Here is a 136,109-nt window from a genome sequence, read left to right as displayed (position 1 = left end):
TTGAATAATTTTTTAGAGTTGGTATTAAACAAACAAATAAAAATTGATCTCTTTGAGAAAGAAACAAGCAAGAACCTAGCTTACTTCAGGACATAAAATTTATAGACTGACCCTTTAATTCATGGCCTTATATACCAGGAATTTAGAAATCTAAATCTTTACTGGCTGAGTTACTTGAGGGGGCTCCCTGTTGAGGTCAAGAGCCAAAATGTCAATTTCACTTAAATTTTTTTACCAGTGTACATGAATAGAAATACCTTGCAAAATTGCCTTAAAAATTGAGCGCATATGTCTTAAGTTTAAAATCACTTTATTCAACAAATACCTATAGGGAACTTTAGGCCTGTTAGGATCTTTATTCCTATTTTATTCATTAATTTGTAAGTATTATGAATTTCTCTTTCTCTGAAATTTATATGGTGCTCTCTATTAGGGCTTGAACAAGGCTATTCCTTCTAACATGTATACAAGTCAAGAAGAAATGCGGTGTATCTGTAGTGCCAGTGCTTCCCCATCATATTTGTTTCTGGACATCTTAGTAGCATTATTATTTTCCCTTGAGACTATAAGGTTTGGAATAGAGATCAGTTAGAAATCACAGGAATAGGAGGGATCTTAGACCCTGTCCTAATTGAAGTAGGTGGTAAGGTTGGTGGGGTCATATTGTGTTCTTTTTTCTTCAAATCATTTTAGTACTCTGGCAGTGATTCAAAGTATGAGGATGCTATCTTGCCTTACAACAAGCATGATCAAAGGCAATAATGAGACCAGATTCTGAACAGCAAGAGTTGTAGGAAGGCTTCAGGGCTCACAGATTGAAGAGCTTGGTTTCAGAAAGTCTCTTGAGAGCTAGCAGGTAGCAGAAGGGACATGAAATTTTAAGAGCTCCTCAGAGGACGGGGGAATGGTTACTGAGTCATGAGTACCTTGAAGCATTCCTTGATGGTAGTTGGGTGTCAAGAGTATTTGTGGTCTGGGGTTAACAGACCAGAATGGGATGAGCAAGTCTGTTGTCCCATAGGGTCAAGTTTCTTCACTGTATAGACCCAGCCTCCTTGATCCTTAAGGTAATACTTGAAAAATATGATCACCTCGAAGTCAGAGGTTCCAATTCCATCTGTCCATATTATGTTGTGCTTTAAAAAAAAAATGGAAGTTTTTACTTAAAAATTTTTTTTAATTGTCCAAAATAGATGTTGCATGCACTAAGCAATTAATTTAAAAAGTGAAGAAATTGCCAACTATAATACTGTCTCTTTCAAACCTTTCCACGAATCTTCCCACCCCTCAGCCCATCTTCTATCAGAACTGCCTTTAAAAATAAACAGACCTGAAAGAAAAGTGTGTCTAAATATGATTTTTGTACCTGCAGAGCATATGTCTTCTCAGGAATATAAAAAGGCATAATAATTATCTCCTTCCCAATTTTTCTGCAAATAATTATAGTGAGTATTTTAATCTATCTTCTATAAAATCTGACCATTATAGTACATGTTTTCTATTTCAGTCTCTCTGTTGAGCATGTGAGATTGCTTGGTTCTAAAGCTTTCAGATTAAGGCAGAAAGAAACCCTTAGCCAATCTGTGGGAGTGCAAGATCTGATTTCTTACTAAAGGTTACTCATAGCGTTGCAAGATTTAGCAAACAAAAATAAGGATGCCCAGTTAAATTTGAATATAGAATTTTAAATTCTAATTTAATCTGGTATCAAGTGTTTTATCTGGCAACACAATCCAGTTAATATACCAATATTTTACATTTATTATTTCAACTTATTATGTTTTATTGAACACCACTATAGTGAAATGTTGAGCTAGGCTTTGTAGGTCAAACTGAAGGTAAAGTGTGTGTCCTCAAAGATTTTATAATATTGGAAGATACCAGGCAGACACTGAAATTATATTAAGCAAATGAAAATTATATTTATAGTAAAATTAATATATAGAACTGACTGTCAATGTCTCTGTAGTTTGTTTCTTTGCATGTTGAGTATTGGTACTTCTCAGGTGTTTGTAAGAACAATGAGTCCTTCCTCTGTAGTGAAGTTCTATCTTGAAATTAGCTTGGCTTTTCCCTGTTCATTGCTACCAAAGCATAAATATTGATATTGAACAGGGCTGTCCAGTATTTTAATTCTCTCTATAGTAAAGTGAAAAATTAGAAAATATACACTTAGATGCTCTTTTTTCATTATAATTTCAAACTTGCTTTATCTTCATTTGTGATTGATATTTAATCAATAGTGGTTTGTTATACTTGAGCTTTTGGTTTGCCTTCTCTTAAGAACTTAATGGAATTTAATGATCTCTGAACAAACACTTAAAGGGACTTCTCTGGCAGTCCAGTGGTTAAGATTCCATGCTTCCACTGCAAGGGCATGGGTTCAATCTCTTACTGGGGAACTAAGATCCCACACTCCGTGTGGAAAAAAATAAATAAATAAAATAAATACAAATAAACACTTAAGAAGATGGTACTAAAAGGCAGTCTGTGACCCCTTTGCAATGGATGAATTGTTTTGCAATATGAATAATTTCACTGTCCAATTGATGAGTTTATAAGTAAAATGGGTTAGTAGCTCGTACTAATGTTAACTTTTCTATCAATACAAAAGTGATGTTATCCCATGGGGAAGAGAGCAACATTTCTGCATAAACACTTTTATACCTTTCCCTCCAAATGGTAACTGTTTATTGAGTTCTTTTTCTGTACTGGTATACTAAATGCTTTACAGATATTATTTGATTTAATCCTGATGGAGAAATCAAGGCTAGAGAGAGATGTGATCCAGTATTTTTGTAGGCTATTTGGCAGTCTTTTAAATACAAACAACAGAAAACAAAACAGCACACATTGTTTCTTAAATGAAACGTTCTTCTTAAAAGAAATGTTTTTCTTAAATGAAAAGTTTGAAAGCGCTTAATTTTGAAAAGAGAGAGCTGAGTTCAATACAAGTAAAAACTTCCTGATAGTGAAGAACTGGAATGGGGAGGTTGGAGAGATTTTCTTTACTGTATAGTATACTAAAGAATCAGCTGATATTTATATGCCTAGAAACTGACTGTGATGATTAAATATTCTCTGAGCTCAGTAATTATGGGAAAGAGAGTTTGCCTAGAGATCAAAGAGGGGAATTTTATTTGGTTGCTCCCTTTCCGGCTTCAATCCTATGTCCACCTATTGTGGAACCTTATACTACAATTCCTCAGTTCAGTTCAGTTCAGTCGCTCAGTCCTGTCTGACTCCTCGCGACCCCATGAATTGCAGCACACCAGGCCTCCCTGTCCATCACCAACTCCCAGAGTTTACTCAAACTCATGTCCATCGAGTCAGTGATGCCATCCAGCCATCTCATCCTCTGTCCCCTTCTCCTCCTGCCCCCAATCCCTCCCAGCATCAATCTTTTCCAATGAGTCAACTCTTCGCATGAGGTGGCCAAAGTATTGGAGTTTCAGCTTTAGCATCAGTCCTTCCAGTGAACACCCAGGACTGATCTCCTTTAGAATGGACTACAATTCCTACTTCTAAACAAAAACTAATAATTATCTAGCTATTTGGATTCTTACTTCAAATGCAATATGTCTAAAACTAAACTCTCTATCTTCCTCCCTTCCTTGACCTTGTATGTCTCACCTCTTTATTTGCTACCTTTTTGTATCTTTCCTTCTCTTCTGAACCAAATTCCTTAGATGAAAGAGCCTCTATTTGCCTCCATTTCTTCTTCTCTTTATTCTTTTTGTTGTTGTTGTTGCCTCCATTTCTTAATCTCGCATTTCCTCCTAAACCCAAACATGGCTTTTGTTCTCCTCTCTCCATTGAAACTTCTAACTCAAGCCAGTGACCCTTTAAAGAAAATAAAACTTTATTGAAATATAATTTACCTATGATAAAAATCATTCATTTTAAGTGACAATTATAATCCAGTGATTTTTAGTTAATTTACAGCATTGTGCAATTATCACAATAAAATTTTAGAACATTTCTAGTGCTTAGAAAAGAACCTTGTGCCCATTTGCAGTTACTTACCTTTTGAGAACAGATTCAATGACTGATTTTCAGCCCACAAGTTGCTTAACTGCTCTGAATATATTTGGCCCTACTGACCACACCTTTCCTTTTGAAACTTTCTCTTCCCTTCTTTTTGGCCATCACTTTCTCCTGGTTTCCCTCCGAACTTTTTGCTAGTTCTTCAGAGACTATTTTCTCTGCCTGACTTCAAATATTGCTATTCAATCCAGTTCTGTCCTCACCGTTCAGATTACTCTTTACTTAAATGATTACATTCATCTTTATGGCCACAACTGCCATCTGTAAACTTATGACTTCAAAATTTCTATTTCTAGCTCAGACTTGTGCCATGAGCTCCAGTCTGGTAGAGTATAGTAGTAAAATTGCTTATCATCAACAGTGGCTCTTCTCTGTCTGTAATAAAATGCAACAGAAAACTCATCAAATTAGCAGATAAATACTGTTCCTCTTGGGAAAGGAAATTAAGATTCACCCATACTGTGTTAAGTTTCAAAGTGGTGGATGAAATATGGAATATATGTATGATCTCTGAAGTCTCTAAGACTATATGTAAGACCATAATATACTCTTCTTAGCTGATTGTGTATTTTAAATAGAATTTTAATGTACCTGCAACTCTACTACTTCATTCTAGTTAACACTTTTACATATGTGTCTCACCAGTCGATTGATATAAATTCAAGAGCAGGGACCAAATCTATTTATGCTTTGTCTTTCCAGTAGGAAACACAGTGCTTGGTATAAAGTAGGTAAAAGTATTTGTAGAATGAATAAATGAATGTGTCAGGGCAGAACATACTTGAAACTGAAATGGTGTGTTAATGTAGTGCACAATGGTGGTGGACTGCCAAATGTCATTTTCCATCTTTACTTCCTTATTAGAAAATTGTAATTTTATAATAATAACCCATCTCCCTCCACACAGCCATACACATGTATTTATCAGAGCAATCCCATTTCTCTTGCTGGGGACAGATTTAGGATGGGTATATAAAGAAATTCTGGCCAGTGAGATGTAATGAGGTATCTGCTGGGGAGATTCTGGGGAAAGTTTCTCACTTATAAAGAAATACATTGGGGAATTCCCTGGCGGCCCAGTGGTTAGGACTCCATACTCTCACTGCCCAGGGCCCAAATTCAATCCCTCATTGGGAAACTAAGATCCCACAAATCACACATGGAGCCAAAAAAAAAAAAAAGATACACAGAAGTATCTTCTTTCTTGGGACTTTATACTATCTAGAACTACCACAGCCATGTTGTGATTATTTGGTAAGCTAGTATCTAGAGGCAAAGTCAATATACTGAGGAAAGCAGAACAGAAAGACAGAAGAAAGTAGTCTTTACAGACATTGTTGGATAGAAATTAACCAAGTCTGAAGCTACCCTAACTTGGGACTTCTTTATGTGAATTGCCCCACTGTTTAAACTCTTTAGAGTTGAGTTTTCTATTTCTTCCAGCTGAAAGATTCCTAACTGATAATTTCAGTAAAAGGATAACATAGTAAATAACCTATGCCTTTTCTTTTCCTCGTTAGACTACATGGACTATGGACAAAGAGCACACGTTGACTCTGTCGTCTGTGTTGGACTCAAGCTGTAATGCAGATGTTCTTGCAAACTTCCTCTGAAAAGACTGTTTGCATATTAACCTTGATAATCTCAGATCTAGACAACAAAAACAATAATTTGCATGTCAAGTGAAGCTGCTGCTGCTGCTGCTAAGTCGCTTCAGTCGTGTCCGACTCTGTGCGACCCCATAGACGGCAGCCCACCAGGCTCCCCTGTCCCTGGAATTCTCCAGGCAAGAACACAAGTGGGTTGCCATTTCCTTCTCCAATGCATGAAAGTGAAAAGCGAAAGTGAAGTTGCTCAGTCGTGTCCAACTCTTAGTGACCCTATGCACTGCAGCCCACCAGGCTCCTCTGTCCACGGGATTCTCCAGGCAAGAGTACTGGAGTGGGGTGCCATTGCCTTCTCCCATCAAGTGAAGCTAGGAAGATGTATTTTAGGATCAGTGATATGAAAACTTCTTGCTTTTACTGATGAAAATAATGAGAATTTTCAGCCTGATTCTACCACTCAGTGCTGGAATTTTCTAACCTAAGGGGAGAATTCTAATGGTAATTATACTCAGGAGACTTAAAAATAAATATTGATACCAGTTCTTTGCAGTTATTACAATATTATTTATACAAATTTTAGTATTTTTACTTTTTTCTCCTCCCTTTTCATCTATTCTGCCAGTATGCCAAAATGCAACTGAGATTTCACCCTTGTCAGAAACGCAGTGACTCGTGATGTTAATGCTGATGCACCAAAATACCCGTATTTCTGATCACCAAACACTGTAAACCCCTGTAAGTACATTATATACATAAGGTAAAGCCCTACCTTGAATAATTTATGATCTGATTGGAAAACTAGGACACAAAAAAAGTATGGAATAGCATATTGGTTCTCAAACTTAGGGTGCATAAAAATCCATTTAATAAACCTGTTAAAAATGGATTTTCTAGGCCATACCTTTAGAGACTTTTGAGTCACTCGTTTCAGCTTGGGGCTCCCTAATCTTTATTTTTGAGATTCCTTAGACTGATTTTGATTGTAGGTGTAATGAGACTTTCTATTTGAGAACGCAATGGAGTGAGAGAGTGATATTTTTTGTTTCTTTGGACTGTGGTACCATGCTGAAATGGGCCTGTGGTAGGAGTATAATGATAAAGGCCTAGATTCATTCATATTATCTTAATAGTGGTAACATGGCATCCGGTCCCATCATGGTAAATAGATGGGGAAACAGTGGAAACAGTGAGAGATTTTATTTTGGGGGGCTCTAAACTCACTGCTATGATCATGACCAGTGCATTTTCTTGGTCATGGTCATAGCAGTGAGTTTAGAGCCCCCCAAAATAAAATCTCTCACTGTTTCCACTGTTTCCCCATCTATAAGCTGGTTTTAGGAAAGGCAGAGGAACCAGAGATCAAATTGCCAACATCTGCTGGATCATGGAAAAAGCAAGAGAGTTCCAGAAAAACATCTACTTCTGCTTTATTGACTATGCCAAAGCCTTTGACTGTGTGGATCACAATAAACTGTGGAAAATTCTGAAAGAGATGGGAATACCAGACCACCTGACCTGCCTCTTGAGAAACCTGTATGCAGGTCAGGAAGCAACAGTTAGAACTGGACATGGAACAACAGACTGGTTCCAAATTGGGAAAGGAGTAGTCAAGGCTGTATATTGTCATTCCTGCTTATTTAACTTATATGCAGAGTACATCATGAGAAACGTTGGACTGGAAGAAACACAAGCTGGAATCAAGATTGCCGGGAGAAATATCAATAACCTCAGATATGCAGATGACATCACCCTTATAGCAGAAAGTGAAGAGGAACTAAAAATCCTCTTGATGAAAGTGAGAAAGGAGAGTGAAAAGGTTGGCTTAAAGCTTAACATTCAGAAAACGAAGATCATGGCATCTGGTCCCATCACTTCATGGGAAACAAATGAGGAAAACAGTGGAAACAATGTCAGACTTTATTTTTTTGGGCTTCAAAATCACTGCAGATGGTGACTGCAGCCATGAAATTAAAAGACGCTTACTCCTTGGAAGAAAAGTTATGACCAACCTAGATAGCATATTCAAAATCAGAGACATTACTTTGCCGACTAAGGTCCGTCTAGTCAAGGCTATGGTTTTTCCAGTAGTCATGTATGGATGTGAAAGTTGGACTGTGAAGAAGGCTGAGCGCTGAAGAATTGATGCTTTTGAACTGTAGTGTTGGAGAAGACTCTTGAGAGTCCCTTGGACTGCAAGGAGATCCAACCAGTCCATTCTGAAGGAGATCAGCCCTGGGATTTCTTTGGAAGGAATGATGCTAAAGCTGAAACTCCAGTACTTTGGCCACCTCATGCGAAGAGTTGACTCATTGGATCAGACTTTGATGCTGGGAGGGATTGAGGGCAGGAGGAGAAGGGGACGACAGAGGATGAGATGGCTGGATGGCATCACTGACTCGATGGATGCCAGTCTGAGTGAACTCCGGGAGTTGGTGATGGACAGGGAGGCCTGGCATGCTGCGATTCATGGGGTTGCAAAGAGTTGGACACGTCTGAGCGACTGAACTGAACTGAACTGAAACTCACTGCAGATGGTGACTGCAGTCATGAAATTAAAAGACACTTGCTCCTTGGAAGAAAAGCTATGACCAACATAGATAGCATATTAAAAAGCAGAGACATTAGTTTGCTAACAAAGGTCCATCTAGTCAAAGCTATGGTTTTTCCAGTAGTCATGAATGGATGTGAGAGTTGGACTATAAAGAAAGCTGAGCACTGAAGAATTGATACTTTTGAACTGTGGTGTTGGAGAAGATTCTTAAGAGTCCCTTGGACTGCAAGGAAATCCAACCAGTCCATCCTAAAGGAAATCAGTACTGAATATTCATTGGAAGGACTGATGCTGAAACTGAAACTCCAATCCTTTGGCCACCTGATGCGAAGAATCGACTCATTTGAAAAGACCCTGATGCTGGGAAAGATTGAAGGCGAGAGAAGGGGATGACAGAGGATGAAATGGTTGGATGGCATCACCAAGTCGATGAACATAAGTTTGAGTAACCTCTGGGAGTTGGTGATGCACAGGGAGGCTTGGCATGCTGCAGTCCGTGGGATCGCAAAGAGTTGGACACAACTGAGCGACTGAACTGAACTGAACTGAATAATGGTAATGGTGAAGATGGAACTAATTGTAACAGAGGGATGTTGAAGAGATAGCTATCACAGGGTTTGGTGACTAACTAAATATGAATGATAAAGAAGAAGAAAAAGTCAATGATGACAGTAAATATTCTGATTTAAGTAATTCCCAACTCTTGTTAGCTCTAGGAATGATTCTCTTATTATTCCCTTATCTTTAAATGAAGATAATAATATCTACCTTATAGCATTATTGTAAAGAACAACAACTAAATTAGGGTGCTTAATAGACACTCAAATATTTAGTTTTCTGAAAGAAATTTAATAACAATAGATGGTAACATATGGTTAATACTTAATGAAGGACTGGCACAAATTTTAAGAATGAAAATGAATGTGGAGTAGAAAAAATCAGCGTGGCCTGGCATAAACCATCTCAGTACTTTAAAAGAATCACTTACATTTTTAAATTTTGATTTATTTTTTTATTGAGGGAGCATTGGTTTATAACGTTATATAAATATCATGTGTAAAACATTCTATTGCTATATACCTTACATCACTTCTTCTGTCACCATGGAAGGTGATTCCCTTTATCCATTTCTCTCTCCCCTCTGCCACTTCCTTCTTGGTAACCACTACTCTATTCTCTGTATCTATGGCTTTATTTTTTTCCGATTTAGTTTGCTCATTTATTTAGTCTTGTTTTTTTTTTTATATTCTACAAATGAGTGTAATCATACAGTTTTTGTCTTTCTCCATCTGAGTTATTTCACTTAGAATATTACCCTCAAGTTCCATCCATGTTGTCACAAATGGCAAGATTTCATCTTTTTATGACTGAATAGTATTTGATTTTACATATATATATCACATCTTCTTTATCCATTCATCCATTGATGGGCACTTAGTTTGTTTCCATATCTTGGCTATTATAATAATGATACAGTGAATATAGGGGTGCATATATCTTTTGAACTAGTATCTTCATGTTAATTGCTTCTTATTTGGATAAATACCCAGGATTAGGATGGTTGGATCATGTTAGTTCTATTCTTACATTTTGAGGAATCTCCATACTGTTTTCCATAGTAGTTGCACCAATTTACTAACAATTGTGCAGCACAAGCGTTTCCATTTTTCCATATCCTTACCAGCATGTGCTATATCTTGCCTTTTTTTATAGTAGCCATTTTAACAGTTATGAGGGGCTTCCCTGGTGGCTCAGTGATGAAGGATCTGCCTGCCAATGCAGGAGATGCAGATTTGATCCCCTGGAGAAGGAAATGACAACTCCAGTGTTCTTGCCTGGGAAATCCCATGGACAGAGGAGTATGGCAGACTAGTCCATGGGGTTGCAAAAGAGTCAGACATGACTTAGAAACTAAAACAGCAACAAACAGCAGTTGGGAGGTGGTATTTCATTATAGTTTTCATTTGCATTTCCCTAATATTCAGTGCTGTTGAGCATCTTTTTCTGTGCCAGTTGGCCATCTGTAGGTCTTCTTTGGAAAAATGTCTATTCAACTCCTCTGCCCATTTTTCAATTGAGTTGTTTGCTTTTTGTTGTTGAGTTGTATGAGTTCTTTATTATTTTGGATATAAACCCCTTATTGAATGTTCCATTTGCAGTTAATAGGTTGTTTTTTTGTTGTTGTTGATAGGTTTTTTTTTGCTGTTTGGAAGCTTTTTAGTTTGATGTTGTCCCATTTGTTTATTTTTGGTTTTGTTTCCCTTGCCTTTGTAGACACACCTAGAAAGATATTACTAAGACAAATGTCAAAAAAGTACTGCCTATGTTTTCTTTTAGGAATTTTATTGTTTTGTGTCTTACATTCAAGTCTTTAATTTGTTTTGAGTTGATTTTTGTATATGGTGTGAGATAGTGGTCAAGATTCACTTTTTTTGCACATGACTGTCCAGTTTTTTCAACACCAATTATAGAATTTAGTTACATTTAATCAAAATGTGTCTATGTATAGTTTTAAAAAATCTAATGGTGCTGTAGTTCTCTTTTCATTTGTCTAGTTGTTGTTGTGTGTTTTTTTTTTTTTTTTGCACTTGTTGGTAAGTTTTCCTTCAACTCCATTTTCCATATGGTCAAATTTAACTTTATTATTCTCAGGACTTCTCTAGCAGTCAGGTGGTCAAGACTCTGCACTTCCAATGTAGGGGATGCAAGTTCGATCCCTAGTAGGGAAACTAAAATCTCACAGGCTGTGTGGTGCAGCCAAAAAATAAAAATAAAATTAACTTCACTCTTTTCTGCTGGGTTGATTTCTCTCTGGATTTTTTTTTTTGGCTTTTCCTAGGAATGCCCTTTACTTCTTTTGTGTGTAGATCTACTATATCTGGATCTTTAACTTCCTTCTCTTTGATTTAACTTGTCAATGGCTTTTTTGAAAAGAATGAATTTTTGAGACCTTGTATATCTCGAAGTATTTTACTCTACCTGCACATTTAAATGATAGTTTGCTTGGGAATAGAATTCTCAGTTGAAAATCTTTTCACTTAGAAGTTTCTTCATCCACCCTACACCTCCCCCCCACGACAATTTCCAGTGTTATTATTGAGAATATTGATGCCATTCTGGTTTTTAATCTTTTCAACATGTGTTGTTTTAATTTCTGGAAACTTTTAAGATCTTCTTTTCTTTGATACGGAATTTCATAATGATGTAACCTGAAATATTCTTTTATTTTTGCTGGATGTCTGACATACCCTTCCAGTTTGGAAACTCATGTTTCCCAGATGTGAGAACTTATTTTATATGATTTATTTTATAATAATCTCTGCATTAAAGTTTTCTTTATTCTCTCTCTATAGAATTTCTATTATTTGTGTGCTGAGTCTTCTGGATTAATCCTAGATACTCCTCAAACCATCTAGTGTCCATTTCTTAGCTTTTTGCTATGCTTTCTGGAACATTTCCTTAATGTTATTTTCCAAATATTTTATTTTTAAACTTTGGCTATCATAATTTTAATTTCCAAGAAAGCCTGTTTTGAAAGCGTTCCTTTTTTAAAAATAGGATCTTGCTCTTCCTTCAAAAATGTAATAGCTTTTATCATACATTTTCTTTTTTTTCCTGATTTATTTATATTCTCTATTTAATATTTGAGACTTTACCAAATATATAGCAAATCTTTACAGCTTGTTCAGATTTAAGAGAAGCATCAAAATAATCGGAAGCTCAGTGTGAGGGGGTTGCATTTACTGATTAGAAGGGTTCAATATAGGATGATTTGATGGTGAACTGGCAGAATTTACCTCTATATTCAGAATTCACTTGTCTTTTCTCTGAGATGTTTCAGCTTATATAAAAAAGGATCTTCCCTCTGTTTTTCAGACTTATAAGTTGCTGCCCGTGCTATGAAGGTTGCTTGGAGAGAGACCATTGGCTATCAAGCCCCATATCTTCTGACAGCACCTCACTCTAGTACTCTACTATGCCTGATATGTATATGCCTAGAGATACTATGCCTAGAGACTCTTATGTTCATTTCCTCTACTTTTAGGGATAGGTTTTTAACTACTGTTTATATGATCTTTGATACAGTTCCTTGTTTTGTGTCCCTTTTTTCCTCCCTAACTTCTGTGGTACCTGGAACTTCACATTCCTGAGCCTTTCCAGTGTTCTGCTTGGCTGATTGACTTGCTTGTTACTTTTCCCTTCTGTAAGCACTTTCTATCCTCTGTTTAGTCAGCTACCATTGTTCTTTGTCTCCTAACTTAAAATATTACGGAACTGGGTTAGAGATGTTAAAGCCAGAGTTTGCATTTTATTTTTTTCATTCTTGTTTTGGAACAGTTTCAGAGAAGGAAGAAAGCAGAAACAACTTTAATCTACTATGCTAAAACTGGAAGTTTGTTCAGTTTTTCCAAATGATATTGTAGCTTACCATCTCACTGGATACTTTCAGCTACAAAATAATGATTTTGATATCTTTTGATTTTTGTATAAAATTCAAAAATCCAGAAATATGTCCACAAAAAGATGGTTTCTCTTGGTATTTTAGGCAAGTTACAATTTGGCTGTACAGTCTGTTGGCATTTAAGTGCAAACAGTATTGGTCTCATTTTTTCTGTCCTAAGATACTCTGTTCTTTACATAAACAGCAATAGAAGCAGTTGTTCTCTTTTTCTGTGAGAGTGATAATCTCTTAGTAGCAGGTGGGATGATTCATTCTCCTGCACATCTTAGAGGAGACTATTATTTGTGGGGGATAGAGTATGGGGAGTCGAGAGCTCCAGCAATGTGTCAGGTATTACACATTCTGGACTAGTTTTAAAAGAAGCAACCTCTTCCCCCACTGCATTTCAAAGCCTAGAAGTAACATCTCACATCTAGGGCTCTGAGAAACCGCATTATTCATAACAGGGTCCATGATTCACATGAACAGAACAAAATGGAACTATCAAAAATAGATTGTGTAGATCACTCTGTAGCAAAAATAACTTCTGACTCAGCTTATGAATTGGCCATAATCATAGGAAGAACCATTCCATTGAGGTTCTAACTGCCTTCTCCTCCACCTTGACTGAATAACCTTTATACTACTCCCACAGTACATAAGGTGTTTGGAAAACAGGTTTTGATATGAGGCCTCCCACTTCTTTTTTTTTTTTTAATTGTACTTTTGAAATAGGACTTGCTTAAATATATCTTGTGTTAATTGTGGTCATTTAATTGGTCACCTTGAATTAATGGGCATTTGTCATTTTTTATGCTTTGTAATATTGATCCACTATTATTTTTAGTAGCAATAATTTTAATAACTTTCAGAATAGGTTAGAAAGGCTTCACATTTGATGGAATTTGAATTCCTGCCAGAGTTATTATTTGTTTCAAATATGAGCAATATGAGTTCAGTTCTTTTACCTGGGTAGTTTTTCTCCTTTTATTGATTTCCTGCTTCTCCAAGAGTAATAAATTCTTTTTAGGGAGTAGTAAGCAGAAAAAGGCATTCCAGTATGGTAACTATTACTGTATTATATATACATACACATGCACAAAGTACTGAGTTCCCAATGTTTAAGGAGTTGTATGAGGTATTTTAGGGGATCTAAAGATGAGACTATCAGATGCTTCCAGCCACAAGTAACAGTGACAAAGACATATTGTGAAGACATTAATACATATAAGGTGAGGTGAAGTCGCTCAGTCTTGTCCAACTCTTTGCGACCCCGTGGACTGTAACCTACTAGGCTTCTCTGTCCATGGGATTCTCCAGGCAAGAATACTGGAGTGGATTGCCATTTCCTTCTCCAGGGGATCTTCCCAACCCAGGGATCAAACCCGGGTCTCCCGCATTGGAGGCAGACGCTTTAACCTCTGAGCCAAAGACATTTATTATTTTGCTAAAAAGAAACCCAGAGGAAGTTCAGTGATAGGATGATGCCTTTTAGCTTTTTGCTCAGCCATCATCAGTGAGTTTACCTTTTTCTTCAGGATTATATATTAATGTTCACATAATGTGTTTGCTCTAGATATCATGTCCTTATATAACCATACTCAGTGGCAGAAAAATGGCAGTTTTTCCTCATCTATCTCTTCTTATCAAGGAAGAAAATTTATCTTAGAAGTCTCTGGCACATTTCCTTCGTATCCCATTGGCTCAGACAAAGTCAGGTGCCCATATAGCTTAGCTGAAGGGAAGCTGGAAAAGTATTCATCATTTCCAGTATATATTGTGGAAGTGTGTGTGTGTTGGTTTGGACAGACAACAAATAGTGTCTGTCACAGGAAATAAGATGAAATCTCGGTCCTCCCTCAGGAGGTTTTTTTCTCTGGGGGCAGAAAGACAAGCTGTAATTGTACTACGATTTCTGTGTGTTAGATTCCTGGTCACACTCATGGGCTTTAAATTAGCAATCCTTTTTAAACTAATCAAAGAATGCTGCTCTGGTACTTTTCCAATGGAGCTGCCAAGGCTGTCCTCTCCCACTGTCCCCAATTTTTAGTTATGAAATTCTGATCTGGGCATCTTTGCCATAAGTGTGTTAAAGGAATGCAGTATCCATTTATATCACATGATTTTAAGTGATGTTCTCTTTCTCTAAAATGCTCTTGCCCTTCTATCTCCATATGCCCCAATCGCATTCACCTTTTGAATAAAACTAAAAATAATCTCTCATTTATTTCACAAAAATTTGTTACATGCTTACCGTGGAGCAAGCACTCTGCAAGTGTTGGGAATACAAAACATGAGCTTTTACGTCATTAAGCTTGTAGTCAGGTTAATCAGACAATTAACAAATACAATTAAGTGATGGGGAAGAATAGGATACAACAGAGGGCTTTCCAGGTGGTGCTAGTGGTAAAGAACCCACCTGCCAATGCAGGAAATGAAAGAAACAAGGGGTTTATCCCTGGGTTGGGAAGATCCCCTGCAGGAGGTAAAAGCAACTCACTCCACTATTCTCGCCTGGAGAACCCCCATGGACAGTGGAGCCTGGCAGGCAACAGTGTGTAGGGTGGCAAAGAGTCAGACCCAGCTGAAGTGACCTGGCATGCCCGCAGGATGCAGTGGGAGGACAGGGAGGGTATTTACTCCTGGTGGGAATGGGGGCAGAATGAGGAATTTTAAAGAACTTTTAAAAGGTGATTTTAAAGAATGAGTAGGAATTGGGAAGAGGAAGGAAGATGTTCAAGATAAAGAGAAATCACAGAGGTGAAAGTGTTGGGGGAAGCACCCTTTGGGGAAAGCACCCTTGAAAGAGGCCCTTCTTCTTCCAAGTAATTTCTCCATTTGATGAATGGATTTGCATAGTACACAATATGCAACTTTTAGACCATAAGATCTCTAAAGATAAAACATATTGCTTACACAGAGCACTTGATAAATATGAATTTAGCTTCAGAAGAGAATGAGGCTGTGTATGTGTTGATGCAAAATGCCAAGTTAAAACATTAAAAACATCTGAGGTAAGAGATGCCTATGTAATATTGCTCTTTAGAATGGTAGGAATAGTCACACCCACCCAGGTGATTACAGAGATCAAAGCAGCAGGGAAGAATTGATTCATAAAGTTCTGGAGGGAGCACAAAATAATTATAGTTTCAATCCTCAGATGTTCCTTTAAAGGTTATTTTAGGAAACATAATGAAGACCTGGTACACATCAGAAAGAAAAATCACCACTCATTTTTGTTTGCAGTTTTTCTACTTGGTATTAGCTTCTCTCTTTGTGTACTAAGGTTCTGGATTACCAATGGGGAGGGCCTTAGCAGACCTGACAAATTACTTTTAAAATCAAATATTAAAAAGGAAAAATCAAAGTTGTTTCCATGTCACAACTGAGGTTTTTACCATTTCATTTTAGGTGTGTGTTCTAAAATCTTTCTGCTGCTTGGTTGACAGGAACTAGACAGAAGTAAATTTTGATGGAGAAGGAGACTTGAGGATATATCTGTTGTCTTGATAGGCCAGAATAGATGAAGACTTAAGAGTCTCTTTTCCTCCCCTCAATTTATCCTAGTTCATTCAGCAATTCATCCCTGGGTTTGAGAAGGCAATTGTTTGATCCTGTCATTTCTATAGCTAAGTAAATAACCCTCAAATAATGAGAAAATATACATAAATGTGTTTTGTGAATGGTATGGCTCTATACACAAATTTAATAACTTATTTTTTATTATTAACTTGGAAGTATTTTTGATACCAGTTTTCAAAAGTGTCTGTTTCAAGGGCAAGGATTACTTTTTCATATGCTGTCCTATAGTATGGGGAGTTGTGACTGAAGTATGGTAGGGGTTGATGCCAAATTCTCTAATTTGACAATTTATTTGATAATTCTTAACATTTATTTATCTTTTATTAATAGACTTTATTTTTTTAAAGTTTTAGATTTACAGAAAAATTGAGTAGAGAGTACGGGAAATCCCCATGTGCCTCTCCTCACCCCCAGTTTCCTCTATTACCCTGCATTAGTATGATATGTTTGTTACAATTAATACCTGAATATTGTTACACTGTAATTAACTAAAGTCCATATATATTCAGATTCCCTTAGTTTTTGCCTAATGTCCTTTCTCTGTTCCAGGATCCCATTCAGCCTTAACGGTTTAGTTATCATGTTAGTACACACATTACTCTTAGTTGTCACATCTTCTTGAGCTCCTCTTGAGTGTGACATTAGTTTTGGGGGTCATCTTCACTTTGGGGGTCATGAACTGGGTTGAAAGTTATGGATTCTCTTCACAGAAAAATAGGCAAGCTGTAGATGGCTAATTTAAGGGAGGTCTACCCACAGCAGGTTCAGAAACCCTGCTTTAGAAGAAACAGATGATCCTTAGAATATCCACTTCCCCACATCAGGGCCATGCTCTACCTCCAATTTGCTGTGAGACCTTTCTGCAAACCCATTTCCTACATGAGCCTCAGTTACACCAGCTGTGAAATGGAGGATTTGGTTTACCTGATATCTAAATCCTTTTCTATCACAGTAGAAGGTGGGGTCACCTAAAGCTGTCCATATCTGAACAACAAAGATTGGTAACAGAAGACCATAACAGGTCAGGCAAGGAAAGTGAATAGGCTTATCAACAGGAGTTGTGGAGGTTCAATGGGGGAAAAGACAAAACCTGGGTTCCACTTTATGACTGTGGATTTTGTAAGTCATTTCCTTCCCATGAGCTTCTGTTTCTTCATCTGCAAAAAATATGAAAGCCCTGCTTCTGGTAGTTAAGAAACTCCTCGGAGCAACAGCGGAGAATGTACCAAGAAGGGTATCATGTGAGGAATTATAAGAAAGAAAATGGAGAAAGTGGGTGAAAGGCGGATGTGAGGAATGAGAAGCAAGGTTGAGGGCTCAGGAAAGAGGAACCATCTGCACACCTAAGGCCTTCCGACTTCACCTGCACTTGTCTGGGTCAATTCCCTTTCCTTTCCGGCCCCGCCTCCGCCCCAATTCCCTCCCCTCCCCTCCCCTCAGGCTGGGCCTGGCCACACTTCACATGGCCGCCACGCTCAGCCGCTTTCCACCACGCGAGGGTAGCGCGCTCGCTCTGGCGCCGCCAACTCACTCCCATCTCTGCCTGCCCTTGACCTCTTTCGATTGGTTCATCCAGTAACTGACGTAAGTGCTCCCTATTCCACCTCCAACAGTGCCTCCACCTCCGCCCCACCACCTCCCTGCATCTTCCCAAGCCGGTGGAAACCTAACCACCCTTGATCTCCGCTGAGCGGGCGGAGCCGGGAAAGCAGGCAGAACCAGGAAGGCGCAGTCTGTGGCGCGCACGCGCACGCACGCACGCCGGGGCTGGCGGGGCGGCAGGCTCGCGCCCGGGCTCGCCCCGCGCCGCGCCACAGGCTCGCGCACTCAGCAGGTTGGGCTGCGGCGGCGGCGGCTGTGGAGCTGAAACGCTGCGTGTGAGAGGTCCCAAACGCTTCTGCGGCTCCCACTCCGCCACCCTCACCTCAGTTTCGGTGCCGGGTGCTGAGAGGGGAAAGGCTCTAGCCTTGGGATCCCCCCCACCCCTAGCACACCCCTGGCTGCTTCCGATACCGCCTTCATTCCCTTTCTAGCTGCGGGCCTCGCCAGGTGCTAGGCGACTCCGAGGGGAGGCGACGGCGACGGCTGCCTGTCTGTGTAGAGGAGCCCTGCTCTCCAGCCTTGCTCCGCCGCCGGGCCCTGCAGGGGCCGAGAGAGCTCGGAGCCGGCCCTTCCTGTAGCCTCTTCGTCAACCGGCTGGAGCGGCGTCGGTCCGGGAGGTCTCTGGGCTGAGGCGGCGGCAGCTTCTCCGGCTCCATCATGTCCGCGGGCGGAGACTTCGGGAATCCGCTGAGGAAATTCAAGCTGGTGTTCCTGGGGGAGCAGAGCGGTGAGTGCGCGGCTCCCCCACTCCTGGCAGCTGGCCGTGGCTTCCCCGCACCGCCCCCCAATGCGGCCCTTCAGTCCGTGGAGGCTCCCTGCGGGCCTCGCGTTCGCGCTCGGTTCTACCCCCCGCAGCCCCTGCCCGTATTCGGTTCGCCGACCCCTCTTCGCCACCCGTTCCTCTTCCCATGATCCGTCGCTCGGATTTTGACCCTTCAGTCCACGGGCTCCGTTCCCCGCAGCCCGGCCCTCTCCGGTCGATCTGCCCTCCCCACTCCTCACCCCGCCCAGCCCCAGCCTGCTGTCCATCCCTTTCTTCCTCCGGTCTCCGTCGTCTCGCCAACCCCAGCTCCCTCCCTTGAGCCCCACCCTTGTTCCTTGCTCTTATCCCAGTTGGTCTGCTCTGTGAGGCCCACCCGGGAAGCCCCACGCTGGGTAACCGGCACTCTTCAACCTTGCGCTAGGAGGGTGGGATCTGGGCGTTGTTTTCCCCAGAGGTTTAGCCGCGAGAGGTGCGGGTCTTACCGAAGGTGGGAAGTAGGTGTGTGTGTGTGGGGGGCGGTCCTAGGAAATTATTGGATTGTTTTCGCCTGGGTGGGGGAATTGGCCAGGGTTTTGGAGGATATGTATCTGAATTGGAGGGGACTTGAGGATGGAGTGGTTGGTGAGTGAGGGAGTGGCGGCGGCAGTGGCGATTTTTGCCCCTTGGGTTAGGCTGTGGCTCGTTGGAAAACCTCGTTTTTTTCTTTTGACTTTCATCCCTGACGATCCTTTCGGCAGTGTTCATGCCTTTCCATGCCAGATGCTATGTCATGATCGTTTTACTTGGAATTTTTCACATCTCACCTCTCCTTTTTCTGCTTCAACGCGAAGCAGTATCTGATTCTCCTCACGGTGGTGCAGACAGGAATTACTGGGGAGGTGTTAATTATTCCATTTCATTAGTATTTTCCAAATATATATCAATATTTAGGATTACTTTGAGAGACAGGTTTAGAATAATGAACATCTTTGTTTTGTAGGATTTCATTTGGGCTTTGGGAGTAGAGAAGAGGAGAGTAGAGAAGGAATCGATTCATCCACTTGTTATCTAAATTAGATTTGAATATGTAATATCATTTTGACTAAATGATTCTTGTATAGTTAATATTAGTATCTGATGAGTGAAATTGTTGTGTCATTTACCTGGTCAAACTTGTGCTGTCATTGTACTACAGAGTAATACAAATTAGGTATAAGGTTCTAATTTTGTGATGACCGTTTCTAAAATTCTTATGGTAATTCTAATTTTATGCCATATTATGCAAACTTCATACTCTGTAGTTTAGCGATTATCATGCTCTGTTGTTTCTCTCACATTTTTCTTGTCTTTAAAATTGAGTCATTGAGAGATTAATTAGTTTCTCCCGAGTCATCAGACAGTTGAGTTACCTGCTAGATATTTTAGGTTAGGCTATAGAAGACATTTATTTCTTTTGATGGGAAAGAAAATAACTGATAGATAGCAAATAAATTCGGAGCTCTTATTACTACTTAGAACTATTTATATTAATTGGAATGGCATTAAAATAGGTTAATAATAGTTGCAAAATTGCTTCCAGTTGGTCTTGAGGAATTGTTTTTCTCCTTTCGTAAATAATTTTTTCTCCCTGACCTCTTATCAAGTCTCCTCATTGCGTATTTTTCCTTTATATATTTCCAAGTAAATATAAACTTGTTCCTTTAAGTAACTTACTGAAACCTCTGAGATTGATCCCTGTCTATGTATTTTATGACAGTTTCAAGACAGTGCCATACATAAAATACACCTATTGGTCATTATTGATAAATAGGACGCACATACACATACACACACAAAGTGCTTATGGTGCACTCTAGGGATTTGATTGCCTGCCTTACATTGTGATGCAGAGCTATTCAGTTTGCATGAAAAATACATTAATCTCTGTCTTAGGAAGATTTTAGTATGAATAGAGACCATAATTTAAGAATCTGCAAGTTTCCTTTGAATTTCTTGAGTATTTATATTCTAATTCACATTGCAGAGTTTTATGGCTTCTCATTTAATTTCTTAAATCTTAACTAACTCCCCTTCCTTCCACCGTCTTAAATTTTTTGTAACTAGACTTGATTTTTTAGAGCAGTTTTAGATTTACAGAAAAATTAAGATCTTGCAGAGTTCCCATCTAGCCCCACCCGGATTCCTCTATTGTTAACATCTTATATCTCTATGGTGCATTTGTTACTGTTAATGAACCAATATTGATACATTATTAACTAAAATATATAGCTTATTCAGGTCTTCTTAATTTTTATCTCTTTGTCTTTAAACATTCAATTCAGGATGCCACATTACATTTGGTTGTCCTGTCTCCGTAGGCTCATCTTAGGTGTTTTTTTTTTTAGCATTGTGTTTACATGCTTTTTAACTGTAGAACTGTGAGATTTATTATCTTTTGAGACCACTGTATTGCTCAGTAATACCGTCCATTGGCTTTGGAAAGATTGATCTCTGTTTTCACAGGCAGTGTCTGTAGTTTTCTTATGCATTAGCAAAAGTCTAGAGTCCATGTCATCTTGATTTAACTCATGAATTTTTTATTTTTAGGTTTTAGAATTCCACATGTCATCTTTCAAAGACTAATCTGTAGCAAAGCCTTGTCTCTTTAATAGCATTTACCATATTTCTAATTCTTACTTGTGTTTATTTTTGTCTGTTTCCCACAACAGAATGCAAGTCCCATGAAGATTAAAAATTATTTTTTTGTTCATTGTATCCCCAGTGCCTAGAAGAGTGCCAGGCTTATAGCAGGTACTCAGAATGAATGATGATTAAATCTAATAGTAACCAAAGCCAAAGTCATCTTTGTTATGGTGAAGTCTACATTTTTTCCTTATGCAATTAATAGTAACAGTAACTCTTTGGGGAGGGGAAGGCTGCACTGCATGATTTCTGGGCCCAACCCGGGATTGAACCCACGCCAGCCAGTGAAAGTGCGGAGTCCTAACCACTGGACTGTCAGTGAATTCCCAACAATAACATTTTGTACTTAAATTATTTGATTGTATATGGGGATAGTACATATGCTCAGGGGACATGGATTCCAATAATTTACATACAGCCTTTATCATGGCACGTAAAAAAAGTGACCATAATTTTATACGTTTTTTTTTTAGTTGAACAAAATTAGTTTTGTATTGTTAAAGTTATTTTAAATTATTTTCTTTTATTATAGTGCCTAAAATGTGTCAAATAATTATTAAAGACAGATTCATGGAACAGATTTGAAGTTAGATAGACTGTTTTATTTAGCTTTTCAAAAAATTAAGGATCTGTGCTCTATAGTGAAGATGAATTGTTTAGTATTACGAAGTCTCATACTGAATTAATGACATCAGTCTTGGTAATCTTACTGTAGTAAACTTTTATGGTTTCTTTGTATTTCAGTAGTATAGATGATTTAATAAAGAAATGTTGAAATACACATCTTAAATCTGTGTATTTAAGTTTTATTTGAGGAACCTCTTTTGTTACTACTTTCGATCATTGTCTTGAAATGCAGAGGCACTTCTAAGAATGTCATGATAGTTTAGAGTAGAAAATAATACAAACAAATGTTATGAGTTACAAATTAGGAAGTGTAATCTCAAAAAGAAACACATACCTGGCTTAGTACTGCTTATTTTTTTACTTATTACCTTTTTTACATTAGTTCTTTTGAATTGTAGTATGCAGTGTTGGAAAAAAAATCTTAATATCAGAGACAAGAAATACTGAACTGTTTTGACTGGCTAGGTCAGTGCTCTTTGTTTCTTCTTAAAATCCTGTTACACTTTCACAAATTGTTGAGGCTTCTACAGAGCTTTTTATATCTCTGTTTACTGCATCAAAAGTTAATTGGAAAATTTTAAAATATTTATTTCATCTAAAAATAATAGTATAAAATCTATTACATGTTGACATAATCATTTTAATGAAAGAGGACTATTTTCCAAACAAAAATTTAGTGAAAGAGTGGCATCGTTTTGCATATTTGCAAATCTATGTAATATCTGATGTATTAAACGTCATCTGGTTCTAATAACTGCTTCTGCATTCAGTCTCTTATAATATCACACACCACATAAGCTCTGAGAAACTCCACTATACACTCATGAGAGAATGAAAGCGATAAAAAGCCAAATAACATCTTGATATTCCGAAAATGGTTTTGACCCTCAGAAGAGTAGTGGGCCCAGCCAAAGGGTCCTAGAGATCCTGGGAGTTGGTGGACCATATTTTGAGAACTACTAGGTTCTAGATAATATTAAACCAGTTGTATCTTAGAGCTTCATATTGTATTTAGAACAGAAGGAATTTTTTCCATATCTTGTTCTGAAATGGTAAAGCTAATCAATAGAGCTAGTAATTATGAGCACTGTGTCTGGGTTTCATATTTTAACTCTAAACACTGATGAGGGGCAAATTATTGACTTTTTCTATAAAATAAAAATAATAGGACCTATCATATACAGGTACTGTGGAGATTAAGTTAGTTACTAAAAGGTAAAGTATTTAGAAGAGTGCCTGGCACTGAAAACTGCTGTGCGGTCAAGTAGTTTAATATGAGCCTACTCTTAAGAAATAAACATTTCATCATGGAAGAAATATATAATGGGATTCCCAGATGGCTCAGTGGTAAAGAATCCACCTGCCAGTGCAGGAGACACAGGAGATTCAGGTTTGATTCCCTAGGTCAGGAAGAGCCCCTGGAGGAGGAAACAGCAACCAGCTCTAGTATTCTTGCTGGGAAAATCCCATGGATAGAGAAGTGTGGTGGGCTACAGTTCTTGGGGTCACAAAGAGTCAGACATGACTGAGTACAGTATAGTGTGATGAATGCAGTTACTTTGAAAGGTATAAGTAAAAGGTACAGAGAAGTGACAGAGGAGTATGGTGTTTCGGGAAAGGTACGTTGTAAATATGACTAATAGTTGAAGCATCTTCGAGTTGAAATTCTTGAATTAGAGCTTCCAAAGTTGAAGGAGATACTTAAGAAGTCAACCCATTTCTGTTAGGACTTTAAACTGGACCACTTTTTTTCTCCCCTAACTTTATTTTTAACTGTTAATACAGTCACATATTTCACAAATCAAAATTATGTAAAATTATATTCAAGAAAACCTTACTACTGCTTCTGTTCGTGTGACCTCATTCCTTATTTCCTCCTCCATTAGTAATTATATATATATATATATATGTTATATATACTCTGGAATTTTTTTATGCAAGCACAGGCAAATACAAACATAATTTTTTATTCCTCCTTTCATAAGATGGCAGATTTTCTTCGGAACTTGAATGTTTCAGGTTTTCTCTCAGTTTGATCTGCCTGGGACATCTCCCCCAGAATCTTACGATCCTTTCTAATTTATTTGCCCGACCTTTAGCATCTCCCAAAGTTTGCTCAAATTCATATCCACTGACTTTGCTATCCAACCATATTATCCTCTGCCACCCCCTCCTCCAGCCCTCAGTCTTTCCCAGCATCAGGGTCTTTTCCAATGAGTCGGCTCTTTGCATCAGTGTGGCCAAAGTACTGGAGCTTCAGCTTCAGAATCAGTCATTCCAGTAAATATTCAGGGTTGATTTTCTTTAAGATCGACTGATCTTCTGCTGTCCAAGGTACTCTCAAGCATCTTCTCCAGCACCATAATTTGAAAGCATCAATTCTTTGGTGTTCAGCCTTCTTTATGGTCCAAACCTCACATCCATACATGACTACTGGGAAAACCATAGCTTTGACTATAGGGACCTTTTTCGGCAAATTGATGTCTCTGCTTTCTATACTAGTTACCCTCCATGAATGATGTACAGCTGTCAACCTTTATTTTTATTTTGAGGTTTTCCTTGTCTCTCCTGTGCATGGATTCCTTGTTTCTCAGATTACATTTTTCTTCTTTATTGTTCACTCCCTCATTATGTAAATCTATCTACCAGTAAGTAGCTTCCTAATAAAAGGAACATGTTCAGTTGAGACGCTCAGTTGTGTCTGACTCTTTGCGACTCCATTGACTGCAGCATACCAGGCCTCCCTGTCCATCACCAACTCCCGGAGCTTATTTAAACTCATGTCCATTGAGTCAGTGATGCCATCCAACCATCTCATCCTCTGTCATCCCCTTCTCCTCCCGCCTTCAATCTTTCCCAGCATCAGGGTCTTTTCCAGTGAGTCAGTTCTTCCCACCAGGTGGCCATAGTATTAGAGTTTCAGCTTCAACATCAATCCTTCCAATGAATATTCAGGACTGTTTTCCTTCAGGATAGACTGGTTGGATCTCCTTGCAGTCCAAGGGACTCTCAAAGAGTTTTCTCCAACACCACAGTTCAAAACCATCAATTCTTCAGTGCCCAGCTTTCTCTGTAGTCCAACTCTCACATCCATATGTGACTACTAGAAAAACCGTAGATTTGAGTAGACAGACCTTTGTTGGCAAAGTAATGTCTCTGCTTTTTAATATGCTATCTTAGTTGGTCATAACTTTTCTCCAAGGAGCAAGCGTCTTTTAATTTCATGGCTGCAGTCACCATCTGCAGTGATTTTGGAGCCCAGAAAAATAGTCTGTCACTGTTATTGTTTCCTCATCTATTTGCCATGAAGTGATGGGACCAGAGTCAGACTTTGTTTTTTTTGGGCTCCAAAATCACTGCAGATGGTGACTGCAGCCATGAAATTAAAAGACGCTTACTCCTTGAAAGGAAAGTTATGACCAACCTAGACAGCATATTCAAAAGCAGAGACATTACTTTGCCAACAAAGGTCCATCTAGTCAAGGCTATGGCTTTTCCAGTGGTCATGTATGGATGTGAGAGTTGGACTGGGAAGAAAGCTGAGTGCCGAAGAAATGATGCTTTTGAACTGTGGTGTTGGAGAAGACTCTTGAGAGTCACTCGGACTGCAAGGAGATCCAACCAGTCCATTCTAAAGGAGATCGGTCCTGGGTGTTCTTTGGAAGGACTGATGCTAAAGCTGAAACTCCAATACTTTGGCCACCTCATGCAAAGAGTTGACTCGTTGGAAAAGACTCTGATGCTGGGAGGGATTGGGGGCAGGAGAAGAAGGGGACGACAGAGGATGAGATGGCTGGATGGCATCACTGACTCGATGGACATGAGTTTGAGTGAACTCCAGGAGTTGGTGATGGACAGGGAGGCCTGGCGTGCTATGATTCATGGGGTCGCAAAGAGTCGGACACGACTGAACGACTGAATTGAACTGGTGGGACCAGATGCCATGATCTTAGTTTTCTGAATGTTGAGTTTTAAGCCAACTTTTTCACCCTCCTCCTTCACTTTCATCAAGAGGCTGTTTAGTTCTTCACTTTCTGCCATAAGGGTGGTGTCATCTGCATATCTGAGGTTATTGATATTTCTCCCAGCAATCTTGATTCCAGCTTGTGCTTCATCCAGCCCAGCGTTTCTCATGATGTACACTGCATATAAGTTACGTAAGTAGGGAGACAATATACAACTTTGACATACTCCTTTCCCAATTTGGCACCAGTCTGTTGTTCCATGTCCAGTTCTAATTGTTGCTTCTTGACCTGCATACAGATTCTTAGGAGTTCTTGCAGAAGATGAGCATGTGTCCTTCTACTCCACCATCTTGGAGAAAATCCCAAAAAGGAACATGGGAGAAAGTTTTTTTAGACCTTGTATATCTGAAAATGTGTTTGTACAGCCCTTCCACTGAAGTTTGGTGGCGTTAGAATTTTAGGTTGGATGTGTTCTTTCTTCAGAAATTTGAAGACATTAATATATTGTCTTGTAGTGTCTAGTGTTGCCATTATAACTCTTCGTCTTTTGATCTTTCATGATAATGTGTTTGTTTTCATTTTATATGCTGAGTAATAGGTATAAATCCTTTCAAACTGGAAACATAAGTTTAGTTTCAGGAAAATTTCTTGACTTAACTAATGTGATATTCTGTTCTCCATTTTCACTCTGGAATTCTTATTAAACCTTGTGGATTGATCCTCTAACTGTATCTTATCTGGTCCCTTTTTCATTTGCTTCTGTTTTAATTCCCAAAAGATTTTCTCAACTTCTGTTACATTTTATTTGTGCTATCATTTTAATTTCAAAGAGCTCTTTGTTTTCTGATTGTTTCTGTCCGTAGAATTTTTTTGAGTCTAGCATCTTCTCTTGTCACTAACATTTTTTTATTGAAGTATAATTGATTTTCACCGTTTGTTAATCTCTGCTATATCTCTTGTCATTTTGAGAACATTAAAGGGATATGACTTTCTCATTACTCAGTTTTTTATAAATTGCCTTTCACTTTTTATTCTAGTTTTTTAATTTCTTGTTTGATGTGGTCCTCAGAGAACTACTAATTCTTAACTGTCTTTTTTAAGAGTTGAACACAAAAATTTGCTTTTAAGCTCTTATGTGGGTTTATTGGGCGTCTCTGTAGGACAATTTGCCTGATTTCTTTTGGGGGAAAGTCTCTGATGTTAGCTCTTTTAAGTCTTTTTGGCAGTCACATTTCTTAAAGAAGAGTTGTCCAGTGTTTTGCTGGAGAGGATAAGCTTGGTTGCCAGCTTTCTTGGAGCTGAATGGAGATGTGTACTTTAAATTAGAAGGTGAGTTAAGTTGTTTATAATAGGAAAGTAGAGAATGTGATTTAGACAGATTTTAGGCCACCTCTGGACTAAAGATATTTTGACCTATAGTTCCTTTTCACAAAAAGACTGAGTTCGTTTAGTTTTAGATAAAGCATTCCTTTTGTACTTCCAAAATTCTTAACACTTTTCCCTCCAGAATATTGTACATTTGTTTTCAGAGTTTTTACTGTAATGTTCTGTCTTTTATGTAAACACAATCTAAATGGTTATTTCAGCCTCAATCTGATAGTTCTTAAGGCTGCACAAAAGCCATCTTAGATCTTTTAAATTTCTGTCCTTGGTGTCTAGCATAATGTCCTTCATATAGGCAACCATAAAATATTGAATCTGTCCAGTCATTAGGAAACTGAGTAAATAGGACTTTCTTTAAGAAGATGGCATAAGCACCAGCATATTGACATTAAGTAAATAAAACAAAACTGGATGGCTATTGCACTTATTAATTTGCAAACCTCTTATGTTTGTTTATCAAGTTGTTTAATATGGAATGTTTATTTCCTTTGGTTCATGAAATTTTATAGTTAATGTGATGTGGGGGAAAAGTTGAAGGGCAAGAGTAAGGGATACTGAACTATGATCTTTGCTCTACCACCTTATATATTATGTGCTCTTAGAGTTTATTTTAATCTCTATGTAAAATGAGAAGAATCTACCCATATAATTTGGCCTGCATAGATGATCCTCTGTAGGCTCCATGTAGGGATTTACTGTCAGCACCCTCTCGAATTCCTACCGATTTAATCCTCACAAAGCCTCCAGAAAGTGAAAATAGTTCCTCTCCACAGAAAGACTTGAGTATGTTTAGTTTTAAATGGAGGATTCTTTTTGTACTTTCAAAATTCTTAAAACTTTCCTCTCCAAAATATTGTACATTTGTTTTCAATATATTTACTGTAGTATTTAGTCTTTTATGTAAAAACAATCTAAGTAGTTATTTCAGTCTCAGTCTGATTGATATTCTTTCTTATATGTTTGTTTGTTTGACTGTTGGGTCTTACTTGCATCATGCAGGATCTTTTGTTGTGGCGCATGGACTCTCTAGTTGTGACATGCAGGTTCAGTCGTTGCAGCATGTGGGCTCTCTAGTTGCAAGGCATGGCCTCCGAGTGCTCAGGCTTAGTTGCTCTGCAGCATGTGGGATCTTAGTTCCCCCATGAGGGATTGAACTTGCCTCCTCTGCACTGCAAGGCGGATTCTTAACCACTATTTGTTCTCATTTTACCATGAGGAAATTGAGGCACAGATAGGTTTAAATAACTTTTCTCAGTAGTGTTGAGTTGGCCAAAAAGTTCGTTTGATTTTTTTAAGTTAAAAATAAAAGACACATTTTTCATTTTCACCAAGAACTTTATTGAACAGCCTATTCACTGTTTTGTTTCACTACCTTCTACCATTTTTAAGGCAACTTCATAATTCCATCTTATCAAAAAACTTTTTATCTTTTTGAACAAAGAACTGTTCCAGGTGCCTTTTACAGTCTTCCAGGGAGTTGAGAGTTTTTCCATTGAGAACTTTATAAAGACTGAAATAAATGGACATCTGAAGATACAGTGTCTGGTGAATATGGCAGATGAATCAGAACTTCCCAGCCAAGCTGTAGCATGTATCATCAGAGAAACATGCAGTCTTACATTATCCTGATGGAAGATTGTGTGTTTTCTGTTGACCAATTCTGGATGCTTTTCCTTAACTACTGCTTTCACTTGGTCTGACTGGGAGCAGTTCTTCTTGGAATTAATCATTTGATTTTCCAGAAGGAGTTCGTAATAGAGGACTCCCTTCTAATACCACCGTGTATACAGCATCATCATCTTTGAATGAAGACCAGCCTTTGGTGTGGTTGGTGGTGGTTCATTTTGCTTGTTCCACGATCTCTTCCATTCCACATGATTGCACAGTATCTAGTTTTCATTGCCTGTCACAGTTTGTTTTAAAAACAGAATGTTTAATAGAGATTTGCATGCAAAAATACGTGAACTTATATGGAACCCAAACATCAAAATGATTAACAAAACCAAGCTGATTTTCAGCCCATGGTTTTCAGCACTTGATTTAGATATTTTGAGTATATCAGCTATATTCCACATGGTATAACGTTGATTGTTCTCATTTAATGTCTTTGCTTTGATTGCTATCAACTTCAACTGGTCTCCCCAACTGTGGAGCATCATCTATTGAGAAATCTCCAGCATGAAGCTTTGCAGACCACTTTTGACATGTTCCATCAGTCATGGCACCTTCTTCATACACTGCGGAAGTCTTTTTTGCGTTTTAGTTGGTTTTTACCTTTATTGAAATAATAAACTTAATATGCCGAAAATGGTCCTTTTTTCTTCCGTCTTCAAAATGACTACACAAAAATTCATGAATTTTGATAATTTTTTTTAAATGCACACTGATATGACAGCTGCCACAGTACAATCTAATTTTGTTTTGAATGAAGTTAAAGATATCTGAGTGCTACTAGAGCCATCTTAATGGGGAAAAAAAGAATGAACCTTTTATTTGGCTAACCCCAATATATAGTTTACTAACTGGCCACACTTGGATTTTGGCTCAACAGTCTGGTTCTGGAGCTCTAGTACTGAAACACAAATCTGTACTACCCTTCCTTGATAAATTTTGTATAGGTGAAATATGTGCAGAAAGTACAGAATACTTTGGTGTTCCTGAAACAATAAGAGTGAAAAAACTGTAATCATCTGTGGAAAGCTGAACTATATGAAGTAAATCTGTTACATAAATTTAAGTGTTTCTCAGGTATTTTGCTGTACTAGAATTTTGTAATTTATATGACAATTTTTAATACCTGTCACTTAAACTGTTAAGTAGATAGTAAGATAAACAAATTAGTTTTAAAATTCAGTGGCTTTGATAAAATTTGCTTTGTTGATGATTGTTACTGGCTAATACTGAATTATCAGAATCACTTCAAAATGTTCCTTACACACAAGGAAAATTATAGGTTTATTTAATCATGGAATTAAAATGTGATATTCAAATGAGAATTGTTTAGTCACCTCAAGAAGCAAAAGTACAACTGAAAAAAGCTTTGAATTTGTAATATCTTACAGAAAAGATAGGGCTTCCCTGGTGGCTCAAAGGTTAAAGCATCTGCCTGGAATGCTGGAGACCCGGGATCGATCCCTGGGTCGGGAAGATCCCCTGGAGAAGGAAATGGCAACCCACTCCAGTACTCTTGCCTGGAGAATCCCATGGAGGGAGGACCCTAGTAGGTTATAGTCCATGGGGTCGCAAAGAGTCGGACATGACTGAGCGACTTCACTCACTCACTCACTCACTACAGAAAAGATAATAGCTTATTAATTTTCAGTTTAAGATCTGAACAATAGGAGAAAGGCTTAAGCTAAAACATGTGAATTTAAGTCATATATATGGAAGAATTTCCTGACTGGAAAGGTTATAGAAGCATTAAGAGTGGGTTATGAAATCACCTGAAAATACTTCCTTTTTCAAACAGAGAAATGATTTCTTGGGAGAGCTAGGCATGCTCAGACAGAACCAGAAGTATAACTACAATGCTTACCATTCTATTTTGTGTTCTGCAGAACCATATTTGTTGATAATTAAATGTTCTTATTTGTTTCAATTGGTCTTAGCCTCAATATAAGCTTCATTTTATCAGACCTTCTGGTGATGGACTGAATAAATTTATTTATATAATATAGAATAAACTACATGACATGGATTAGGAGTGGGATAGGAAAAAGGGTATTAGAGTATAATGCTGTGTGAAGTTTTTATGTATGGTTGCACAGGAGTGTTAGGTACAAATGCTGAAACTACTGTTGAACAAAAAATGAATAGCCACAGTGTTCAGTATGAGATTGATTAGTGTTGGAAATGATCATTTAAATTGCTTTTATATGGGAGGACATAATGAACGTTGTTGTGTAGTCACGAAGTTGTGTTCGACTCTGTTTCGATCCCATGGACTGTAGCCCTCCAGGCTCCTCTGTCCATGGGATTTCCCAGGCAAGACTGCTGGAGCAGTTGCCATTTCCTTCTCCAGAGGATCTTCCTGACCCAGGGATCAAACCCACATCTCCTGCATTGCAGGCGGTTTCTTTACTGCTGAGCCACCAGGGAAGGCATGTAATAAATGTACTAGTAGGGATTTTGAAAACTGTTTTGGAGAAATAAGCTTAGCCAAAGAGCTCTGAATGAATACAGAAGAAATGCTGTTTTAAAAGTAGATATGTTTAATATTTATGTGAAAAGGAGCTATTCTAATTTCTGGAAATCTTGTGACCATAAGTGGGTAGGAATATTTCAAAGAGGACTAAAATATGTCTCTTTATGTAAAGGAGCCACCTAAGTGGACTACTCTTTCTCTGAAATTTTGGGGTACTGTCCATATAAGGAAGATACAACAACTTCAGTGCTTGACCAGATGAGACATTGAGATCCTGATCTACTATTTGGAGATTCTGTCTTTAAACAAAACAAAAACTAGTTGAAAATGATAGTTTTAATGTAGATAGATGTATCAGTCTATAAAAATCTGAATTTTGTGTCCCATTTTAAGTAGTTTTTCCACAGTGTGAGTAATGAAGATAGCTTCCCATATAATACTTTAGAAATTTAGCTTTGTTTTTTGCGTTTTGTATTAAAGAATTTATCCTCCACACCTAAATAATATATACCTATGTTGTAAGGTATGTTTATTGTCAGTTTTAAACCCCATGAGAGCAAAGCCTTTAGTTTTCTTATTTCTTGTAACTTAAAAAAAAAATTAGTATGCTGGAAATGTGTTTTAATAGAGTTGAAAGGAGGGTATTTTTGAGCTTTGCTTTTTTCTTTGGGTTTTTAGTTTTGATTACTTTATTGTATTATCAGAAGTATTTTTCCAAATCAAAAATTATCTGCTTAAATTCTGCCATGGACAGAAAAGTTAAGGTGCACATCAGAGAGACTATACTCACAGTTTAAAGAAAAACGTTAAGGCAGTGACAGAGACACTATGATAACTGTTGCTTCATCCTCCTTCAAAACATGTGTCCTTTATTCTCCATAAAGAAGAACAAAACGTGTAATTTTTTCTTCTGAATAGGCCAACTTATGCTTGCTTGCGTTTTTCACTCTTACAACTTTTTCATAGAAAATGTTAGTTTTAATGTAGATAGATGTATCAGTCTATAAAAATCTGAATTTTGTGTCCCATTTTAAGTAGTTTTTCCATAGTGTGAGTAATGAAGATAGCTTCCCGTATAATACTTCAGAAATTTTGCTTTGTTTTTTGTGTTTTGTTTCGCCTTTCACATTTAGGTTTATAATCCACCTGAAATTGATATTTATGTGTTCTATCACATAGATGTCAGGTTTAATTTTTTTCGATATGTATGTGTAATTATCCCAACATCATACATTTTAAAACATTTCTTTTCCTCAGTGCTCTGCCATGTCAATTTTTTAATGAATGTCTGTCTGTAAATTCATTTTACAGACAGTCTGTTTCTGGAATTTCTGTTCTGATAATTGCTTTGTCTACTATTGCAACAATACAAAACCTACCCAGTATAACTTAAATATAAAAATTATTGATTTACCAGAGAGCAAATCCTCCCACCTTATTCTTTTTATTTAGGAATGGCTTGGCAATTCTGGACTTTTGCAACCATGGGGAAATTTTTTAAAATGGAGCTTCAATTTTTTAGTAAGATTTAAGATTTTCTTTTCTCTTTCTTATTTTTTCTTATTTTCCTAGGACTGTGTACATTTCATCTAATGTTTCAAACTTATTAGCACAAATTATTCATGTTCTAATGTCTACAGAATCTGTCTGTAGTCATGCTTCATTAGTTTCTAATACTCGTTATCTGTACCTTTCATTCCTTGGTAAGATTTACTGAAGGTTTATAAGTTTAATTCTGGAGAAGGAAATGGCAACTCACTCCAGAATTCTTGCCTGGGAAATCCCATGGACAGAGGAGCCCAGCGGGCTACAGTTCATAGAGTCACAGAGTTGGATGCAACTGAGCACATATAAATTTAGTGGTCCCCCCCCCCCCGAAAACTATTTACCAGCCTTGTTGATTCTCAGTCATGTGTTTTCTGTCTTATTTCTGCTTTTTATTTCGTTTCTTTTGTTTATTTCCTGATGTTTTCCATCTTCTTAAGAGAGAAATATATAGCTCTGGGTTTTTTTGTTGTCATTGTTTTCCTAATATGTGCTGCATATAAGTGTGTGTGTATAATTGTATAAATTTCCCTTTAAGTACTATTGTAGTACTGTTTTGGAGATTTGTTATGCAGCATTTTTGTTACTCAGTACAAAATGCTTTCTAATTTCTGATTTCTCTTTGACTCATGGGTTATTTAGAAGTTATTACTTTCAAACACTTGGGGAGTTATTTTTTATAATTTTCTTTAAATTTTTGATATCTAATTGTACTGCGGTCAGAGAATATATTTTCAGTGTTTTTAATTTTCTTGAGACTTTATTTATGGTCCATATGTTATGTCAGTTTTAATAAGTATTCCCTGTGTGATTGAAGAGAATGTGTATATATTAGGTGCAGAATTCAATATATGGTCACTGGATCAGTTTTGTTAATCAAGTGGTTCAAATATTCTGTGTCTTTTTTCAGTTTTTGTCTGTTCTATTATTGAGAGGTATGTTAAAATTTCTCATGATTGTGTCTCTGTATATTTATCCTTATAGTTTTTCCATTTTTAACTTGTGTTTTTGACCCTTTGATATTAGGTGTGCACAAATTTGTAATTGTTGTTATGGTCTTGGTGACTTGAACCTTTTATCATCATCAGGTATTCCACTATTTCTAGTAATGCTTTTTGCCCTTAAGTTTACTTTGATGTTATCCACTTGCCAATGCAGGAGATGTGGGTTCGATCCCTGTATTGGGAATATCCCCTGAAGGAGGAAATTGCAACCCACTCCAGTAGTCTTGCTGGGACATCCCATGGACTTAGGAGCCTAATGGGCTACAGTCCATGGTGTTGCAAAAGTCGGACATGACTGAGTGAATGAGCACGTACTAATGTACATACTCTGATGTTGGTATAGGTTTTATTGGAGAATAATTACTTTACAATATTGTGATGCTTTCTGCTATACATCAACATAAATCAGCCACGGGTGTACCCATGTCCTCTCCTTCTTAAGGGCTTCCCAGCTGGCACTAGTGGTGAAGAACCTGCCTGCCAATACAGATGCAAAAGATGTGGATTCAATCCCTGCATTGGGAAGATTTCTGGAGAAGAGCATGACAACCCACTCCACTATTCTTGACTAGAGAATTCCATGGAAGGGGAGCCTGGTGATCTATGTCCATAGAGTTGCAAAGAGTTGAACACAATTGAAGTGACTTAGCACACACACTCCCTTTTAAATCTCTCTCCCACCTCCCTCCCCATTCCACCCCTCTAGGTTGTCGCAGAACACTGGCTTTGGGTTCCCTGCATCATACAGCAAATTCCCACTGGCTATTTTACATATGGTAATGTATGTGTCACAAGCTGTAATCAAAGATTGCCTGGAGAAATATTAGCAACTTCAGATATGCAGATAATACCACCCTTATGGCAGAAAGTGAAGAGGAACTAAAGAGACTCTTGATGGTGAAAGAGGAGAGTGAAAAAGCTGGCTTAAAACTCAGCATTCAAAAACTAAGATCATGGCATCTGGTCCTATCACTTCATGGCAAATAGAAGGAGAAAAAGTGGAAATTGAGGCAGATTTTATTTTCTTGGGCTCCAAAATCACTACGGACAGTGTCTGCAGCCATGAAATGAAAAGGTGCTTGCTCCTTGGAAGGAAAGCTATGACAAAGCTAGACAGCCTATTCAAAAGTAGAGACACCACTTTGCTGACAGAGGTCCGTGTAGTCAAAGCTATGGTTTTTCCAGTGGTCATTGGTGGATGTGAGAGTTGGACCATAAAGAAAGCTGAGTGTGGGTCAGACACGACTGAGCGACTGAACTGATCTGAACTGAACCATGGTGCTGGAGAAGACTCTTGAGTCCCTTGGACAGCAAGGAGCTCAAACCAGTCAGTCCTAAAGGAAATCAACCCTGATTCATGGAAGGACTGATGCTGAAACTGAAGCTCCAATACTTTGGCCACCTGATGTGAAGAGTCAGCTCATTGGCAAAGACCCTGATGCTGGGAAAAATTGAGAGTAGGAGGAGAAGGGGGCAGCAGAGGATGAGATGGTTGGACACCATCACTGACTCAGTGGACAGGAGTTTGAGCCAACTCCAGGAGATAGTGAAGGACAGGGAAGCCTGACACGCTACAGTCCATGGGATCACAAAGAGTCGGATTGGGACATGACCTAGCAACTGAACAACAGCAATGTATGTGTTTCAATACTACTCAAGTCATCCCACCCTCTCCCTCCCCCATTCTTACCAAAAGTCTGTTCTTCATATCCTTTGTGTGCTAAGTCGCTTCACTCATGTCCTACTCTTTGCTACCCTATGGACTATAGCCCACAAGGCACCTCTGTCCATGGGATTCTCCAGGCGGGAACACGGGAGTGGTTGGTTGCCGTTTCCTACTCCAGGGGATCTTCACCAACCAGGATCAAACCTGCCTCATATTTCCTGCATTGGCAGGCGGGTTCTTTACCAGCAGCATCACCTGGGAAGCTGCCCTGCAAATAGGATCATCAGTTCCGCCTTTCTAGATTCCATGTATATATGTTAATATATGATGCTTGTTTCTTTCTGACTTACTCATTCTGTGTAATAGGCTCTAGGTTCATCCACTTTATTAAAACTGACTCAAATGCATTCCTTTTTATAGCTGACTAATAGTCCTTTGTATATGTACCACAACTTCTTTATCCATTCATCTGCCAGTGGACATTTAGGTTGCTTCTGTGTCCTAGCTATTGTAAATAGTGCTGCAGTGAACATTAGGGTACATGTGTCTTTTCAGTTATGGTTTTCTGAAGGTATATACCCAGCAGTGCGATTGCTGGGTCATATGGTAGTTTTTTTTTCCTAGTTTTTTAAAGAATCTCCATACTGTTCTCTATAATGGCTGTATCAGTTTGCATTCCCACCAACAGTGCAGGAGGGTTCCCTTTTTTCTATACCCTGTCTAGCATTTACAGTTTGTAGACTTTTTGATGATGGCCATTCTGACTGGTGTGAGATGATGCCTCATGGTAGCTTTGATTTGCATTTTCCTAATATTGAGCATCTTTTCATGTGTCTATTAGCCATCCATACGTGGATGCAGAGTCTTAACTGTGGGACTATCAGGAATGTCCCTCTATCTTTTTACATTCATCGTTTTTGAATTCTTGTGTTTCAGATGTGTCTTAGTAGTCATCTAGTTAGGTTTTGTGTTTGTCCAGTCTGGTAATTGTTTTTAAAATTGGAACATTAGTACATTTACATTTAAAAAAAATATTTATTTATTTATTTTTGGCTGTGCTAGGTCTTCATTGCTGCACGGGCTTTTCTGTAGTTGATGCAAGCGGGGATTAATCTCTAGTTGCAGGGTGGGGGTTTCTCATTGCAGTGGTTTCTCTTGTTGCAGAGCACAGGCTACAGGAGCTTGGGCTTCAGTATTTGTGGCACATGGGATCAGTAGTTGAGGTTCCTGACCTCTAGAGCACAGACCCAATAGTGGTGGTGCGTGGGCTTAGTTGCTCTGCAGCATGTGAGATCTTCCCTGGATCAGGGATTGAACCTGTGTCTCTTGCACTGGCAGGCAGATTCTTTATCATTGAGCTACTAGGGAAATCTAGTACATTTAAATTTAATATAATTATATATTTGGATTAAAAATAAATCTACCATAGTTTTAATGTGCTTTTTTTGGTCCTGAGTATTTCTTTTTTCTCTTCTTGTGTTATTTGGATTTGTAGTCTTTAAAAAAATTATTCCATATTCTTTATTAATTGGGATGTTATACCTTTTTTTTTTCTTGTTATTAAGTGATTACCCTAGAAGTTGTGGCACACAGCCATGACTTACAAGTCTACAGGTAAGTGATTCCTTTACCCTTCTGGACAATTCAAGGACCTTGGCACTCTAACTCTACTTACCATTCTTCCTTCTGACTTGACTTACAATGTGTACTTTAAGTGTGTGTGTGTATAAAACCCCATGTTTCCATTTCAGGCAACGACTAGATTTTTGTTTTACAAGGAAATGTTTTTATTGAAGTACAACATATAGAAAAGCATATAAATCATAAGTGTCAGCTTGAATGAGAAAATTTGCTAGTCATATTGACCTGAAAATTCCCATCCTTATGAAAGCTATTTCTTACATTGATTAGTAAATTTGGCCTTCTGGTTCTAAAACCTGTTTATTGAGTTTTATGATGTGTGTACCTGTGAGCTATATCTATTTTAACTTGCCAAAAATGCTGACTCTTGACAGCCTTAGTGAATGCTGCCTACTTGGTGGTTTCTTTCATTATTTCATTTAGTGCAGGCAGGTACCAAAACTATGAGTATAGCTGTGATCAAGATAGATAAGGTCCATATTCTGCAGCTTATCATTTATAAATTGGGAAAGATAAAATGGTAAACAATGCATAAATAAGGTAATTTGAGATGTTTCTTATATTGCCATTTTTTCTAGTTTTCTCTCATTATAAAAAGTGGATCTTGCTTTTCCTTGCCTTGTGTGTGGGTACGTAGTCACTCAGTTGTGTCCCAACTGTTTGTGACCCAATGGACTGTAGCCTCCAGGCTCCTCTGTCCATGGGGATTCTCCAGGCAAGAATACTGGAGTGGGTTGCCATGCCCTCCTCCCAGAGGATCTTTGCAACTCAGGGATCGAACCCAGGTCTCCCGCATTGCAGGCAGATTCTTTACAGTCTGAGCTGCCAGAGAAGCCCTTCCTTACCTTCAGTGTAGTTGCTCAGTTGTGTCCGACTGTTTGCAACGCCGTGGCTCCTCCATCCATGGGATTTTCCAGGCAAAAATACTGGAGTGGGTTGCCATTTCCTTTTCCAGGGGATCTTCCCGACCCAGGGATTGAACCCAGGTTTCCCGCATTGTAGGCAGACACTTTAGTGTCTGAACTACCTTAAATTTCTACAATTAGACTTTAAAAGTTCTTGAGTAAAGCTAATGTAAAACTTACACTAGAATTTTGAACTTTCCACTCAACTGTTCTTTGAGGATGCAGATTTTTTTCCAGCTCATCTTTTTAAAATAATTTTTTTATTGAAGTATAATTGATTTGTGTTAGTTACTTGTACACAGCAAAGTGAATCAGTTTTAGATACATTTGTATATGTAAGTGTGTATATATTCTTTTTCACATTCTTTTCTGCTATAGTTTATTATAGCATATTGAATATAGTTCCCTGTGCTATAAATAGAACCTCTTTATTTTCTATATAGTAGTTTGTATCTGCTAATCTCAGACTCCTAATTTATCTCTCCCCCACCTTCTTTTCCCTTTGATAACCATGTTTGTTTTCTGAGTCTGTAAGTCTCTGTTTTGTAAATAGGTTCATTTGTATCATATTTTAGATTCTATGTATAGGTGATATCATCTGGTATTTGTCTTCCTCTTTGTGACTTATTTCACTTAGAATGATAATCTCTAGGTCCTTCCATGTTGCTACAAATGGCATTTTTCATTCTTTCTGATGACTGAGTAGTATTTCATTGTATATATACACCACATCTTCTTTATCTATTCCTCTGTTGATGGACATTTAGCTTGCTTCCATGTCTTGACTATTGTAAATAGTCTGGTATGAACATTGGGATGCATGTATCTTTTAAAATTAATTCAGCTCAGTTTATCCTTAAGATACATTCATAGATGGATGTTGACTCTGTTGTGAGAATAAGTTAAAAGCCTTGCAGCCATCTAAAATACTTCTTGAAATACAGTCTTAGGCTGAAAGTAATTTTTTTTTTTCAATGCACCACACAGCTTGCACAGTCTCAGTTCCGTGACCAGGGATTGAACCTGGACCACAGCAGTGAAAGCCCCAAACCTAGCCACTTGGCCACCAGGGAATTCAGCTGAGAGTAATGTTGAGAGGTAATTTAGTTTTTCTCTCCTCCACGCAGAACTGTATCTGATATTGAATTCATAAGTTCATAATGTAACCAGAAAGAAAAGTTCCACAAAATCAGGTTACATGAGCAAAATCTCAGAGGCTCAAAGGAACATGTTATGCAAGAAGAATAACTAATAGCCTTCCATCACTGTCAGATGTTTTTTATGTTTGGCAGGGGTAGGAGATGACAGTAGAAAGGCTAGTCTCCAGTTTGAGTGCCTGCTAAGGATCTTTAGCTTATGGATACTGGGGAGCATTAGAATGTTTATAAATTGATGAATGACACCTCTGGCTTGGGCTTCCTAGGTGGCGCAGTGGTAAAGAATCCACTTGCCAGTGCAGGAGACGTGGGTTTGATCCCTGGGTCAGAAGATCCCCTGGAGGGGGAAAAGCAAACTTATTCCAGTATTCTTGCTTGGAAAATTCCATGGACAGAGGAGCCTGGTGGGCTCCAGTCCGTGGGGTTGCAGAGAGTCGGACATGATTGAGTGACTGAGCACAACGTAACAGCAAACTGGCAGCGCATAGAATGGACGCTTACTTTGCACAGTGCTTTCTTGTTGACTCTCTTGTACGTGTGCATATTTGTGTCTCAGTGCATTGTAAACTTCCTATGTGTTCAAGGCCTTACTCTGACTTGGTTTTCAGTCTCATTCTCCAGCCTCGTTTCCTAGCAGTTGGTGGTTTTAGAATGAAGTGAGAAATAGTAGCCGTCCAAGAATTAATATATTTGTTTAAGTTTTATTCATCAGTGAGTCTTTACCTGTATGTGAATATCTTTTCTGTCTTCTTGTGTAATTAACTATTTTTTGTTTTTACTTTGGATATCTCCATTTCATCAGCCTGGAAATTCATATCATAGATATAATGCCTTTAACATAAATATTATTGTAAAGAAGTAAAACATCTTTATTAAAACAACTTTTGAGCCATATTGTGAAATTACTTATTTTAGCAATTAATTTATATGACTGAATTCATTCTCCCTGTTTTTTAAATGTGATTGTACAAGTGTAGTTGCAGTTTTCTTCTTTTAAAAACTTGAGGAGAAACAATATCTTTATTCAATTTTGGTCCTTAGAGAAAGGTTACTAGCTTTATTGAACTTCAGTGTTGTTGATTAGGTTTGCTACATGGGTGTAGTGTTAGCTTGGTTTAATTGATTTTCTGTTTTGCTGTAAAATTGCATCACCTAGGTGAGACATCCTGGCTTTAATATTGCAGTGAGTTTTGCTTGCAGCTGAGCTTTTTTTGTGTGATCCCTAGGTACCTTTTTCGGGTGTCTTCGTTACTATGATGGACTACAGATAGTGTTGTGGTTTGTTGTATTTTTATGCTTAACTCTGTTACTAAAATCATAGCATCTGATTTAAACTAGTATTATCATAGCACATTAATCTTTTATAGTGGTTTATTTTTGTGGGGGAAAGTTAGAAAATCTAAATATCTTGTCCCTTTCAGTGTTACCCGGCCAATATAACTGACAAGGTTCGAAGCAGTTGATAAATGTTCATTTATATAGGTTGTAGAATAACTGAGACTTCTCTTTTTATGCAAACATTAGTCTTACATTCTTTGAATCCTAAGTATTCTCAAAGAACATATTATGTAAGGAATTACTTTATAGAAATTAACTTACAGAAGTTCTCTCTTAAATTATTATCCCTTGGTTTTCTGGAGGCTCAATAATTAGTTCTCTAATCTTTAGTAATCAAGGCCTTTTTTAAGTTATCTTTGGTGTTCCAATATTAAAATTATTATACATAGCAAAATTTACCATTTTAACTTATTTCTATTTATACAGTTCAGTTGTTGTTCAGTCGCTAAGTTTTGTCTGACTGTTTGTGACCCCATGGACTGCAGTGCACCAAGCTGTCCTTTACTGTTACTATCCCCTGGAGGTTGCTCAGATTCATGTCCATTGAGTTGGTGCTACTATATAACGATCTCATCCTTTGCGACCCCCTTCTCTTTTTGCCTTCAGTCTTGCCTGGAATCAGGATCTTTTCCAGCATGTCAGCTCTTCGGATCAGGTGGCCAAAGTATTGGAACTTTAACTTCTGCAACAGTCTTTCCAAGGAGTATTCAGGGCTGATTTTCTTTAGGATTGACTGGTTGGATCTCCTTGCAGTTCAAGGGAGTCTCAAGAGTCTTCTCCAACACCACAGTTCAAAAGCATCAATTCTTCGGTGCTCAGCCTTCTTTGTGGTCCAGTTCTCGCATCCAATATATTCACCTTGTTGTACAGTAGTCACCATCATAGATTTTTAATCACAGCTTTATTAAGATGAAATTGTATACCACACAGCCCTGCTTTCCTTTGGAATCTGAAGGAACTCTCTCAGATTTTCCCCCTCTAGAACTGATACCTAGGTTAGGTCATCATGGTGACTGGAGAGAGGTTGATGAGAGCTGTTAGTTTTTAAATTTGGTGGATCAAAAGTGCTGTAACTCAAGTCAGATTCAGCAAGATCATTCTGCAAGACCATCAGGTTCTAATCAAAGTCCAAGCATGTGATGTAAACCTAGTAAACACATTTACTTTGGTGCTTAAAGTAGAAAACCACTTCTATCTTATACTCCTCGTTTAGTTTTAGTTGGGATAATAGACGCTGTTGGAGGACCTGTATTTGCTTTCAAGAAAGCTGACAGTTTTTACTACCAGCACATTTCGGGGGGCAACACAAAGTATGGTCTGGCAGGCAGTCAAACTTGTTTACACACTGCCAGAAAAACTGGACTTTAAACAAGGAGCTCCTGTATTTTACTGCTTACTGAGCTCTGCTCCACAGTACCCGTGTGAAAGCTGGAGGAAGTATTCAGGTTATGGGGCTGGTGGAGGAGTTGGGTAGGCAGTGTGCCACATTGCTAGAGCTTATGGCTTAAAGGTTTTGTGCACAGCTGGTTCTGAAGAAGGACAAAACATTGTTTAGCAGAATGGACCCCATGAAGTATTTAATCACAAAAAAGCTAATTAAGTTGATAAAATTAAGAAGTCTGTTGGTGAAAAGAAGTTGATGTGATTATTGAAATGTTAGCTAATGTAAATCTTAGCAATGATTTGAATCTTTTGTCACATGGAGGACAAGTAATAGTTGTTGGCAGCAGAGGTCCTTTGAAATAAATCCATGGGACATCATGGCAAAGGAATCTAGAATAGGAGTTGCTCTGTATTCATCTACCAAGGAGGAATTTCAGCAGTTTGCAGCAGTCCTTCAAGCCAAAATGGAAATTGATTGGTTAAGATCAGTAATGGGTCCTCAGTATCCATTGGAGAAGGTGGCCTAGGCTCATGAAGATGATATTCATAGCAGTGGGACTAGTGGAAAAATAATTTTCTTAAAATGATTGATCCTTTCATAGATTTCCTATGTAATTAGAGGTTTCTTACTTCAGTTTTGTGTACACTACATTTTCTTTAATTACCATTCATTTGACTCAGTGAGTTTTCTAATGTTAAAAAGATTTATCTTTAGAGATCATTGGCATTGGAGTGCAGTTTATTTAATACTGGCAGTATTCTTTATGCTTTCTGTCTCTCATCAAAGTACCATCATAGTAGGAAATTCTTGATACTTGATCATTAATTCCATGATTTTGACTAAAACATCAAAATAGGACTGCTTGATCTCCAAGCCTACTTCTTCATATAAAGGTTCTTTAGCCTCTGCATGCATGCATGTTCAGTCACTCAGTTGTGTCTGACTCTTTGTGACCCCATGAACTGCAGCTCACCAGGTTCCTCTGTCCACGGAATTTTTCAGGCAGGAATACTGGAGTGAGTTGCTGTTCTCTCCTCCAGGGAATCTTCCCAACCCAGGGGATAGAATCTCTGTCTCCTGCATTGGCAGACAGATTCTTTGTCACTGAGCCACCTGGGAAACCCTTAGTCTCTGATTAATTCTGAAGATTTTTTGGGCTAAACAAGACCCCCTTTCAAAACTAATCTCATCTAGATCTGTAAGTCTCTCAGAAGGGCAAGATGAACAGTATCCAGATAAATTTGTTAATTTTCCAATATTTCCCAATACATTGTGACATTAACTAGTTTAATGGTTGATTACCAGTGATCCATGTATTCTATGAGGACAGCAGCCTTATCTTTGGTATAATATGGTACTAGGTATGTAGTTTCCAAACAGATAATTATTCATTGATTCAATTTCAAGGTAGAGTTAAAATTATCTTTTTATGTGATTGGGATTAAATATTTTTACTTCATTAATGAATTCGGCACATTAAGAATGATCTGCTTTTGTTTTCATAACATGGTAGCTGTAATAAATTCTAGAGGAAGTTTAAAAAAATTTTTTTAATCATATACCATACAGTTCACTCATTTAAAGTATACAATTCCATAGTTTTTAGTATATTCGAGAGTTTTGCAACCATCACCAATATCACTAATGAACATAGATACAAAATTTCAACAAAATACTAGCAAACCAAATCCAGCAATACATTGAAAGGATCGTACATCGTGATCAAGTGGGATTTCTCTCAGGGATGCAAGGACTTTTCAGTATCAGCAAATCATTCAGTGTAATATACGACATCAGCAAATTGAAGAAAAAACCATATGGTCATCTCAGTAGTTACAGAAAAAGCTTTTGACAAAATTCAACACCCATTTATGATAACAACTCTACAGAGTGGGGTATAGAGGGAACATATCTCATATAATAAAGGCCATATATAACAAACCTGCAGCTAATATCATAGTCAACAGTGAAAAGCTGAGAACATTTCCTCTTAGATCAGAAACAAGACAAGGATGTCCACTCTTATCTTTTCTATTCAACATAGGTTTGGAAGTCCTAGCTTTGGCAATCAGAGAAGAAAAAGAAAGGGAATCCAATTTGGAAAAGAAGTAAAACTGTCACTGTTTGCAGATGAAATACTATACACAGAAGATCCTAAAGATGCTACCAGAAAACTGCGAGAGCTCATCAGTGAATTTGGTGAAGTTGTAGGATACAAAATAAATACACAGAAATCTGTTGCATTTTTTTAAACTAATTTATTTTCAGCTGTGCTGGGTCTTTGTTGCTGCATGTGGGACAGATTTCTCTAGTTTCAGTGGAGCAGGGGATACTCTCTAGTTGTGCTTGGGCTTCTCGTTGTGATGGCTTCTCACTGCAGAGCACTGGCTCTAGGACACATGGGCTTCAGTAGTTGTGGTACATGGGCTTAGTTGCTCTGCAGCATGTGGAATCTTCCCAGACCAGGGATTGCACCCATGACTCCTACATTGGCAGGTGGATTCTTTACCACTGAGCTACCGGGGAAGTCCTCTGTTGGATTTCTATACACTAACAATAAAAAATCAGAAGGAGAAATTGAAGAAACAATCTGGACTGCTACATGTTAAAAAAAAAGAAGGAAAAGACATTCTTTAATACCATAAGCAAAAATAAACTCAAAGTGGAGTAAAGGCCTAAGTGTAAAAGCAGATACTATAAAACCCTTGGAGGAAAATAAATGTAGAACACTCCTTGACTTAAACTGCAGAAATATCTTTTTCAGTTTGTCTCCTGTAGTAATGGAAATAAAAATAAAAGGATCTAATTAAACTCAAAAACTTTTGCACAGAAAAGGAGAACATAAACAAAACGAAAAGACAACCCACAGAATGGAAGAAAATATTTGCAAATGATGTGACCAACAAGGAATTAGTATCCATAATGATACAAATGAACTTAATCAAAACAGAGACATAGACTTGAGAAGAAACTTAAGGTTACAGGGTTGGGGGGCGCGGTGAAGCGGGGAGGAGGGAAGGGTGGGTAAGTGGATAAATTGGGAGTTTAGGATGGACATGTACATACTACTATATTTAAAAGAGATAACCAACCTCAGATATGCAGATGTTATCACCCTAATGGCAGAAAGTGAAGAGGAACTAAAGAACCTCTAAAGGAACTAAAGAACTAAAGAACCTCTTGAAGAAGGTAAAAGAGGAGAGTGAAAAAGCTGACTTAAAACTCAACATTCAAAAAACTAAGATCATGGCATCTGGTCCTGTCACGTCATGGCAGATAGATGGGAAAGATGGAGACAGTGGCAGATTTTATTTTCTTGGGCTCGAGAATCACTGAGGATGTTGACTATGGCCATCAAATTAAAATACACTTGTTCCTTGGAAGGAAAGCTATGACAAAGCTAGACAGCGTTTTACAAAACAGAGACACCACTTTGCCGACAAATGTCCATACAGTCAAAACTATGGCTTTTGCAGTAGTTATGTACTGATGTGAGAGTTGGACCATAAAGAAGACTAACACCGAAGAATTGATGCTTTCGAACTGTGGTGCTGGAGAAGACTCTTGAGAGTCCCTTGGACTGCAAGATCAAACCAGTCAATCCTAAAGGAAATCAACCCTGAATATTCATTGGAGGGACTGATGCTGAAGCTCCAATACTTTCGCCATCTGATGCAAAGAGCCGACACATTGGAAAGGACCCTGATGCTGGGAATGGTTGAAGGCAGGAGGAGAAGATGAGATGGTTGGATGGCATCACCGACTCAATGGACATGAGTTTGAGCAAACTCTGGGAGATAGTTAAGAACAGAGAAGCCTGGCGTGCTGAAGTTCTTGGGGTCAGAAAAATTGGACACAACTTAGTGACTAGACAACCACCACCAACAGCAAGGATATACTATGTATAGCACAAGGAACTCTGCTCAATAGTCTGTAATAACCTAAATAGGAAAAGAATTTGAAAAAGAATAGGTACATGTATAACTGAATCACACTGGTGTACACCTGAAACTAACTTAACAGTGTCAATCAACTGTACTCCAGTATAAAATTAAAAGGAAAACATGATAATAAATTCTACTGGAAATAAATTCTGCAGTAAATTCTACTGGAAATTTTAAGAAAGCAAAATTCACGCATTTGAAGTGTTTGTAGTTTTTAGTATATTCACAAAGTTGTGCAACCATCACCATAAGCACTTTTTAAAATTTATATTGGCTATGCTGGGTTTTCATTGTGGCCCACAGGCTTTTCCTTGCTGCATGTGGGGTTTCTGTTTGGACGAGTGGGGCTACTCTGTAGTTGCGATGCTAGAGCATTTCAATGCAGTAGCTTCTCTAGTTGCAGTTGCATGGGCTCTAGGGCTTCAGTAGTTGCACCATGGCCTCAGTAGTTGTGGCACATGGGCTTACTTACCCCATGGCATTTGGAATCTTGATTCTCCAATCAGGGATCAAACCCATATCCCCTGCATTGGCACAAAGATTCTTAACCACTGGACCACCAGGGAAGTCCCACCATAAACAATTTTAGAACATTTTCATCACCTCCAGAAGAATCTTTGCATCTGTTAGCTATCATCACCCAATTCCCCTACCCTCTTCAATCCTTAAGCAACCACTTATCTACTTCCTGTCTCTATATATTTGCCTGTTCTTGACAGTTCATATAAACGGAGTCATATGTGGTCTTTTGTGACTGGCTTCTTTCACTTAGCATAGTGTTTTGTAGATTGATCTTTTTTGTGGCATGTATGAGCACTTCTTTCCTTTTTATGATTGAATAATACTCTATTATATGGATATACCACACTTCGTTTATTCATTCATGAGGTTATAAACATTTGACTTTTATGAATTGTGCATAACATATAATATTTTCATTATCATTTAGTTGAGATTATTTTAAAATTTCCATTGTGATTTCTTCACGAGCCCATGGGTTATTAGTGTATTAGTTTATTTCCAAACATTTTGTGTCTTTCTAGATATCTTTTGTTTATAAATCTCTTTTTCAGCTTCACTGAGGGCAGAAAATATATTGTGTATCAAATCACTGAAAGTTGTTCAGGGTTGCCTGATAGACCAGTATTTGTTTTCAGTTAGAGGATAACTAGATTCTAGATTCATCTAGAATTATTCTCATCCTTCTGTTGAAATCTTAAATCATTATGAAGAAAACTGTCTTCCAAAATCCTTCCTAATAATTGTTTATACTCACTGAGCATGCTTTTTGTACTTATTAATAACCACCCTGTGATATAGGAGTTATTATTATACTTATTTTATAAGTGAAACTGGGGCACAGAAAGATTAAGTAAACTGTGTAGGTTACGTAGCTGGTAAAAAAGTGGGCTAGAGAATAGGCAAATCCATAGAGATAGAAAGTAGATTAATGGTTGCTAGGACTAGGGGGTTTTGTGGAGTGACTGCTAATGGGTATGGAATTTCTCTTTTGGAGTGATGAAAATGTTCTGGAATTAGTGGTGATGGTTGTACAACTTTGTGAATATATTAAAAACTATTGAAGTTTGTACTTTAGAAGGGTGAATTTTATGATTTGTGAATTGTATTTCAATTTCTTTTAAAAAGACAGAACAGGAATTCCAACTCAGGAATTATTTCCCCTAAACTGCTTATTCACTCACTCAGACTTTTGAGGTTGCGATAGGTTCAATATTAGAAATAAAATCTCATCAGCCTGTAATTTGAGAGTTATATCCTATATATAGCTTATTGCAAATGCTCTTTTCTGATTTGTTTTTGAAGAATTTGGGTACTTCTGTATAGAAATGGAGTTGCATATTTAATTCTTTTTAGATGTATTTCAGATAAGATTGAAAAGTTAAATGAAGCTCCGCAAGTAAGCTATCTAATATAGGGTAGTTCATAATGCTTGTTAAGGTCATGAGATGCCATCTTATCTCTCCTAGCTAACTAATCTGTTTTTCACCTCAGCTTTAAAGGTTTTCTCTCAGAGGTTTTTCCTGGTCTTCCAGCCTCATTGTGTAAGACTACTCCCACCCACAACATTCTGTACATATTTCTACTTTTTAATCACATTACATTAGTTTTTTTCTGTCTTCCCTACTTAATTTGAACAGGAACACCATTTGAATTAGATTTCATACCTAAACTGTTCTTCAGTGATTGTTACAGTAAAATACAATAGGAATCCCAGTAAGAATTTATCAATGCCTAGTCTGTAGTGAACTACGAGAGAGTAGAAATAATGTTTTGCTGATGGTCTGATTTCAGACACGTTGTTACAAATGTTGGAATTGGGCTAGAATTTCTGTTTCTGGAGGTGGCATTGAGGCAGCATTTTAAATACCATTCTAGTCTTTTTAGAGATTACTTGAAAATACATGTATCAGAACGGGACATTTGAATATTTCATTTGTTGTCATTCAGTCACCCAGTCATTTCTGACTCTTTGCGACCCCATGGACTGCAGCATGCCAGGTCTCTCTGTGTCCCTCACCATCCCCCAAAGTTTGCCCAAGTTCATGTCCATTGCATCGGTGATGGCATCCAGCCATCTCATCCTCTGACGACCTCTTCTGTCCTCACTCTTTCCCAGCATCATGGACTTTTCCATTTACTCAGGTGTTTGCATCAGATGACCAAAATACTGGGAGTTTCAGCTTCAGCATCAATCCTTCCAATGAGTATGCAGGGTTGATTTCCCTTAAGATTGACAGGTTTGGTCTTGCTGTCCAAGAGACTTTAAGAAGTATTCTCCAGCACCACAGTTCAAAGGCATCAGTTCTTCAGTGCTTGGCCTTCTCTACGGTCCAGCTCTCATAACTATATGTGACCACTGGGAAGACCATAGCCTTTACCATACAGACCTTTATCGGCTTTTCAACACACTATCTAGGTTTGTCATAGCTTTCCTGCCAAGAAACAAACGTCTTCAAATTTAATGGCTGCAGTCAACCATCTGCAGTGATTTTAGAGCCCAAGAAGAGGAAATCCGTCACTACTTGTGCCTTTTTCCCTCTGTTTGCCATGAAGTAATGGGGCTGTGGTTTTTTTCATATTTAGTTTTAAACTGGCTCTTACACTGTTCCTCCTTCACCCTCAAGAGGCTGTTTAATTCCTCTTCACTTTCTGCCATAAGAGTGGTATCATCCGCATATCTGAGGTTGTTCATGCTTCACCCGCCTATCCTGATTCCAGCTTGTAACTCACCCAGCCTGGCATTTCTCATAATGTCCTCAGCATGTAGATTAAACAAACAGAGCAACAGCAGTCAGCCCTGTTGTACTTCTTTTTTGATCTTGAACCAATCAATTGTTCCATACAGGGTTCTAACTGTTGCTTCTTGACCCACATACAGGTTTCTCAGGAGACAGGTAAGATGGTCTGGTATTCCCATCTCTTTAAGAGCTTTCCACAGTTTGTTATGATCCGCACAGTCAAAGGCTTTGATGTAAGTCAGTGAAACAGAGGTGGTGTTTTTCTGGAATTCTCTTTCTCTGTGATCCAGCAAATGTTGCAATTTGATCTCTGGTTCCTCTTCCTTTTCTAAACCGAGCTTGGACATCTGAAAGTTCTTGGTTCGCATAATGCTGAAGCCTAGCATGCAAGATTTTAAGCATAACCTTACTAGCATAGAAGATAAGTGCAATTGTCCCATGGTTAGAAAAAAAGTTTTTGTTTCTTCCTGGGGGGTCTCTGATTGCATTTCAGTCTTAATTGCATAACAGTACCAATTTTAGTTTTTTAAAACATTGATATTTGCTACTTGAGAAAAAATTATTGTATTTAACTACCTTGACCTCCAGTATTTTATAGTTGTCTTATTCCCATTTAATTTTACTCTGAGAGGGCTTCTCTCCTTTAGTTGTTTATTCTCCTCTAACTTAGATTTTTACTATTAGAAATTGTTTTGCTTTTATAAGTTTTAATTATTGTAGATGTAATCTTTCTTGATTGTGAATAATTAATACATATGTTTGCTTTACCAAAATTAGGGTAATAAAATTATACAGATTTTTCTTTTACAACTTTATTTTACCCATTTCCTCTGTCACTAAGATTTCTATAGCAGAAATTTGAATTAGATACATAGCACTGTGGAACTTAGGAAGATGTTATAATTGATATAACCATGGATAGCCCTGTTGTAATAGCAGGCTTTTCCTAAATTTTACTCTTAAAGATAGTGGTACCTATACTATTTAAGGCACAGTCTTATACCTAAATCTTTGTGTATATGTCTGGTTATTTTCTTACTTGTTAAGATCAAACTGCATGCTGGATTGAACTACACGTTTTGTTTTTTAATTAAAATATTTTGGCTGTGCTGGATCTTTATTACTGCGCTCAGGCTTTCTCTTGTTGAGGTGAGCAGAAGCTTCTCTCTAGTTGTGGTGGGTGGGGTTCTCATTTCAGTGGCTTCTCTTGTTGCAGAGCAAGTGCTTTATAGAGTGTGAGGGCTTCAGTAGTGGCTCAGGGACTTAGTTGCCCTGCAACATGTGGAATCCTCCTGGAACAGGGATCAAACCCATGTCCCCTTCATTGGCAGTAGGATTCTTAACCACTGGACCACCAGGAAAGTCTGAGCTCCATATTTGATAAATACAGCAAAGTGGCTCTATAGGAAAGGTTGTCTTTATATTCCCAACTATGCAACATTTTGTTAGCTTTGCTAATACTGGAATTTGAAATAAAATACCCCAGATGCTTCTCCCATTTTAAATGAATGTACTTAAGTGACCTAACACTGTTGTTCAGTCACTCAATCGTGTCCAACTCTTTGTGACCCGATGGACTGCAACACACCAGGCTCCTCTCTTCTCCACTATCGCCTGGAATTTGTTCAAATTCATGTCCATTGAGTTAGTGATGCTATCTAACCATTTCATCCTCTGCTGCCCCCTTCTCCTTTTGCCTTCAGTCTTTCCCAGCATCAAGGTCTTTTCCAATGAGTTGGCTGTTTGTATCAGGTGTCCAGAGTATGGGAGCTTCAGCGTCAGTCTTTCCAATGAATATTCAGGATTGATTTCCTTTAGGATTGGTGGGTTTGATCTCTTTGCTGTCCAAGGGACTCTCAAGTGTCTTTCTCCAGTACCACAATTCAAAAGCATCAGTTCTTTGGTGCTCAGCCTTCTTTATGGTCTAACTCTCACATCCATACGTGACCACTGGAAAAACCATAGTTTTGATTATATGGAGCTTTGTCAGCAAAGTGATGTCTCTGCTTTTTAATACTGTCTAACTTTGTCATAGCTTGCCTTCCAGGGACAGAGTGTCTTAAATTCATGGCTGCAGTCACCATTCTCAATGATTTTGGAGCCTGAGAAAAGAAAATCTGTCACTGCTTCCACTTTTTCTCTATTTGCCATAGAGTGATGGGACTGGATGCCATGATCTTAGTTTTTTGACTGTTGAGTTTCAAGTCAGCTTTTTCACTCTCCTCTTTCACACTCATCAAGGGGCTTTTTAGTTTCTCTTTGCTCTGTGCCCTAACCTTAACCCTAAGAGTGGGATCAACTGCATATCTGAGGTTGTTGATATTTCTCCCAGATATCTTGATTCCAGCTTGTAATTCAGCTTGACATTTTGCATGGTGAACTCTGCATATAAGTTACATAAGCAAGGTGATAATATATAGCCCTGTTGCACTCCTTTCCCAATTTTGAATCAGTTATTTGCCATGTCTGGTTCTAGTTGTTGCTTTTTGACTCACATACAGGTTTCTCAGGAAACATCATAAGGTGGTCTGGTATTCCCATCTCTTTTAAGAATTTTCCACAATTTGCTATGATCCACATAGTCAAAGGCTTTAGCGTAGTTGGTGATGCAGAAGATGTTTTTCTGGAATTCCTTCCCAGTCTTTATGATCCAGCAAATGTTGGTAATTTGATCTCTGGTTCCTCTGCTTTATCTAAACCAACTTGTACATCTCGAAGTTCTTGGTTCACTACCCATACTATTTAGGATTTATAGCCTTTGTAATATTACTGTCAGGACCATTTGTTTATTTGTCTTTCTATAGAAGAATCCATTCTACCTAAGGAAAAGGGTTGTCATTAAGGCTGTATTTACTGTCAGGAGAGCATAGAGGATGAAGCTGTAAAGACTTGGATAAAGACTTCATGTGAAATGATATTTGAACTAATGACAGAGCATCCTTTGACCTTTATAATAATTTAATTGTAACCTGCTGATTTTCACATTGGGGCCATGATATGTTAGATTATGAAAATATTTTCAAATGCTTTTTATTATGGACTTTTTCAAATGTATGTCATATAGTTCAGATAGTATAATGAACTCTGTTCAGTGCTTACTCCCTGAAAATAGCACTAACACAACCTGTTGTTAAGGTAAATCTGAGTTTATTGCTTACCACTTTAAGGAAGATAATGCTTAGTTTTAGGAGCTTTATTAATTTCTTAGGACTGCCATAGCAATTACCACAAATTAGTGTCTTTAAACTACAAAAGTTTATTATCTCACAGTTCTTGGAGGCTAGAAGTCCCACATCAAGTTGTCAGGGAGGTCATTCTTCCCTCTGAAGGCTCTGTAATAGAAACCATCCTATCTGTTTCTCTTAGCTTCAGATTATTGCCAGAACCCATTCTAATCCATCATGACCAGAATTTAACTTGATTGTATCTGTGAAGAGCCCTATTTCCAAAGAAGGTCACTTTTCAGTTTGCCAGTGAACAGGAGCTTTGGGGATACACTATTCAAACCAACACTGTAGCCTTTTGGGAAGGAGGAGAGCAAAGTTGGGATGTTTATGGTTTGGGAGGTTTGATTTAAGGAGGCTATATTAATATGGAGGCTTGATTAGAATTGGGTAAAGACTGTTGCAATCATTTAAAATTTGTGGACACTACAAAGAGTGAGCATTTTGAGACAAAGTTCAAAGAATCTGTGAGAGACTTCCCTGGTGGTCTAATGGCTAAGACTCCAAACCCCCATTGCAGGGGGCCCTAGGTTCAATCTCTGGTCAGGGAACTAGATCCCATATATGCTGCAACTAAGAGTTCACATGCTGCAACTAAAGATCTTGCACACCACAACTAAGACCTGGTGCAGACAAGCAAGCAAACGTTTTTAAAAAATCTGTGAGAGTAAACATCATTTTATGCTATCTTATGACTAGATGAACAGTTTTATGTTAATTCGATGAACTTTGGGGAATTTCCTGAAGGAGCAGTAGTTGTTTGCAACTCTGATTCCCTAGATAAGAATTTCTAGGTGGCGCTAGTAATAAAGAACCCACCTCCAAGTGCAGGAGACATGAGAGTCATGGGTTCAATCCTTGGGTTGGGAAAATCCCCTGGAGTAGGGCATGGCAACCCACTCCAGTATCTTGCCTGGAAAACCCCATGGACAGAGGAACCTGGCCAGTTACAGTGCATACGGTCACAAAGAGTCGGACATGACTGAAGTGACCTGCCTGCACACATGCAGGCCAGTAAAGTCAGGTTGATAACACTAGAATGGTAAGTGATGTTTATGTAGATAGTAAGCTGTGTGATTGTAATTGTTTTTGATTTTCAGTCCCCAAGTACCATCAAAGAGCTTATGTTACTAATGTTTTGCATTTCTTGTTTTATTTCTCTCATATGTTCCTTCTCTGCTACCCTGAAAGAGTAGCAATCAAGCTTCCCTCCCTGTGGTCCTTTCTGTCTGTCCCTCTTTCTGTCAAACCTATAGATTTTTATTAACCATTTACTAGCAGCCAGACAGAACTCTTCATACAGTCTATGTAAACTTGATGAAGTGTCCCTGTTTTCTGATCTTTATGATGATTCTATCCAACTTAAATGAATGGTTTACTCAAGTGGATATAGTATACTCAGTTCCAGGATACTGTTACTTTTACTGTTTAGTGCCAGTTAACCTGAATCCTCTGACCCATTACAGGTTTCCTCTGATCCCCCTTTTTAGGGATCAAGCATGTATAGGCTCTGAGACTTGTTAGATTTCTTTTTTTTTTTTTAGATTAGACATAATATATACACAGTAAAGCATACAAGTCTTTTAAACTTTGAATTCAGGGATTTTGTGTATATGTTTTACCTTTGTTAATGAACTTTTTATTTTAGAATAATTTTAAATATGTAGAAATATTACAAACTGTACCGAATTCCCATTTAACCCTCTCCTAGGAGAAGGCAATGGCACCCCACTCCAGTACTCTTGCCTGGAGAATCCCATGGATGGAGGAGCCTGGTGGGCTGCAGCCCATGGGGTTGTGAAGAGTTGGACACGACTGAGCGACTTACCTTTCACTTTTCACTTTCATGCATTGGAGAAGGAAATGGCAACCCACCCCAGTGTTGTTGCCTGTAGAATCCCAGGGACGGGGGAGCCTGGTGGGCTGCCGTCTATGGGATCACACAGAGTCGGACTCAACTGAAGTGACTTAGCAGCAGCAGCAGCAGTTTACCTCATGTTAACATCTAAAATTCCTATGGTACATTTGTCTAAGAAACTGGCATTAGTATATTACTATATATAACCAAACTCTCTAGACATTTATTTGAATGTTACTAGTTTTTTTCACTAATACCCTTTTTCTGTTCCAGGATATAGTCCAGAGTGCCATATTGCATTTAGTTTTCATGTCTCCATAGATTCCTTTGGTTTGTGACAGTTTCTCATTCAGCCTTTGCTTGTTTTTCATGATCCATCTTGAGGCAAGGTATCCTTTAGAGCAGCAGTCTCCAAAGTTCTTGGCACCAGGGACGAGTTTCATGGAAGATACTTTTTCCACAGACAGGAGTGGAGTGGAGTGTTTCAGGATGATTCAAGAGCATCACCTCCACCTCAGATCATCAGGCATTAGATCCTGGAGGGTGGGGACTGCTGCTTTAGAGTGCCCCCAGTTTGGGTTTAGCTATTGTTTTTCTCAGGTATAGGGTAGACTGCAACAGAAGTAAAGACCCTTCTTAATACAATAGATCAGGATTACATGATATCCACATAAATATATGCAGTTTTTATTGGGAATCACATATATATATATAATTAAGTATCTTGCTTTAAAAAAAAAAATTCTTTTTGTTAAAGTGTAATATCTGGTAAGGTCATAAAGTGAAGTCGTTTAGTCGTATCCGACTCTTTCCAAGCCCATGAACTGTAGCCTATCACGCTTCTCAGTCCATGGGATTTTCCAGGCAAGAGTACTGGAGTGGGTTGCCATTTCCTTCCCCAAAGGATCTTCCCGACCCAGGGATCAAACCCGGGTCTCCTGCATTGTAGGCAGACACTTTACCGTCTGGGCCACCAGAGAAGTCCATAAAGTAGACAAATTTTAAATGTATGGCTTGTTGAAAATTTTACATATTAATACATTCTTGTAACTACTCCTCAGATAAAAATATAGGTCTTTCTAGCAGTCAGAAGTTTCCCTGACTCCATATTCCAGTTAGAAACTCCAGAAGTTACTACTACTTTGACTTCTATCTCCACTGATTAATTGTGCCAGTTTTGAACTATATATAAGTGGAATCATAAAACATATATATTTTTTATATCTGACCCCTTTCACCCCATGTATTGTCTGTGAAATTTGTCCATGTTGTTGTGTATATAGACTTCCCTGGTGGTTCAGATGGTAAAGCGTCTGCCTACAATGTGGGAGACCTGGGTTGGGAAGATCTCCTGGAGAAGAAAATGGTAACCCACTCCAGTATTCTTGCCTGGAAAATCCCATGGATGTTGGAACCTGGTAGGCTACAGTCCATGGGGTCGCAAAGAGTCAGACACGACTGAGAAACTTCACTTAGTTGTGTATATAAGATGTTATTTTTGCTTGTGTAACATTTTGTTATTACTATGCCATAATTTATTCATTCCCCCCACCACTCCCTTCTTTTTAGTCCGAGGGCATGTGCAATTTTAGTTCCAAGACTAAAATTGAATCCATATCCCCACAATGGAAGCACGGAGCCCTAACCACTGGACATCCAGGGAATTCTTAATCCATTCTCTTATTGATAAAGATTTAGATTACTTCTGGTTATTGGCCATTATGAATAAAGCTGTTTTTAACATACTTGTACATGGCTTTTTTGTTGTTGTTCAAATACCGCAGACATTCTTTTATTACTGAATTTTAGTATATTTTCTTGAGTAAATGTTCATTTGCTTTATGCCTTTAGGACTGTTTCCAGAGATTTTAAATGGTTTTGGTTTTGTTTAAATTCTTCCCAGTTTCACTGGGAAGTTGGTGTATGCAGCTTATTACAATGTCATGCTGAAACTGGTTTCCCTTTCACATGTCTCACAATCTGGGTTTTCCTTCTCACTCTCTTCATTGTCTGTCTCTCTCTTGTTAAAATTATTTATTTATCTATTTATTTCTGGCTTTGCTGGGTCTTTGTTGCTTTGCAGGAGCTTTCTCTAGTTGCGGTGAGTGGGGGCTACTCTTTGTTGTGGTGCTTGGGCTTCTCATTGCAGTGGCTTCTCTTTTTCCCAAGCGTGGGTTCGGTAGTTGTGACCCACAGCCTTTGTTGTTCCGTGGTGTGTGGGATCTTCCTGGACCAGGGATTGAATGTGTGTTCCCTGCATTGGCAGACAGATTCTTAACTGATGGACCACCAGGTATTACAGATCTGACAAGGAATTCTCTCCCTTTTGTTTGTAATCTTCGCTTGTCTGTGGACTTCCCTGGCGGCTCAGACGGTAATTACGTCTTCCTACAATGCAGGAGACCCGGGTTCGATCCCTTGGTCGGGAAGATCCTCTGGAGAAGGAAATGGCAACCCACTCCAGTACTCTTGCCTGGAAAATCCCATGGACGGAGGAGCGTGATAGGCTACAGTTCATGGGGTCACAAAGAGTCGAATACAACTGAGCGACTTCACTTTATGACCTTACTTTATAATCTTCAGTTAATCTTCATTTTTGAAAGGTAGTTTTATGAGATATAGTATTTAAGTGTTAAAAAATGTATTTTCCTTAAGAAATTTAAAGAGGTAATTCCATTGTCTTGTGTTCTCATTTTCTCTGTGGAGGAGTTCATAAAAATGTACATCACTTTCTCCTCCTGCCTCTTCCCCTGTCCACCTGCTATGTGTAGTACATTTTCCCTGGATGTTTTCAACGATTTTCTTCCTTTATCCTTGGATTTTAATAGTTTGTCAAGGTATGATTTTCTTTGTATTTGTCCTGTTCATTGAATTTCTTGGATCTGTAAGTTCTTAATGCTTCACTATATTTGAAAAGTTTTCAGCTATTATTTCTACAAATATTTCCCCCCAATTTCTTCTATCTTATCCAATGGGAACTTCTTTTATATATATATTAAACTATTTAATCTATATTCAGCTTCACTTCTTTCTTCTGCCATTTCCATCATCTGTTAAATCCATACAATTGCTTTTCTGATTACTTATTGTAAGTTTCAATTTACATTTGATTCTTTTTTCTCATTTTTGTTTCTCTGTGGACATTTCCCTTTTATTTATTTCTTATACATATCTTCTTCCAAGGTCTAGAATATGTCTCTGATAGCTGCTTTAAATCCTTGTCTGCTAACTGCAAAATCTGACTCATCTTGGAGTCTTTTGGTTTAGTTTTTTGTTTTTGTTTATACTTTTTATTTTGTATTGGGGTATAGCCAGTTAACAATGTTGAGATAGTATCAGATGAATAGCAGAAGGAATGCAGCCGTACATGGACATGTATCCATTATGCCCCAAACTCCCCTCCATCGAGGTTGGAGTCTGTTTTTTTACTACTTTTTTTCTTGGGTATGAATTATATTTTTTTATTTCTTTGCACATCCACACTTTTTTAATTGGATACAGGATGATGAAGAATACATACATACAGACTGTAGATTTTATTGTTACTCCAAAGAGTTGTTTTGTCCTAGAAGGCAGTTACTTTGGCTGGATTCAAATTCTGAACTGTGTGTTGGACTCTTTTAACATCCATCTGCTGCTGGGAACCCTAAGGTCTGCCTATCAAGTCCTCATAGATCATTGAGGAAAGCAGCCAAGAATTAGGACACGTTTTAAATGCAGATCTCTCTATTTGGAGCTCTCTTTTCTTGCAGAAGTCTACTTTCCCAATCTTTCTAAGTGTTCTTTGAGCCCTGAACTTGGTCCTGTGACTCCTCAAACCTTTTAGGAATTGGGTCTTCTGCTACCAGAAGCATGCCCATTGGGTTGTGTTTCATTGTTTGTTGTTTAGTCACTAACTTAGGCCCAGCTCTTTTGTGACCCTTTGGACTCTTGGCTGCCAGGCTCCTCTCTGTATATGGGATTTCCCAGGTGAGAATACTAGAGTGCTGGAGTGAGTTGCCATTTTCTTCTCCAGAGGATTGTCCCAGTCTGGGGACTGAACCTGTGTCTCCTGCATTGGTAGGCAGGTCCTTTACCACTGAGCCACCGGGGAAGCCCTTAGGTTTCCTAGTGCTTCAGGAAAAAAGTTACTGCCTGAAAACTCTCATTTTTCGCTGCTTTTTCTTTCAAAGATATACTCCCTTTCATTTTCTATTTCTTATGGTCTATGTTCAGGTTCTTTAAAACCTGGAGGCTAGGTAGGTAGTAACAATAGCTTTTCTGCTGTGGTGACCATGGGTTTTTTTTTTTTTTTTTTTTTTTGCGGCGGGGAGGGGGCTTGTTTTAAACAGCAAAAGAAAGTAGTATATTGAGAAGAACATGACCTTTGGTTAGAAATGGAATGGCATTGTGTTGTAATAGGGAACTGAATTACCTTGGGCAATTTTCTAAACTCCCGAGCATGTTACCTTTTCTTGAAAGATGGAAATAAAATTTCACTTCTTGCAAATTAATGTCAAGGTTAGCATTGTCCTATAAAATACCCAGTATAGGATCTGAGGCAGAAAAAGATACAGTATTCCCTGCTTTTCACAAGTCTGCTTTATGCCACTTTACTTTTGTGTAAGACCCATCAGTACTTGTTTTCACTACCTGAAAGAAATCTGAAGAGGATTTTTGCTTTTACCAAAAAGTGAAAATAGCATTTGGTGTTTTATACGTAGAGAGGTTATTGTTGAGGCAACACGTACCCCAGACAGCAAGAGTGGAACCTCCAAGCTCCTTCCCTGGGAACTATACTTAGCATCAAGCTGTTAAAGCTTTGAGCTGTGTGGGTGAGCATCTGTGCTTTAACTTGATTTTATTTTGTGCATCCGTTTAGCAAGATGTGTCCTAAGGTAATTGCTGCTTTGCTTTATGCCATTTTGGCTTAGGAAAGGTTTTATACGAACACTCTACTTTCAGGTAGTGAAGGAAGCTGGTCGTTTAAATTTTTTTGTCATTATTATACATAGAAGCAAACCCATTGCCTTGGATTTACAAACCATAGGGTTTGTTGTTTTTTTTTTTTTCCATATAACTGGCTTTATTGTAATACTCACTTTATTGCAGTGCTATAATATGTAATATGTAGTCCTTGTACTGAACAAAAATTATTCTCATTAGACATCTTTAAAAATATAAAGTATATTATCACTTTGTTGTGTTTTGTAGTAGAAGTATTTATAATAAAATAACTTGTTTAATTAAAAATAAGATTTATTTGGAAGAACCCTAGATATGTATTTTTTATCTTCTGGAAAATTATCAGTTCAGCAAAGATGTGTCAGACTCTGATGATGTGGACTAAATAAGACAAATATGGGCCTTACATTTTATCAAGGAAAGCAAACATTAAGCAAATCATTATAAGTTTACATACCATTTTACAGAAGGTTTTGGGGTAAACAAGAACAATACATTTACAAAGATCCTATATTGAAGAATCATATTTAAAATGCTTAGTAATGAAATTTTAATCATTGGAATAAAAACTGTTTTAACAAGGTACTTTGTATTTCTTCACTGTATATTTTATATGTACCTTGGCTTTTCTCTACCTCTCTTTCCCCCATCACTATTTTGCATTTTATCTCTTCAGATTTTTAGATTTACTTTTTATAGATTCTGATCGGTGTTAAATAATATTAGTAGTAGTATATGTATTGTTCCTGACTTTATTATGAATGGTTCTAGGGTTTTGCCTTTAAGTACATATATATTTTTAGATATAAAAGCATTTTAGAAAAATATATACTAAAGTTTTAACATTAGTTATATATAGGTGGTAGGATATACATAATTTTCACTTTGTTCTTGGTCTTTTCTGTATTGCCTGCTTTAGAGCATGCATTTTGCTCTTTTTATAAAGAAGGAGGGACATTTTTCAAAACAAAATAAAAACTATACTATCTACTATTGGTGATGGACAGGGAGGCCTGGTGTGCTGCAGTCTGTGGGGTTGCAAAGAATTAGACACAACTGAGTGACTGAACTGGACTGATTAGTTAATGAAGTGCATCGGTCTGCTCATTGCTCCGGATAGAGACTTCTCAAATATTAATTTGCTTTTGACTGTGATCTAGGGAAACTAGCTTTAGCTCTTCTACCTACTTCTTTAGACTCTTTGAAATGAGACATTTGGGAGTAGGTGATTTTATGAGATTCTTATCTCTTTGGCTCAGTTTTTTCCTTATGTTTTCATATGAAACATGGATGGAGGATACAATAAAGAGGCCCCAATCAGGTCTCTTAAAAATCAGAAGTTGAAATCAAAAGTTACTTAAATCCATACAAAAATATGAATGACCAGGTATTGTTTCTTCTTCCCAAAGTATTTACATTTTGGGGAGCATTTGAAATATTTTATTTGCCCAGTTGTTTTCTAATTGATAAAATTTATTGTATTCATTTAGTATTTATTGAGTCTTGGCCAAGCTACTGGAGAAATAAGAAAATTAGATATGGTTCTTGCCCTTGAACAGTGTGCCTGTGGATAAGGATATTGGCAGTATACCACTATTTTTTCCTAGTGGCACTTCCTTGTGGGTTAACCTAAAAATACCAATACAAGATAGTATTATGAATCTTTGGGACTGCCCTGTCAAAGAAGTATAGAGCTCTGATCCTGAGATGAATTTCAAAACAATTTTCCAGGTCACTTCATTAAACAGTCTAGTTTTTACAGCCCTCATACCCCTCCTGGAACTCTTCCATCTTTAGTCTCCTACTTCCAGAGATTAAGCTTTGATTCACTGAATGAAGTGGATCTGACCTTCATTTTCCCCAGGTTACTGTCCAGGAATTTACTATAATTTCTTCCTAGTATAATCCTAATTCTTTTTGTTAGGACCCAAGTAAATATCTGCTTGCCTTTTGTGAATTAGAGATGTCAACATAGTTGTTTTCCTTCATGTTTCTCTTTATTTTGCTCAGCTCCTAACTAAATGAATATGCTTTATTTGTGCTCTCAATTTGAGAGATTATCTGTTATTAAAGAAAGACATTTCAACAAACTCAGGGCTATGTTTTAAAATTATCATTAGTAGAACCATTGCAGATATTTCTCAATGAATTGAATTGCAGTTCTCTGTAGAAAAATACTTGAGAACCCAATTTAATGTGCTTAACTAAGTGAATCTTTTTTTTTCTTTTCATTTCAGTTGGAAAGACATCACTGATTACCAGATTCATGTATGACAGTTTCGACAATACCTATCAGGTATTTTGTTTTTTCCAACCTACTAGTTGTCTTTATTTTGTTTGCAAGTAATATTCAAGGTGCTTTTAAATATTCACTCTTTTACATTGTCATAGATATAAAAGCACTTTCTGTAACCTGTAAAATGCTGTATAAATACAAAGTATAACTGATTATGCTCATAGTCCTCAACTTTTTCATTTGATTTCTTTAGCTTCTCTTGCAGAATCTATTGAAAGGTTATTGGTAATACCATCTAGAATAGAAGTAGAGTGTTTATATCGATAGATATTCTTTTGGAGAGATTTCTTCTAAGTCTAGGGTTCTGTGACATTTTGGTCAATACTTGAAGTCAAGAATAAGTACTGTAATTAGAAGTCATTAATAGAAGGAGATTTGGGAATGGGTCAAAGACAGTCACAAGGGAAATTAGGAAGTATTTTGATAAATGAAAAAGAAAACACAACATTCCAAAATTAATGGGATACAGCTTAAAGCAGTTCTATAAGGAAAAGAAGAGATATATTAACTCAGTAATTTAATCTTCTATCCTAAGAAACTAGAAAAAGAAAAGTAAACTTAAGCAGAAGTAAGAAACTGCTTTAAACTGTAGGTTTTATTATTATTATTCAGGTATGATGAAGCCAACAGATCAGGAGATGATTGCTACTGAAAAGGCTGTTATACTCACAGATTCCAAGAGGGAGGGACACTCCAGGCCATAGTAGGAGGGCAGATGAAAGCAGTACTGATATTGATCAGGAGATGGGGTAGGGGACAGGAAATGTAGGTACTAGGGTGCTAGCCTTTATTGTGATTTTTTTTTTTAATTGTGATTTTTGTGAGATGGATGGGTAAGACCAGCAAATAAAGGATTGCCTAGTTTTAATAATTTCAGTGCTCCCTGGGCTGTGGGGGCTGTTCTTGGTTTTCTGGTACTTGGCCTTGGGGTGATTAGGGCAGGGGCATAGTGGCTCTGAGTGTGATCGAGGAGATGGTTGGGGTATGGGTCTGGATTGGTTGGTTTTCATATGAAAGTCCCTCTCACGGGCAAGTTTGCATCTCTGGAACTGGCCAACTCTGGGAGTGCCAGTCTCTCTAGTGTTAGGAAGCTCCCAGATACCAGGACAACAAAAATACAGAAAATAAAGACATGCTTAACCAACCATATGGAAATAGAGATTACTATGAGAGAATATTATAAGAGAATAGTGTAAAATGGTTATATGCCAACATATGAGATAACCTAGATGAAATGGACAAAGTCAAAGAAAGATACACTACCAAAACTAACACAAGAAGTAATAGAAAATTTGAACATACCTGTAATAAGTAGATAAAATTAGCAGTCAAAAAACTTGTCACAGGACTTCACTGGTGGTCCAATAGTTAAGAATTTGCCTGCCAATACAGGGGACACGGGTTTGATCCCTGCTCTGGGGAGATTCCACATTCCACAGGACAGTTAAGCCTGTGCGCCACAACTATTAATCCTGTGCTCCAGAGTCTGTGCTCCACAGCAAGAGAAACCACTGCAATGAGAAGCCCGTGCACTGCAACTGGAGAGTAGCCCCTGCTCACTGCAACTAGAGAAAGCCCCATGTGGAGCAACAAAGACCCAGGACGGCCATAAAGAATTTTTTTCTTTTTTAAACTGACAAAGAAAATTGCAGGACTAGATGCCTTCACTGATCACTTCAATGAAGTACGTGAAGAGCAACATTAATACTTCATAAATTTCCAAAAATAGAAGAGGAAGAAACATTTTCCAACTTATCCTATGAGGATACCCAAACCAGACAAAGACATCAAAAATAAAACTACAGTGTATATCTTTTACGAATAGAAACACAACAGATCTTAGCAAAATACTACCAAACTGAATTTGCTGACTTGTAAAAAGGATCTATGCCATTTACCGGGTGGGATTGGTAGATGAGTATCAAGGTTGCAAGGTTGATTTAACATACAAAAAGTAATGGAATATGCTATATGAATAGACTAAAGGACAAAATCAGGGAAATCCTCCAGTGGTTCAGTGGTTAGGACTCTGCACTGTCACGCCTGAGGGCCCAGGTTTGATCTCTGATTAAGGAACTAACACCCCACAAACCGCGCCTTGTGGCCAAAAAAAAAAAAAGGACACAAATCACATGATCATTTCAGTAGACACAGAAAAAACATTGGATACAATCCGGTAGCCTTTGATGATAATGATAGCTTATGGTGAACAGTGTTGGATTCGTGATCTCTGAAGAAGAAGATTAAGCTTCGAGACCAGGGACCAGGCTTGATCACTCAAGAGATTTTGTGTAGCAGAGTTTTATGAAAGTAAGAAAAGGGACAGAGAAAGCTTCTGACATAGACATCAGAAGGGGGACAGAGAGTGCACCTCTGCTAGTCTTTAGCAAGGTGTTTTATGTCTATTAGAAAGCTATTAATCAGGTAAGAGAGACACCTCAAGGCTGACAGAGTTTCACCAGGCCCCTCTCCCATAAAATGCATTTTTGAGATAGGATGGCACGAAGTGTGTCATCCCCCAGCCATAAAACAATTAATATGATTCCTGGTTTGTTGAACTAATATCAGCCCAAGGTCTGAGAAAAGAAAAAAAGTTAATCTTAGGTGGAACCATTTTGAAGAAAGGCAAATTCCAAAGCAAATACATAGTTTCATTAACATAACTTAAGAAAAAATTTCCATAGAGAAACCTGCTTTTAATTTTGTATGGAGAAAGAAAAAGAATCTGACACTTGTAGTTTTTTTCCTCCAGATTCTTAAGGGAGAGAGAAAAAAATGTCTGACACTTGCAGCCTGTTTCCTCCGTTTGGAGACCCCTGGCTTTCCTGCCTGTTACCTTCTCAGTAATACACACTCAGCAAGCTACAAATGCAAGGGAAGTGTCCAAACATGATAAAGAACATCTCTATGAAAAACCCACAGCTAATATCAGACTTCATGTTTGAAGGCTGAATGTATTCTCTAAGATCAGAAACAAGACAAGGATGTCTGCTGTCAGTTGCATATATATCTGGTTATATATATATATATATATATACTGCTACTGCTATATATATATATACACACTGGTACTGCTGTGTCTGTGTGTGTGTGTATATATGTGTGTGTGTATATATATATATATATATATATATATATATATATATATATATATATATGCCCTACTGCTGCTACTGCTAAGTCACTTCAGTCGTGTCTGACTCTGTGCGACCCCATAGATGACAGCCCACCAGGCTCCCCTGTCCCTGGGATTCTCCAGGCAAGAACACTGGAGTGGGTTGCCATTTCCTTCTCCATTGCATGAAAGTGAAAAGTGAAAGTGAAGTCTCTCAGTCGTGACCGATCAGCGACCCCATGGACTGCAGCCCACCAGGCTCCTCCATCCATGGGATTTTCCAGGCAAGAGTACTGGAGTGGGATGCCATTGCCATCTCCAATATATATAACCCTAACCCTATATATATAACTATATATATGTATATAAATATAACCATGTATATCTGCATATATATATGTTTATGTCTAAGTTATATATATGTATATTTTAAATAGCTTAATTGTAAAACAAACCAAAGAATAAGTTAAAAAGAATAAATCAGTAATCTTTAAACCAGGTACTTTCACTTTCTGAAGTATTTCATTATACTCAAGTTCTCTGTGAAATTAAAGAGATCTTTAGGTGTCTTAAGTGCTGTTGCTACTTATTCATTAAGACTATTGCTGCTGTTCATGCAGACATTTTTTAAGGGAGGTAATGTTGATGGGGTGAGGTTACATTTGACAGATAAGCAAAGATTTTTATTCTTTCTATAAAGTTGTTGAAGCCAAAATACCATTGTACTGTGGAATTAATAGAAGACATTGATTAACCATGTAAGCTACAAGTTTTTATAAGAGTTAGGCACAGTCCTAGATATTATCTTACTTTAACAGGGTACTTAGGATAATGTAGTACCCCACATCCTTACCTAGGGAAATTATCTTGACGGTGTATTAAGTATTACTTTGGAATATGAAGAATTGACCATATGTAGTTAGCTGCCAACTTAATTATCAGGTGAAGAATTCTTCAGTGGATTATTTTTTAAGATTCCCTATCTTATGCCCTGACCATACACTCAACAGAAAGACTTCTGAAATAATTGAAGAGCTAGTCTCATAGCTAGAAATTTATTATTGAGCTATATGTAATGTATATCTGAAACTTAGTTTAAGTGAAATTTTATTTCACAAAAAAGATAAACTTTATATATAATTCATAATTCATGCTATTTATGATTCCTTTGCACTGAATTAATTTTATTTGAAAAAGACTAAACTAGTTGGCCAGAAGAGTCCTTTATTGACCATATTTAGTCAGTTATTTCAAAGTAAAGCAAAAAACCTGAGAAGTCTGGTAAACATTTGTAGCTAGAGGCTGGAAGTGATTTTCTTAAGTTGCTCTAGTTTTTCACCAGTTTTTTGTTTTTGTTTTTCTTTTTCCAGTTGAAAATTTGTCCAGTAGTTTCAAATGTATCAGTTTGAACCATATTACGTAATTGCTATTTTTGTCATTCAAAAATGATAGAATATTGGCAGTTTTATATTATATGGTTCAACTTAATATAAATAAGCTCAAGAAAGATTCCTACAACTAGAGTAGATTCTTTTGAGGAAGATTACATTACTCAGGGTAACCTTTGAAATTTCTTTGAATTTAGAGGATTTCTTATTCCAAGGACTGTTACAAATCAACAATTAAGTTCAGGATGGCATAGATTAAAACAGTGGGTTTTAGACAGTAATGAACTTGTCCAGAAAGATGATGGTGGTGGTGAAGTATATCCTTAACCTGTATAAGTTAAAGCTCTAGGTTGTTCTATTCAAAATTCTAGTTATCAATAGAACCAAAATCCTTAACTAGATGGACTGTTTTTCTTTTTAAAATTATCATTATATGCAGGATCTTAGTTTCCCAACGGGAATGGGACCTATGCCTCTTGCAGTGAAATCGTAGAGTCTTAACCACTGGACTGCCAGGGAGGTCCCAGTGGACTGTTTTTCTGACTCAGTGTTTGATTTGTCTTTTTATTTTCATCTAATTTTTTAATGACTTTTTTCAGGATTTTTGCCTTTTCTAGAGGTGTTGTCATTTTATTTGGGATGGGTTTCCTTTTTTTTTATTGTGGTAAGAATACATATATGAGATTCTAACTTTTTATTATACTTTAAAGTGTACACAATATAGCATTGTTATCTACATGTTCGTACAATGCTCTGCAGCAGATTTCTTGAACTTGTTCACCTTGTATAACTAAAATCTTATTCTCATTATAATGACTCATTTTTAAAATCCGCAGACTCTACCTAGTTTCTGTCCTAATGGACAGAAATGTAGTATGGCAGAAAGATATCGATACAAATATATATATATACATTTTTCCCCCGTATATGTACATATATGTAAGGATATTTTTAAATGGGATTCTCTTCTAAATCAGATTATGTATCAACATCTTCTTTCTGGGGTCCTTTCTTCTTTTTAAAATTATTTCTGTTAATTTTAGATTCTTTAACTTATCCACTCTTTTCTTTCTTTAGTCATTGCCTCTTTCACATCCTTCTCTATTTTCTCTTTCTAGAGAAGGCAGCAACCAGGCAACAGAACTTTATGTGTATTTGAACCACAGAAGGAAGCTGATTATCATTGCTTTGTACAGAAGAAAACTTGTTTTCCTTACTGAGTTACTTTTGTAACTGGGTAAAATACATTCCCCATGTGAAAATCATGTTTATGGGTTTCTAGCTTCTCTGGCATCAGGACAGGGGACAAACCACCATATACAAAGTCAGACAGAATTGTAAATTGTAACTTATATCTGCAATCTTTCATAAATTAGCTGTTGGGATAAATAAGCACCTCTCTGAGTGAAGAGCATCCAAATAAAATAAACAAATGGAAGTTATCATCCTGACACCGATATATTTGGGTAAGCTGTTGTTCAGTCTTGATTTGTAAGTTCCTATAAAAGTACTGTTTAATTTTTTTCTCTTTTTTTTTTTTTGCAAAGTAGACACTCCCCCCAACATCCATGAATTAGTTAACATTTAAAATAATATGTAAAAAAGTAAATTAAGGTACATGAGATAATTCTCTCTTTTAATTTCTTCTGTAATGATTGCTTTTTGCATTTCTCTAAGGAGATGAGCAAAAGACTGCACTAATGTCTCATCTGTCTTTTATGAAAGTTTGAATTAGTTCCACATCAGTAGCATTCAAGATGCTGAAGTAGTTGATAATGCTTAGTTTCCCAGGCATCTCCTTTCTGTTCTTCCTGCTGTTGGCTTAATTCTTAAAGCTGATCACCTTCTTTGCTGTAGTAGCTCAGCTTGAAATAAAATTAACTTAAAAAAAAGAGCAGCAGCAGGCTATTTTTCAAATTAGTTTTGATCTTTATGAGTTCAGTGGTATTAATGATGCCCCAGAACTTGGATAGTACAGTGGAAGGGGAGGACTATTGTAAAGTCTGACTTTGTACTAATTGTAAAAACATTTATATCTTGACTGTGAGATGTGAAAATACTTGTTTCTGTTTATAGCCATTAAAAATTATTTTCAGCTGTTTATAACAAATATAAAATAACATTGATAAGTGACATGACAATTGTTTTTTTCATGTAAAAGAAGTGTAAAGGTAGTGTGTTTCAGAGCTAGTGTGGCAACTCCATGGTCATCCAGGACCAAAACTTCTATTTTCTGTCTAACTTAATCTAATCTATGGTTTCCATATTGGATTTTGCCTCATGGTTACTGAATGATTCCCGAATTCCAGCCTTGGTATCCACAGTTCAGGAAGGAAGAAGGATGAAAGGGAGAAAAAACAAGAATCTACCTCCTAACTGAGTTAACCCCATTTATTTAAAGTTCAGAGAAGGCTGGAAAATGTAGTTTTTCAAATGGGAAAAGTATGGATTTAAATAAATGTTTATTTGTGTTAGTAAGGAAGAAGGAGTAGATGGATATTTGTGTAGGTAGTTAACTACCTCTGCCACACTGTCTGAGTAAATGAGGTTCTACTAGTCAGATTTCTTAAATGCAGCCATGCCACTCCTGTACATACCTGGGGTTTATCAATTAGATTCTCTTGCATAGTAATTCAAGTTTATAAGCCCATTCCACCATATGAAAGAGTGGGATATAATTCTCAAATTGAATGTCATAAGGTAGAATTAGTACTAGGTTGTATGTTAGTCACATAGTTTGGAATAAAGGAGGAAGCTGCTTCTTTTGTTGTTTGTTTTAAAATATAAGTCTGTGTGAAATTGAAACCTACAAAACTACTCAAAAAAATAAAAGAAGACCTAATTAAATGGAGAGACATCCCAGGTAAATGAATCAGAAAACTTAATGTTGTTAAGATGTCAATACTTGGCTTCCCTGGTAGTTCAGTGGTTAAGAATCCACCTGTCAATATAGGAGACATGGGTTCGATTCCTGGTCTGGGAAGATCCGTCATGCCATGGAGCAACTAAGCCTGTGAGCCACAGCCATTGAGCCTGTGCTCTAGAGCCCAGGAACCACAACTGCTGAGCCCACGCACCACAACTACTGAAACCCGAATGACTTAGAGCGTGAGCTCCTCAACAAGAGAAGCTACCACAACATGAGAAGCCCATGCACCACAACAGAGAGTAGCCCCCACTCTCTGCAACTAGAGAAAAGACTGTGCAGCAGTGAAGACCCAGCACAGCCAAAAAATAAATAAATATAAAATAAAATGAATCTCTCTGGGAAAAAAGATGTCAGTACTAACTACTCAAAGCAAGCTGCAAATTCATTGCAATCCTTTTCAAAATCCCTATGCCTTTTTTTATAGATATGAAGAGATTAATCATAATTTGCAATAGCTAAGACATTACTGGAAAATATGAAAAAGTTGGAGGACTCACACTTCCCAATTTGGGAATTTCCTACAAAGCTACAGTAGTTAAAACAATGTGGTAATGGCATATAGACACAATGGAGTAGGATCAGTCCTGTCCAGTTCTTTGAGACCCCATGGACTGTAGCCTACCAGGCTCCTCTGTCCATGGGATTCTCCTGGCAAGCATACTGGAGTGGCTTGCCATTTCCTTCTCCAGGGGATATTCCTGACCCAGGGATCAAACTTGTGTCTCTTATGTCTCCTGCATTGGTAGGTGGAGTCTTCACTACTAGCATCACCTGGAAAGCCCCATGGAATAGGGTAGAGAATCCACATATATGTATATAAGCACACGCACAGTTGATTTTCAGCAGAGACACCAGGCCCAACCTACAGAATAGGGGGAAATATTTGAAAGTTATAAGAATTTAATATCCAGAATATATAGGAACTTGTACAAACCAATAACAAAATGACAACATTTTTTTCCTGCACTGGGTCTTTGTTGCTTCACGCAGGCTTTCTCTAGTTGCGGAGAGAGGGGACTGCTCTTCATTGAGGCGTTGAGCACAGGCTTCTCAACACAGTGGCTTCTCTTGTGGAGTGCAGGCTCTATGGCACACAGGCTCAGTAGTTGTGGTGCACAGGTTTAGCTGTTCTGCAACATAAATCTTTCTGGACCCAGAATCTAACCCAGTTCAGTTCAGTTGCTCAGTCATGTCCGACTCTTTGCAACCCCATGAACCGCAGCATGCCAGGCCTCCCTGTCCATCACCAACTCCTGGAGTTTACCCAAACTCATGTCCATTGAGATGGTGATGCCATCTAACCATCTCATCCTCTGTCATCCCCTTTTTCTCCTGCCTTAAATCTTTCCCAACATCAGGATCTTTTCCAGTGAGTCAGCTCTTCGCATCAGGTGGCCAAAATATTGGAGTTTCAGCTTCAACGTCAGTCCTTCCAGTGAACACCCAGGACTGATCTCCTTTAGGATAGACTGGTTGGATCTCCTTGCAGTCCAGGGGACTCTCAAGAGTCTTTTCCACCACAATTCAAAAGCATCAATTCTTCTGCACTCAGCTTTCTTTATAGACGAACTCTCATCCATAACTTGACTACTGGAAAAACCATAGCCTTGACTAGACAGACCTTTGTTGGCAAAGTAATGTCTCTGCTTTTGAATATGCTATCTAGGTTGGTCATAACTTTCCTTCCAAGGAGTAAGCGTCTTTTAATTTCATGGCTGCAGTCACCATCTGCAGTGATTTTGGAGCCCCCCAAAAATAAAGTCTGACACTGTTTCCACTGTTTCCCATCTATTTGCCATGAAGTGATGGTACTGGATGCCATGATCTTCATTTTCTGAATGTTGAGCTTTAAGCCAACTTTTTCACTCTCTTCTTTCACTTTCATCAAGAGGCTCTTTAATTCTTCTTTACTTTCTGCTATAAGGGTGGTGTCATCTGCATATCTGAGGTTATTGATATTTCTCCCGGCAATGTTGATTCCAGCTTGTGCTTCCTCCAGCCCAGCATTTCTCATGATGTACTCTGCATATAAGTTAAGTAAGCAGGGTGACAGTATACAACCTTGACATACTCTTTTTCTGATTTGGAACCAGTCTGTTCTATATATCACTAGTGGGAATTTAAAATAGTGCAGCCGGGAACTTTCTTGATGATCTAGTGGTTAAGACTCTGCACTTTGATTGCAGGAGATGCAGGTTCAAACCCTAGTCCAGGAACTAAGATCCCACATGCCATGCAGCATGACCATAAAGAAAAATTAACTGATTAATTAATTAAAATAAAATAGTGCCACTGCTGTAGAAACTTTCCTCACAAAGTTAAATAGAATTACCATATGGCCCAGCAGTTTTACTCCTAGTTTTATACCAAAAAGAGTTGAAAACAGGAACTATTAATAGTCAAAATGTCTATCAGTGGATGAATGGATAAACAAATGGTTTATCCGTACACTGTAATTTGGTATTGCTTAATGGGTACAAAATTTCTGTTTGAGGTGGTGAAAAGCTTTTGTAACAATTACAGTTATACAGTTGTGAATGTAATTAATGCCTTTGATTATATACTTAAAATAGTTCAAATATCATATTTTATGGTGTGTATATTTTTGTTATTGCTTAGTTGCTAAGTAGTATCCAAGTCTTTGCAACCCCATGGACTGTAGGTCACGAGATCCCCCTTGTCTATGGGATTTCCCAGTCAAGAATACGGGAGTGGGTTTTCCTTCTCCAGGGAACCTTGCTGACCCAGGAATCAAACCCTCATCTCCTGCATTGGTAGGCAGATTCTTTACTGCTGAGCCACCAGGGAAGCCTGTATTTGTTTTACCACAGTTTGAAAACAAACTTGTCTTTAAAGAATTACATCGCTGTCAGTGTTAAGTTCATCATTCATAACAAATGTAATACCACTCTGCTGGGGGATGTTGATAACAGGGATGCTCTGCGTATGTGAAGGCAGGGGCAAAAGGGAATCTCTGAACCTTTGTCTCAGTTTTGCTGTGAACCGAAAACTACTCTTTAACCCTCTTAACCATTTTTTGAAAGACTTCTTAAAAGAGCAGTTGTGTATTTTACCACAAGTATAGTGTATATAAAATGTATAACATATGAAGTATATATGATACATGAAATTATAAAATATGTATATATAGATTTTTTAAAAAGTATATATATATAAAGTGAATATAGAATTATGTATTAGAAATAGATACAATTTTACTCTCAACTCCACAGCAGAAGTTGTGTGTTCTTAGACAAGTTATATAACTTCTCCAAACTCTGATATTGTTTTGTATAAAATGAGAAAAATAATGAAGCTGGTAGCTACTTTGTAGGGATGTATTAGGATTAGAGATGATCATGTAAAGGGCCTAAAAGAATCTCTAATGTACAGCAAGTGCTCAATAGGTAAAAGCCATTATCACTGAAAATTTTGTTCATTTATTATTTGGCTATGATAGTTTATATATTTATTCATTATTTTTTCTACAATCAGAATACTCACTTGAATTCTAAACTGCTGACTGTCATTGTGTGTTATGTGTGTTAGTCGCTCAGTCGTGCCCGACTCTTTGCGACCCCATGGACTGCAATCCACCAGGTTCCTCTGTCCATGAGATTTTCCAGGCAAGGATAGTAGAGTGGGTTGCCATTTCCTTCTCCAGGGGATCTTCTCAACCCAGGGATCGAACCCGGATCTCCTGCACTGCAGGCAGATTCTTTACCGACTGAGCTACAAGGGAAGCCCAACTATATTTAACTTCTTTGTTTTGTTTTGTTTTATAGGCAACAATTGGTATTGACTTTTTATCAAAAACAATGTACTTGGAGGATCGAACAGTGAGTAATGTTTTCAGTGTTCAATTTTCTGCAACACTGCAGGACAGAATATTATGCTTAAAACTATGATCAGTGATTGTTGCCATAAGAGTACTTAGCAAAGTTGCCAAAGTTGGTGTACAGGCCTTGAGAAAAACTGTTATTATAGAATGAATAGTACTTAGCACTTTGAATTCTTTATCCTCAAGTAGACTCCAAAGGGGAGAGAAAGCCATTATTTATAATACTCTGATAGCCCTAGGCTTGTTAAACACAATATATTGTCTTGACTTGGAATATTATAACAAATAGCATTGAGATAAGAATATTTTCATGAAGAAATTAGAGCTGCTAAAGACCTTTTGTGTACCACTCTGAACCATTCAAACATTTCATTTGAATATCACACAATTTGTGAACTTCCAGGCTTTGTTGGAATATGGTATATACCAAAGTGACTGTGAATAGACAAAAGTGATGTGTATCTCCCTGTTTGATTTTTGTCTTCCATCTTTTGGAATGCTCCCTTTAAGTGCGATATAAATTCTGTATTCTAGCCTGCTGTCCCTTGAAGAGATTCTTGTCACCTAAACAGTAACTCTTAAATGCATTATTTTGGATCCTGTACCCAAAAAGCATTATCTCTAATGACATTTCTTTAAGTTTGTAAGTCTTTTTCTTTTGGATGTTCTCCTTTATGTTTTAATATATAGCATTCCATTTCTTAAAATTTGAAAACAGAAACTGCTTTATGATGATAAAAGAACTTAATGCTTGTTTTCAGGCTTTTCTTCCTGGAATGTAGATGTGAAGAAGAAAGTAAAGACACATTTAAGTAGGGTTGTAAAAAGATATTTCTCCTTTTTGCTAGATTATATATAATGTTCGAGAAATAAATGTGTGGGAGAACAAGCACAGTCGTCAGAGATTCAGTTTCAAAGTGTTCTGTATCCAATAGAGAAAAGAGACATTTTATTTTCATTTCAGAGGGGCTGATCATTGACATTTACCTTTGTTTTTCTCTTTTATTTTCGCTGTTTGAACATGAGCAGTCTGCTTGTGCTGTCTGGAAGGTATAGGATTCAAAGAGAGGTTGTAGAGAGGGGGGATAAAAAGGAAGCTGTACTTCTTGTCCTGTGAAATCTTTCCTATTGCTGTTTTTATTTTTTTATTTTTTGAGTTATGTACCTTCAGAGCAAGCAAATTTTAAATGTTACTCCCTTTTGAAAAAGGGAAGGAATTTTATGTTGTTTTTATTCCTCATATCCCTGCAACCTTTTGCATGAGTTTCCTTTTTACCTCCTTGCCACCCTCCTCCCTTTAAAAATATTATTTCTTTTTTCTTTTTAGTATGAGTTTGGTTTTTTGTTTTTTTTTTTATTTATTTTTTCCCATCCCACAGATCAGGCTGCAGCTGTGGGATACTGCGGGTCAGGAACGTTTCCGTAGCCTCATTCCCAGTTACATCCGTGATTCTGCTGCAGCTGTAGTAGTTTACGATATCACAAGTAGGTATTTTGCAACGGGTTGACCTTTCTTATTTTTCTTGCTTGTTTGACTGATTTTATTGTTAGGTACGATTGCAATTATGGGACACAGCAGGTCAAGAGCGGTTCAGGAGCTTGATTCCTAGCTACATTCGTGACTCCACTGTGGCAGTTGTTGTTTATGATATCACAAGTGAGTGGGGGGGGAATTACGCATTTCTAATCTTCTTTCAACCTTTAGCTTAGTTGCATGCATGTTCTTGTTTTGTGCTTGTTTTCTATACCGGCATGTAAAATTTTTATCATACCAAATCTTATCACACACCATCTAGGTCAGAGTATTTGCTTCATTGTTTGTACCAATATATCTTATTTCTACTATGCCAGGGTTTTTTGCCCCAGAAATTTTCATTTGGGTCTAATTATGAACCCTCTCCAAGGCTTTCTTAGTATCCTGTAATCCCTAAGCTACACCATAATTATGACTGGAAGAGTGTCTCCTTTTTTATTTAATTTGATTTCAGATTTCTTTAAAATAATCTGCATTTATGTCTCTTGCCAAGTTTTCCAAATCCTTCAAGGCTTCTACTGAGGCTGTTAATCATTTTCATTTGAGTGAAATCTGGATTCTCTTGACTAGTTCATTTACTTTGTTGCTAACAAGTGACACTTTTCATTTCTCTCCAAGAAAAACATTTAAATGGGAGACTAAAACAAGTGATGGTCTTCCTTTTTCTTTTCCCTCAAGACTGAATAATAATGCCTTTGGCATTTTAAGTGACTGTAAATTTTGGATAGAGCCTTGATGACTGACAGGGACATATTATCTGATTAAAATTGTCTTTGTAAATTGGTTTATGATATATTAGGCAATATTAAGTATCATTCCATATAGTGCTCCATAATTTAGGGAAACCAGGATAGTACCACATCTTGGACTTCTTTAAAAACATAAACTATAATATTAGCGTACATTTTTACAAATTTGCTCAAACAGAAATCATATTTACTTAAGAATCATTACAGTGGCAGAATTATAAGTTAGAGGTTTGCATTCAGAAACTTTCTATTTTGGTTAGGTGCCAAATGCAGTCCTTCTTTTCTTGAAGCTTTTCTTTGGGTTGCTACCTGTTTTAAAAGTGTATGTTCATTATTGTGCTGTCATAAGTTTTGCATCTTTAAAATGTTTGTGCTTACTTTAACCAAATCAAGTAAAGCCAGGTGTATTCTTTGAAATTTGTGCACATGTGGTTAAAATATTAGCAAATTGTTTTCTTTAGCTGCTGTAAGAATTATTGAAGTACTCAGAATCCAGGGCTGGAAAAGATGGGTTTTGTTATTAGTGATTCTGGTACGTTAAACTAATAAACTCCAAGTTAAAGTGATCACAAACTGAATAAGCAATGCAAACAGAGTGGTGTTGAAAGCTATTGAAAGGCTTTACAAATTTTGTGGATGTGTTGGGACTTACTGGCTGATGTACTTTTGGAGATGCTTTCTTTGTCACGTTTGGTATGTGTAAGTAATCAAAAGAGCATTGTGGCAACATGACACCATATTATCTGCCATAGTTATCCTTTCATCATTTAAATATTTTTTTTCAGTTACATATAGTATATTATACTCATCTGGTCACGTACAAAAATTTTAAACTATTATAAAAGGTACCTTGTGGATTTTATTCTTATGATTTGTTTAGATCACTGATATTTGTATTCAGATAAAATGGAGTCATGTTGCAGGCACATTAAAGGTGGGTTCTAATGTGCCAACCCCCTTCCAACTTCCAGTGCTTTTTTTTTCCTTTTTTGGTCCTTCACTTGGGAAGTTACTTGCAGTAACACTAATCTCTGTCTACCTTCCTATGTACCAGATGTTAACTCCTTCCAGCAAACTACAAAATGGATTGATGATGTCAGAACAGAAAGAGGAAGTGATGTTATCATCATGCTAGTAGGAAATAAAACAGATCTTGCTGATAAGAGGTATGGAATGATTTCATATGTATATGGAATGTTTGATTTCTTTGTTAAGCAGCCTATTATTTTTGTTAGTTTTAAAAGGAGACTTGTTTAATCCTTAATCTTATGCCCCCACTCCTTTTCTTTAATATAAGAACCTGAAATAGATAAACTCAGTCCTGGAAACTCCCTGGTAGTCCAGTGGTTAGGATTCTTTGCTTTCACTGCCAGGGGACATGGGTTCAATCTCTCATTGGGAAACTAAGATCCCACAAACCCCACAGTGTGGCAAAAAAAAACCAAAACATTGAACTCAGTCCTTAAAGGAAAATAATTTTTTTGTGTGTGTAAGCCCATATATAAATAACTTGTGCAAGATTGTTTACACATGAAGCTCATAGCTATTTTGTATTTTTTAGGTCTCATATTAATAAATAAAAGCAGTATTCTGTTAGAGAACAAAATATTTTTAAAAACAAATCCTATCTTTAAAGTATTCATAATGATTAAATGCACACTCTTTTGCTAGCCTTATAAATATTCATTATAATTCAGTAGTGTAGTTTTTTCTTTTCTTTTTTTAATTGTATGGTTGAGCCAAACTGTGAGGTTGAACTGAATAGCTTGATTGTGATACCTTAGTCAAATGAGCAAAGATATATTCAAGTCACAGGATACAAAATGTATTAACATTCACTGTAGAACCCATGGCTTGAATATCTGCCTTTAGCATTCCTCAGTGGTCTACTAGATATTCTTTCTGCTTTAAGTAATCTTGACAATTTAATATTTGAAGTTTTTACTATTTATTATTTGTTTATTCATTAGTTGGATATTGAAATTCCAGTAATGAACTTTCGCTGTTAATTTAAAAGTTATAAAGAAATACAGTATGTTCAAAGATTTATGAAATGTAAAGCCTATTTCTGCTCACAGTACCTCATTTGGAATTGGCAAGAAAGTCTTTCTTTATTTAAAAATAAAGTCAGCATATGACTTCATCTTTTCTTTATGAAAATCATTTTTCAGACTTTGATGCTATTATATAAATTTTCTTTATTTATCTTCACTATGAGAATTTGAAGATCTTATATGTATATATTCTTATAGTGGAGAGTCCCAGGATACCTTCACTATTAAAAGAAAGATTACATATATATTTGTTTCTCTTTATAGCTGGAATTATCTAAAAGGATGCATACAAGCATCTGTTCTTTTTACTGCATAATAGTTGAGTATACAGATATAGAAAGTTATCTAAATTATGTTTATAGTAACTTTTCTTTAAGATAATATTTGTCCATTGCTTTAGAACTTCTTTCTCAGTAATTTTTGCCAGACTATTGCCTGTTAGCTTTCACATTTAAAAGAATTAGTCTTAAAAAAAATTTAATTAAAAAAAAAGAATCAGATTCTTGTTCATTCCATTAAAATAATTTTGTTTTTTCATCTATTTTTATTATTATTTATTACTTTATCTACTTTATTTTATTAATGTAACAGTTGGCTTGTTTTTTAATTGAAGTATAGTTGATTTATAGTGTTTCAAGTATATAGCAAAATGATTCAGAAAAAAATGATTCAGTTATATTAATACATATATATATATTTATCCTTTTTTAGATTCTTTTCCATTATAGTTTATTATAAGATACTGAATATAGTTCCCTGTGCCATACAGTAGGTCCTTGGTGGTTATCTGTTTTACATACAGTGTGTATCTGTTAATCTGAAATTCCCAATAAAATAATTTTTAAATGAGGAAAAAAGTTAAAAAAAATTTTTTACAGCATTAAAAGAAAATCTTTGGTAGTAGGTGGCCTTTCATAAGCATAACATGGAATCCTAATGCCTTAAAGGGAAAGATTGATAAGTTTGAATACATAAATATAAAAATTGTATTCACCTATTAGGTTGGCCATTATTCAAAAGATTGATAATGCACTGTATCATCAAGCATCTGAATAGATTCATACACTGAAAATGTAACTAATACAATTTTCAGCAGAAACAATTTAACATCAGTATTTAAGATACTTTTTGACTGAAATCTACCTCCAATAACTTATTCCATAGATATACCCACAGAAATGTGAAAAAATGAACATAGAAGAGTTATTATTGTACCATTATTTGTAATATTAAAGAATTAAAATCAGTCTAAATGACTGGTAGTAGTAGTAGTATTTTAATAATATAAATGAAATTCTTCCAGTCAGTAAAAAAAAAAAAAAAAAGAGGAATTTATTGCTGGCTTACACAGAAGCTTAAGAAAAACCCTTGATCAATGCATATACCTGAATCCTTTGTCTTTAAAACAAGTAAATAAATAAGATGGTTCTTTGGCCTAGAACAAATCTGTGTAAGAATAAATGAAACTTAACTAGTATTTTTGGGGAAGAGAGTGGGATTATATAGGAGTTTATTGTATTGGTCTTTTAAAAATTACTGTTGTAATCAGAAAAAAAAGTTTTAATAACAGCAATTTAAAGTTAAATGACCTTTTCCACTTTCTTTGACAGTTAGTTTCTTCATGAAAACTTGGAGGAAAGACTGGAATATATCTGTTACAGTGTCTTAGCACCTAGATGCTCAGTATTCTTTTTGTCCTCTGTAGCCCAGTGCTTTGCAGATGTTTCAAACCTGAGAATCACTTGTTAAACACGGTATATTAGACCCTCTTTTAAGATTCTGGCTATAGAGGATTGTGATCAACTTTAAATTTTTTGATGTTTTTGAGCCTTCTTCCAGATTCAGTTAATCCAGAGTAGGTCCCTTGAATCTATGTTTTAATTAATCTTTCTAGGTATGTGCATGCTAAGTTGTTTCAGTCATGTCTGACTCTGTGGGACCCAATGGACTGTAACCTGCCAGGCTCCTCTGTCCATGGGGATTCTCCAGGCAAGAATACTGGAGTGGGTTGCCATGGCTTCCTGCAGGGGATCTTCCTGACCCAGGGATCAAACCTATGTCTCTTGTGTCTCCTGCATTAGCAGGCAGGTTCTTTACCACTCGTGCAACCTAGGAAGTCCCAGGTTCTGGGACTTCTGACAAATCCAAACCACTGTTGTGAACCTTGGTATAGCTAACTTTCAACCATTTTCTTGAGGTGACTTATAGTTCTACAACTAGGTAGAATTTCTACCTGGAATCCTTCACATGTAGGGTCTATGGACTAATAATCATTGATTCAGAACATGTTTGTTGAGTATCATGTATATTTCAGAGGATGCTATATATATTTCAGTGAACTAAAATCTTCAAGGAGATTTTATTCCAGTAAATAAACCAGGCAATAAGCAAATAAAGAAAAAATAGCATGTTTTATAGTGATATATGCTAAGGTTGAAAATAAAGCAGGGAAAAGGAATGTAAAATGTTAAGGACAAGTTTGTAATATTAGGTGGGATAGCAGTGGAAAACCTCCCTGAGAAGATGACTGGTGACCTTTGAGTAAAGAAGCTAAGGAAGTGAGGGAGTTAACTATACAAGTATGTTGAGGAAGAAAAGGTCCTAGGCAGATGACTCAGAAAATACAAAATTACTGAGTTGGGAATACACTTATTTGAGAGACAGCAAGGAAGCCTATATAACTGATAAAGAGAATGATGGAAAGAGCAATATGGAAATTAAATTAAAATAAAATGAAAGATAATGAAGGCCAGATCATGTAGCACAAAGTAAAAACTTTCTGGATGAGATTGGAGGGTTTAAGCAGAGGAGTAGTTTCTCATAGGTCACTGTTTGCTCTGTTGAAAATGCATAAGGGGAGAAGAGAGGAGGATAAACTAGACTTTATTCCAAGCAAGAAATAATGATGACTTGGACCAGGATAGTGGTAACTTGTGTGGTGATCAGTGGTCAAATTTAGATATTTTGAAGATAGAACTGACAGGATATACTGATGTGATAGATAGACTATATACTGATGGATGGAATATATGATGTTGGGGAAGGAGTCATCAAGAATGACCCCTAGATTTTTGGCCTGAGAAATCGTCATTAACTGAGACAGGAGAGACTGCATAAAGAAACAGTTTGGGAGGGAATATCATGACTTCAGCTTTTGGTCATTTTAAGTGTAGAAAGGCTATTAGCTATCCTAATAATTAGAGGTCAGGTAGGCAGTTGGCTATGAGCATGCAGTTCAGAGCAGCAATCCAAGCTAGATATATAAGTTGAGTCATCAGCATATAGATGATATTTAAAGCCATGAGACTGCATAGGATCTCCAAGGCAGTGATTGTAGATAGAGAAAAGGTCCAACGAGTAAGTTTTAGGGCATCTGAAATCGTTTTTCAGAAATCCATACTGCTGAATGGGGTCGCAAAGAGTTGGACATGACTAAGCGACTGAACTGAACTGAAGTGTTTAAAGTTCTGCTGCTGATTGTCTGTCAGCTTACTTTCAAATGGTTAAAAAAATATTTTTAAAAATTTATAGATTAATACGTAGAGAATGAGTGGATTTAACAAGCAGATAGGATAAAGCATTAGCAGTTGAAGTATTATATATAAAGAATGATTTTGCTCTAGAAGGTGGAGAAATTGTAGAATAATATCTTCTTGTAGACAAGAAGAGAGTGGAATCTAGTACATTGGTATAAGTTTGAGGAATAAGGACAGTTCTTCCACAGTCGTGGGTCTAGAGGTAGAATATGAGGCACACACACAAGTAGATTGTAGGATAGATGTGGTGTGAGCTTGTAGAAATTCTCTTACATTGCTTTGGTTTTCTGTTTTGTAAGAAGCAAGATTTATCAGCTGATAGTTTCAGTTCAATTCAGTCGCTCAGCCGTGTCCTATTCTTTGCCACCCCATAAATTGCAGCACGCCAGGCCTCCCTGTTCATCACCAACTCCTGGAGTTCACTCAGACTCACGTCCATTGAGTCGGTGATGTCATCCAGCCATCTCATCCTCTGTCGTCCCCTTCTCCTCCTGCCCCTAATTCCCCCCAGCATCAGAGTCTTTTCCAATGAGTCAACTCTTCACATGAGGTGGCCAAAGTATTGGAGTTTCAGCTTCAGCATCAGTCCTTCCAATGAACACCCAGGACTGATCTCCTTTAGAATGGACTGGTTGGATCTCCTTGTAGTCCAAGGGACTCTCAAGAGTCTTTTCCAACACCACAGTTCAAAAGCATCAATTCTTTGGCGCTCAGCTTTCTTCACAGTCCAACTCTCACATCCATACATGACCACTGGAAAAACCATAGCCTTGACTAGATGGACCTTTGTTGGCAAGGTAATATCTCTGCTTTTCAATATGCTATCTAGGTTGGTCATAACTTACCTCCCAAGGAGTAAGCGTCTTTTAATTTCATGGCTGCAATCACCATCTGCGGTGATTTCGGAGCCCCAAAAAATGAAGTCTGACACTGTTTCCACTGTTTCCCCATCTATTTCCCATGAAGTGATGGGACCAGATGCCATGATCTTAGTTTTCTGAATGTTGAGCTTTAAGCCAACTTTTCACTCTCCTCTTTCACTTTCATCAAGAGGCTTTTTAGTTCCTCTTCACTTTCTGCCATAAGGGTGGTGTCATCTTAGATCCATTTAATTAGAATAGTTGCTTATTCATTAAACACCTATATGATTGCTGGGCACTAGGAAGACCACGATAAATGAGAGAATACTGCTCTTGAAGAGCTGACATCTTGAGAAGCTTCCCTGTAAAAGAAGCATTAATACTGTGTATCAAGAAACTTTAACATATGTCTTAGACTCACTTGTTCCAGTTACAGAAATCCACAAAATCCAACCTAAAGAAATGATCCAAAGTGCTCAAAGCACAAAGATGTCCATAGCAACATTTTTCACAGTAGTGTAAAATTTGAAAGCAACATACATTTTTAATACTTTGAGACTGGTTAAAATAGATAAATGTCTAGCCATTAAAAATTGTTTTACATTAAAAAATTTTAATCACAAAACTAAATTTTTATAATCTGATGTTAAAATATTGGGTTGGCCAAAAAGTGTGTTTGGGTTATATATTCTTTTCCATTATGGTTTATCATAAAATATTAAATATAATTCCCTATGCTATACACCTCTGGTTCTTGTTGTTTATCCATTCTGTATAGTTTGAATCTGCTAACCCCAAACTTCCACTCCATCCCTCCCTTCCTCAGCAGCCACAGGTTTGTTCTTCATGTTTGTGAGTCTATTTCATTAATGTCATATTTTAGATCCTATATATAAGTGATATCATATGGTATTTGTCTTTCTGACGTAAGAAGTGCACAAATTTTAAGTATATTGCAGTTTGATAATCAAACTAGTCTTACCTGTATAACTAGCACCGTATTAAGAAAAGTTCAGCTTTCTTGAGACGCGCCTCGCTACTAGAGCTCCTGGGCTTCCGCGTCCCCAGGCCGGCCCTGTGGTTGGCAGCTTCCGGGTGGCCCGGAGCGAGGGTGGCCCCGCTCGAGACCTGCGTCGCCATGGCCGCGGTTCCCGAGGTGTTGCAGCAGCAGGAGGAGGACCGCAGTAAGCTGAGATCTGTGTCAGTGGACCTGAATGTTGATCCCTCGCTTCAGATTGACATACCTGATGCACTCAGTGAGAGAGATAAAGTCAAATTTACAGTGCACACCAAGGCCACACTGCCCACGTTTCAGAGCCCAGAGTTTTCTGTTACAAGGCAACATGAAGACTTTGTGTGGCTACATGACATTCTTATTGAAACTACAGACTATGCTGGGCTTATCATCCCGCCGGCGCCGACCAAGCCCGACTTCGATGGCCCTCGAGAGAAGATGCAGAAGCTGGGAGAGGGTGAAGGGTCAATGACGAAAGAAGAATTTGCCAAGATGAAGCAAGAGCTAGAAGTGGAGTACCTTCCTGTCTTCAAGAAGACGGTGTCTTCACACGAAGTCTTTCTCCAGCGGCTCTCTTCCCACCCTGTTCTCAGTAAGGACCGCATCTTCCACGTGTTCTTGGAATATGATCAAGATCTAAGTGTCAGGTGAAAAAATACTAAAGAGATGTTTGGTGGCTTTTTTAAAAGTGTGGTGAAAAGTGCTGATGAAGTTCTTTTCTCAGGAGTTAAAGAGGTGGATGATTTTTTTGAGCAAGAGAAGACTTTCCTCATCAGCTACTACAACAGGATCAAGGATTCCTGTGCAAAGGCTGACAGGATGACCAGATCTCATAAAAATGTCACAGATGATTGTATCCACACCACAGCCTGCTTGCATAGCCTGGCTTTAGAGGAGCCTACAGTCATCAAGAAGTACCTGTTGAAGGTGGCTGAGCTGTTTGAAAAACTTAGGAAAGTGGAGAGTCGAGTCTCCTCAGATGAAGACTTGAAGCTGACAGAGCTCCTGCGATACTACATGCTCAACATAGAGGCTGCCAAGGATCTCTTATACCGATGCACCAAAGCCCTCATCGACTATGAGAATTCAAATAAAGCGCTGGATAAGGCCCGGTTAAAGAGCAAAGATGTCAAGCTGGCCGAGACAAACCAGCAGGAATGCTGCCAGAAGTTTGAACAGCTCTCTGAATCTGCAAAAGAAGAGCTAATCAGTTTCAAGCGGAAGAGAGTGGCAGCATTCAGGAAGAATCTAATTGAAATGTCTGAACTGGAAATAAAGCATGCCAGGAACAACGTGTCCCTCCTGCAAAGCTGCATCGACCTGTTCAAGAACAACTGAGTGAAGGACTGAATGTGAAGAAAGCCAGCATCACTTGCACTCAAATCATTACCACAGAAGATTGACTTGATTTATCTTGACTTCAGTTTAAAATTATGTGAATACATATTTTGATTTCTAAAGATCTTAACACTTAACCATGTTGGTTTAAAAATATTTCTATTGCATGCTCCTTGGACATAACTAATCTTGATGCAGTTAATACCTCAGTGGGTAGAATCTTAAGTACTGGGTTCTCCTCTAATTTGTAGTAATGAAGAAGGGGTGCGGAATCACGTGCCTTCTGGAGTGAGTGTAATCAGTAGGGGCCCCGCACATGTCATCTCAAGTTTCATGTGCCCGTGTCCCTGTAATTTAGGGTAGGTACCTGTTAATGGCAGATGAGTCAGCTACTCGTTGCAGGTAAAAGACATTCCATCCCTTTGTCAAGTGATTTTCCCCTTTCTTACTCACAGATCGGTAGTCACCTTCAGCTGTTTGTACTATAACAAGAGCAAGAAAACTGCCGTATCTTTATATATACCCTTTGCAACTCTATTTTTGTAGCTGGGATACAAATATTTGTGGGGAGAGGCTTATCTTGAGGGTATAAGAACAACTAATGTGAACCCCTCCCTTCCTGGTGGGGGCACAGTATGTGTGTGCTTGGACTTTTTATAAAGCATCCAATAAAATAATCCATGCTCTCAAAAAAAAAAAAAGTTCAGAACCTTGTTTATAATCTTCATATCATCATCTTTCAAAAAGGTGAATTTGTTTATTTTATTTTTCTACAGGCAAGTGTCAATTGAGGAAGGAGAGAGGAAAGCCAAAGAGCTGAATGTTATGTTTATTGAAACTAGTGCAAAAGCAGGATACAATGTAAAGCAGGTAAGTTATTTGAGAATGAGTGGGTTAAGGTTATCAAATTGAAAAAATATATTTTAAAATAATTGTATGAGTTTTCTATTCTCTAGTGTAAGATTTTCTTCCAGTTGACAGTAGCAGGCCTTATGAATTAGCAACATACTACAATGAACAGTGAAAAATCTAAATGTGACATAGTTTGGGAAAAAGAAGAGACTTGTAAAACTTTTCAGATTGTTCATAGAACGAGTATTTCATTATGATTAGAAGATGATTGCTGGGTTGTAAACTGGCCATACTCTAACTGCATCCCTACTGCCTTGTTTTAAGGTGAATTTTCTTCATTTTAGTGTTTGATGATAAGATTATGATAAACAAGTATTTGCTTTCAGGCTTGTTATAAAAATACATTCTGATTATTTTATCCTTAATAACTGCTGGTATTAACAGTGTTTATAACAGTGTTTATTCATGTTTTGGAGAACAGGAAAATATGGGGAGACCTCACATTATCAAGTTGTTACCTTAAAGATGGGGTAACCAAAAACTTACCTGCTTAATTCTTCAGGTCTACATATCATATAGAGTACTGGTCCCAGATTTATAGGCTTTACCTCCCAATAAATTATTTTTAAATTGTATGTTATCAGTAAAGGGGTAAAATTAAATCCTTGAAACTGAGTAAGTAGAGCTTTATGAAAAATTCTCATTATTGTTTTCATTTTTGGCTCTTCCCAATTCTCTTTACCTTGAAACATGTAAGTAATACTGAATTGTCACTAATTCCCTCCTCATACTATATTGTTTCATGGCTCCATATCTGCATTCATGCTGTGTTCTCTTTGCTTAGAATACTCATTTTCTTCTTTCCTGACTGATACCTACCCATATTTTTAAGTTTCAGTTTAGATGTCAGCTATTTAGAGGTATTTTCTCTTACATTCTCCACCGTGCTGTTCTGTGCTTAGTTGCTTGATTGTGTCTGACTCTTACGTGATCCAATGGACTGTAGCTTACCAGGCTCCTCTGTCTATGGGGATTCTCCAGCCAAGAATACTGGAGTGAGTGCCATCTCCTCCTCTAGGGAATCTTCCCAACCCAGGGATCGAACCCAGGTCCCCCATTTCAGGTGGATTCTTTACATTTGAGCCACCAGGGAAGCCCATTCTCCACCATACCTCCAGGTATTATCACTTAGTGATAAATGACTCTCTTGTGTGCTTTCACAGATCCTTGACCCCTGTGAAACCCCTGTTATAGAACTTACCACATTGTATTGAAATTGCTTTCCCATCAAAATTATATATTCTCAGAGCCTGCAAGTATATAAGGAATTTATTAAACAGTTTGAGTAGTAAAAGTTGCCATAATATTATCATATGTTACTGTTTTAAGACAAAGAAGTGGGTAGCTTCATTTACCTTTCTCTATTACAGATGTTTTGATAAGGATGTGAAATAGTTGCTTATATGTTAGAATATGGACTTCTCCAAGACATCTTTGGATCTGGGTTAACCCCAGATCCAACCCCTTCTAAAGAAGGGGTTGCTGTGGTCCCCTAATCCCAACCTTAAGTAATCTCATAGGTTTAGTAACAGCTTTCTTGAGGTATAATTTGTGTACCACAAAATTCACTTGTTTTAAGTGTAGGATTCAGTTATTTTCAGTGAATTTACATCATTGTGCAACCATCACCATAATTCAGCTTTAGAACATTTTCATCACTTGCCATGCAATTTTTTTCTAGAAGCCTGACCTGTACAGACAGATATTGGTACCCATTGATAATGAAGAGAGACTTTTTACAAAACAATCTTATCCTGAATTTGAAACCCATGTGCTACTTTATTATTTCTCCTTATTTAGATGATATGTCTGAATGTGTGGTTTTGCTAAAGTCCCTATTCTGTTAGGACCTGATTTTGTTATTTTTTTAAATATAAATGTGACTAAAATTTCTGATTTCAAACTTTGGAACAGAACTGCCTTTTAATGTTTTTGTAGCTTCTTAACTCGTAAAAACCATTACGTTTTATTTTATAGAGAGTACCAACGGTGTGTTTAGAATTTTATTTCAATATTTAAAGACCTATGCTTTGTTAGCTTATATAATTAAGTTAAGGAAGAAAGAAATCCTGGGGTTCTCACATGCCCATGAAATAATGAAAAATTAAAAAACAATTAAAATCTTATGTTAATAAGCACATTTAAATAATAGGTTTAAAATCTTCCCCCCTAACTGTATATAGTTCATCATTTAGAATGCATTTCTGCCATGTGTGGAAATTACTGATTTTAACTTTTAGATAAGAAATAAATCATAATCCATTTTTAAAAATTATTTTTTATGGATTATCTGTTCCTTGAGTTAGGTTTTATAAAGGGACTTAAAACTAATCAGCTAGAGTATCACTTTTAAAAACTTAATTTTTAAATGACCAGTGTTTTTAAAATGAAAGTGTTTATCTTTTTAGTTGCACCACAAGTCACTCCAATGTTTTTTTTAAAAAAATGGTCTTTGATACTGGTTAGCTGTATAGAAAAATTCAAATTTTCTTAAGTAAAATTTTTATCAAATCTGCCCAGTAACCATTGCCCAATTCTTGACTGGACAGTGCACCTTGTGTGGTTGGAGTTCAGTGCTTATTTTCCTAGGATTAGAGATTAATGGGTCTCAATTTTAATGTGCATCAGTTACCTGAAAGTTTATATAAACTACTAGTTCCTGAGGCTTGACTTACAGATACTGATTCAGTAAGTCTAGGTTAGTATCCTAAAATCTACATTTTTAATAAGAATACCAAGGGATTTCTCATGCAAACCATACTTTGTAAAAAGACACAGAAAGCCATAGAGATGGTTTGTCAATTATATCAAATATATTCAGTGTGATAATTTGAACAAGTGTTAATTCCCTAATCCCTGTTAGATGCAGAAGACAGGCCTCCTACACTCAAACCCCTCAATCTTTTGTAGAAGCCAAATTTAAAACATGAGGAATTAAATGTCATGCGTCCCAAGTGTCAAAATGTGTCTTCGTAAAATAAGGGGACGAATGTAGTGAAACCCAGAAGCTCTCTTGATTTGGTTGTTTCCACACTTTAGGACCATCATTTAGATACCAGGTCTTGTTGATTCTCCTTTTTCCGTTGGTGTATTAAGGTACTTGTCTATTTATTGCCTTGTTTGCTCCCATAACTTATTAACTGATAGCTGCTCCAATGTTGCCCAACTTTAGTTTACTCTCCATTCTGCTGCCAGAATGATTGTTTTACAATACATATCTGCTCAGGTTACATCTGTGAATTTTATCCTGAATTTTAAGCAAACTTCTTAGTGTGCTATGCTCTAATGTTCAGAATATGTGATCTGGCCCCTCCATATATCACAATTCTAATCTTTGGCCACCACATACCCATACAATACATCTTAAAGTGCCTGAAGTTTACTGTGTTCTCACATTTTCATTGTATGGGGTTGTCCTTTCTAACACATTCCTTCCTCCCTATTTGCTATCTGTAATTAAAAGCCCAGTTTAAACATAATCAAATGTAGATGTGCCTTTCCTATTTGTTGTAGTAGCTCTTTTAATATTGAAGTTTTTTGTCAGCTCTGCCTCCCATTAGACTGAACTCAGTAAATGTTCATTGAATGAAAGAATAATATACTGAGCTTGATTAATAATTTAATGACTGTGCTTGACTGTGTCTTAAGCTTAGAAAATCTAGGTTACATGGGGAATTTTCCTTCATTCAGTACCTTGACTGCAACTTAGATAAAGATACATTGAATTTGTTTTAATTTAGCTAAATTTATATTGAACTTTTCCACTAGTTTATTAAGATAAGTATTTATAGGGATATGTACACATCTTGAGTTTATAATTAGATGAATTTTGATAAATGTAATGACCACATTAATGAAGATACAGAAATAGGTTGTTTGATTTCCAAATATTTGAGGCATTTCTAGAGTTTGTTATGGCTTCTAATTTAATTGTGCTGTGATCAGAGAATATCCTCTGTAACATTTCAGTTGTTTATAATTCACTGAGACTTGTTTTATGGCCTGGCACGTGGCCTGTGTTGATGAATGTTCCATGTGCCCTGGAAAAGAAAAACTTTTCTGCAGTTGTCAGGTACAGTGTTCTATAAATAATATCAATTAGGTCAAAACAATTGATAGCATTGTTCAAATCTTAGATAGAACATGACTTAGTCACTCAGTCATGTCCGACTCTTTTGCAACCCCCTAGACTGTAGCCTGCCAAGCTCTCTGTCCACAGGATTTCCCAGGCAAGAACACTGGAGTGGGTTGCCATTTCTTTCTCCAGGGGATCTTTCTGACCCATGTATTGAACTTGCGTCTCCTGCACTGCAGGTGGATGCTTTACTGCTGAGCCATCAGATACTTCCCATGGTGGAATTAGCAGACAAGAATTTCAAAGCAATTACTCAAATATGTTCAAGAACTTGAAGGTAACAATGGCCATAATGATTGAACAGATGGAGAATTCTGACAAAGAAATGGGAATTTTAATTTTGGGAGGTGGGTAGTTCAATCAATTACTAAGAATGGGGTATTAAATTTTTCTATAACAATATTTGTATTCATGGGAGCTTAGTTCCCCAACCAGGGATTGAACCTGGGCCTTCAGCAGTGAAAGCATGGAGTCCTAACTACTGGAGCACCAGGGAATTCCTTCTGTCAGCTTTTAGTTGATGTGTGTTGAAGTTTTGTTATTAGATGCATACATGTTAATGTTGTTATCCTCCTAATGTGTTAATTTTAAAAATAATGAGAAATATTGTTCTTTATCTCTGATAATACTGCTTTCCATTATTTGATCTTAATATGGCCACAGCAGCTCTCTACTTATTGTTTACTTGGTATCTCTTTTTCTTTGTAAAGTGAGCTCTTGTAGATGTTATACAGTTGGATTTTTTTTTCCCCCTCTGGTGTGGCTATCTTTTGAGTGTTTGGTTTATTTAGATTTAATTGTAGTTAGGTTTATTTCTACCATTCGCTCTTTGCTTTCTGCCTGTCCCTCTGTCATTTTTGTTTTAATCAAGTACTTTTATGTTATGTTTTAATTCCTCTTTTGATCCTTAGCTTTTGTTCATAACCTTTTTAGTGGTTGCTCTAGGGGTTAAATTAGAGTTAGTATTATGCCATTTCATATGAGATTATGCACCCTGTCCTTTGTGTTCTTGTTGTCACGTATTTTGTATTTACATATATTATAAACCTCCATATTAAATGTGTTTTTTTTTTTTAGATTTACTTTTATTTTTTGACTGTGGTGGATCTTTACTACTGCATGTGGGCTATCTTTAATTGCAGCTCATGGGGGGCTACTCTCTAGTTGTGCATGGGCTTCTCATTGCAGTGCCTTCTCTTGTGAAGAACTGGCTCTAGGTGCATGGGCTCAGTAGTTGCGGCTCATGGGCTATAGAGCGCAGGCTCAGTAGTTGTGGCATACAGGCTTAGTTGCTCTGCAGCTTGTGGATCTTCCAGCACAGGGATCTAACTAGTGTCCCTTGCATTGCAAGGCAGATTCTTAACTACTAGATCACCAGGGAAGCCCAATAAATATTTTAATTTTCGCTTTAAACAGTAATTAACAGAAGAAAAAAGATAATCCTATTTACCTATATACTTACCATTTCCAGTGCTCTTCATTCCTTCTTACAGATCTAAGTTTCACCTGATATTTTTCTTTAGCCTAAATAACTTCCTTTACTGTTTGTTTCAGGGGTCTCCTAGTGATAAATTCTCTCTGCTTTCACATATGCCAAAAGGCCATTTGAAGAATAATTTTGAAGAATATTTTTGAAAGTTTTAAAATTTTGTTTTGGAAAGAAATTTTTCTCTTCCAGTACTTCAAAGTTGCCTTTCTATTGTCTTCTGGATTCCATTGTTTTTAATGAGAAGGGAACCCTAATTTATATCATTCTGTTTGTAATGTGTTGTTTTAAAGTATTTTTCCTGTCCCATTTTCTTATTTTCTCCAGTGGCACATCTATTAAATGACTTGATATTATCCCATGCCTGCTAGTCATTAAGGCTTCTGTTCATTGTTTTTATTACCTTATTTTCCTCTCTTTTCAGATTATATATTATTATTGATGTGTCTTCAAGTTCACTGTTCCTTTTTCTGCCATATCTAAACTGTGATGAAGTCCATTCAGTGAATTTATTATTTCAGATAATTGTAATTCAGTCCTAAATTTTTTTTATTTCTTAAAATTCCCATTTCTTTGTCAGAATTCTCCATCTGTTCAATCATTATGGCCATTGTTACCTTCAAGTTCTTGAACATATTTGAGTAATTGCTTTGAAATTCTTGTCTGCTAATTCCACCATGGGAAGTATCTGATGGCTCAGCAGTAAAGCATCCACCTGCAGTGCAGGAGACGCAAGTTCAATACATGGGTCAGAAAGATCCCCTGGAGAAAGAAATGGCAACCCACTCCAGTGTTCTTGCCTGGGAAATCCTGTGGACAGAAGAGCTTGGCAGGCTACAGTCTAGGGGGTTGCAAAAGAGTCGGACATGACTGAGTGACTAAACAGCAACAAATTCCAACATTTGGGTCAGCTAAGAGCCTATTTCTGATGGCTGTTTACTTTTTCTCTTGACTCTAAGTAGATTTTTCTTTTCTGTTTCATGTATCTAGTAATTTTTTATTGTATGCTTGGCATAGTATATACATAGAGATTCTGGTTTCTGTTACTTTTCTCTAAAGTTTGGGATTGTATTATGGCAGGTTGTTATATTGCTGCCTGATGATCATGAATTTGTATAGTCTTGATATTATGCAGTTCGGGTGGGCCTGTAGAAAGCCTGAGATGTTTAGCAGGGTTTTCTATTTTGGTGAGACTCAAACTCTAAACGGTATCCCTGATGCAGGCGGTAGCTGAAATCTCTGCTCATTTCTTTCAGCATTCTTTCTAGCTTTTGCTTTCAAGTAGTTCCTTGGAGTCATCTACATGGTGACTCCTTAGAGCTTGTCCTACATATGTACCATTAAGGAGTTAACTGAGGGTTTGTAGGAATTTTATGTGTAAATTTTAGGGCCTCTTGGGTCCCTCCTTTTTGTTATTTCCTTCATCAGTATGGCCATCCTGGTAGTTAGTTGACACCTCAAACATGTAAAACTCTAGTTTTTGCTTGAGTTCTAACCACCCTTTATTGTACAAGCTAGGATTGGCTCTTGGGAAAACCTGTTGATAAGCATGACTCTCATCCATTGAGTGTGAGTTCTGTTTTTCCCAGGATTGAATTACTCCTAGTTTGTATCTCCTCTTGTTACTCTTGAAAGTCTTCAAATAGTTGTTCAGAGTTAATAATTGCTATCTGCAAGAGTGTTAGTCCTATACAAGCTGCTGTGTGTTACCAAAAGTGGAGTCTATCTTGAACTGGGGTAAAAATTAAAATATCTGATAAATGAAATAGCTGAGACTATTTAGCATGTACATACTTAGTCTTATTTAATATTGAAGGTTAGTTGACTCCTGGATTCTGTATGTTGTTGCTTATCTAAGATCAGTGTAAGTAGATCTTTGAAGTAAATTATTTGGTCAGTGAGTAACATATCAAAAGAAGTGATTTTGAAGAAATAATGTCAAATTCCTTCCGAGTTTTTGTTGTAGGTCAGTAACAATTTAGAAATGGTGCTGGTATTCAAAATTTTACCAGGTAAATTTTACAGTCCAGTCACTACCCTTGAACACATTGGGAATCACACTCTTGTGAGCTATTCAGTAACCATTGTGTGTGTTTGTTCAGCCATGTGTTTGCAAAACAGAGTTCCTTTTGATGATTGTGCATTGTACTCATTTTATTTGACAAAATCATGCCTTTTCACTGAAGGTAAACAGAAGTCATTCTGTATATAAGACATGTTTATCAGTACTAAAGGTACCATCTAGTTGTACTTTACATATACACAGATGTCTTTTTAGTTTTTTCTGCTAATTGGATTCCTCCTCCCCACTCCCTCATGTACTGGCTTATAATACATATAATAAAAGCTTAAAATGGGCTTTCTCTATTGCTTGTTTTCCTTTTTAAACAATTCTAGAAGAGAGTTCACTAATGCATCATTTAATGTCTAACCATGGTTCAAGTAATTGGGTCTTAGTGCCTGAGAGCTTTGGCTTAAAATAAAATAAATTTATTCCTACTCATTATTGCTACTTATTCTTCTTATTTAAAAATGATCTTGCTTAAAACCTTTTACTCTTTAGTCTGGTTTAAGCACTTAACTCTAAAATCCTCATGGAAACACAGCCTAAGAAAAATTTACCCTTTATTTTTCTAAATTTGTTCTTAAAAAAAAAAAAACACACACAGTAATATTGTTTTCTTTGTGAAAGTGGTCTCATATTTAAATTGCTGAAGGAAATGGTAATGATAAGGTAATATTTAAGGTTCTACCTCATTTTTCATCTGATCATTAATACATTATTTTAGTAAAGTATTCACTGTGTGGGTGTTACCCTTCTTGCTATATTATATAATTTTGCATTACTGGAGAATAAAATAGAACTGAAACACTCCTTGATCTTTCGCTTCTAAAATCATCACTACTTATCAGAAGAAAAAGATTTGTTTGAAAGAGAGGAGGACTTTTTGGGAAATTAATGATAACTGATGGGCATCAGCACTAACAACTCAGTGAAAACTTGTGTACTGTTCATCGTGGAGTTGCATGTGTATATGAAAAAAATTGTTTTATATGTGCTGAGAAGACATACTTACTTTAAGCATTGGTAGGGATGGTGTCTCTTCCACACCACCATATCCCATGTCAACCATAGTTCTTGACTCATAGCAGATCTTAATCTTGTAATTTATCACATACCTTATTCCACAAGTATCAAGTGCCTACAGTGTGTATTACCACTGTAGGTTCTTTGGAGAATATAAAGTGATATAAAATACGGTTCTCGACTTCAAAACATTTATAGCTGAGGAAAAGAATCACATTCTCATGAAATCTGTATAGTGAAAGGTAGGTAGTATGTGATAAAAGATGCAAATGCTACATGATAGTAAGATTCACATAATTATTGAGATGTAAAATGAATAGTGACACAATGATATAAATTTGTTGCAGAAATGAATAAGATCATGTTCAGATAGGATGATCAAGGAAGACTTTGTTTATAAATGCCGCAAAAGGGACTTCCTTGGTGGTCCAGTAGCTAAGACTCCGTGCTCCCGACACAGGGGTCCCAAGTTTGATCCCTGTCTGGGGACTAGATCCCGTGTGCCACAACTAAGACTTGGTGCACCCAAATAAATAAATAATTATTTTAATGCAGTGGAAAAAAGTTAAATCCTTGAGAAGTATATTTGAGGACTTCCTGATGGTCCAGTGATTAAGACTCCACACTTCCAATGCAGGATACATGGATTCAGTCCCTGGTCAGGGAACTAAGATCCCACATGCTGTATGGCTCAGCCCCTAAAAAAAGGAGTATATTTGATTTAGATACATAAAAGACAGATGATACTCCAAGAAAGAAGAGCAGTTAACATATAGTACAAGACTGCCTGTACACATTGTATAAATACTTGTCATAAATCATAAATATTAAGTTTAAAACACTTCTTTGTTGTCTTCTTACCAAGTACTTTACATACAGTATATAAAGGCTTAGATTTTTGTTGAATACAAGAATGAATCCATGTAACAGTCCTCTAAGTCTGCTGCTATTGTTGTCCTGATTTTAGAAGATCTGAGACACAGAAATTATACAGTTTTCTCCAAATTACCCAGCTACTATGTGTTAGAACCACTTAATATACCAAGTGTTGATCTCACTTATTCTCACAGTATCCCTTGAAGTAGATAGGTATATCCATCTCACTGTGAGGAAACCAAAGTTTTAGAGGGTACGTGACTTGCTTAAGATTATAGGTGAAGCTAGAATTTGAACCCAGATCTATTTAATTCCAAAATCTCTGCTCTTAACCCTATACCACTCTGCTTCTTTTCATATTTAACCTTACCCCTAATTTATCCTTTTGTGCTTTATATCCCTAACACAGTAGGACTTTAATATCACTGAATGGTCAGGAATCCATATACAAGTGGATATGAACTGGTTAAATGAGAAATTATTATATTGACCATGTTCTTATTAATTCACTCATCAGATATTTACTGATCCCCTCCTACATGCCTAGTTCTGTTGTGTTATAGGCCCTGGAGATACAATAGTTGGCAAAATATCATAATTCCATACCATTATGAAGTTTGCATTCTAGTATGAAAAGTTAGGCAATAAATGAGAATACAGTACTTCATGAGGCTATAAGTGCTGTGGAAAAAAGAAAAAGTAAGGTCAGGGAAATAACGAGTAGTAGTTAAAGTGCTAGGATATTGATGTTTTATGGAAGATAATCAAGAAAAGCTTTTCTGATAAGGATATTTGAACAGATATCTAAAGGAATTGAGGAAGTATGTTGTTTATGTATTTGGGGAAGAACATTCTAAGCATCAAGTGCAATGAGAAGTTCAAAGATACTTGGCATGTTTAAGGATTAGTAAGACTGCTTCAGTTAGAGTGAAGTGAAGGAGGAGGCAAGTGATAGGAAATAAACTTACAGAGGGATAGTACTAGGGGACCGAGGTCCATGTCCATGCAGGCTGTAACAAGGATTTAGACTTTTATTCTGAGTAATATGGGATTCCCAGGTGGCTCAGCCGTAAAAAAAATCCGCCTGCCAGTGCAGGGACACCGGTTCCATCCCTGGGTGTGGAAGATCCCCTGGAGAAGGAAATGGCAACCCACCTCAGTATTCTTGCCTGGCGAATCTCCATGGACGGAGGAGCCTGGCTGGCTGAATAATCTGAGTAATATAGGAAGCTTTTAATCAGAGATTTGACATGCTGTGGTTTAGGATTTAAAAGAAGTCACTGGCTACTCTGTAAAAGTAGACTGTAGAGGGGTAAGAGTAGAAGCAAAAAGATTATTCAGAGTTATTGGGGGAAAAACAAAACCAAAGACCCAGGTAATAAAGTAACCTTTTGTTTAAGAAATGCTTGGCTACTAAAATTATAATAGAAGTCTAGCAAGAAAAATGAAAGTTAACAAATGCTGAGCACACATGTGCGAATTATAGTGATGTATAATACACTCCGTGCTCTTACAAAGATTATGTTCATAATGGGAAAATTTTTTGTATGTTAATGGAGCTGATTAGGATAGCTTGCGGAATGGAATTTCTCTTGCTTTTAAAATACTTAGTTACTTTTATAATAAAGGTAAGAACTGGTAGCAACAGTGATTTTACTTTGAGATCTCCAATTTACCCCTTTAAATGAAATACCTTAAATTATAGCCCAAACTTTATTCAACTTTAAAGTTTCTATGGAGACCCAATATTCAGCTTGTCATCATCCCCAAAGCTAATTCCTGTAGCTGTCACTGCAATTTAAAATGTCTTATTTCCCCCTAGAAATTACAAGTAAAATACCATACACCTGGAGGTCCGAGTGGAATTGATACGATTTTTCCAGGAAAAGAAAATGTCCTAGTAAGAATGTCTGTAGAAAGTGGATTCTTGAAACTTCCTTTGTGGTGCAGTGGTTAAGACGCCATGCTTCCAGTGCAGGGGGTGTGGGTTCAGTCTCTGGTCGGAGAACTAAGGCTCAACATGCCACATGGTGCAGCCAAAAAATAAAAACAAAAAACTTAAAAGAAAGAAAGTGGATACTCAGTAAATACAAGTGAGAGGATTTAAAAAAAATATTACCAACAGTACTGACCCCATAGTTAGTCAACTGTCATTTCTAATTTAGCATAACCTCTGTTAGCATATTGTTGGCATTTAAGAAATAGATTTTCCTTTAATAATTTAAAACAGCTTAAACCTCTAAAGTTTTCTCCTTCTTGTCTTTTACATTTATTTATGTAAGGGTTGAACTTGGTTTTTGTAAAGCATTTTCTTGGCCCATTTTCAGATGTCTTAAGTTTAGTATAAGTTAGTTAAGTTAGTGACGTTGACCTTTTTAATTGACCCTTTTAACTGAAATATTTTGGAGGAGAACTAAATTTTTCAAATACATTGATTAAAGCTATAGGTAAAAATTTTAAGTTACAGAAAATGGATTAAATTTTTATGTCTGTAATTTGTGTATAATCAGTGTTTCACAAAGCAAACTCCTATACCCAGAATCGATTGTTAGCTATTTCTTAACATAGCTCTTCCCACAGAAGAAACAACTTCCATTTATACTAGGCAACATAAGATAATAGGAAAAATATGAACTTCAGAATCTTGGCTCTGCTGTTCATTTGGTGAATGGCAAATACTCTCTTTAGCCTTAGATTTCTGTAAAATGGGGATATTAATACCTTCCTTACAAGTTACTGCAAGGATAAAAATGAGAAAATATGTGAAGTTAAACACTCAGTATTAGCTTCTTTCTTGCCTTACTTGATTTGATTACTTCACACTCCTTACAGGTTATTGTTAGAGCCTTGGCCTTTAACTTTCGCAGTACATTAGAACCATCTGGAGATTTTTGAATGAAACACTGAAGATCCAGCCCCACCCCAAACTAGCTTACTCTGTCTTTGGGGGTGGAACCCAAGCATCTGGTGTTTTGTTTGTTTTTAAGTTTCCTGGGTAATTCAGATGCACTGTAGGTGTTGAGAACTACTGGTCTAGAGCAAAGGACTTCACACATAACCTTTCAGTAAAGCTTTCCTGAAATATTTAGTTCTAATTACTCTCAAAGTTAAATAAAACAGTGGGAAGAACCTATGGGATCATGTTAACCTATTTACTCTTCTGTGTGTAATATATTTAATTTTGTAGATAACGGAGGCTTGTTGCTTTAAGTGTATATTTATCTGTGTGTGTGTGTGCTCACTCAGTCATGTCCAACTCTAGGCGACCCTATGGACCATAACCCACCAGGTTCCTTTACCCATGGGATTTTCTAGGCAAGAATACTGGAGTGGGTTGCCATTTCCTCCTCCATGGGATCGTCCCAACCTAGGGATCAAATTTCTTTGGAAGGAATGATGCTAAAGCTGAAACTCTAGTACTTTGGCCACCTCATGCGAAGAGTTGACTCATTAGAAAAGACTCTGATGCTGGGAGGGATTGGGGGCAGGAGGAGAAGGGGACGACAGAGGATGTGATGGCTGGATGGCATCACTGACTCGATGGATGTGAGTCTGAGTGAACTCCGGGAGTTGGTGATGGACAGGGAGGCCTGGCATGCTGCGATTCATGGGGTCACAGAGTCAGACACGACTGAGCGACTGAACTGAATGGCTTAATTAATTGTATAATTATTAATGGGCTTTCCTGATAGCTCAGTTGGTAAAGAATCCGCCTGCAATGCAGGAGACCTGGGTTTGATCCCTGGCTTGGGAAGATCCCCTGGAGAAGAGAAAGGCTACCCACTCCAGTATTCTGGCCTAGAGAATTCCACGGACAGTCCATGGGGTTTCAGAGTTCGACATGACTGAGTGACTTTGACTTTCACTTCACTATACAATTAATGTTGTGTTTATTTGATTGATAGTAATTTATACAATTATTCATGATCTTTAGTCATGCACGATTTTTTGAGTAGCAGAAATGATGTTATGGTAAGCATTCTGCAGTTTTAAATCTAATAACTCATTTTGGTTGAATATTGAGGCTAATGCCTAACTTTGGCACATCTTTAAAATGCTACTAAATGTTATAGAACCAAGACAATTATACTTTTATTCATATCTTGCTTAATCCTACCCCATCAAGCTGTTGCCTACAGATAAAGATTTGCTCCTTTTCTATACTTCTTTCCCTAAACAGATTATTTATAGTTCCATTCTGTCATCTCTGGCCTTCTTTCTGTTACTTCTCACTTCTCATTTTAATACAGCAACATTTATGGAACACAAACTCTGAGTGCTTTCCATGGTATGGTTTTCAACTGAGTGAAATCTTTAAATCCCAACTCAAACGTCATTGCCTAAGAATTTTTCTCAATTGCTTGAACAGGGCCTTCTTACAGCTGTATTCGCCTATCATTTTCTACTTCCTTAGTTTATAGCACTCATAACATTGTATCACAAGGAATGGTTTGAGTCTATATCCTATGCCAAATTTTGAGCTCCTTACATCTATAAACCACATCTTGTTCATTTCTGTGTCTCTGGAGAACTTTAGACAGTGCCCCAAGTAAGCAAGTACTTATTTATTTAGTACAAGGTAGTTACATCATATGTGCACTTTAATTTATAGGAATTTTGCACTGAGTACCTAACAAAAGAGAGGAATGATTGAAATAATGTGGCAGTTTCACCTGCCATTCTACCCAGTAAGTGGATAGCTAGGTCTGGGCACAAAGTAAAAGGTTTAAATCTTTTGTTCCTTCAGTTTCTGTTCCCACTCACTCCTCGAAGTGAACATCTCACCCAACTTGAGTGTGGTGTGGTGGTTTCTTAGATAATGATTTCCGACTAGACTGACCTTCTCATACTGTACACTAACTTTAGAACCTAACTCATTATAAATAAGATAGGAATCCCACTATACAGTTTAACGAAATTAATATTCTGTCCTTAATCTGAATTCCTATAGTACTTTGTTTATGTGACTCAAATTATATTTTTACTGCTTAGTTCTTAGCTGTTTGTTCATGTCTAATCTCACTTGTTGGAAAGCAAGGATCATATCTTTATTCCTCTTTGTGTTTGGCATATTGGTTTTCATATAGCATTCGTTTATAGAATAAATAGACATTTTAATGTGTTTTAATTGTGCTAAGGTCTAAGGAATAACCGAGAAGCCATATCCTTTAGCTCAGCCATCCAGTGGTCTTTACTTGATGTCATTTGCTGAATTTCCCCTCCCAATTATCATGTCTTTTTTTTCCCCATAGCTCTTCCGACGTGTTGCAGCAGCTCTACCTGGAATGGAAAGCACACAGGACAGAAGCAGAGAAGACAGTATCCTTTTTGTTTCATAAGAAAATTTTGTTGTTAACATAGGCCTTTAAAGGCCAACTTAGTTGACCTAGGAATATTATGCCATTGCCTTTTAGAGCTAAGAATTGATGGTTTGGGAGCAAAAAGGCTCTGAGTTTTTCTATAGTAAATGCAGTCTGGTTATCCAAGTGCACTCTTTGCAGCCTGCTGCTCACTACAGTTAATCAGTGACAGGGTTTGTGTTTGTTTTGCCTGCTTGGTTTTTAATGAGCAGGAAACTCTTAGCATCCCACCCTGCTGCTTCCTAATTTTGACTCCTCTTGACTCTGGGCTTTTCACCACAGTATATATCTTACTTTCTTCCCCTGTGTTTTCTAACATTTGAGCTTTCTACTTGGAATAGGCAGGAGATAACTCAGTCTGGAGCTTTATCACGGCCTCTGCTTTCAGAAATGGGGACAGAACAAAGCACATGTAAATTATTTATTTAAAAGAGTTTTTATATTTTCCTTATTTGTCACATATTTATCTTCTAGTGTTTTTCTATATGCAGACATTTTTATTAAAAGCCATGGAATTCATAGCACTTTATAGTCAGCTCTTCCCATTTCTAAATGTTATGTGTTTTCTAAGCCTTTATTAATAGTATGATGTGTTCTACCGAGTTGAAGCCCAGTTGTTTGTTAAATTCTGTCCCTATTGTTGGAACTCTTGTAGGCTGTTTTCAGATTTTTGTTACAGATAATTCCTTAAGGAACATCATCTTTGTATGGTTTCTTATTCCTGTAGAATAATTACCTTAGGATAGATTCTGATGAATAGGAATTAACCTTGTTCGGAAACTTGCGGCATATAGGAGATAAAAGCACATTTATTTCATATGAGTACTTCATGTGATGGACTCGCTATATAGGAAATAATGGATGAGTAGGCTCTGAAGCCAAATAGGAATGGGAGAATTGTTGGTGTCCAGGAGAATTGGAATTGTACTTCTCTGTTTATGGTTCCTTAACTTTTGTTTCAGTGATTGACATAAAACTGGAAAAGCCTCAGGAGCAGCCAGTCAGCGAAGGAGGCTGTTCCTGCTAATCCCCCATGGCATCTTCAATTTTCCTCCAGAAGCTCACTGCTTTGGCCCCCTTACTCTTTCATTGACTGCAGTGTGAATATTGGCTTGAACCTTTTCCCTTCAGTAATAACGTATTGCAATTCATCATTGCTGCCTGTATCGTGGAGATGATCTATTAGCTTCACAAGCACAAAAAAGTCAGTGTCTTCATTATTTATATTTTACAAAAAGCCAAATGATTCCAGCATATTCCAGTGATAACTTTAAAAATTAGATACATTTTCTTAACATTGTTTTTCATTTTTAATGTTACGAGAATGTACTTCAAAATGATGGAACTCTCAACAGTATGTGGCTTGGTTACAGAATAGTTATTCATAGGAGTACTTGCCTATGCCGACTTACTTGATCTCTCCCTGCTGTACTCACTTTTCCTTTACCCCATCTCCTAGTCCTACCCACCCTCCCTCAACTAACAAGAGGAGGCAAAGCCAGACCAAGTCAGACCAAGCCCACTGGATTTACCTTGTATTTTAGCGATACCACTTGCTCTAGGCCTTGAGCCAAGATATCCAAAATTATTCTTGAGCACTGATATAAATTACTTAGGCCTTAATTGAGGTCAAAACTCAGCTATCATGAAAGGCAGTGCTGGAATAAGGAAAGGGTTTCTGATGTATCTTCAGAATGAGTCCTAATGACCATACTAAGTACTTATAAGTAAATGAACATAAAATATATTTCTGACCAAAACAAATGATCCTTGCACATGTTAGACTCTGGGAGAGAAAAGTAAAAGTGCTTCAGAACAAGTTTTAAATATTTAATTCTTCTAAGAGCTAATTCTCCCAAGATTTTAAAATTGTCAAAATAGAGTTCTGATTGAAAAAGAAGACTTTTTTAAGCAATAGATTTCTCTTGAGTTTATTTCTTCCTTTGTTTCTTTTTTTAAAAATGCTATGCAGGCAAGTCACTGTAGAAATCAAATTCCTTTAAGAAGAACCAGTGTAAGAATTTAAATTTGGCATCTTGATCAAAACTACTGTAACAAGTGGAAACAATGATATCTAAAGTGTACCAACTGTAGACTCTTCAGCAGAATAGCAAATACTTTGCCCAGGACATTTGAGATCAAATTGAAGATGGAAAGTTTTCTTATAAGCCCTTAGAGGCAGATCTGAACAAGCATACATAGAAGAGGGAAAAGAGAGAATGAAAATAAAACTTAACATTATGCAGATTTATGCCTTATTTTTCAGCATTTTTTTTTATGTTGGTTCTCTCAACCTGGTTTTGCTTTTTATTAGATCTGTATAGTTTGGTTAATTAGTGATTTGGTTTTATATTTAAGCTACAATTAATCTTTTTTCTTTGATATTTATTTCTTTGCCTTTTTAACTATTAATTTTTAGATATTTTATTCAGTCTTTAGAGCTTCATCACAATGGCAATATGTATTTCCCTTAAAACACTGCAAACAAATATACTAGGAGTGCACCATTTTAATCTTTACTAGTTATTGTGAGATTGCTGTGTAAGTTAATAAACATATTTGTAAATACATTGTTTGCAGGAAGTAAATTTCTGAGTTATAGCTCAGGAAAAGCCTGCTGAATTTATGTTGTAAGCATTACTTAACACAGTATAAGGATGAAAAGACAGCAAAAATATCTTCATACTTCCTCATCCCCTCATTGCAACAAAGCCCTTAACTGGGAGAACCTTATTCCCCTCTCTTTCCTCTTCCTCCTCCACTTCCCACTTACTATATCACCTTATAATATTCAGAGAGCACTTGGATTATGGGTCTGAATAGAGAAATGCTTTCAGATAATCATTAGCCCACATACCCCAGTAACTTGTACTCAAAGATGGGATGGAGTTGTAAAGTGCTTTTATAATACAATATTATTGTTAAAGGCAAGGGTTGACTCTTTTGTTTTATTTTGACATGGCATGTCCTGAAATAAATATCAATTCAATATGGCAGATGGGTCGGTCATATTCTTTATTTGGAAGAAGTTGTGATTTCTGATATGGGGATGATTGTCTTCCTACACTGTAGCATTTGATGTATCTTTAAGGCAGTAACCAGTTATGCTGCTTTTAATATTGGTCTTTTTATTTGGCTTGGGGTTCTTCAACAGAAGCAATGAAGTGTGTTCATAGTGCAGATTTTCTGTTTAATAAAGTTTTGCTGCCAAAAAAATGTATAAATAAACACAAAAGAAAACAATTATTGACTTGGTTTCCCATTCCTGCCAAAGTAATGAATTACCATGTGCTACTTACTTCCTCCCAAGAACTATAAAGGGAATATGGAATCCAGATAAGTAACAAAAAAACTGAGAAACCTCAGGGGAATCAGAAGACTCTCTTCAACAGTTGAGAGTGAGGGAAAGTGGCTGCAACTTGAAAGATAGGGTCACTGGTGGAGGCAATAATAAGATGTCTCAAGGAAAGCAGTTTAAGTTTTGCTTATGCCATCTCACTCTTAACTTCACTTTTGCTTTGAGACAGGAGTGACAAACTACCCTTCCACCAAATCCAGCCTGCAACCTGTTTTTAAATTAAATTTTGTTAGACCTCAGCCATACTCGCCTACAAAGACTGGGTTGAGTAGTTGTAACCGACTTTATGGCCCCCAAAGCCAAAAATATTTATTATCTTTTACAGAAAAAGGGGCTGATCCCTGCCTTAGGGCAAACCACAACTAGCCCCATTACTATAGAAATGGAGGCCCCAACCTAGATTACAGGTGGCAGATATCCGCAGGGGTGAAGTCAGGGCCGAATAGAATCTGTGAGAGGGAGTTCCCTGGTGATCTAGTGGTTAAGATTCTGGGCATTCCCTGCTATGGGCCAGGTTAATCCCTGATCAGCATGGCAAAAAAAAAAAAAAAAATCCTTGAGTAGTGAGAATGAAACTAGGTGGGAAATAACTTATCTACCTTAGGCCTTTCACTCACTCTTTATCCTTCGAAAACATCAGTTACTGGTCTGTAATCTAGGAGACTGCCTCCTGCAAGAGGTGCTTCTTCCTAGACTGGATTTAAAGGTTTGGTTTGGTGGGATGAAACTGAATGGAAACAGTTATATGTGGTCTTGTGGTTCCTAGAAAGCTGTTCCAAGGTTTGTCCCTTCCCTCCCTTAATACTTGACATTCTGGTCTTTGGCTCTTGCCCAGTGTACCTTCCCAGAGTTATAGCCCAAACCCTAGGAGAATTCGGACTCATAAGCTAGAGTAGTTGGATATCTGAAAACTGCCTCAAAAGAAAAAGTGAATACCATTTGCAGCAGAAATACTTGAAAAGACAACCAATAATTTAAATATGGCATGATAAATATTAAAGAAATAAGATAATGTTAATATGTGGAGTAATAGTGAAAAATAACCAAAAATACAACTATTAAATGAAAAATATAATAGCTGAAATAAAAAATACAAGTAAGTAGTAGACTGGATTGCATTGATTGAATTAGCAAATTAAATTGAGGAGCCGTTTCATTAGCAAAGAAATAGAAAAGTAAAGATTAGGAATAGAATAATATACATAGCAACATTCAGAAGTCCCAGTAAGATAAAAACCAAGAAGAATTATAAAGTACTGAAAAAGAATTTTGAAGATAATATTTGTATAGGCATCTGTGTATCTTCTGAAAGCAGTTTCTGAAATGGTATATCTGCCTCTAGTATTCATATTCATACATTTCATTATCCTTTTCCCTAGAATATAGCCTGCACCTGGTGACTTGCATCTAAGGAATAGAATACAGCAAGGGTTGCATCATCGCTTTGAAGGTTAGATTATGAATAATTGTGGCATTTGTCTTGTCCACACAATCTGACTCCTCATTTGCTTCTATGCAGCAATCTGCCACATTTGAGCTGCCTGTGGAGAGGCCCCACAATGAGTTGAAGGAAGCCTCCAGTCAATGAGGAACTGAGGTTCTTAATTAGGCAGCCTGAAATGAACTGAACAAAAAGTAAGCTACAGATTGAGAAAATATTTGTAGATTGCATGCTTGATAAAGGACCAGTATTCAAAATACATGAAGAATTCTCATAAGTTGATAGGGAAAAAACCATGAAAAATGTTTGACATCATTAGTCATTTGAGAAATGCAAATTAAAACCACAATGAAATATATACATATCAGAAAGGCTAGAATTAAAAAGATTGGTCATACTAGGTGTAGGTGAAGATGAGCAACTGGAATTCTCGTACTTAGATATCTGAGATTTTGGAAAAACAGTTTGGAAATTTCTTTAAAAGTTAAATAAGTATTTATGTAAAGTTTCCATTCCACACCTAAGTACTTACCCCCAAGAAATGAAAGCTTGTTTATGCAAAGATTTGAACACAAATGTTCATAGCAGTTTTGCTTGTATTAGGCAAGAACTAGAAATAACCCAAGTGTCCATCAAGAAGTGGCTATGTAAACAAACTGTGGCACATACTATGGAATCACATACCATAAAGCAGAAGGAACTGTGGATACCCGCACATAAATGAATCTCTGAAACTTCCTCAGTGAGAAAAAATTACTCAAAAAGAAAAATATGTTTTCATTTATATAAAATTCTAGTAAATGCAAACTATTCTAAACAACAATCTGTTTCTCCCTTTCCTCAGTCCCTAGTAACCTCTATTCTGCTATCTGTGTATTTGCCTATTCTGGGTACCATATATAAGTGGAATCACAAGTCCTTTTGTGTCCCCCTTCCTCCACTAGGCATGATGTTTTCAGTGTTCATTCATGTTGTAATGTGTATCAGATTTGCTTCCTTTATGTGGCTAATATTCCATTGTATGTATATACAATATTTTGTTTATTCATTCATCCACTATTGATGGACACTTGTGTTGTTTCTGTCTTTTGGCTATTTTAAATAATGCTGCTGTGAACGTTAGTGTACCAGTCTCTTGAGTCTCTATTTTCATTTCTTTTTAGTATTTAGGAATGGAATTGCTGGATCATATGATAATTCTATATTTAACTTTTTGAAGAAATGCTAAAATACTTTTCACAACATCAACACAATTTTATATTCTCAAGCAGTGCATGAGAGTTCCAATTTCTCCACATCCTCAACACTTTATGTTCTGACTTTTTAAATGATAGCCATCCTAATAGGCATGTATTGGTATCTTTCTCATTGTGGTTTTGATTTACCTTTCTTTAATGACTAACGATGTTGAACATCTTGCTTACTTGCCATTTGTATACATTCTAAGTTCCTTGCAGGCTGTTTTACGGAGAGATTTTGGAGGTATGTCTATTGAAGTCCTTTAACCATTTTCAAATTGGGTGGTTTATTAATATTTTTTGTTGCTATTGAGTTAGGAATTCTTCATATAGTCTAGATATTAATTTGATATATGGATTTACAAGTATTTCCTCCCATTCTATGGGTTTTCTTTTCATTCTCAAATAGTGTCCTTTGATGCACTAGTTTTAAAATTTTAATCAAGTCCAATTATCTTTTTTCCTTTTTTGCTTATGTTTTTGGTGTCATATCAGAAAAATCCTTGCCAAATCCAATATCATGAAGATTATTTCTAATGTTTTGTTCTAACAGTTTTATAGTTTAGCTCTTAAAGCTTAGATCTTTAATCAATTTGAGTTGCTTTTGTAAATGACATAACATAAGGGTCCAACTTCATTCTTTTTAGCATATAAATACTGTTTGCATAGCAACATTTATTGAAGACTGTCCTTTCCTCATTGAATGGTCTTCATACTCTTGTTGAAAAGTGGCCATATGTGTGAGGGTTTATTTCTGTGTTATCTGTTGTGTGTCTGTCCTTATGCATTACCACACTGTTTTCATTACTGTAGCTTTGTGGTATACTTGGAGGCCTCGAAGTGTGAGTCTTGCTTCTTTGTTCTCATCACTTTGGGTAGTTTGTCATTTAAGTTTTCCAGTCCATGAACACAGGATGTCTTTTCTATATTAGTATGTTCAGACTGCTATAACAAAATACCACAGACTGGGCAGTTTATAAACAACAGAAAATTTACTGCTTACGGTTCTGGAGACTGAGAAGTCCAAAATTAAAGCACCAGTGTGATCACCTGGCGAGGTGCTAGTTCATTGCCATAACCTTTTTTTCAGTGAACTCACAGGGTGAAAGGCATGAGGGATTTCTCTGGAATCCCTTTTATAAGTAGTCCTGTTCATGAAGGTTCCACCCTCATGACTTAAGCATGTGCCAAAGCCCTATTTACTAATACCATCATCTTTTGGAGGATTTAATGTATAAAATTTTGGAGGGACACAAAATTTCAGACCATAACTTTCTTCCCCTGGCCACCCAAAGTCCATATCCTTCTCACATGAAAAATGCATTCATTCCCTCCCAGTAACCCCCAAATCTACCTGTTCAAGTACTGACTCTAAAGCCTAAATCTGTTAAATTGTTAGTCACTCAGTCGTTTCAGGCTCCTCTCTCCATGGAATTCTCCAGGGAATACTGTAGTGGGTACCCACTCCTTTCTCCAGGGGATCTTCCTGATCCAGGGATTGAACCCAGGTCTCCTGTATTGCAGGCAGATTCTTTACCGTCTAGGCCACCAGTCTCATCCAGATAGAAATGGGTGTTGACCTAAAACAGACAAACTGCGAGTTACTTCTCCGGGGGGGGTAAAAAAGGCTTTATTCAGAATCAGCAGAGAATTGCTGTTTGGGTTCTGCAACTGTGGCAAGTCCCTGCGTGACAAGGGAAGGAGAATGGTTTTTTAGTGGGGAAAAGAAGGAGGACTAGGGGAAAGTTCATGGCTTTTCATTGGCCGATTCCTTGCCAGGAAAGACTATCATTGCAGAGTCTAAGAGCTCCCTCTTCTGGTCTCCTGACTCTGACGCTTCTGTTTATTAATTTTTTTACATGGATGAGATTGAGTGTTGATTCAACTTATGAACCCATTAAGTCAAACAAGTTATGTGCTTCCAGAATACAATGGTGGGACAGGCATAGGATAGACATTCCTACTTCAAAAAGGAGAAATAAAGGAATTCCTTTGCGGTCCAGTGGTTAGGACTTCATGCTTTCACTGCCGAGGGCCCCAGGTCAATTCCTGATCAGGAAACAGATCCCACAAGCCACATGGCATGGCTAAACAAAAGAAGAAAGGGGTAACAAGTCCTAAGCAAGTCCAAAACCCTAAGGTACACTGGGGCAGGGACCTGCACTTTGGACTAACTGGAGTGGCCACACCCCAGCTCTTGTGGGTTGGAATCTTGTGCTTGTGGCTCTGGAAGTGGAATCTCACACTCAAAACTGGCTCTACCAGTTTGGGGGTTTGAGAGCAGTCCCACCCCCACAACTCTTCTGGGCTTTGCCATCATAGGAGCTCTCTGCTGTACCCTAAAGTGGTTCTCTGATGGGGTTGCACACCAGAGGCCCAGAAGGGTCCATTCTTTGGAATCTGGGTGGACAGAGCTAGCTACACCTCTGAAAGAACTGCCACCATGGCCTGTACTACACCGAGGGCAGCTGAGGGGCCAGATGCCAGAATTTTGGGATCAGATCCTGCAATGTGAAAGGGTACCAGGCAGCAGAAGCCTCTCCTTTGGAATTAATCTGTCCTTATATGCCCTTTCAGTTTGGGACAGTGATGGCAATGCCTTTGGGGTCATTCTTCTATTGCCTTGGAGAATAGGTCCTGTCTTTAGATGACCAACCAATCTCCCCATTGTCTAGAATAGCTCCTAGCTTCTGTTGAAATGGTAGCTCCATATAATTCTTACCAAATCCTGCCACACCCTTTGTATTCTCTCTTAAATGAACTCTCTTATTCAATATGAATAGGCTGAAACTTTTTCAAATTTCGAGTTCCTGTTTCCCCTTTGATTAAGAATTTCACCTTTCTATTATTTTCAGTTTCATTTCACTTCAGTGTACCACATGGCATCAGCCATCTTAGTTCCACTCACAGGGATCAAATCTGCACTCCCTGCAGTGGAAACACAGAATCTTAACCCCTGGACTGCCAGGGACGTCCTAAGAATTCCACCTTTTAAATCATTCCTCTCTCTTCATATGGTAAAAATGAAACAACAAACCCCAAATGGAGTCACTTGCGCTAAGCCACATGTCAACGGGACTTAACCTAATTGCAGTTTCAGCTTCTTGGAATGTGACCTTTAACCACTTGACCTGGAATTACCTGGTCAGCACTAGAGAGATAACCCACCCAATAGATCCCATTTGTCCCTTCTAGGAAGATCAATCTGTTCTTTACTAGAAACTTTTTTTTCCCACCCCGTTGCCTATAAAAGCCTTCTGTTTTGTAGAGGTCCTCAGAGTCCCTTTCTATCCACTAGATGGGTTATTATTAATGGATCATTGAATAAAACCAATTAGAGCTTCAAATTTACTCAGCTGAATTTTGTTTTTTAAACAGATTTGCTGGCAGCAGTTGAACTGAAGGATACTTCTGATGGCTTTGGGGATGACGAGAAACACAGGCAAACCCACGAACCCTTTTGAGTTCTCTTTCTCACCATTTTCAAAGATGGTGGGCAAGTTCCTCTTGTTTCTGAGCTCTGCTTTCTTTGCATGGAGCTCCCAATCTAACTGGCTTTCCACCATTCCCTATTTTGAGTGGAAAACCCCATCATTTGGTTCTATCCCCAGATTCCACATCAGGGACTATTGGTGGTTACTGACCACAGTTCAACTGGGTCTGACTTAAAAACCAGACTGGGTCCATTGTGTTTTGTGTAGATAAAGGCTATTGCTAACGGAAATCTTGGGAGCAGCTATAAAATTGTTGGGCATGGGTTGAGCATTTAAAAGCTGATAGAGCACTTGCCACCAACACAGAGACTCCTTTGTTAGGATAAGCTGGTCACGGAACAGGTTACATTGACAACAGGTCACCTCCCAACCTTAAGAAAATTTCCATGCAAAAATACATTGTAAAACGTCACACAATTCCCAACTCAGCTGCACATCCTTTTTTTTTAAAATTAATTTTTATTGACATATAACTGATTTACAATGTTGTGTTTCTGCTATACAGCACAGTGTATCAGTTATACATATATTCACTCTTTTGCATTTTTATTTTTTAAAGTTTATTTTGGCTGCACTGGGTCTTGGTTGCAACACACAGGACCTTCAATCTTCATTGCAGCATGCATGATCTTTTAGTTGCAGTATTCAAGCTCGCTCTTACAGCAAGTGGGATCTAGTTCCCTGACCAGGGTTCAAACCCCCAGCCCTTGCACTGGGAGCATGGAGTGCTAGCCACTGGACCACCAGGAGGTCCCTATCCACTCTTTTTTTTAGATTCTATTCCCATAGAGGTAGGGCTTCCCATAGAGGTAGGGCTTCCCATAGAGGTAATTACAGAGTACTTTAGTAGAGTTCCCTGTGCTATACGGTAAGTTCTTACTAATCATGTTTTATATATAGTAGTGTATATATGTCAGTCCCAATCTCTCAGTTTAAATGTATTTTTGACTGCGTTGGATCTTTACTGCTGCACGCAGACTTTCGCTAGTTGCTGTGAGCAGGGGCTACACTCCAGCTGCGGTGCATAGGCTTCTCATTTTCTCTTGTTGCAGAGCACAGGCTCTAGGGTGCAAGGGCTTCGGCAGTTGCGGCACTTGGGCTCAGTAGTTGCAGCTCTCAGGTTCTAGAGTGAAGGCTCAGTAACTGCAGTTCAGCTCTCGGGTTCTAGTTCTAGCCCTACTCGTAAGGCCTCTAGTAGTTGCTGCTCTGACCTCTAGAGTGAGGGGTCAGCCCCGAGGCATGTGGAATCTTCCCAGACCAGGAATCAAACCCATATTTGCCACTTTATAATAAGAATTGCCTTTTCTCCTGTTTCCAGTAACACATTCTTTATTTCCATCTGAGACTTCATTACAATGGTTTTTTCCATCTGTATTTCTACCAATATTCTGGTCGCTACCACTTAAGTATTCTTGAAAAAGAGAGGCTTTCTTTAAGCTCTCCTTCTGAGCCCTGCGAGTCCATTCTTAAACCGTATAGGCTTTTTTTCTAGCACATACTTCCAAACTCGTCCAACCTCTTCTTATACCCACTTCCAAAGGTCTTTTCTGTATTTCTAGGTATTTGTTATAGCAGCACTTCCACACCTTGGTATTATTTTTTCTCTCTTAGTTCATTTAGGCCACTATAAAAAGATACTACAGATTGGGTAGCTTATAAACAGCAGGAATTGATTGTTCACAGTTCTGGAGACTAAAAATCTGACAAGATCAGGGTGCCAGCATATTTGGTTGGATTAGGGCCCTCTTTTGTGTCACTGACTTCTTGTAGTATCCTCACAGGGCAGAAGGGGCCAGAGATCTCTCTGGAGCATCTTTTATAAAGGCACTAATGCCATTGATATAAGGGTTCTGCCCTCATGATTAAAGCACTTCCCAAAGCCCCATCTACTAATACCATAACCTTTAGAGTATAAGGAATTTTTTTTAATTAAAAAAATTTATATATTTTAAAATTGACATAGTTGATTTACAATGTTGTTTTAGTTTCTGGTGGGATTTTAATATATGAATTTTGGGGTATAGAAACATTCAGACCATAGAACTTTGCATTTGTTTATGTCTTAATTCTTTTCAGCAGAGTTCTACTTTTCAGTATAGAAGTCTTTCACCTCCTGGGTTAGGTTTACTCCTAAATATTTCATTCTTCTTTTAATTAATTAAAAGTGTTTTTTGCCTTATTGCGTCTATGTTGCTGTGCACAGGCTTTCCAGTTGCAGCCAGGGAGAGCTACTCTTCACTGTGGCGCATAGGCATCTCAGTGTGGTGACTTCTCTAACTGCAGAACATGGGCCTTAGGGTGTGTGGGCCTCAGTAGTTGCAGCACATGGGCTCTAGAGTGCAGGCTTACTCAGTAGGCTTAGTTGCCCTGGGGCATGTGCAGTCTTCCTGAACCAGGGATCGAACCCATGTCCCCTCCATTGGCAGGGGGATTTTTAACCACTGGGCTGCCAGGGAAGTCCAGTGTTGTGTTCTTTTTGATACTAATGTAAGTGGAATTTTTCCCCTTACTTCTCTTTTCAGATGGTTTAGTACTAGTGAATAAAATGCAACTGATTTTTGTGTTGACTTTGTATCTTGAAACTTTGCGAAATTGGTTTATTAACAATATTTTGTGGAATATATAGCATTTTCTACATTTAAGATCATGTCATCTGTGAACAAGATGATTTTACTTTCTTTCCAATTTGGATGCCTTTTATTTCTTTTTCTTGCCTAATTGCTCTGGCTAAAACTTCCAGTAGAAGTGACAAAAGTAGGCATACTCTCATTTCTGATCTTAGAGGAAAGCCTTTCAGTCTTTCACCACCAAATATAATATTTGCTGTGGGTAGTATATATAGTATTTATCATGTTGAGGAAGTCCTATTCCTAGTTTCTTGGGTGTTTTTATCATGAGAATGTATTGAACTTTATGCTTTTTCAGCATCAGTTGAGATGATCATGGGTTTTTTCCCTTTGTTTTATTAATAATGCTATTGCTGCTTAGTTGCTCAGTCATGTCTCTTTGTGACCCCATTGACTGTAGCCCTGCTCGCTCCTCTGTCCATGGGATTTTTCAGGCAAGAATACTGGAGTGGGTTGCCATTTCCTTCTCCACAGGATCTTCCCAACCCAGGGATCAAACCTGCATCTCCTGTGTTTCCTGCATTGCAGGCAGATTCTTTACCCACTGAGCCACTGGGGAAGCCCTAATTTTATTAATGTAGTGTATTAAATCGGAGAAGGCAATGGCACCCCACTCTAGTATTCTTGCCTGGAAAATCCCATGGACGGAGGAGCCTGGTAGGCTGCAGTCCATGGGGTCGCTGAGGGTGGGACACGACTGAGCGACTTCACTTTCACTTTTCACTTTCATGCATTGGAGAAGGAAATGGCAACCCACTCCAGTGTTCTTGCCTGGAGAATCCCAGGGATGGGGGAGCCTGGTGGGCTGCCATCTATGGGGTTGCACAGAGTCAGACACGACTGAAGCATCTTAGCAGTAGCAGTGTATTAAATGGCTGAACTTTCATATGTTGAAAGTTCCTGGCACTACAGGAATAAATCCCACTTGATCGTTGTGTACATTCCTTTTAATACACTGCTGAATTCAGTTTGTTAGTAATTTTCTGAGGATTTTTACATGAATATTCATAAGGAATATTGGTCTGAAGGTTTCTTGTACTGTCTTTGTCAGGCTTTGATATCATGTAATACCGCCCTCATGGAATGTTAGGAAGTGTTTCTTCTTCATTTTATGGGGAAGAGTTTAAGAAGTGCTAGTGTTAATTCTTCTTTAAATATTTGGTAGCATTCATCACCGAAGTCATCTAGTCCTGGACTTCTCTTTATTGGGAGGTTTTTGATTACTGATTCAATCTCCTTGCTATAGATCTATTCAGATTTCTTATTTCTTTATGACTCAATTTGGGTAGGTTGTGTGGAATTTTTCCATTTCCTCTTTGTCATCCAATTGGTTGGCATACATATTGTTCATATTATTCTCTTTTAGTCCTTTTTATTTCTATATAACCAGTAGTGATGTCTCCACTATTATTTTCTGATTTTAGTGATTTTAGTCTTCTCTCTTTTTTTCCCCCTTAGCTAAAGCTTATCAATTTTGTTGATCTTTTCAAAGAACTAACTTTTGGTTTCACTGAATTTCTCTAATCTCTGCTTTAATTTTTATTATTTTCTTCCTTCTCCCAGTTTTGGGTTTAGTTTGCTCTTTTTCTGATTCCTTAAGGTGTCTAGTTAGGTTACTGAGGTCTTCCTTCTTTTTTAATGTATGTATTTATAGGTGTAAATCTCTCTCATATAACTGCTATCATCCTCCTGATGTATTGACTCTTTATGAAATGCCCCTCTTTTATTTCTGATTATTTTAGTCTTATGGTCTGTTTTGTCTGATACTACAATAGCTACTCCAACTTTCTGCTACCTACTCTTTGCATGGTATCTTTTTTTTTCAGCCTTGCTGTGCAGCTCCGGGATCTCAGTTCCCTGACCAGGGACTGAACTCAGGCCCCAGCAGTGAGAGTCCTCACCACTGGACCACCAGGGAATTCCCTGGTGTATCTTTTTCTGTCCTTTCACCTTCAACCTATTTGTGTATTTTAAAGTGTATCTTTTATACACAGTTACATAGTTGTATCTTGCTTGTTTATTCTGATAATCTCTGCCTCTTAATTTATGCTTTTTGTCCACTTAAAATTAGTGTAATTATAGTATGTTTGAATATGAGTCTGCTGTGTTGGTGTTTGTTTTCTTGGCTGCATCTACTCTTAAAACTCCTCTATTGGCTTTTTTAGCTTAACCTCTTCATATTATATTTTCATTGGTTGTTCTAGGGATTGCAGTGTGCATCTTTGATTTATCAGCATATACTAAGGTTGATATTACACTACTTCAGTAAGGAAGGGGAAACTTGTCATAGTGTAACTGTTCTCCCACTCCCACCCCCATTCCCCAATTCCTCTCTGATTTTTTTGATTCACTCATGATTTTGTATATACTTTTGGATAATTAATTCTTATTGACTAGTATTTCATTCTGTGAATGGAATACACCAATGAATCCACCTATTCTAGAATTTTGAGTTTTCTTCCAGTGTTTCTATGACACATTTGTACCTACTATTTTTAGGTGAATACATGAATACATTTGTTTGAGAGTACCTGGGAGTAGAATCGATGGGTTAAGAGATATGCATATGTTTGGCTTACCTGATCAGTTTCCAAAGCAGCAGTACCAGTTTACACTTATATGAGATTCCCAGGGGTGTTCCACATCAGTATTTAATGTTGTCTTTTTCACCTTTAGTCATTTAGTGGGGTATGTAGTGATATCACATTTTAATTTGAAACTGTAAAAAATCACTGTGGTGACCAGATAAAACAATATGTGGGGCCAGATGTGATCCTGAGGCCAGCCACCTTCAGATCAAACTGCGTTGTCTGTGAGAATGAATGTTTGTCGTAATGTGTGTGTGAATAATGTAATAACTGTCTAGTGAACAACTGGAAGATGAAGTCATGCTGTAGTCATTAATGGAGAGATTTTGAAGTAAGGGAAGCCCCAGTGGCTCAGATGGTAAAGAATCCGCTGCACCTGGAACATCCATTTGCATCTTTCTCGCCCTGTCTGTGGGAGGTTCTCAATAACCCAGCCCACCTACTACCCCTTCTCATCACGCAACTTGCTGTGATATCAGACCATTGCCTGAATTTCTCAGTACTCTCGAATCTAAAATGTTTTTAGGCCTTTGCATGCCGTTTCTTCTATCTGTTGTTTTTCCTTTCTCTGTTTGCAAACTCCCACTCACCTTTCAAGGCTCACCCTAAATTTTCACTTCCTATCCCACAGCTTTTGCCAGTCTCCTTGGCACAGTTGGACACCTCTTCCTCAGAGCTTCCACTGTACCATGTTCCTGTCTTACTTCATGGAATCATTGCTATTTGTTTATATATCCCTCTTAAGTTCAGGTCTGGAAACATAACTGAGTTGGACACCTGATATTTTTGCCTCTCAGCTCTCACTTATTCATCTCCTTCTGGAAACAGTGCCCTAAATTTGCTTTGGGACACTACCCCAGACCTGCGCTAAGCTCTGTTGTTTTAGACCATCTTTTCCAGATCACAGCAGATTCAGTGGCTGTAAAGATGGGAACGAAGCAAAGTTTAAGTGATCATATTCATGTCCCTGGACCACACAGTTTCTGGGTTCTCAGGTTTGAGGCCCAGTATTTTCCCTTGTGTGTGTGTATGTTAGTCTCTCAGTCATGTCCGACTCTTTGCGACCCCATGGACTGTAACCTGCCAGGCTCCTCTGTTCATGAAATTCTCCAGGCAAGAATACAGGAGTGTGTTGCCATTTCCTTCTCCAGGGGATCTTTTGAACCCAGATCTCCTGAATTGGAGGCAGATTCTTTACCATCTGAGCCACCACGGAAGCTCCCTATATTTTCCCTTCTCTGGCTTAAATCAGTTTGAGAAAGGGGATTTCTGTTACGTAACAGCCTCAAAAGGCCTGATTTAAGATGGTTGTTTCCTTCCGTAGGCACCTTGTCTCTATGAGTACAACTGATTGTCTCAGTTCTAGAAGGATGGGAACCTACTGGAAAAGACCCTACCCAATACCACAGGATGCTCAGACAGGCAGGGCATGGCCTGGATCATGCATCAGCTCAGATGACAGAGATTCTCAGGCAACCTCTCCTGCCAAGCCCTCAAGGATGGCCAACTTCAACCTGCCAGCTTCTAGTAGGAAAGCCAGGTCCAGAATGGTCAAGTGACTTGCCCCCAGAATTCCTCATGGCAGCTAACGTGCTGCCACCAGTTCTACCTGACCTCAGAATCCACACTCTTCTCACTATACCAGAGAAGGCACTAGTCAGTGCTGAGTCATGGAAATGTCCCAGGGAGACAGGGCACCCTGGGGGAACAAACAAAGCCAGAGTCAGGGCTAGAGCTAACCACACCTTTATTAGTTTCTGCAGCAGGGCAACTGGAGCCCCTATCTACAAGGGAATTTTAGCACGCTACTCTGGCTACTGGGCAGGAATGTTAGCATTTCTGCTAGTGACTGGGACAGGATGGGAGAGGAGACTAGAAGGGGACCAAATGAGACTGCTGGGCCACCTTCAGGAAGGCACATGTGGGGCCTCCTGGACTGAGACAAAGATGGATCAGGTCCCAGAGGTGAACACTGCCATCTCTCCCAGAGTGAAGCAAGGGACAGAGCCTGAGATGGTGATAGCCACAGCTATGGATAGAGGGCCAACCTCCTGGGGAGTAGAAAATCATTTATTGATGGAGGCACCAACCTAGGGGCAAGTCACAAATAGAGCTCACCTGCCCCCTAGCAAGGGGACCTCAGGTTCAGCTCAATTGCTGCCCCAAGTACCCTGACATGGAAAACGGGCTTTCTGAGCATTGAAGGAAAAGGGACCCAGAAATCTAGTAGTGGGAAAAATGGGGCTAAATTCAGGGGGTGTTAGGGTATTAAAACAGGCAATATGTTCATTATAAGTGCAATCATGAAACTTCCCTCCAAAGGCTCACATCTCCCCCTTACTCAGCACCTTCTTAGCCTGGGGGACCATCATGATCTGGCCCCTGCCCACACCCCAGCCCAGAGGACTCCCTTTCAACTCTTTGGACATGCCATTATGTTCACAGCTCTGGACTCCTGCCAACAACTGCAGCCCTAGCCTACCTTCCTCACTCTTTGCCCTCATACTGTCAACAGATTGATAACTCCACTTTGTCAAGTGTCTCTTTACTCCTGTTTGTCCCCACCAAGCCTGGAGCTGCCAGAGGAAAGAACCTGATTCTTGTGTCTCCAGTGACTGAGGAACTTGAAGCCCCATGACTTGCGTTTTCTGTGTCCTGGTGTATTTGGGAGAAAGATATCCAAATGTCTATAATGGATTTCTGGAATGTCTAGCAGTAGATAGAAGGATTTTGAGCTATGTTTGTGCCTGGGATAATAGCTTCCAAAGTGGGATTGGGCTTGGCTAATGAAAGGTGGGACCAAAGAGACAGGGGCTCTTTTTGGTCTATGCGTAGGGTCCAGGGCTCAGAACCAACAGGGCGACCACATGAGCGAGCCAAGTGCGGCACCTGTGGCGGCTCCCGCAAGCATGCCCATGGCCAGGGGGGCACCCGCGCTGTAGCAGGGATCCTCCCGCACCACTACGTGCGTCACTCCAGGCCCTGCGGAGAGAAAATCTGTGAGGGCCGCGGACCTGAGAGCAGAGAGATCATCCGCCTCCTTCCACTAGGTCCCGGGCCCACTCTCTGGCTCTCCAGTCGGAGAAACTGAGGCCTTGAAACAGGAAGGATGTGCGCTCTGTGCCCACGGCTTCTACTCCCTGGATCTGCCTCGGACGTTCTGGGACCATGGGGTTAGGGTCGACCGGCGAAGAAAGCGTCGGGTCTCCCAAAAATCTCTGGACCACATCTCAGGATGGGCCTTCCCAACCACTAGACCCTGGAGTGAGGGGAGGCCGCGTCTCCAGCATTAGCCACCAGGGGTCGCTACCAACTCAGGAACGGGTATTGCTGGGCAGCCAGCGAATAGGGGCCGGCCTAGAGAAGAGGTCTGCTCTGGAGTGGGGAGGGGCTCTGATCCCAGGGCTGTTCTGATTTATGGGATGGGGAGGGCCTTGCAGAAGGTCCCGTTGGGAAAACACGTGGTCACTAAAAGGGTGGGGCCTGGTCCTGACTGACAGACCGTGGGTGGGGATATAGGCAGGGGCAAGGGCGGGCCGGAGACTTACCCGCGTAGGGCGGTCCATAGTAGCTGCGGACATATGTGGTCTCGTGCGCGTTGGGGGGCACCACCTCATAGTAGTCCTGGTACGGGCTGTAGACACGCACCTGGGAAGCCCTGCTTGGTCAGCTGCCAGACCAGGGGCCAGGCTTTGGTCCCCTACCCCTCACACCTGGTTCACACCCTTCTAGGCCCACAGCGCCACCTCACCAAATTTAGAAATGGATCTCCAGATACCAGCAAGCTCCTGAAGAAAAGCCCCACCTCCCCACAAGACCGCTATTATCTAAAACTTCAGCTCCCAGTGAGGCCATTTTCCTGCCCCCGTTTTCCTACCTAGCCCTCCCCTGATCAAAAATTCTCCATGGCTCCCTACTTCCTTTGATAGATTTGCTATTATCTGCTAGCAAATAGCAGCTTTCTAGTGGTCACACTTGGAGAAAGCCAATGGATTTCTCTACTCTCCCAGTCATGGAGAGGGGGGGCTGGACAAGGCCCAGGAAATAAAAGGGGGGTGTGGAGGAAGGAAGAGAAAGGAAGGATAAAGATGAGAAGTAACTAAACTATCATTAAGCATCCATTATATTCCAGTCCTGGGGGAGGAAATAATATGTTATTTCCTCTCATCCTTACAGCAGGCATTGTTTTCCACTCTACCACACAGCCAGGGATGTAGGCTCAGAGAACAGTCAGCATTCTCTCTGGGAGGGGGGAATAGATGTCCATTTTCCCTCCCTCATTAGATTTTTATCAATCCCTCAAAGCCTGACTGAAAGGTCACTCACTCCAGGAAGACCTTCTGGTCTCAGAAAAAATCCTTTCTTTCTGAGTTCTCTGTGACCTATGCTTGTGCCTCTTGTTCCTGGCCTTCCTCCTGACCTCTCCTGCCTGCACCACCGACGTGAGCTGTAGGCAAGGACTTTAATTCATTTGTATTGCCATCAAGGCCTAGTGACTAGCATGGAGTAATAAATATAAGGTGAATTAAACAGAAGTTCCTAATTTCCTAAAAGACCTAAAGTTCCTAAGTTCCTAAAGACCCTAAGTTCCTAAGTTCCTAAAAGACCCTCAATTTACCCAAAGGGAACAGACCTGAACAGGGGGCAGCATCCCCTTCTCTTCTGGCTCCCTCTTCTTAGCCCCTTTGCACCTTATATTTCTGAACTTTACACCTAAATGGTCCAGGTGGTCCCTTGGAAGCTCAGGTGTCCAAACTTAATGCATCTCACAGTGATTCCATCATTCTTCTACCCCTCAGCCGGCTCTTCTGTAAATGCCACCACTGCCCACTTAAACCAAGACAGCAGGTTGGCACTTGTGTCTTCACACACATCTCCCACATCACATTATCACCAGATCTCATGATTTTATCTTCTAAATATGTTCTGTCCATTCTCTTGTCCCGTGCCAAGAGAATAAGCCGTTGGTTTTGGCATCTTGGAAATTGTGGGTGACCTTGAAAACACTTTTCAGAGGAGGAGGAAAGAAGGAAGAAGCCAGACTATGGCGGATTGAAGAATGGTTGAGAAGTGAGGGATGGAGTCAACATATCATGACATCTCTTTCAAGAAGTTTGGTTGTAAGGAGAAGTCCTCCAAGCACACCTTGTGATTTCAAATATCTATGCCATTTCTCTTTGATAAGGATGCCTTTCTCATCTTTTTCTATTCAACTACCTAACTTATCTTTCACACTCAACATATCACTCTCTCTGAACCTCAGGTTTTGTTAGGGCCCCATCTGGGGCACCCACGGCCCTTAGAATTCCCTCATCACAGCACCAGCCACTCTGTGGTTTTATTGTTGGTATCCCTGTGAGGTGTTTCTCCCATCACACTTGAAGAAAACACTCCCACCACCACCTGGGTCTAAAAATAGGCCTGACTGGAATATGGCAGGTGTCTAATATATTGAATTTATCTCGAGTCAAATACAGAGTCAGACTGGAACTATAGTCACCCAATTCTTAAGTCCAATTTCAAGTCAGGGACAATGACCAGACCCAGAGCAATGCAGAAGGCTCAGACAAACAAGGCTCAGTCTCAAGTGACGTTCCTGCTGTGCTCCTTCCCCAAGGGTGATCCAACAGGGGTTTCTTCTGGGGGTGACCAGGATCTGAGCTCTAAGCCTAGAAGGGGCTAAAGAGATCTATGCTCTCAGATCCTCAGTTTTACTGGTAGGGAAGTTGAGGTCCAGAGCCTACATCTGCCCTGCAGTTGCACTGTGAGCCAGTGACCCTCCCAGGCCCTGAAGAAAGTGGAAAACACCACTTCATGTCTCTGTGGGGCATTTGTTTCTATCCTCCATGCCCAAGAGGCCCCGAGGTAAACTCATGTGAGTTACCTGGCAACGGGGCAGGGGACTCCCCAGAGACCTCCCAGACAGACCCTAAGGGTTTGATCCCAGATTCCCTCCCTCTCCTCAGGTCCAGCCCCTTTTGTAGGTGGGGACACAGTCAATCAGGAGGTCACATACAAATAGACCCCTCCCCTCAGAAAAGCTGTTGTACATTAATAATCATTTTACAGTATACAAATATATCAAATCATGTTGTACACCTTAAACTGATATAATGTTATATGTCAATTATAACTCAATAAGACTAGAAAAAAGGACACACAAAAGGGGAAAAAAGGAAAAGCTGCTGTGTATACATAGGTTTATAGCTTTTAAAATTCTATTTTTAGGCATCTCCACTGTAAACAATTTGTATCCTAGTTTGGGTATGAGGATCTTACCCACAGATGCCTTAGAATTCTGAGCTGGGAATCACTGACGAATTAAGTGCTCCCAGTCATGTTAGATAACCTCTCAGAGCTTCAGTCTTCTGGTGTACTAATGAGGACAGTCTTTCCTACACTGCCCACTCCCAAGGCACAGTGAGAATCCAGCAGAGCCACCTCTATGCAGCCAGGTGCTGCTAGCACTGCTGGGCTCAGTGGTTTTGCACATTAGAATTGTCTGGAGAAATTTCTGAAACCACAGATTTCCAAGGCACCACCCCAGAACTACACAATTAGAGCATCCAGAGGTAGGATCTGAACATTTCCATTGTTTTTAAGTCCTTAAGCAATTCTAATGCACAGCTACATTGAGTGTCACTGTGTTAGAAAAGTTCACAGTTGACCACAGGTACTCTAACCCAAGCCCCCTCGCTGCACCCACCTCATGCCAGGCTGAGCACTGGGGACAGAGAGAGGATTCGTCCCCAAATCCTGCTTTCTGGAAACACTGGCTGGGGTGTGTGGCAGGGAGACAGACACGGACTAAATTATAATATGCAGTAGTGAGGCCATAACAGGGTTTTTACTCCTTCCTTTCTCCCTGTCTTCACTCATTCATTTGCCCATTAAGTGAACACTGCCTGAGGCCTTCCTGTGCCCCAGCTTCATGCACCAGGAGTAGGAGAATCAAAATAGACTGCCCACATCACTGAGCACTCATTGCACACCTGCTGTATACCCAGCACTGTGCCAGGCTCCCAAGGGGCACAGCTGACCTGACCTGATTCTTGCTTTGAAGGAAGTTCCAGGTCTCGTGGGAGACTAGAGACAGAAAGGAAGGAACTAGAAATCAGGCAGGATGAAGACAGTACCAGCACTAGTGCAGTGGGAGGGAGTGACCATGCCTGGAGGTTTGGGAAGTCCTCCCTGAGGAGCCGGCAGTCTTTGCGGGGTGTCTCAGAGGATTTTGTCAGGTGAATAAGGAAAGTAAAGGTCTTTGCAGCAGAGAGGGCAGCATATACAGAGGCTGGAGAGAGGGAAAAGGTCTGGCACAGCTGGGAGCAGAGGACAGAGCAGAGCCGATGGAGCACAGGGGACGAGCGGGACGAGGTGAGCGAGTCTGGCCCAGGCCAGATCCCAGGGTCCTTGAAAGCAGGGTTGGTTGTCCTACGAATGGTTGGGAGCCATGGAATGTTTGTGAGCAGGGAGGGGATGTGGCTGGGCCCACTTTAGGAGGCACATCCTGGCGGCCAGAATGGTGGCAGGAAGGGCTGAACCCGCACTTACCCAGATCCGCCTCTCAACCTTACAGGGGCTCCACGAGCGGGTCACACACCTGACCTTGGGGCAAACCCGGCGGCTCCTGGGAGGGACGGTGGCTCCAGCTGGGGCCTGCTCAAGCCACAGAAACCCAAGAAGGGGAGGAAGGGGGGGTGTCAGAGGCCCTCTACATCTGGAGAGACTCAGAGCTCCTCACAGGCCCTAGCAAAGCCCTCTGCCAGCTGGGCAAGGGAATAGCTATCCTCTTCTTCTTCAGCCCACGGTAATGGTGGAGGGCTCAGAAGAGGTGGTGAAATTGCCAAAGTTACACAGAGAAGAAGGATCAGTAGTGTCTCTCCAGAACTGGCCCACCTTCACCTGTTCCAGGCCGCTGATGCTCCCAGTCTCCAGGGAGCACAGCATAGCTCCGATCACTGACCCATCGACCGGCACCCATCACCCATGACTGTGCCCCCCACCCCTGTGTTCTCTGGAACAGCCAGAGTCAGGGGCTCCTCCTGGAACCTCCACCCAGTGTAGGGTATAACCCTGCAGGATGTAGAGGGACGAAGCAGAGGTCACTCCTAGGTAGGTACAGGACAGACAGACACAGGCGTGAACACTCAGAGGTGGGCAGACACTGGTACAAAGACACAGGAACAAATACATCCAGTTCGAGCAAGCCTAGTGACCAGAGGGAGGTGTGCGTGTACGTGCGTGTAGAGCAGTGGGAGATGGAGTGGAGGTCGGAGCAGAGAGATGTAGGAAGCAGAGCAGCAGGAAGGTGGGCGCAGAGAAGGGACAGGCAGCTTCATAGAGTCACAGAGTGCAGACGGCCAGCCCTCACCTACTTCTTTCTGACCCTCTTGGGTGGGACGACAGGTCTGCCCTGCCTCAGCCAGATTTGGAGCTCAGAGCCAGGTCACTCTACCCAGCTGATCACCACCCCAGCCTGCTCTTATACCGCCTCTACCCAGAAGCTCGAGTCTGCTCCCCAAAGCCTGACCACAGCCCCCCTGCTTAATGCCCTTTATCGTTCCCCACAGCCCTCAGGATAAAGTTCACTTCCTTCCTGGACTTCAAGGCATTTGTGATGCGGCTCCTCAGAGGTCACGTCTCTTATTTCTTTCCCTCCACGCTTTATCCTCCAGCCAGGTCAGACTCCTGGCCTTTAGACGTACGTGTCTGCACATACACATTTGCACATACCACTTACCCAGCTTTGCTCATGTAGCTCCTTCTGTGGATAATTCCCTTCCCTCAAAATCTCACTGACCTAGGTTCCAATCCACTGATTTATGACCATGAGACTTTGGACAAGCCAATTCCCCTCCGAACCTCATCTCCCCTATCAGTAAAATGGGACTAAGAATACCAGCCCCTCCTCTTTCTTACTGAAGATTAACTGATACAGTGGATGCTAGGTCCTCAAGCACAATGCCCAGCCCTCAGCAGGCGGATACTGCGGGAGTTTCTAAATGTGTTCCAGTCTTACCTGCCACTTTCCAACAGACTTTTTCTCCAGATGAGAAGAGGCTCTACTGTGCCATAGGTAGAAGGAGCAGGCACAGAGTCTGGGGTCAGGCAGATGGGGGCTGAGGCCAGGCTGGGCCACCTTAGAGCTGGGGGCTTTGGGCAACTCCTCAAAACCTCACCTCCATCAGTCACTGAGCTCTGTTGACTCCACCTCCTAAATGTGTCTTGTCCTCCTCATCAGCTTGTCTCTGCCAGCAAGGCCTTAGTCCAGACCCCCAGCCAGATGGCCTGCACCTGTCCCAGCCTTCTAACAGATCTCTGGGCATCCACTTTGACCTTCTTCAGTCCATTCCCTACCTAGCAGCCAGATTATCTTTTTAAAACCACAAGCCTTGTCTTATTAAAACTTTTAATGACTCCCAGTGTTCTCAGCAGAAACCACTCTCCTTAACACAGCTTTTCATGCCTGGCCTGCTAACCCTCCTTCCCCGACTGCTCTCTCACTCCCTGAGCTGCAGTCACCCCAGCCTTCCTTCTGTTTGTCAGCTTGCGAACATCATAACCTTTCTCAGGGCCCTTGCACCTGCAGCTCCCTCTGCCCCTCACCCCACCCCTGTCACCCAGTTGATCTCTGGTATCCTCCAGGTCTTTTCTTAAGCCTTGTCTGGACTCCCACCTGGGTCAGGGCATCACGGTGGACGCGCACTGAATGCACTCTGCCGTCTCTGTCTGAGCAGCTCTCATCACTGCGGTGGAACCACCAACTCTAATCTGTGACTTCACATCTAGCTCCCCACTAGGCTGAGTCCAGGAGGGCAGGGCCCACATCTCCTCTGCTATCTTCTGATTATGTGCCACTCCTTGGCACAGTGCCTGGCATATAGTAGGAACTCAGTAAATATTTGTTATGTGAATAAATAAAGCTCAACCTTATCATCTGCAGAGGGGGAACAATAATCCCAACCTCACAGGAAGGCTGTGAGAGTAGCTGGTATTACAACTATACCACACCTGATACATAATAGTTGCTGGATAAAAGATAGTTCCTTTCCTCCTGCTCACATGCCACCCCCTTCAACAAGCCTTCTTGGAGGCCTCTCTCTCCCTCCTCCAAATCTTTTGGTGAATATCTTTTATTCACCCATTGGCCGTCTTCTGTCCTTTTCCATTTGGGACTCAGGGCCTCTGAGTCTGCACAAGTCTATTCACTCACATATATGGAAACTGAGAACTGCTGGCAGGCGGGGACTAAGCCTGAGTCACCCTTGATTCCATGGCAAGTAGGGGTGGGGAGCAGACAGGGAGGAAGGGGGCTCACCGGCGTGGAGTTCGCCTCCAGCAGTGCCGTCTTCCACGCTCTGCAATGCAAACCCACGAGACCATGAGGAGGGAGTGCAGGAGAAGGGAGACTGGGCCCCACATTTTAGACTTTCCTCCCCTACCCCGCCTCTAGCCCCAGGCCCTTGTGAAGGGGGAGATCCTCTTCACTCCCTTGGGAAGACAAAGGGGACCCCCTCAGTTGCCCCAGTCACATAGACAAGCCCCCAGCTGAGCTGCTGCAGTTTTATAACTCTCTTAGTCCACAGTCTCCTCACCGCTGGGGAGATTCCAGTTTTCCCATCTAGACAAAAGACAGTTGGGCTTGGGTGGTCCTTTAGTGGTTCAGATTCTGACATGCCTAGGCTGGTCCTCTGGCTGCAGTCTACCTCCACATCCCAAACCTACAAACTCGGTTCCCCTACACTCTGACCCCAGAGCCCCGGGAACGCCTAGTGGACACCGGACAATTGAGCCTTTGTTGGTTGCCATGGCACCTGGCTGGGGTGGACAAGGAGGCTCTGTGCTTTGTCTACCCCGAGCTCGGCTTCCCCTGCTCCCACACATCCCATCTCTTTCACTCTCCTATAGCGTGAAGGCCAATTGACCCTCTGCCAGAGAGTAGGAAGGGAAAGAATGTGAGTGAGCAAAAGGCGCCTGAGGAAGACACACCCAGGCTCTCGCAGCATGGACCTGCATCCAACACAGGGCGCCCCATGGGCTACCTCTGTTAGGTGCGTTAGGGTCTATCCCTCAGATCAGAGTACCCCCCCACCCCAGGCCATTTTCTAAGAAGGGAGTGAGAGGAGGGCTCTCTGAAGATGCCACAGGGCTGTCTGTTCCTGTGTGTCACCCAAGTGAGGGCTTACCTCAGAGGCTGTTAGATGCCTGACCCTGAGGAATGACCAGGGACCACACCTGAGGCAGCTGTGCACACACTGCTCCCACAACAGTCTTGAATTCATCATGGACCATGTCAGGAGTTTACTGGATACCATACCAATCACCGTGAGTCATTCAAACCCACTCTGCCCAGCCTCCACTGAACCACCATGCTCACTGGTCTTTGTCCCGCTCTCCTACCGTTAGGGTGCTAGCGGCTCAACGAGGAGGAAGACATTGGTCATATTCCCGAGATACCGCCCCATCCTCTCCTGGGAGTGACTCACATGGCGTCATCTCTGGTCTCAGCACACAGGTGCAGGCGGGAGCCCTCCCGCAGGTTCACAGTCAGCAGGCCATCTCGGCTCCGGCCTTCTGGGGGCTGCACATCTAAAGGCCGACACATGCGTATGGGGTTTCCACAGGGCACAGGCCCCGGGTCTCCCCAGCAAACAGGGAACAAGAACAGGAACTGACTCCTCTGGGTCCTGTTGACTGGCCACTGCTGACCTCCTCTGATCTCACATACTTTCCTTGGGATTTTACTCAACTCTTTAGACCCTCCCACCTTTCCACATCGCCTGCTTCCCTAGCTAGGTACATCTCTCTCCCAGTTTCCCTGTTATAATTATGACCTGAGCCTTGGTCAGGGATATTTGCTGGGTAGCTCTGGGCCAGTTACTTAACTTCTCTGAGCCTCCTTATTTCATTTCATTTTTTCCCATTCCTAGCACTGGAGAGGGCAGGAACTGTGTCTGACTCACCTTTATGAACCCAGCATAGGGCCCAGGTTCAGCACAGGGTAGGAACTCAGTAAGGAACTCATTTCTTAACTTACACCACATGAACTGGATTTGATAGAGGCCCAGAAGCAATGTCTGTGGAAGGCCTCTGAAAGCTCCAAAGAACGCCTGAGAATGGCAGGTGTTCTCAGACACAGTGGGAGGGCCAAGCTTGTAGTCACAGAGAGAAAGAGGCTCACCGTGGCACTCTTGGCCGATCTTTATGTCGCGGACGTTGAAATGGATGAGCACGCGGTCCTCCTCATCCTGGGCAGTCTCATCGTGGTAGTAGCCCAGGGTCCCATCCAGCCACAAGGCAAACCAGTTCCGCTTCCAGCGGCGGAGGATGGAGCCTGTGCGATATTCCAGACCCACAATACGGGCTGATCACAGAGCCTGAGTCGGGGCAGGAGCCGTGGGTGGGCTCCCAACATCCCCTTTTCCCCAGCCCCCAGTGTTGTAATCACCCCTTCCTTGTCTGTCTACTCCCTGAAATGATGGCAGGGCCTCTGTCTTGCTCACCCATTGCCTCCCATTGGGCCTAACAACATAGTCAAGGATCCATACATGTGCTGAACGGTAAATGAATGATCTGATTCCTTCCTTGGGGGAGGCTGGAAATCTTTAAAGTATCACAAGACATGTGATAGTTTAAGTTCATGTCCAATTGAACATTTGTTTCTATATGTACAGTTTGTCAGAGAAAAAGCATTAAATTGTTTTTGTATGAATGCAGAATAGGATTTTTGCAAGAATTAATAGAAAACTAGTCGTCACACGCTTGCCTTAAGGAAACCTTCAGTTTCCATTGCATCCATTCTGCTGAGGGTTGTACAGTTATTGTGTACTTTAAAAACAAAGGCCCCGGGGGACAGTCATTTGTATAGTGTCAGTTTCTTCTGCCAAATGGAGAGCAGAGGGATTTTCCATAGCTCACTCACAGATCCTAGAACTCAGCAGGACCTGGACTCAGTGTTTTCTGGACTGAATGAACTGAGGATGGGCCATGGGGTATCGGGGAGCTCCTAGCCCAGAACAGCTCTTATTCAGACCATGACTCTGGTCAGAGGTGGATCTGGAAGACTGATCTCTAGCTTTAGACATTTTGAGACTGGAAGTCTTAACAGAAATGGGTAAAGACTAAGAGAGCTTTTTACTTTACAAATTCTGTTTTTGCTTTTTTTTTACTTTACAAATTCTGAAGAACAGAGGCATTTTTCATTTTGTTCTGTGCCTTGTTCTGTGGCTAGCTCTGGGCCACAGGGCGTTAAACCCAGTCCCTGCACTCGGGGCACTCACAGTCTGGAGACAGTATGCGGTAGGGGACTGGTGAGGCCCACAGGTAAGGATGGTGAAGTACTGATCAGTGCTATAAGAGGGGTATGCGTGAGGCACTGGGAACAGAAAAGAGAGCTGCTAACCCAGCTTGGTGCTACAGCAGGGGCTGGGGTGGGGAGTAGAGAAAAGGCAGAGAAGGCTCTTTTCAGAAAGAGACACCTGAGCTGGGTCTTGAAAAATAAGTAGTTTTCTAAGCAGTCAGGAATGTGAAGGACATTCCCAGCAGAGCGAAGAGTACGTCCAAAGGAGGGAAGGGTAAAAAGGGCATGGTTTCTTGAGAGAAGGGTTCACTGTGCAAGTCCAACAGGCCACTTCCCTCACCCCTGGCCCCAGATAAGGTACAGGACAGACAAGGGCTTGGCCCAGGGTCACTCACTCTGTCTCCACAGCCAGCCGCCCCTCACCAGGGCCATTTCCTCAAAAGGACTTTCCAGGGTGGAGTCAGGCGGAACCTGTCAGAGGGATCACAGACTTCATCAGCTGCTCCACAGAGGCTCCCCTGAGAAAACCCCCCACCCCGGTCCTCCCTGGGGGAGCCACTGAGGAAAGGTTTAAGGGAGTGTGAATAAACAAACAAGGGCAAGCCTGTCTGTCTCCTCTCCATTCTTGGCTCCGGGCACATAATGAGAGCACTGTGCTTGTGGGGTCAGCAGGGCAGCCACACTTTGCAATGGGGTGGGGGTGGGGGTCAGAAGCTTGGATTCCAGTCTCATCCCCATAACCTTGACCAAGTCTCTTTGCCCAGCCTCCACGTCTAGGTCTGTATAAGGGTGTCCATCAGGGAGGTAGAGACTGGAGTGAGGAACTCTGAAAATGTTAGAAACCCTGGAATACTGAAATGCTGGCAGCAGAGAATAGTAGAATCATGGCAGTAAACAAGGGACTTTCATGATAAGAAAGCCCTCCTCACATCTGAACCCCACCAGGGTTTCCCAGGTGGCTCGATGGTAAAGAATCCACCTGCCAATGCAGGAGACGAAGGAGATGCAGGTTTGATCCCTGGGTCAGGAAGATTCCCTGGAGTAGGAAATGGCAACCCACTCCAGTATTCTTGCCTGGAAAATTCCATGGACAGAGGATCTTGGCGGGCTACAGTCCCTGGGGGTCGCAAGGAGTAAGACACGACGGAGCACACACACACACACAAAGAACCCATTTACAAAGTGCACAGAATAATAGTTCAACAGCAACTATGATTTATCGAGCACTGTATGCCAGGTATACTTCTAAAGTGGTTTCATCTATTACCTCACAATATTCCTTGTTACGTCCAGGAAACTGGGGCCTAGAGAGGTCCAGTCACTTGCACAGATCTTCTTGATTAGTAAGCAGTGGAGCCAGGATTCACACCCAGCAGTCCTGTCTTCTAAGCATTATCCCCGTAGGAGTTTTTAAAACTCCCAAATATCCAGCCCATATCACATAACAATAAAATCAGAATGTCTGAGGGCAAGAGGTAAGCACTGATAGTCTTCAAGGATCCCCAGGTGAGTCAATGAACAGTTTGGGCCCCACTGCAACTCTGTCCAGTGCTTGTGTGATGGAGCTTGGATTGGAATCCAAGTGCCCTCCCCAACTAACTCACACCTGTTGTTGCGTAGCAAGGGCTGGCTGGCACACCTGGGGTGGAAGGCCCGGCCTTGTCCCTGCTTCTCCGGCCGCTCCCTCCCATCTTCACGCTCTGACATAGGTAAGACAAAAAGGCCAGGTGTAAACTCCCTCTTAAGCCCCCCTTAATGCACCCACCTGTCTACACCTGTTGCGGTGCTGCTGCCCAAACGGCCGTTACTTGATGCTGCTGCCGCCCAACCCGCTGCGCCTGCGCTTTGAGTGCCCCAAAGTGCCTGGGGCAATTCACTCTCCCCGCTGCAGCCCAGAGCCTAGCTGCCTCGGGGCCCCACCCCCAGGGAGGGGGCGGGGCGTGTAGCGACGGGCTGACAGGAGTCCTTCTGGGACTTGTAGTCTGCAGGCCTAGACCTGGGAACTATACAGCCTCTCGTGGGAGGTAGCCCTGTGCCCACTCAGAGCACAGGTGCGAGGCTGCATCTGTGATTTTATTTTGCTTTTGTCATTATGTTGTTCATTCATTTAGCATGAAATACTTTTCCCCAAGAATCTCGAGCTCTAATTTTCTAGAAAAATGTAAAACTACAGGGAGAAAACCAGGCTCCTAGTTTTGCCATGTTTTCTTGATACTCAGTTTGTGCCTGGCACTGGGCATTAGTAGAAGGCACAGAGAAACATCCAACAAGCCCCTTCATTTCCCAGTTTCCAGTCTGGGAAACACACAAAGTACAGTATTTATGTTCCAACATAAACACACAAAGTAGAGTATGATCTGACAATGGGAAAGTAGAGTGTGACGCTGATGAAGAGATTCAGGAAGGCTTCCCAGAGGAGGCTGCAGGGTCTTGAAGGATAAGTATGAGTGTCTCATCACTTTATGGCAAATAGAAGGGAAAAAATGGAAACAGATTTTATTTTCCTGGGCTCCAAAATCACTGTGGACGGTGACTACAACCATGAAATTAAAAGACACTTGCTTCTTGGAAGAAAAGCTATGACAAACCTAGACAGCATACTCAAAAGCAGAAACATCACTATGCCAACAAATGGTTTTTCCAGTAGTCATGTACAGATGTGAGAGTTGGATCATGAAGAGTGCTGAGTGCCCAAGAATTGATGCTTTCAAATTGTGGTACTGAAGAAGACTCTTGAGAGTCCCTTGGACAGCAAGGAGATCAAACAAGTCAATCCTACCGGAAATCAGTCCTGAATATTCATTGGAAGGACTGATGCTGAAGCTGAAGCTCTGATAATTTGGTCACCTGATGGGAAGAGAGGACTCACTGGAAAAAACCCTGATGCTGAGAAAGATTGAGGGCAGGAGAAGGGGTCAACAGAGGCTGATTTGAGCAGCCTCCAGAAGATAGTGAAGGACTGGGAAGCCTGGTGTGCTGCAGTCCATGGGGTCACAAAGAGTTGGACATGACTGAGAAATTGAACAACAATGAGTGTCTAGTATTTCAGTGTTTGGAAAGCAGAGTGCAGGGGTTGGGGTGGGAGGGCATGGGGATCGGTGGGTGATGAAGCATGAAGGCCTTGAAAGACAGGCTTAGGAGCCTGGGCATTTTAGTGACTGGAGCTTGGGATTGGGTGAGGAGCTACGTGGGTACAATTTGTGGCCTGGAAAGGTATTTCTAGGACAGTCAAAAACGGATTGAAAGGGGCCCAACTAGGGAGAGAAGACTATTATCTACCACCACGGTCTGTTCCTCCAGGATCATTTCCTTGGATAGTTCAACCCCACGAAGCCCCACCTAGGAGCAGATCCAGGATGTCATTCGAGAGGAGATAGACTGTCCAGGCCTGAAAGATCCCTTGAGAAGAGAACCCACCCTGCCCTGGGTCCTTTGTCCTGTCCCAGAGACCTCTCTCTTACCGGAGCTGCGGGACTCATGGTTCCTGGGCGGTCAGAGCAGCATTTCCCAGAAGGCTCCTGCAGGGGGGCATATCCCTAAGAGCCTCGGAGATAAGGGGATCAGGAAGGTGCTACCAAGTGGAGACCGGAGGGGGTGGCGAAAGGGGGCACACAGCTCCCAGAGAAGCCGGCCTTTCTCTCAGTCCGCCTCCCAAGCTCACCGGTGGATCCCCTATTTGACCTTCAGTTCGCTGGATAATAAGTCATCTATGATTCGGAGGTGGCGTTGCACTAGCATCGATAAGATTCCCGGGGTGGGAGGCGGGGCTTGCCCTCCCCTCTCGGTCGGGGGCGGGGCTGAATGTTCCTTCAGCCGGGCTTGACCGTGCAGTCACCCCAGTCCTGGAGACACGGCTTTGCTCTTTAAGCTTCCCCGTCTTGCTCCTGGGTTTCTGTAATCCTGACCTCAGCTAACCCTGTACCTCGGCCCTTCGTGCAGTGCATGCCTTGCTGAGGGATCCACCAGGGCTGATCCTGCTTGCCCCGGAGCTCATCCCCTCCGTGCAGCCCCAGAAATCAGTTCTCCCAAGTCACGCTTTGCATCCCTGTGTCCTGGATGGACCGTCCCACCCCTCCCTTCTCCAGACTACAGTTGCCGCCTCTTCTGCAGAAGGATGGAAGGGAGGAAGGGAAGGGTGAAGCTGACCTCAGAGAATCTGGGTGCTGCCGCTCTCCCCAGCTCTGCTTGCTCCCCTGGGGTGGCTCCTTCATAGAGGGATGATGTGAGGGAACAGTGCAGACAGCTCCAAAATTACCTCCTCTGGAGTTAGTAACAGAGGAAAAGAGATTTTCCAGCATCATTGTGGAATTCATAAGAAGGTCTCCCTATTCCCCCAACCAAAGAGGGGGTGCTATGACAAGAAAAAAGGGAAGGGATGCTTGGCAAACTAAAACCACAGATTCCACTACAAAATCTAAACGCAGCATGTGTGTTAGTCGCTCAGTCATGTCCGACTCTTCGCGACCCCGTGGACTGTAGTCCGCCAGGCTCCTCTGTCCATGGAATTCTCCAGGGAAGAATACTGGAGTGGGTTGCCGTTTTTGTCTCCAGGTGATCTTCCCGACCCAGGGAACCAACCTGCGTCAGCTGCACAACGCAGCATGACCTGACATCAAACTCTGAAATGCTGGTCAATGACTGTGTTTGAGAACCTGATAAATGTATTCTGCCCAGGAAAAAATGCACACACGTGTCACATTTTACTTATAGTTCTTGGGATTTCATAGATGCTTGAAGCTGTGATGATTGCTATTGAGACTGTTTTTAATGTTCACAGCTGTGCAGATGAGTGGAAAGAGTATTGGCCTGACAAGCAAGAAGCGCTGAGAGCATAGTAGGGATCATAGCTCCATCAGTGATGGCTTTGAGAGACTGTTTAATCAACTAAAATATGTTAAGACTAATAAGCCGATAAGTATCTACATTTCTGTTGTAACTGTGGTACAGAGCACCATTGGCAGAGAGAAAGTGTTTTGTTATTTCAAATGTCTCTGGTGGATGAACAGCTCTCAGATAATGTATTGTTTAGAGAATAGTGGGCTGGCTTATCAAATGAAAGTTTACTACTTACATTTTCTAGAAAGTAACATAATGAGAATGATTTATATCATCTCTATTTACTAAGAAAAAATTCTGAGATTTCCATCAAACTGCAAATGGAGCAAAAGTAAAACCTCTTATGTAAAAGTTTAATAATAATTTTAGTGGGATATAATTTACATATTATGAAAATGTATGTATGAAATGAACGTGTGAAAATGTACTCTTTTAAAGTACCCAATTCCCGATTCTGATAAGTTCACAGAGTTGTGCAACCATTCCCACTATTTAGTCTCATGTCATTTTCTTTCTTTTTTTTAGCTGCACCCCTCCTTTGGCTTGTGCAATCTCAGTCCCTCAACCAGGGGTTGAACCCAGGCCACAGCAGTGAAAGGCCAGAATCCTAACCACTAGGCAACCAAGGAACTCTCACATATCATTTTCATTACCCTCAAAGGAAACGTATATGGTTAAGACATTCAAGATGGCTGTTCTCTTGCTCTCTGTACATCCCTTGCCTGACCAGTGCCTGCCTCACCACTCAAATCATGGACCTTCCTACCTACTTGCCCCAGGCCCCAGCTGGTGATTGTTCTTAGCAAAGGGGCAGTGAGGGGTGTGCTCTTTACTGGTTTCCCTGATAACTGATGAGCCCACCTGACACCAATTCCCCCGTAACTGGTAACCTTCCCTCCCCCTCTGCAGTGAAGGTTGCCCCCAGGTCCTCTCCTGCCAATTTTCTGCCGCACACCGTGGGGCACCGCTTCAGGACCTTGCTTCAGACATGTGAGCTACCCCCATCCTTAAACCACTGGTGTTTCTGTTGCTGACTCTCGGATCTTTCTTCAGTCTTGAAGCTGGGCAAGCGCAGGCCTTGGAGGCCTGTGAAGTGCAGCCCAAAGAAACTCTCTATCCTCTAGCAGCCACTCTCAATCCCCTTTCCCCCAAGTCCCTGGCAACCTCTACTTGATTATGGTTGCTGTTGTTTAAGTATTTATTTATTTGGCTGCACCGGGTCTTAGTTGTGGCGTATGGGATCTAATTTCCTGACCAGGTTTTGAACCCAGGCCTCCTGCATTGGGAGTGTGGAGTCTTAGCCACTAGACTACCAGGGAAGTCCCATGGCAACCACTACTTTGCATGAATTTGCCTGTTTTGAACATTGCATATGTACATGCATGCATCCTCAATTGTTGAGTCGTGTCTGGCTCTTTGCGACTCCATGGACAGTAATCCATCAGGCTTCTCTGTGTATGGAATTTTCCAGGCAAGAATACTGGAGTGGGTTTCCATTTCCTACTCCAGGGGATCTTCCTGACCCAGGGATCGAACCCACGTCTCCTGAGTCTCCTGCACTGGCAGGCAGATTCTATACCACTGCACCACCTGAAAGGCCCTCACATATGTGACCTTTCATGATTGGCTTCTTTCACTTAATGTTTTCTTGGTTCATCCATGTTATAGCAGGTATCAGTACAGTTGACCCTCTGTATCTGCGGAGAATTAGTTCCAGGATTCCCAACACACACACTCAGATGCTCAAAGTGAAAGTGAAGTCACTCAGTCATGTCCGACTCTGTGCGACCCCATAGACGGCAGTCCACCAGGCTCCCCCGTCCCTGAGATTCTCCAGGCAAGAACATTGGAGTGGGTTGCCATTTCCTTCTCCAGTGCATGAAAGTGAAAAGTGAAAGTGAAGTCGCTCAGTCGTATCTGACTCTTAGCTACCCCATGGACTGCAGCCTACCAGGCTCCTCCATCCATGGGATTCTCCAGGCAAGAGTACTGGAGTGGGGTGCCATTGCCTTCTCCAGTCCCTATATAAAGTGACATAATATTTGCAGATAGCCTACACACATTCACATCGGTATACTTTAAATCATCTTTAGATTACTTATAATACCTAATACAATGTAAATACTGTGTAAAGAGTTGTAAATACAATGTAAATGTTTTTACAACTATGTAAAATTTGCCTGTCCTAGACAAATATTTTGCTCTTTGAAACTTACTGGAATTTGTTGTAGTATTTTTGATCTGTGATTGATTGAATTCCCAGGTGCAGAACCTGTTGATATGGAGGACTAACTGTACTTAATTTCTTCTTATTGGTGAATAGCATTCTAAACCATGTTTTATTTATCCATTGATTAGTTGATAGACATTTTGAGTGGTTTCCATCTTACAATACTGCTGTGAATATTTGGGTACAAGTTTTTAGGAGAAGGTATGTTTATATTCCTGTTGGGTATGATATTGCTAAATCATTTGGTAACTCTGTTTCACATTTTGAGGAACTGTCAATCTATTTTCCAAAGTGGCTGCACCATTTTACAATTCCAACAGCAATCTGTGGGCTTTCCAGTTTTTCTCATCCTCGCCAAAACTTGTTATTGTCTCTTTTTTAAAGTTTTATTTATATTTAAAATTTTTTGGTTATATATCGTGATATGCAGAATCTTGGTTCCCCAATAAGGGATTGAACCCTTGCCCCCCTGCAGTGGAAGTGGGTAGGGGGAGGGGAAGTCCCAACCACTGGACGCCCCCCCCCCCTCACAAGGAAGTCTCATATTATAAGATTGTCTCTCTTTTTGATCATAGCCACCCTAGCAGGTGAAAAGTGTTGTTTTATGGTTTTGATTTCCACTTCCCTGCTTACTCCTTGGAAGGAAAGTTATGACAAACCTAGAAAGCATATTAAAAAGCAGAGATATTACTATGCCAACAAAGATCCGTATAGTCAAGGCTATGGTTTTCCCAGTGTTCATGTATGGATGTGAGAGTTGGACTGTGAAGAAGGCTGAGTGCCAAAGAATTGATGCTTTTGAACTGTGGTGCTGGAGAAGATTCTTGAGAGTCCCTTGGACTGCAAGGAGATCCAACCAGTCCATCCTAAAGGAGACCAGTCCTGGGTGTTCATTGGAAGGACTGATGCTAAAGCTGAAACTCCAATACTGTGGCCACCTCATGCGAAGAGCTGACTCATTGGAAAAGACCCTGATCCTGGGAGGGATTGGTGGCAGGAGAAGGGGACGACAGAGGATGAGATGGCTGGATGGCATCACTGACTCGATGGACATGAGTTTGGGTGAACTCTGGGAGTTGGTGATGGACAGGGAGGCCTGGCGTCCTGCGATTCGTGGGGTCACAAAGATTCGGACACGACTGAGCGACCTAACTGAACTGAATGATCAGTGATGTTGAGCATCTTCCTAGTCATTGTATATTTGGAGAAATGTCTGTTTAGGCCTTTTCCCCACTTTTTGAT

General features: G+C 39.4%; 2 protein-coding genes and 2 pseudogenes across 5 annotated transcripts; 3 read left to right on the top strand and 1 right to left on the bottom strand.

The window, feature by feature from the left end:
* Nucleotides 1–18,076: 18,076 nt before the first annotated feature.
* On the top strand, nt 18,077–102,969 carry RAB6A (RAB6A, member RAS oncogene family). 3 transcript variants are annotated; one of them, XM_068989383.1, is made up of 8 exons: nt 18,077–18,557; nt 61,481–61,539; nt 72,757–72,810; nt 74,364–74,469; nt 76,150–76,261; nt 84,675–84,768; nt 99,648–99,714; nt 100,718–102,969. In XM_068989383.1, the coding sequence occupies exons 1-8, from the start codon at nt 18,488–18,490 to the stop codon at nt 100,780–100,782; spliced, it is 627 nt and encodes a 208-aa protein (XP_068845484.1). In that variant the 5' UTR covers nt 18,077–18,487; the 3' UTR covers nt 100,783–102,969. The 3 variants fall into 3 exon arrangements, with proteins under 3 accessions (XP_068845484.1, XP_068845485.1, XP_068845486.1); XM_068989384.1 differs by lacking the exon at nt 74,364–74,469 and adding an exon at nt 74,192–74,297; XM_068989385.1 differs by lacking the exons at nt 74,364–74,469; nt 76,150–76,261; nt 84,675–84,768.
* Nucleotides 41,636–42,599, top strand: LOC138092712 (zeta-crystallin pseudogene; annotated as a pseudogene).
* LOC138092889 (sorting nexin-5 pseudogene) lies at nt 82,684–83,970 on the top strand (annotated as a pseudogene).
* Nucleotides 102,970–117,346: 14,377 nt separating the features above from the next.
* Nucleotides 117,347–131,280, bottom strand: PLEKHB1 (pleckstrin homology domain containing B1). 2 transcript variants are annotated; one of them, XM_068988878.1, is made up of 8 exons: nt 131,263–131,280; nt 128,197–128,272; nt 126,683–126,835; nt 125,988–126,090; nt 124,820–124,859; nt 122,053–122,157; nt 118,050–118,149; nt 117,347–117,483 (listed from the first exon to the last, which is right to left on the bottom strand). In XM_068988878.1, the coding sequence occupies exons 1-8, from the start codon at nt 131,278–131,280 to the stop codon at nt 117,347–117,349; spliced, it is 732 nt and encodes a 243-aa protein (XP_068844979.1). The 2 variants fall into 2 exon arrangements, with proteins under 2 accessions (XP_068844979.1, XP_068844980.1); XM_068988879.1 differs by lacking the exon at nt 122,053–122,157.
* Nucleotides 131,281–136,109: the final 4,829 nt, after the last annotated feature.

This window comes from Capricornis sumatraensis, chromosome 16 (assembly GCF_032405125.1).
Source record: "Capricornis sumatraensis isolate serow.1 chromosome 16, serow.2, whole genome shotgun sequence".
NCBI classification, from domain to species: Eukaryota; Metazoa; Chordata; class Mammalia; order Artiodactyla; family Bovidae; genus Capricornis; species Capricornis sumatraensis.
Note: the sequence above shows the minus strand (reverse complement) of the source record. Positions and strands in the feature narration are given on the sequence as shown.

Excerpts from the sequence above, each read along its gene's own strand:
- RAB6A (XM_068989383.1), top strand. The coding sequence starts at position 18,488 with ATGTCCGCGGGCGGAGACTTCGGGAATCCGCTGAGGAAATTCAAGCTG. Across the intron at positions 61,540-72,756 it reads GTTTCGACAATACCTATCAG|GCAACAATTGGTATTGACTT; the intron begins GTATTTTGTTTT and ends TTTGTTTTATAG. Across the intron at positions 74,470-76,149 it reads TGTTGTTTATGATATCACAA|ATGTTAACTCCTTCCAGCAA; the intron begins GTGAGTGGGGGG and ends CCTATGTACCAG.
- PLEKHB1 (XM_068988878.1), bottom strand. Across the intron at positions 126,091-126,682 it reads GATCGGCCAAGAGTGCCACG|ATGTGCAGCCCCCAGAAGGC; the intron begins GTGAGCCTCTTT and ends GTCGGCCTTTAG. Across the intron at positions 117,484-118,049 it reads CTATGGACCGCCCTACGCGG|GGCCTGGAGTGACGCACGTA; the intron begins GTAAGTCTCCGG and ends TTCTCTCCGCAG.